This window comes from Oncorhynchus keta, chromosome 29 (genome assembly GCF_023373465.1).
Source record: "Oncorhynchus keta strain PuntledgeMale-10-30-2019 chromosome 29, Oket_V2, whole genome shotgun sequence".
Lineage (NCBI taxonomy): Eukaryota > Metazoa > Chordata > Actinopteri > Salmoniformes > Salmonidae > Oncorhynchus > Oncorhynchus keta.
The window spans coordinates 41500293-41644471 of record NC_068449.1 but is presented as its reverse complement, the minus strand read 5'-3'; the positions used below and the strand labels follow the sequence as shown (position 1 = coordinate 41644471).

The 144179-nt window shown below is 42.4% G+C and overlaps 2 protein-coding genes and 1 pseudogene across 3 annotated transcripts; 1 reads left to right on the top strand and 2 right to left on the bottom strand.

Annotated features, from left to right (window-relative positions):
• Positions 1–57950: 57950 nt before the first annotated feature.
• LOC118362917 (succinate--CoA ligase [ADP/GDP-forming] subunit alpha, mitochondrial-like) lies at positions 57951–82724 on the bottom strand. Its single transcript, XM_035743648.2, has 9 exons — positions 82537–82724; positions 79897–79997; positions 77882–77998; positions 77539–77751; positions 77312–77369; positions 76396–76479; positions 74773–74924; positions 67378–67566; positions 57951–58349 (listed from the first exon to the last, which is right to left on the bottom strand). The coding sequence occupies exons 1-9, from the start codon at positions 82568–82570 to the stop codon at positions 58323–58325; spliced, it is 975 nt and encodes a 324-aa protein (XP_035599541.1). The 5' UTR covers positions 82571–82724; the 3' UTR covers positions 57951–58322.
• A 2461-nt stretch (positions 82725–85185) lies between these two features.
• LOC118362916 (CDGSH iron-sulfur domain-containing protein 2B) lies at positions 85186–90011 on the top strand. Of its 2 annotated transcripts, none has more exons than XM_035743646.2 (3): positions 85186–85447; positions 88293–88507; positions 89009–90011. In XM_035743646.2, exons 1-3 carry the CDS (start codon positions 85345–85347, stop codon positions 89096–89098), a joined length of 408 nt encoding a protein of 135 aa, XP_035599539.1. In that variant the 5' UTR covers positions 85186–85344; the 3' UTR covers positions 89099–90011. The 2 variants fall into 2 exon arrangements, with proteins under 2 accessions (XP_035599539.1, XP_035599540.1); XM_035743647.2 differs by lacking the exon at positions 85186–85447 and adding an exon at positions 87709–88058.
• Positions 90012–90095: 84 nt separating this feature from the next.
• On the bottom strand, positions 90096–112427 carry LOC118362915 (sodium/hydrogen exchanger 9B2-like; annotated as a pseudogene).
• Between the last annotated feature and the right edge of the window lie 31752 nt (positions 112428–144179).

Below are 144179 nucleotides of genomic sequence, written 5' to 3'. Positions count from 1 at the left end.
AATGCGTGGGGGAAAAAAAACTAAACAGATAAAAGTTGGCGCTGGAGGAGGACTGTTGAGACTTTCTTGGTAAGTTGTTTGTAAAATGGACGACAGGGAAGTTGAATATCATTGTCATATTTACTAGGTCTTGACCAGTTTACACGTGTAATGTGCTATAGTGTTCATCAGGACCATGCTCAGACCTTTCAGGGGGCAGGTGGCTAGCCTGGATATGTAAGTATATGGGGGTTAGCTTGGCTTTAGACTACCTGTGCTGCTGCTGCCCTGACACACATGTCCAACTCCCGACCGAAGAAGGGACAGAGTTGGATCAGAGGGTCCAAGATGCAGCTGCTCCTCTGTCTTTCTGCCTCTATTACTCAAATGTTATGCTGCAGCTGCTGTGGCAGTAGTGTTGATGTTTAAACTAGGTACCTTGCCACCCCCCCAATCTCCGTACAGGGCAGACTGGGAAACGGGTGCAAAAGTGCGCGAGCTCAATACACGGCAGACAAACATGCACAACTAACCAACGAATGAGGTAGGCGGTGGCAAACTGGACACTGTCAAGATGACTTGCAGGTAACAACCACAAAAACTGTATACAATATACCACCCCTCAAAAGGGCACTTGGCGAGTGGGAGGGCAAAGGGGCAGGTGCTCGGGCACAGGTAAACCCCTATCTGTGCATGTGCTTGGCGTTCACGTTCCTAGAGCTTTTCGCTTCCTATCATGACACAAGGCGAGACCCAGACACAGGAGGCAAATGGTTAATAATCCAAAAGGAGCAGGCAAAAGAATGGTAGTGGACAGGCAAAAGGTCTAAACCAGATCAGAGTCCAGGAGGTACAGAGTGGCAGACAGGCTCGTGGTTAAGGCAGGCAGAATGGTCAGGCAGGCGGGTACAGAGTCCAGAACAGGCAAGGGTCAAAATCAGGAGGACTAGAAAGAAAAAAAGAGAGCGAATAGCAAAGGCAGGAGAACAGGAAAAACTGCTGGTTGACTTGGAAACATACTAGACGAACTGGTACAGAGAGACAGGAAACACAAATATAAATACACTGGGGAAAACAAGCGACACCTGGAGTGAGTGGAGACAATAACGAGGTCAGGTGAAACTGATCAGGTTGTGAGACACTTACATTTTTTGGCAACTATCTCCAGCTTTAGCAGTTTTTCACAGTTCCTGACATTTAATCCTAGTAAAAAGTCCCTGTCTTAAGTCAGTTAGGATCACCACTTTATTTTAAGAATGTGAAATGTCAGAATAAAGTGATTTATTTCAGCTATTATTTCTTTCATCACATTCCCAGTGGGTCAGAAGTTTACATACACTCAATTACACTGCTCAAAAACAATAAAGGGAAAACTTAAACAACACAATGTAACTCCAAGTCAATCACACTTCTGTGAAATCAAACTGTCCAAGGTGCAAACTGTAGGTGGTGGAAATTATAGGCAATTAGACACCCCCAATAAAGGAGTGCTGCATGCAACACTGATTGACTGAATACATTTCAATGCATGCTGTTGTGCAAATGGAATAGACAACAGGTGGAAATTATAGGCAATTAGCAAGACACCCCCAACATAAAGGAGTGGTTCTGCAGGTGGGGACCACAGACCACTTCTCAGTTCCTATGCTTCCTGGCTGATGTTTTGGTCACTTTTGAATGCTGGCGGTGCTTTCACTCTAGTAGTAGCATGAGACGGAGTCTACAACCCACACAAGTGGCTCAGGTAGTGCAGCTCATCCAGGATGGAACATCAATGCGAGCTGTGGCAAGAAGGTTTGCTGTGTCTGTCAGCGTAGTGTCCAGAGCATGGAGGCACTACCAGGAGACAGGCCAGTACATCAGGAGACGTGGAGGAGGCCTTAGGAGGGCAACAACCCAGCAGCAGGACCACTACGTCCGCTATTGTGCAAGGAGGAGCAGGAGGAACACTGACAGAGCCCTGCAAAATGACCTCCAGCAGGCCACAAATGTGCATGTGTCTGCTCAAACGGTCAGAAACAGACTCCATGAGGGTGGTATGACGGCCCGACGTCCACAGGTGGGGGTTGTGCAAGATTGGTAAATTCGCCACTGGCGCCTTGTGCTCTTCACAGATGAAAGCAGGTTCACACTGAGCACCTGTGACAGACGTGACAGTCTGGAGACGCCATTCAGGTTATGTCAACATAGGACTCGTTTTACTGTGGATATAGATACTTTTGTACCTGTTTCCTCCAGCATCTTCACAAGGTCCTTTGCTGTTGTTCTGGGATTGATTTGCACTTTTCGCACCAAAGTACGTTCATCTCTAGGAGACCGCAACATTTGATTTTCCCATGATGTCAAGCAAAGACGCACTGAGGTTGAAGGTAGGCTTGGAATACATCCACAGGTACACCTCCAATTGACTCAAATTATGTCAATTAGCCTATCTGAAGCTTCTAAAGCCATGACAATTTTCTGGAATTTTCCAAACTGTTTAAAGGCACAGTCAATTTAGTGTATGTTTAACTTCTGACCAACTGGAATTGTAATACAGTGAATTATAAGTGAAATAATCTGTCTAAACAATTGCTGGAAAAATTACTTGTCATGCACAAAGTAGATGTCCTAACCAACTTGCCAAAACTATAGTTTGTCTACAAGAAATTTGTGGAGAGGTTGAAAAACCTAAGTGTATGTAAACTTCCGACTTCAACTCTGCCGGGTTCACCTTGGGGTCATGATAGGGGCTGTACCAAATGTTTGATGTATTATAATCATTGATTATGCATATCTTGTATTAATAGAAGGGGAAGGGTTATAAGACACCTCCCTTCTTAGAGGGTCTTAATACTACAGATTAACAATATATATTCATTATAATGTTTAAGACTGTTCCACCGTCTATTCTAGTCTCTGCCTCTTATAAAGAAACGGTCGGAGAGATTTATGACTGAGACAGAACTCTGTAGGGGAGTGTAAGAGATGAGACGAGTCAGACATTCCACTATAAATCAACTTGGGGAGTGGACATTTACTGCTGAGCTTTTAGATAACACTGAAACTTGTTTGTATAGTTGTGTAGTCATGGGTTTGGTCTCATGAGCAGAAGGTAATGACGTAGGCAGTGACATCACTAAGATATATGACTGTAGGCATAATAAAACAACTCTGACCTTTTTCTATTTTGCAGAACTTACTCAGAAACATGTGTGCTATGTTCCTGTTGTCAACTTCTGTCTGCAATTGCATTAATAAATGAATGATTGATTTACTTAGATATTGTCTGAATGCTAATTTCACCAATGAGCGACAAGGAACAAGGAACTAATCCCAACCACTGTATGTGGCAGGGTCTACAGACAATCACAGATTACAAAAAGAAAGCCCCCTCGTGGATAGCGCCGTCTCGCTCCCAGATAAATTAAACAACTTCTTGGCGCGCTTTGAAGACAATACAGTGCCACCGACATGGCCCACGACCAAAGACTCTCCTTCAACGTGGCCCGACGTGAATAAAACATTTAAACGTGTTAACCTGCACAAGACTGCCGGCCCAGACGGCATCCCAAGCTGCGTCCCCAGAGCATGCGCAGACCAACTGGCTGGTGTGTTCACGGACATATTCAATCAATCCCTATCCCAGGCTGCTGTCCCCATATGCTTCAAGATGGCCACCATTGTTCCTGTTTCCAAGAAAGATAAGGTAACTGAACTAAATGACTATCTTCGATCATCATGAAGTGCTTTGAAAGACTAGTCAAGGATCATATCACCTCCACCCTACCGGATACCCTAGACCCACTCCAATTTACTTACCGCCCCAATAGGTCCACAGACAATGCAATCGCCATCACATTGCCCTATCTCATCTGGACAAGAGGAATACCGATGTAAGAATGCTGTTCATTGATTACAGCTCAGAATTCAACAGCATAGTACCCTCAACTCATCATTAAGCTTGAGACCCTGGGTTTCGACCCCGCCCTGTGCAACTGAGAGGGCCACACCAATGTGGTGAAGGTAGGAAATAACATCTGCACCCCGCTGATCCTCAACACTAGGTCCCCACAAGGGTGGGTTCTCAGCCCTCTCCTGTAGTCCCTGTTCACCCATGACTGCGTGTCCATGCATGCCTCCAACTCAATCATCAAGGGTGCAGACGACACTACAGTGGTAGGCTCGATTACCAACAACGAGACAGTCTACAGGGAGGAGGTGAGGGCCCTCGGAGTGTGGTGTCAGGAAAATAACTTCTCACTCAACATCAACAAAACAAAGGAGATGATCGTGGACTTCAGGAAAGAGGGAGCACCCTCCTAACAACATTGATGGGACAGTAGTGGAGACGGTGAAAATGTAAAGTTCCTCGGCGTACACATCGCGGACAAACTGAAATGGTCCACCCACACAGACAGCATGGTGAAGAAGGCGCAGCAGAGCCTCTTCAACCTGAGGAGGCTGAAGAAATTTGGCTTGTCACCTAAAACTTCTACAGATGCACAATTGAGAGCATCCTGTTGGGCTGTATCACCGCCTGGTACGGCAATTGCACTGCCCTCAACCGCAAGGCTCTCCAGGGGGTAGTGCGTTCTGCACAACCCATCACCGGGGGCAAACTACCATCTCATGTGTACACTGTATTTTAAACCATCCATTGCATCTTGCCTGTGCCGCACGGCCATCGCACATCCATATATTTATATGTACATATTCTTATTTCATCCCCTTACATTGTGTGTATATCATTTACATTACATTTACATTTAAGTCATTTAGCAGACGCTCTTATCCAGAGCGACTTACAAATTGGTGCATACACCTTATGACATCCAGTGGAACAGCCACTTTACAATAGTGCATCTAAATCTTTTTAGGGGGGTGAGAAGGATTACTTACCCTATCCTAGGTATTCCTTGAAGAGGTGGGGTTTCAGGTGGTAGTCATTGTGAATGTTAGATTACTTGTTACATATTACTGTACTGTCTGAACTAGAAGCACAAGCATTTCGCTACACCCACATTAACATCTGCTAACCATGTGTGTGACAAATGAAATGTCATTTGATTTGTCATTTTAAAGAACAATCACTTTAACAAATGTGTGATGAATGTGAACTAATATTATTTGATGGCGTGATTAGATAGAAGAGTATTCTCATCATTTAAGTCATTAAACATCTATCTTTCTATTGAAAAACCTTTTACATTCTGTGGCAAATCAAATCAAATTTTATTTGTCACATACACATGGTTAGCAGATGTTAATGCGAGTGTAGCGAAATGCTTGTGCTTCTAGTTCCGACAATGCAGTAATAACCAACAAGTAATCTAGCTAACAATTCCAAAACTACCACCTTATAGACACAGTGTAAGGGGATAAAGAATATGTACATAAAGATATATGAATGAGTGATGGTACAGAGCGGCATAGGCAAGATACAGTAGATGGTATCGAGTACAGTATATACATATGAGATGAGTATGTAAACAAAGTGGCATCGTTAAAGTGGCTAGTGATACATGTATTACATAAAGATGCAGTAGATGATATAGAGTACAGTATACATACGTATACATATGAGATGAATAATATAGGGTATGTAAACATTATATTAGGTAGCATTGTTTAAAGTGGCTAGTGATATAAAAAGTGGCTAGTGATATAAGAGGTTCTATCTGCGATTGCATCCTCCTAAAAAAAAAAGATGTCCAAATGTCTTAAGATTTTGATACTCTGCACTTTTAGGTACCTTTAAGGTGAAGACCTGGGTTATAAAAGAAAAATGTACTACAAAAAAGTTCTGATATGTGAAAACTTTAAAGCTCAATATCACAGAACCTTATAGTCCGAAGGTCTTAATGTTACATACTAGACCCACCCCCATCAGTTTACAAACAAGAACAACAGAGCCAGACCCTTTGACCTGAAATATTATGTACACCCAAGTCATTATTGTGCCAAGCTGGTCATGTGTTTATGGGGGACTATGACACTGCAGTGTCATTACAAGAGATTCAGCCATTAATAGAGATTCAGCCATTAATCAATCAGAGATGTTGACCCGACGCAGTGCAAAGAACTCCGGCCCGCCAAGAGCTTTTGAGACTTTAACACCTCCTTGCACAAGGTTACCCACAATCCCCTCCGTATTTCACCCGCCCCATTTTCTATCCGACAGACAAGTGCTGCGTGACTACCTGGCGTTTGATATGAGTTAAGGAAGCACTCACAGTTAATGTAGCGTTCATTGAGCGGGGAGAGTCGTCCGACAAAAGGGGGCTTCTTAAATCACGGCCTGCGTCCACATGCAGATTCAATTAGCCAGATTTACATTGGTAATCCCACTTTGATGGGAGGCCGGCGCTGATGCCGCCAGCAAGTTGAGAGACAAGGTGGTTGTCTTTCCTCTGATCTGATCCACCTCCAGTCAACCTTTTATGAGTCTGTACCAACAAAACACATTAAAGTTAACTTCTTGCAGCTCCATGAAAGATGAGCAGAGGACGTGTGATCACCCCACACAGTCTCCTTCACAGACAGCAAAGTCACCGCCTCATCGAGCATTTGCTCAAGCCTGCTTGCCTGAAGTGCCAGAATGGGGGGGGGGGAGTCTCACAGTGACTCTCTGAAGCCTGTAACAAGTACAGTTTTGTCATTCAGATCAGCCTGCACAGTGACAGGTCACAAGCAGCCAGGGGCTATAGGCTGTAAGTGGTGGATCAACCAGACAGTCAGTGAGAACACGTCCATCTGCCTGCCGCCTGCTCCTGACAGGCAAAGAAAAGGGACACAAAAGAAACCTCTAATCTAAGTAACTCTTCCTGCTGCTGCTGGTCCCTCTCAACACTCCAGACCGGTGATTTGAAATATGATGGTGACAAATTCAGCAAAGCTCTGTCTGATATTATAAAAAAAGACTCCATTCCCATGGACAGTGATAAGTGTAGCGTATGTCGTTAATGGATCACACGTCAAGATGGATGGCGGCGTCAACGGTGATGGGCTCTCAAGGAACGGTCGGTAATCACGTTCAGAGGAGAGAGAGAGAGAGAGAGAGAGAGAGAGAGAGAGAGAGAGAGAGAGAGCGCAAAGTCAACACAAAGGCAAAGGAGTTAAAACAACATGGCACGAAGAAACAAGCACTTGAAAACAATGACTGGAATTCTGATATTGATATGTCGGATATTGATATTGATGTGTCGGACCCGCACAAAACATTTGGCCTCTTGGTTTCAATGGCACAGTCAAGACTCGCAGCACTTCTATGTGAATGTACTGCCGTTCTGACAGCCGAGCGCTCTTTGAATGGCGCAACTCATCTCCGACAAAGTGACACAAGAAACACATTAGCCACATCGACCATATGTGAAGTGACATCTCCCGATGTATCCTTCCTCACCACCACCCGTCTGCATTTCCCGTCTGCATTTCCCATCTCCCTCTCCATGTACTTAGCCACTGCCACACCGAGCCTGTTGATGCAGACACTTAAGGTCCTCCAAGTACTCTCCTCCATGACCCGGAAGCCAATAAGTAGTCGAGGAGCGCGGCAATTCGTTAGTAGGCAAAGGTAAGACGGTCCTCCCCTCTTTGATCGCCTCCTTTTGGCGAGGAAGCACAAATGTATCCTACCGGAGTCCTTCGAGGAAATCAGTTTTGACATCTGCCAAACCCCCTTTGAATCAGCTATTGTTTTCTCGAAGGAGAAAAGCATTCAAACATTGCATAGGTAAAAGGATAAGTAACATATCGCTTTTCAATGTCTTGCACATTTTAAACTAATTTAGTTTCACTTTATCCATTTTTGGTATACCACCCTGTAAACATATATTGCCTGATGACACGCGATTAGAGAAGTCTCATTTCATACAGTGCATTTTTGTCCACTTTTCCTCTCATCACCTCTTCAATTACCTTTGACCTTTTTCAAAAGGAGGTCAGAGAGGATGGAGGAGAGATGACGGCAGGAATTGAGAAAATCCGACTGAGAAAAGGCCATGAGAAAAGATGAGGAGAGAATGGAGAAAAAAACAATGATCCCATGATTTGCAAGCTGATTTCAAGTGTAATCAAGAAGCAGTTCTCTGGGTGTTGTGGAGCTCTGACACCCATCTCTAATCTTCTCACTGGTGGGCTTATGCCCGTCAATAGTAAAATCCCAGTTTTTCCACCCTGGCCCCACACTGCCGCCGATTGTGCGGTAAAGCACACCTGAGTGGTGTCAATCAACAGCTAACTGGGGCACGTTCACTTAGATCTAACCGCTGTCAATCAACGGGCAGGCGCCGTGGCAACAGCAACAGTATTCTCTGTAGGATTAAGCTGGCTGTTAATTTGGCTGCTAGCAGCTGAACAGAATGAGATGTGGAGTGGGGAAATAAAGTGAAAGAGGGAGGTGGAGAAGAGGAGGGGGTGGAGAAGAGGAGCGGGGAAGAGGGAAGAGGGGAAAAAATGAATGTGTGATTCCTGTGTTTAAGATTGGGAATTACATCCCCTTGGTTGTGTGTGGGGGAGGGGGAGGGGGGGATGGGTGGAGAAACTTAACAGAATTATTCACTGAGACATAATTAAATGCACTGTGAAACTTTAAATCATCTAAATAAATAGCTTTTCTCAATTACGCTACCTTTCCTCCTCTCCTCCCATTTCCTCGTGAAAAAATAAATAAATTGTATTACCGTCTTTCAAACCGTGGGTTTTACATGAATGAAAATGTTTAGGGCGGTCCATCGTTGCAAAATAGATATTTATTGAAATTGTCATATGAAAAAGTAATAATTATGATTTGCCTTCCTCATTACTTGGGTAGAGAGAGAAAAATGAAGTCAATTTGTTTGATAGATAAATAAGAGAGAGTGCGAGAAGAACACCAGTCATCCGCCTAGCTAGAACTGCATATTATATTTCAGTTATAGCTAAATAGGCATTTCCCATTTTTAGAGTGCGAGTGTCCCTCCCAATATCAACATTGCAAGCGCTAACCAACCATACTTAATTTGATTGGCTTAGAGTTAAAAACAACCACTAATATACTGTGGTGTGGTGGCAGGTTGTCTCGGCTTGAGCTTTTGAAAATGCAAATGTTGTGTAGAGAGACACACTGGCTTGACTACTAAATTCCGGTTTGACTAATACTTACTTAAACTGCTTGCTGTGTGTTTAGTCAAATAATATATGCAGTACACGCAAATATCAACATACTAGGCTCATCCATATTGCAAAAGGCATCATCTAATGCGCAATTGTGTTGAATCTCGCCATTCGTTCATTTTGGTAGAGCGTGTCCCCTGATTATCAGCGGTTGTCAAAAACACGTGGGTCTCATTTACGATCCTATTCCTCAGTAGTGTGTAGCGATTTCTACGAGATAAAGTCTAAATGAGTATGACATCCTGGCATTTAAAGCATACGAAATTCATGAAATTTCGCATACTATCATGATGTATATTTTTGCATACCCAAATGGCTACTAATTTTGAATGCCAGTATGTACTCGGACACACCCACAGTTTGACAAGAACATGTGGTAGCTAAACTACAAACAAATTAGTGAGTGTCCTTGCAAGCTAAAAAACTAGCTAGTTTGTTGACTGTTGTGGCTAGCCAAAAATAGCTTGTTTTGAAAAGTTGGATCATCTTATTATCCTTTGGGGCTTGAAAGGTGTACTTACACTATAATTTCGAACTAACTGGAAAACTTCCATGGCAGGCATTGTTGTCACTTTATGGCGCTTTTTCCCTGCAGGGCCGTGTTGTGCGGTGAATATCACGGTTCCTATTTCATTTCCATTTGCCTGTGGCCCGTTTGATTCCTGGAACGAAGTGGAATATTCAGCCTAGTTTGATGTGGCACTAACCTAGTTTTATGTGGCACTAACCTCGAACCAAGTAGACCGGTGAGTGGGGTTACAAATGGCTGTACTCAATGTTTGGTCTCACGCATGTTAATACCCATGCATGAGTCACTAGCACCATTTTTATAAGTCGGTCAATCTGACCACGAACAGTAAAGCAACAAATAGACCTTGTGTCTTTACCTGTAAAGCCAAAAAAACAAATAATGTCCAATTACTTTTGAATATCTGGGCAGACTCCAGCATCCAGAGGCAACTGGATTCTTTCACCAGGAATGAAAATTTGATACATTGCCCAAAATTGGAATCCATCGGTCAGTAAAATGGTGCAGGGAAAGAAGAAACTCAAACAAGAATATAAAAAGACCACAACAACAACAGTGGTTCAGACAGCGATATTTGAAGCCATTGATGACACAGAGCAGCGATGATCAGAACGGTAATACATAGTAATTTGTCTAAAAACAATCTAGCTAGCTACCAATGTCTTCAGCGTGTGTGTGAGCACTGCGCGAGGCATGAACCAGGTTCGACAACCATTTTTTTTAAAAAGTATACCTTCATTTAACTAGACAAGTCAGTTAAGAACAAATTCTTATTTACAATGATGGCCTACCAGAATTAAAAATATAAGATGCACATCACAAGAGACACCACAACACTACATAAAGAGAGACCTAAGACAACATCATAGCAACACAACATGACAAAAGCACAACATAGTAGCAGCACAAAACACAGTACAAACATTATTGGGCACAGACAACAGCACAAAGGGCAAGAGGGTAGAGACAACAATAAACCATGCGAAGCAGCCAAACTGTCAGTAAGTGTCCATGATTAAGTTTTTGAATGAATACTTGACGTTATCCAGAGGTTCTGACTTCAGATCAGATTGTTTAATAGTCACATGTACAGTGTTGGTAATAAAACAATATAAATAGCACTATATACAGTACCAGTGAAAAGTTTGGACACACCTACTCGTTCCAGGGTTTCTTTGTTTTAACTAGTTTCTACATTGTAGAATAATAGTGAAGACATCAAAACTATGAAATGACACATATAAAATCATGTAGTAACCCAAAAAAAAGTGTTCAACAAATCAAAATATATTTTACATTTGAGATTCTTCAAATAGCCACCCTATGCAGTGATGACAGCTTTGCGCACACTTGGCGTTCTCTCAACCAGCTTCATGAGGTAGTCATCTGGAATGCATTTCAATTAACTTACAAGGGATCATTGTCCCCCGCGGGAGGGTTGAGCTAACGTGCGCTAATGTGATTAGCATGAGGTTGTAAGTAACAAGTACATTTCCCAGGACTTAGATGAACAAGAATTTAAGCTTGTCTAACTGCACTGTTCAATTTATAGTAGCTATTACAGTGAACGAAACCATGCTATTGTTTGAGGAGAGTGCACAGTTATGAATTTGAAAATGTATTAATTAACCAATTAGACACATTTGAGCAGAATTGACATTTTGAACAGAAATGCAATGGTTCATTGGAGCAGTCTAAAACTTTACAAATACACTGCTGCCATCTAGTGGCCAATCTAAATGTCACCTAAACTGGAATAACAATGTGGCCTCTCACATATCAAAGATTTAAAAAATGTGCACTTTCTTTCATCAGATCTAATGTGTTATAGTCTCCTACAATAATTTCACATTTCCACAAATTTCCCTTTATGAAGGCAGTTCAATTTGGGTGTCATTTTAGGCAAAAATGTTAAAAAATCCTGAAGAGGTTTTAAAACAGGTGTGCCATGTTAAAAGTTACTTTGTGGAATTTCTTTCCTTCTTAAAGCATTTGAGCCAATCAGTTGTGCTGTGACAAGGTAGGGGGGCATACAGAAGATAGCCCTATTTGGTAAAAGACCAAGTCCATATTATGGCAATAATAGCTCAAAAAAGCTAAGAGAAATGACAGTCCGTCATTACCTTAAGACATTAAGTGAATCAACCCGAAAAATTTCAAGAACTTTAAAAGTTTCTTCAAGTGCAGTAGCAACAACCATCAAGCGCTAGGATGAGACTGGCTCTCATGAGGACCGCCACAGGAAAGGCCAACATGTTACATGTGCAACCAGAGTTGAAGAAACATCTATACTATAACATATATAATACTATAACATCTATACTATATACTATAACCCGAATGCTTATAAAAGAATCCCGCTATGCCCTCAGACAAACCATAAACAGTTCAAACGTAAATACAGGACAAAGATTGAATACTACTACACGGGCTCCAATGCTCGTCCGATGTGGCAGGGCTTGCAAACTATTATGGACTACAAAGGGAAGCCCAGCCATGAGCTGCCCAGTGACCCAAGCATACCAGACGAGCTAAATTACTTCTATGCGTGCTTCGAGGCAAGCAACAATGATGCATGCGAGCACCAGCTGTTCTTGGACAACTGTGTAATCACGCTCGCCGTAGCCGATGTGAGTAAGACTTTAAACAGGTCATCTTTCACAAGGCTGCAGGGCCAGATGGATTACCAGGGATGTGTACTCCAAGCATGCGCTGACCAACTGGCAAGCGTCTTCACTGACATTTTCAACCTGTCCCTGGCCAAGTCTGTAATGCCTACATATTTCAAGGAGAACCCCATAGTCCCTGTGCCCATGAACTCTAGGTGTCTAGCCAGACACGTAGGTATTTGTAGTTGTCCACATATTCGAAGTCAGAACCGTCCAGAGTAGTGATGCTAGTCGGGCGGGCGCGGGCAGCAAACGGTTGAAAAGCAAGCATTCCGTTTTACTAGCGTTTAACAGCAGTTGGAGGCCACGGAAAGAGTTGTTGTATGGCATTGAAGCTCGTTTGGAGGTTTGTTAACTTTTTAGGGATAGGGGGCAGTATTCAGATGTTTGGATGATTGAGGTGCCCAGTAAACTGTCTGTTAATCAGGCCCAGAAGCTAGGATATGCATATAATTGGTAGTATTGGATAGAAAACAGTTTGCTGTTAAACTGTTAAAATAAAATAATCTGTGAGTATAACAAAACTGATATAGCAGGCAAAAACCCAAGGAGAATCCATCTGGAAAAATATTTTAGGGAGGTGACACCATTTAAAATGCCTGTCTATGGGGTAATCAATGGAAATCCTCCCCGATTGCAGTTCCTATGGCTTCCAGCAGATGTCAACAGTCTTTAGAAAGAGTTTCAGGCTTGCTTTTTGAAAAATTAGCTAGAATTTGTAGTTTTTTTAAGTGGCTCCCATTTTGGCTGTAGTGTTGTGGTGCGCGTCGGTGAGAGCTCGCACTTCGTTATTTATCTCCGGTAATGAACATACTATTCTCAGTCTGAATAGTATGTTCATTTATTATTTATTTACATATTAGGGTACCTGAGGATTGATTAGAAATGTTGTTTGACTTGTTTGGATGAAGTTTATTGGTAACTTTCGTGATTAATTTGTATGCATTTTGAAAGAGGGAAACTGGATTACTGAGTCAAGCGGTTGGAAAATGTTTAATGCTTTTGTATGCGGGGCGCTGTCCTCAAATAATCGCATGGAGTGCATTCGCCATTAACACCTTTTTGATATCTGACAAAGCGGCTAAATTAACAAGAAGTTGAGCTTTTAAACGATGTAAAACACTTGTGTTTTCATGAATGTTTAATATTATGAATTTTGAATTTCGCGCTCTGCAATTTCACCGGATTTTGGCCAGGTGGAAGACTAGCGTGCCACCTAGCCCGAAGAGGTTATTAACAGTGTCCAAAGAAGGGCCAGATGTATACAGAATGGTGTCGTCTGCGTAGAGGTGGATCAGGGAATCACCAGCAGCAAAAGCAACATTGTTGATATATACAGAGAAAAGGGTCAGCCCGAGAATTGAACCCTGTGATACCCCTATAGAGACTGCCAGAGGTCCGCACAACAGGCCCTCCGATTTGACACACTGAACTCTGTCTGAGAAGTAGTTGGTGAACCAGGCGAGGCAGTCATTTGAGAAACCAAGGCTTTGTCTGCCGATAAGAATACGGTGAATGACAGGGTCGAAATCCTTTGCCAGGTCGATGAAGACGGCTGCACAGTACTGTCTTTTATCGATGGAGGTTATGATATCATTTAGTACCTTGAGCTTGTAACCCGGATTGCACAGCGGAGAAGGTACAGTGGGATTCTGAATGGTCAGTGATCTGATGAATAACTTGGCTTTCAAAGACTTTAGAAAGGCAGGGTAGGATGGCTATAGGTCTATAACAGTTTGGGTCTAGAGTGTCACCCTCTTTGAAGCGAGGGATGACCGCAGCAGCTTTCCAATCTTTAGGGACCTTGGACAGACTGGTAATAGAATACTCCAAGATGGCGTAGCAGTGCAGGCGTGTTTTGTTTGTATTTTTGTATATATTTCAATTTTATTTTCAATCTTTTCTCCATTTTAGTTCAATTATACCTTCTGGTAACCTGCCTCACCCAATGTGATACGGAACCGATATTATTTTGAATTTCTAGACCTTATAGCAAGAACCACCTAGCCACCAGAAGCTAACCAGCTAATTAGCTACAAGCTATTTAGTCATTGTTAGCGGCCTTTACCTTCTGCAAAGGTACCAGCCCTTTTTTTTTAGCTTGGATAATACTTGCCAGCCTACCAGACTGTCTCTCCACTACAACGCCGGATTCCTGCCGTAATCCCTGGACCATTCTCCTGATCTTCACAGCTGGCTAGCACCCACCGAGTTACCCAGTACCGAAGCTATCCCTGAGGCCCACCTCCCGGCCTACTCAGTTGTTCACCCGGACTCCTCCCAAATACGGCTAGAACATACTACTACACCGGATATTTGCCCATAAACTCTGGACCGTGGCACCGGATCACCCCTGCTACTGAGTGGCTATAGTGGCTAACGACCCTGCCCCGAAGCTAGCACCAGTTAGCCGTGAGCCCGGCACATCTCCCGGATAGAAAACTAAATTACTACAACTACAATACCTCTTTCGCCATCTGGCTTGGATCCTTAGTCGACACGGCGCACCACCACGACAGGTCTGCGGATGAATACTCCATCCGTTGTGCCTTCAACCGGTCTCCGTCGGACGTCGGAGCAGATGCTTCTACTAGCCCCGGGCTACTAACTTTTAACGCTGTGTCGCCCGCGTGCTAGCGTAGTAACAACTACTCGGCGGCTTAAATGTTCCATCTATTGTTGCCCCCTGGACCCTATGATCACTTGGCTACATAGCTGATGCCCGCTGGACTGTTCATTAATCACGGTAATCCATTCTGTTTATTTTTATTTATTTAAAAAATATATATTAGTATTATTCTTTTTTTAATCTGTCGGCCCCAGCTGTGAACTCAGGCTCTGTGTGTAGTTAACCGACCCTCTCTGCCCATTCATCTCCGTTTTAGCTGATTAGCTGTTGTCTCACCCGTTGTTGTCTTAGCTAGCTCTCCAAATCAACACCTGTGATTACTTTATGCCTCGCTGTATGTCTCTCTGATATGTCAATATGCCTTCTATACTTTTGTTTAGGTTAGTTATCATTGTTTTAATTTACAATGGAACCCCTAGTTCCACTCATTATACCTCTGATACCTCCTTTGTCCCACCTCCCACACATGGGGTGACCTCACCCATTATAACCAGCTTATCCAGAGATACAGCATCTCTTCACACAAACTCTCATCAGTGCCTGGGCTCACCTCCGCTGTACCCGCACCCCACCATACCCGTCTGCACATTATGCCCTGAATCTATTCTAACACGCCCACAAATCTACTCCTTTTATTCTCTATCCCCAATGCTCTAGGGGACCAGTTTTGATAGCCTTTAGCCATACCCTCATCCTACTCCCCTTCTGTTCCTCAGGTGATGTGGTGGTAAACTCGGGCCCTGCGTGTCCCCAGGCACACTCATTTGTTGACTTCTGTGAAACCTTGGTTTCATGCATGTCAACATCAGAAGCCTCCTCCCTAAGTTTGTTTTACTCACTGCTTTAGCACACTCCGCCAACCCTGATGTCCTTGCCGTGTCTGAATCCTGGCTTAGGAAGGCCACCAACAATCCTGAGATTTACATACCCAGCTACAACCTTTTCCGTCAAGATAGAACTGCTAAAGGGGGAGGAGTTTAAATCTACTGCAGCGAAAGCCTGCAAAGTTCTGTCATACTTTCCAGGTCTATACCCAAACAGTTTGAACTTCTAATTTTAAAAATGAATCTCTCCAGAAATAAGTCTCTCACTGTTGCTGCCTGCTATCGACCCCCCTCCGCTCCCAGCTGTGCCCTGGACACCATTTGTGAATTGATCGCCCCCCATCTAGCTTCAGAGTTCATTATTTTAGGTGACCTAAACTGGGATATGCTTAACACCCCGGCAGTCCTACAATCTAAGCTAGATGCCCTCAATCTCACACAAATCATCAAGGAACCCACCAGGTACAACCCTAAATCCGTAAACATGGGCACCCTCATAGACATTATCCTGACCAACTTTCCCTCCAAATACACCTCCGCTGTTTTCAAACAGGATCTCAGCGATCACTGTCTCATTTCCTGTATCCGCTATGGGCCCGCGGTCAAACGACCACCCCTCATCACTGTCAAATGCTCCCTAAAACACTTCTGCGAGCAGGCCTTTCTAATCAACCTGGCCCGGGTATCCTGGAAGGATATTGACCTTATTCGTTTCCCGCTGCTCGTGTTGAGGCAGGTGCATGATAATGGTCCATTCTAAATCAAATCTCACACATATATTATTTAGTATATGTAAAGACAAGATTAAATCAAGAATAGTCTGATGGATGACAATATTAGCCTATCAGTTGTGAATGATATATCATCACTTGTGAATGATGCCCAGCATAAGGCAAGAAACAATGCCTTTTGTAACTTTCGTATCACAGTGGTGGAAAAAGTACCCAATTGTCACACTTGAGTAAAAGTAAAGATACCTTAATAGTCAAAGTAAAAGTAACCCAGTAAAATACTACTTGAGTAAAAGTCTAAAAGTATTTGGTTTTAAATATACTTAACCTCTTGAAACTAAGGGGCACTATTTTTAATTTTGAAAAAATTATGTTCCCAAAGTAAACCGCCTATTTCTCAGGACCAGATGCTAGAATATGCATATAATAATTGACAGCTGAGGATAGAAAACACTCTAAAGTTTCCAAAACTGTAAAAATATTCTCTGTGAGTATAACAGAACTGATATTGCAGGCGAAATCCTGAGAAAAATCCAATCAGGAAGTGACTCTTATTTTGAAACCCCTGTCTTCCGATGCATCTCTATTGCCCATTGAAAGGGATATCAACTAGATTCCTTTTTCTGTGGCTTCCCTAAGGTGTCTACAGCCTTTAGACGTAGTTTCAGGCCTTTATTTTGAAGAATGAGCGTAAACGACTACATTGCGTCAGTGGCCAGCTGAGGGCTCTGAGTGATTCTTGCGTAAAAGACAGGAGGTAGTCATTTTTCCTCTCGCTCCTACTGAAAAGCCAATTGTCCCGGTTGATATATTATCGAATAGATATTTGAAAAACACCTTGAGGATTGATTATTTAAAAAAAACATTTGCCATGTTCTGTCGATATTATGGACATAATTTGGAGAAAAAAATTGCCGTTGTCGTGACCGCTATTTCCGTTAATTTGACTGCTTTTCGTGACCAAGCTTCCTGCTGCTAGCTGGACATAATGCTATGCTAGGCTATCGATGAACGCTTGTCTTGCTTTGGCTGTAAAGCATAATTTAAAAATCTGAGATGACAGGGAGATTAACAAAAGGCTAAGCTGCGTTTCACTATGTTTCACTTGTGATTTCATGAATATGAATATTTTCTAGTAATATTCTTTCACCGTTGCGCTATGCTAATTAGTGTAGTTGATGACAATTCTCCCAGATCCGGGATGGGTAGTTCTAAATTAAGTATCAAACGTAAATAGAATTGCTAAAATGTACTTAAGTATCAAAAGTAATTGTAGAAATAATTTCAAAGTCCTGATCTTAGCAACCCAGATGGCACAATTATTATTTTCATTCACAGATAGACATAATTTACATGTTCTCTTCATAAGCGTGGGAATTGGACCATTTTCCTGTCAAATTGTAACGAGTAACTTTGGGTGTCAGGGAAAATGTATAGAGTAAGAAGTACATTTATTTTCTTTAGGAATGTAGTGAAGTAAAAGTAGGCAAAAATATAAATAGTAAAGTAAATTAGACACCCCCCCCCAAAAAAAACTTAAGTAGCACTTTAAAGTATTTTCACACCACTGGTCACACACCTCATGGAGCCTAGCCCACAGGTTAATATGTTTTGATAAGATTTGTTTCACATCTAAAGTGGCCAAATAACTTCTTAAAATTAAACATATTATTAATCCATTTTACAAGGGGTGGTTAGCCTAACTGGCATAGTAGGCAGAGTTTCAAGTTTGGCATATAAAATGCACCTTTATAATAAAAGCATTACATTCATAATCATATATGCAGTCACTTTTGATAATGGTGTTTTCCGCTAATGGAACATTCGAGTGAGTGTATAGCCTGCTGAACACTTTAAGCTGAACGTTCTGATCTGTTGCGTCGGCCACATTGCGTAAAAAAAACGTTTTTTTTTTATGCTAGTGTTTGTATTCATTTGGGATCTATCGCATCCCACAACTGTCCCAGACTATGTTTGGAATATTTATCTCGCGCACAGAATAGGTTAACTTTTGTTTCACTGAATCTCCATCTGTATATTTTGTTAATTGATCTTGGCTGGGCAAATAAGTGGAGGTGATCGATGTGCAAACGAATAGATGAGCCATCACTGACCAGAAAAATTTAGCAGGCTATAAATGTTGCTTAAATCAAGAGTATTGCTAATGACTTGCACACTCCAAAAGCCAGCAGAGGTTGATTCATTTTCTATTGGTATGATCAAGATTAATTGGGACTAATACCCTACACCTGTTCCCGACAAGGCGTCGAATCTACGCCTAGGCGTGGCTCATTGAAGGCTTACACCCACGTTGTGCAAGAGGTATAATGTATAGGTCCGCCGTAGAGCGCATTTCACGTGGGATGTAGAGTTACGACCAACAGATACAACCGGCCCCAGACTTAAATGTTCTAAGGACGATATCCAGATATGTAACACTGGAAAAGGGAGACATTTCCTCCGAATCGGTCTAGGACTGAGCCCCCTCACAGTACAGCAGTAATGATCATTCAGTAATCAAACTTCACCCCAAGGTCCAAAAAGCCATTATGCTGTAATGCGATACAGCTCACACAAGTCAGAGTAATGCAATGTTGCCTCATGACAAATAAGGGTTTCATAGCTAAAGGAGGAGAGGCAGATGTGTACAATATGCAATAAGCAGATAACAATAATGAAGAACTTTTTAGTACATCAGTGTTTGGAGCTGCTGTTTATTCTAGAAACAGGGGGGCTCCTTTTATAATTGCATTCCCATTAGCAGTAATATTATCCTGACGTCTCACACTAAATTATTTTGACTCTTTGTCATTTGCTACATACTTTAGTCTGAGACCACCACAAATGCCTTCAATGATGACAAAGTGGGGCACGAGAGGCATGGTACAAAACAAAGTAACGTCGATTGGATCAACGCTAGCCAATCAGAGTATCAAAAGACAATGACACACCCACGTGTGTTCTGGCTCAACCCATTGGTTTCTGGACCAATTAGATGACCCCGATTGTGCTCACAGTCGGTGAAGAGTCAGGCTTTGTACTCCGATCCAGACTCAGTGAGGAGAAGAAACTAACGTCCGTGGGTGTGGCTAAGCGTTTGACTGGTGCAAGGAGTCTGGTTAGCCAGGCAACAGTAATGAACCAAAAACATAAATATTTATGGTGATGAGTTAAACTCTACAAATGCACAGTTTATAATGAGTAAGAAAGATGGCACCTGCGCTCCGATGCAATTCTAGGCCCTTGTGTAGATTGGGACTTAATCTGCACAGGATAGAAAGGAAAAAGCTATTATTGTAATTTGTATATTGGGATAGCAACAAAACAGCTGTTGAATGAACAGACCCAGAGCCTTGGGAAAGAAAAATAACAGGCTTGAAATAGGATTGGATTGATAAAGAGCACAAGATAGATGGTCCCTGATCATTCTTCTTAGCAGATAATTGCAATTTCATACCTTCGATTATTTCAGACCTGGCTGCAACAGCTGCTGCATGTACTGTACTTAATGGTCCCAATTCGTAGACAAAATTACCTGTTTGGGGGTTTGTGGAAAGTGTAGTCTGGATGAAAAGGGAAATGCTGATTCTTCTCTATGGGGAGAGTCAGTGATATTTGGTTTGATCCAAAATTACACACTATTCCCTACATTGTGCACTACTTTTGACTAGGGCCCATAGGGTTCCATTAGGTATGCAGACTTGGTTTTCAAAGGCAAGAGATCCTATACCTTGAAAGGGGATCAAATTAAATGCATTAGCAGCTAAGGCTGTATGATCACCTCAAATGTTGTTACTTTGAGTGGCTATGAAACACTGGATCTCCACAAAAAACCTCAATATGCGACATACAACAGATGGCAGTGGCAAATGACCCCCTTCGGGCCCTGGTCAAAAGTAGTGCACTATATAGGGAACAGGGTGGCATTTGGGACACACATAGTATGTGGTAATTGGGTTACATGGAGAAATATTAGCGTAAGATTCCCATATGTACATCTAATTGTGACATTGTGCTTTTCTGTTTTCAAAAGGATTGCCGTTTTCTCTGACGATAGTTGTACTTTTGTCTCTCTCCGCTGTCAAACTATTGAGGGTATAGTTAGAAGTATACCCAACCACACCGTCCCACCTCATACTCTTCTTTCTGATAGAAAATGGATATCTGAGTTTCATCACTATGTCTCTGCTGTCCTTGTCTTTGGGAGAGAAAAAAAATAACACTGCTGTTGTGTCCCCTTGCTCGCTCTTCACTTCCCCCCCCCCCACTCTCTCTTTTCAGATTCATAATTATTTCAAAGGGCGCGAGCGGCATCAAAGGACTCCTCGTCGGAAGGAGTTGTCTCTTCAAAGTGCCACATCTCCAGTCTCTCGCCACAACTCTCATTCCAAACAAATATAATTCAATGGATTGCCAGGGAGGGAGGTGGAAGAGGCAGGACACCCATCATTAATATTAATTCTTATTTCCCCCTCTTCTAGATATTCTAATAGACATACAATGTCAGGTTATTTAATGTAAAGGCGATGAGAGTGTGTGTGTGTGTAGGGGGGGGGGGCAGGCAAAGGAAAGGGAAATTCTTCTAGGGGGGTTGATACGGGTACTAGCTAATGAACATATTTACCTTTAACCTCACCCATATGCTATCAATAAGGAAGGTCCTTTTTTGACCAATACAGTATAGCCATGTCAGACTGTTACATAATTTTTTACTCCCACATATAGTGTGCATATCCAAAAATAGAAACAATTTCTTGTTATCCTACTAGTGCTGAGCAATTAACCGGAATGTTGGTCAATTAGTTGTTTAAAAAAAAGAAAAATAACCGAGGTAGGTTCAATTATTTTAATTCCATTTAGTTCGTTTTTTTCTTCCTGTGAGACCGATGTTCAGTTTCTCTAGAGATAAATCAGATGAAATATGAACGGTGTGATGTACTAGGGAGTTGTAGTTTCCAACAGGACAATATTCTTGTTCAGCGCAAGAAACGGTGGTAATCAACGACAATAACCTTAATCCATTGCGCGTCCGCTTAAACTTTGAGTCTGTGCTGAGCAGACACCGAGACAGAAGAGAACACGTGATCAAGAGGGATAGAAAGCAGTTGCTTTGAGAGCCTGAAAATTCGCCAGCTACGGTATGTTAGGTTAGTGTGGGGGAGAGAAAGAAAAGAAGAATGCATGATCGGGAGGGATAGAGAACAGTTGCTTTGCGAGATATCTAGCTGAAATTACATGATCTTAGTGATTGACCGTTGGCATTCAGCAGTCATAAAAGTATGCCTTATTTACTTTGAAGAACTAATAAAAGCGATTTTGTCAGACAACATGGGCAGCAGCTCTATAGAGATGATGGTGATTTGGAATGATAAAGTCCTCAAATAAAACATATTTTATTAATGTGAATAAAAGGTTAATAAATAAGCAGGAAAGGGTAACTAATTATTAGGAAGGTGTTCTTAATGTTTTGTACACTCAGTGGACAGTTCATTCAGAAAGTATTCAGACCCTTTGACTTTTTTACATGACAGCCTTATTCTAAAGGGAATTAAATTGTCCCCCCCCTCAATCTCCACACAATACCCCATAATGACAAAGCAAAAATCGGTTTAGACATTTTTGCAAATGTATTACAAATAAAAAAACACAGAAATATCAAATGTACATAAGTATTCAGGCCCTTTACTCAGAACTTTTTTGAAGCACCTTTGGCAGCGATTACAACCTCAAGTCTTCTTGGGTGTGAGGCTACAAGCTTGGCACACCTGTATTTGGGGAGTTTCTCCCATTCTTCTCTGCAGATCCTCTCAAGCTCTGTCAGTTTTGATGGGGAGCATCACTGCACAGCTATTTTCAGGTCTCTCCAGAGATGTACGATCTGGTTCAAGGGGAGCTCTGGCTGGGCCTCAAGGACATTGAGACTGGTCCCAAAGCCACTCCTGCGTTGTACTGGCTTAGCCAAATACATTTAAAATCAGTTTTCACAATTCCTGACATTTAATCCTAGTAAAAATTCCCCGTCTTGGGTCAGTTAGGATCACCACTTTATAAGAATGTGAAATGTCAGAATAATAGTACAGAGAATGATTTATTTCAGCTTTTATTTCTTTCATCGCATTCCCAGTGGGTCAGAAGTTTACACACTCAATTAGTATTTGGTTGCAATGTCTTTAAATGGTTTTACTTTGGTCAAATGTTTCAGGTAGCGTTCCACAATAAGTTGGGTGAATGTGGGCCAATTCCTCCTGACAGAGCTGGTGTAACTTAGTCAGGTTTGTAGGCCTCCTTGCTCGCACACGCTTTTTCAGTTCTGCCCACACATTTTCTATAGGATTGAGGTCAGGGCTTTGTGATTATCACTCCAATTGTTGTCCTTAAGCCATTTTGCCACAACTTGGAAGTATGCTTGCCCAGAGGGGGTGGGACGAGGTACTAAAACTACACACACACACACACACACACAGTGGGAAAGAGAAGAGGACAGGTTGTGACGAAGGGTCACACACATCCCTGGGGCCCTGGGTCGCCTATGGCACAGGGGAACTCCGAACTGAGTGGACCAAAGCAGTGTTCAAATAGTATTTGGTTTTTGAGGGCACAGAGAAGGTGAGAGCCGGGGCATCCAGAGAAGAATCACCTCAGTGAGCCCTGCCATCCGTAGAGGCGGAAATGTGGCCCAGCTATAGATTTCAGATCGGGCTCAGATAGAGGGCGAGAAGAGAGGGGGGAACAGAGAGAGAGAGAGAGAGCAGCCATCATTACTGTCAGGCAAAAGTTCAAGCTGATCAATCTCACAACTAAATAAAACTCACCCTAATCTTCTGCGGGGGCCCTTCCTATGAGCTCTCCATCGCTCGCACCGCAAGGGTGCCTCAAGGTTGCTTTAATGGGCTTATACTGTATGTCTTACAGAAAGAACTGAAGGCTTAAACTATCCTCGATTATGCTGTGATATTATAAATGTGCTTCTCATCGTATTAAAGGTTCTGCTGTAAAAATGGGGTGGCCGGGAGTCTGAGATTCTGCAAATAAAGTCTTTGAGGATGTTGTGAGCTTATCCCCATATGCACCAACCTGTAGGGCTAGGCTATAAGAGCCATGGACTGTGTCCCAAATGGCACCCTTTTCCCAATACAGTGCAGGGCCCATATATATATATATATATATATATATATTTGAGACGCACACTAGCTCAAGCCTGAGTGCAGTATACTCCTGTTATATCACACACACACACTACACCACCACAATGGCCAATCGGGCTAATTGTGCCCTGGTCAAAAGTAGTGCATTATATAGGGAATAGCATGCCATTTGGGACGTATACTAGGTCTGGAAGAGAGCTTCTGAGATGTATTTATCATGAATGCTTTAATCTGCCAGTACTTAGAGTAGCAGCGTGGCGTGCCGTGCCAGAGTGCCTTCGAGCACCAGAGTTTAATGCACAAACATCTGCTCCAGCCCTATCTCAAATCGGTCCAGGGCCTGCTTAATCAATGCATGCAGCTAACTACACACAGACACCCCAAAACACACTCAATGCTCTCAACAACAACAAAAACACAAGCACAATTGCGCACTCTCACGCTAAAGAGCCAAATTGGTCAGACCAGGGTTGAATAGTCCTTAGCACTGGTACATCGTGTTTGAGTTTCTGCCAATAGGAAGGGAGGAGCAAAATGTCTTGGTTAGATTTGCCCAAAATGTCTTGGTTAGATTTGCGGGGCAGGGCCTTGTTTGCGTCACGGAAGTTAGAGTAGCAGCGATCCGGAGTTTTGCCAGCAGCGTACTACAGTCAATATGCTGATAGAAAATTTTAGAACAAGGCTACCTAAATTCTTTGTTACAATCCCCAGCAAAAAGAAATGCAGCCTCAGGAAATATGGTTTCCAGTTTGCATAAAGTCCAGTGAAGTTCCCTGAGGGCCGCCGTGGTATTGGCTTGAGGGGGGATACCCAGCTAGCACAGTGGTTCTGGGCCGATTCCGGCTGAGAGTCATGGCACTCGGCTGAGAGTCAGACTCGGCCGACATGTAGCCCGAGTCTGGGCTGCATTCGGTAGTATTATGTATGGCTAGGAAGCAGGGATTGTGCTCGTCCTGATTCTGGTGCGAGTTTTCTGTCCCAAATGTATTACTTGGGGCTCGGGCCAATTGTGGCTACTCTCTGGCAGATGATTACACGGGCTGCTTTTTAATAACATTTCATTATTTCCATATTTTCTCATTGCTTCTGTGATCCCCCCCAAAAAAATTAACATTTAAATTAAATTCTTTAAGAGTTCTGTTTGCGTGCCAGGCGCATGTATGCGGACACGGTGTTTCGGAGGACGCACAGCTCTTCGCCTCTCCTAAGGGCGCACCGGAGTTGGCATCGATGGGACAAGACAATTGGCTATGACAAAAGGGGGAGAATTCTGTAAAATAATTTTATGTATAATAGTAATATTTAAAATACTTTGTATGCATTTATTTACATTGGGCCGCTTCTGAGGGGAGATTCTGTTAAGATGTCGGCAAAGTCTGCTGAATTCCGGTAGACGGAAACAAACTATTCAGTCATTCATTTTTTTCCCGGCCCAGTCCAACACCCAATTCAATCCGCTCCGGCCCCCCGGAAGAGGGCCGCTTCTGGGCCGATTCCTCATTGCAAGCTGGGTATACATGGCTGTGACAATAACCGAGAAGAATTATCTTGGGAGATAATACGGTCTGCATTTTATTTTGATTAATTCTCGGTCAGGTGAACAAAAGGACATGAGTTCCTATATGTTGTTACGATTACACCGCCTGGTACAGCAATTGCACCACACACAACCACAAGGCTCTCCAGAGGGTGGTGCGGTCTGGACAACGCATCACCAGGGGCAAACTACCTGCCCTCCAGGACACCTACAGCACCCAATGACACTGGAACGCCAAAAAGATTAAGGACGACAACCACCCGAGCCACTGCTTTTTCACCCTGCTTACCATCCAGAAGGCAAGGTCAGTACAGGTGCATCAACACTGGGACCGAGAGACTGAAAAACAGCTTCTCTCTCAAGGCCATCAGACTGTTAAATAGCCATCACTAACACAGAGGCGCTGCTGCCTACATACAGACTTGAAATCATTGGTCACTTTAAGAATTCCACTTTAATAATGTTCACATATCTTGCATTACTCATCTCATATGTGTATATACTGTATTTTATACCGTCTATTGAATCTTGCCTATGCCGCTCTGTCATTGCTCATCCATCCATCTAAATATCTACAGTTGAAGTCGGACGTTTACCTTAGCCAAATACATTAACTCAGTTTCACAATTCCTGACATTTAATCCTTGTAAAAATTCCCTGTTTTAGGTCAGTTAGGATCACCACTTTATTTTAAGAACGTGACATTTCAGAATAATAGTACAGAGAATGATTTATTTCAGCATTTATTACTTTCATCACATTCCCAGTGGGTCAGAAGTTTACATACACTCAATTAGTATTTGGTAACCTTGCCCTTAAATTATATAACTTGGGTCAAACGTTTCGGGTAGCCTTCCACAAGCTTCCCACAATAAGTTGGGTGAATTTTGGACAATTCTTCCTCACAGAGCTGGTGTAACTAAGTCAGATTTGTAGGCCTCTTTGCTCGCACATGCTTTTTCAGTTCTGCCCACATATTATCTATAGGATTGAGGTCAGGGCTTTGTGATGGCCACTCCAATACCTTGACGTTGTTGTCCTTAAGCCATTTTGCCACAACTTTGGAAGTATGCTTGGGGTCATTGTCCATTTGGAAGACCCATTTGCGACCAAGCTATAACTTTCTGACTGATGTCTTGAGATGTTGCTTCAATATATCCACATAATTTTCCTCCCTCATGATGCCATCTATATTGTAAAGTGCACCAGTCCCTCCTGCAGCAAAGCAGCCCCAGAACATGATGTTGCCACCCCCATGCTTCACGATTGTGATGGTGTTCTTCGGTCTTGCAAGCGTCCCCCTTTTTCCTCCAAACATAACAATGGTCATTATGGCCATCAGACCAGAGGACATTTCTCCAAAAAGTACGATCTTTGTCCTCATATGCAGTTGCAAACCGTAGTCTGTTTTTTGTATGCCGGATTTGGAGCGGTGGCTTCATCCTTGCTGAGCGGCTTTTCAGGTTATGTCGATATAGGACTCGTTATACTGTGGATATAGATACTTTTGTACCCGTTTCCTCCAGCATCTTCACAAGGTCCTTTGCTGTTGTTCTGGGAATGATTTGCACGTTCATCTCTAGGAGACAGAACATGTCTCCTTCCTGAGCGGTATGATGGCTGTGTGGTCCCATGGTGTTTATACTTGCGTACTATTATTTGATAAGATGAAGGTGGTACCATCAGGCATTTGGAAATTGCCCCCAAGGATGAACCAGACATGAATGTTTTTTTCTGAGGTCTTGGCTGATTTATTTTGATTTTCCCATGATGTCAAGCAAAGATGCATTGAGATTGAAGGTAGGCCTTGAAATATATCCACAGGTATACCATGAATTGACTCAAATTAGCCTATCAGAAGCATCTAAAGCCAGGACATAATTTTCTGGAATTTTCTAAGCCATTTAAAGGCACAGTCAACTTCGTGTATATTAACTTCTGACCCACTGGAATTGTGATACAGTGAATTATAAGTAATCTTATAAATAATCTGTCTGGAAACAACTGTTGGAAAAATTGTGTGTCATGCACAAAGTTGATGTCCAAACTGACTTGCCAAAACTATAGGTTGTTAAACCACTTGATTGTAAGGGGGCAGTATGTTGATGTTTGGATGAAAAACGTACCCAAATTAAACTGCCTATTTCTCAGGCCCAGAAAACTCTAAAGTTTCCAAAACTGTCAAAATATTGTCTGAGTATAACAGAACTGATATTGCAGGCAAAAACCTGAGGAAAATCCAACCTGGAGGTGCTGTTTTTCCTGAAAGCTCTCTGTTCCATTGCCTGCCTTTGCTCCATTTAAAGCGATATCAACCAGATTCCTTTTCCTACTGGTGTGAACAGTCTTTAGACAGTTTCAGGCTTTTATTTTGAAAAATGAGCGAGAAAGATCACATCGCGTCATTGTATGTGGGTGCCAGCAGCGTTTTGCATGCGCATCAGCTTGGAGCAGCCATTTTCACTCTCTCTCCTATTGAAGAAGCTACAGTCCCGGTTGAAATATTATCGATTATATATTGTAAAAACAATCTGAGGATTGATTAGAAAAAAATGTTTGACATGTTTCTATGAACTTTACGGATACTATCTGGAATTTGTCTGCGATGTCGTGACTGCTCAAGCCTATGGATTTCTGAACATAACGCACCAACCAAATGGAGGTATTTTGGATCTAAAAATAATCTTTATGGAACAAAATGAACATTTATTGTGTATCTGTGAGTCTCGTGAGTGCAAACATCCGAAGATCAAAGGTAAGCGATTTATTTTATTGCTTTTCTGACTTTCGTGACCAATCTACCTGGGCTGCTAGCTGTTTGTAATGTTTTAGTCTACTGAGAGAGATGTCCTTACATAAACGCTTAGTATGCTTTCGCCGAAAAGCTTTTTTGAAATCTAACACACCAGGTGGATTAACAACAAGCTAAGCTGTGTTTTGCTATATTGCACTTGTGATTTCATGAAAATTAAATATTTTTAGTAATTTAATTTGAATTTGGCGCTCTGCAATTCAGCGGATGTTGACGAAAATGACCCCGTTAACGGGGTGGGAGCATCAAGAGGTAACAAGAAAACTGTGGAGTGGTTGAAAAACAAGTTTTAATGACTCCAACCTAAGTGTATGTAAACTTCAACTGTATATATAGTCTTATTCCATTCCATTACTTTTATGTTTTTTTAGGTAGTTGTGGAATTGTTAGATTACAGTGATTGCTGCACTGTCGGAACTAGAAGCACAAGCATTTCACTACACTCGCAATAGCATCGGCTAACCATGTGCATGTGACCAATAACATTTGATTTGAAAGAACAGCTATAGAACTGCCAATCACCTCACAGCAAATGTGCAGAAGACTGAGTGGAGGAGTAGGAGGTGGTGGGTCTTTAAAAAGAAACTCTGAATAGGCAGAACCACACGCAACCTGTCACCTCAAGGACACTGTCATTCACTGGCGTTGTCACAGTATAATTCAATGTCAGAGGTTCCGCTTTTACGGGAGAAATATGACTGGAATATGTTATTATGGCTTTGAATGGAGGGTGATTGAGAGAGAGATGAGAAACATTATTTAGAGTAGATGTAAAGCCACTTTTCAGATTGCATTTCTTTGATGCTATGAATTACTGTATATTACTGCAAAGGTTTTTTGTGGTGTTTAATGGTGATGTAGAGAGGTGGCGTTACGGTGTGGGTGACCCGATAATTACACAGTTTAGGGGGGCTGCAATGCTGGAGGTACACATTTCAAGGGTGTGTGTGGGGGTGGGGGGTCTGACCGATGACCATTAGGATGACACAGACAAAATGAAGAGTAAAACGACATGGCGAACCCCTCAATTAATTACGTGGAAGGAGGGGAGGATGATTCATGACTCAATCATAACACCGCCCCCATCCTTTCCCCATCCCAGCCATTGATTAAAACACGCTTTTTAATATTCCTCTTTTTAAAGCCCTGCCAATATCATTTCAGGCAAACGACAGTAACTTCTATTTTTGGCAAGATTGAGGGCGGACGAGCCCGGACCCAGCGAGTGTGGTCATAAAACTAGCTGAGGATATGAATGTGATATTACTCATTTGACAGCAGTCTGTTTATATTGATAGAAATCCATTGATTAGTTGTCTGCCCGGGTGAATGAGCAGGGGACTATCTGGAGGGATATAAGCTTAACTAGCCAAGAAAGGCCCTGTCGGCGATCAGGGTATATGAGTTAGGGCTAATATAATATATTTGGGACAAAGCTATTAGAGGCTACATAGACATGGAAATGACATTTTCTGCATGCGATAGTGCTAATCAGAGTCGTGAGTACAGTAGGTCAATATAAAGTCTCTGGTATCAACATCCACACATAAAGAAAATGCCAGGCCTACATCATGACAATGCATGCAGTCGACAACTCCGACAATACTGTGCAAACAACCACACTATGTAATTTATGAAGACGACTTGGAATGTTAACACTCAAGAGTCCCATTTTATAGTAAAATATGTATTTATAGGGTAGTTACATCAAGTCAGGTATAAATATTTTGTACTACAGGATAGGTACAAATTATTACACATGCATAGAGTTGTGAAACCTACTGGCGGCTTACGCAATTTCAAATATTTCCACAAAAAAAAATCTATGGAATGCTAAGCAATCATTCTAGAGTGGAGGGGAGTGTCAATTAATTCATTTTGAGTTTTGTTGCAAATTCTGGGGCGGCGTAATTACTCTTAATGAGGTCGATGGGGACAACCAAAAAAAAGCCCTCTTTAAATACTATCCTTATGACATGAAACGTCCATACACCAATAGACTGACAGCCCTTGCCAATTTGCAATGAAGGCTCTCGAGAGCAGTCTGTCGGACTCTCCCTTTGTAGGATATGCCAATAGCATCACTTGGAACACCCACAGGAGGTTATCTTGTAATGCTGGAGACTAAGCTCTGTGATTGAACAGAGAGCTGCATGAATGCAGATGTATTTACTGAGGTGGTTAGCCTGCCCTGGGAAGAAGCATCAAGCTCCGTCCTTCCAAAGTTGGGAGTTATTGATCCAAAAAAAGACGCAGCAAAATTATTTCAGATCCAGGCAGTTCTCCAACGGCACTTAGTAGTCCTTGTAGATATACAGTACAGTGAGGCCCCCAGTCTTGAACTGCATTTGCTTTTTGATTGCCCAGGAGCAGTAATTAACTTATATAAATTCAGCATTCTTCAGATTAAACAGCTCCCAAAATGTTGCCAGGGTAGTTTAGCCCACCATATTTATGTAGCTGCCAGACTACGCTCGGGAACAGACCAGAGATTTAATATAGTTCTCATTTGTAGTTCCAGAATCCAACTTTGTGTGATCTGCATATAAATAAGTAAAGGCTGAACGCAGTCAAATAGACTGCACAATAAAATGGAGCAAGATGCTCACGTCTACGCGTTTGAGAGCGATAACACTTGAAACTATAGTACTGTGCTGTGTGTGGAAAACGGAAAGCTACGAAGCTAACATGGTGAGAGACTGCTTGGCAGCATAAAACGTACTGTAGGTTTAAAATTCTATTCACTACCTTCTCACCATCCCTCTCACAGTCCAAGGTAATGTACTGATTTATTTGACAGGCACAATGCACATTGATCAGCATTTTAGCATAAAATGTGACAGATGCCTGAATTTCATGGGCAAATCCCAGTCACAGCACTATTCAACAAGTTATACGCTGTTGGTATAGCCTAGGTTTCAGAATAATTCCACTGAGGAACAGTCAGCCTTACAGTACATGCAAGTTTTGTTCTGACAAGTTGTCTTCATAACCTCCCTGGCTGCATACTCCCCAACCTGACTATGCTACGCAAGACTTTTCTTCTCTGCCATACAGTATGGATACAAGCTTAAGCAACTCATCCTTACCTAAGAGTCAAGGGCCCGGGTTCTAATGCTCTCAAAACGCATCCTTCCTTGCACTCCCTTCCTTGAACTGATCATCTGACATTTTAAGAGGTGAAAGCAAATACAAATGAGAAGCTTTCTTACATCAATCCAGTCACAACAGATGATGAGTCCGTGACAAGGCTACTTCAAAGAAGGGGAAACGGATGCACTTTAAGAGTATTCAAACAGGGCACTGGGGCCATATCCACAAAGCACCTAAGAGCAGAAAATTGGTGCTGAGAAGATACATTTTACTCCTACTCTTATGGGTAAAAAAAATCTATGCATGAAGCCTCTTTAGTCCTAAGAGTCCCACCTAGTCGACAGATAGACATATTTAGGAGACCTCGTGAGTTGTCCTAACCAGTTAAGAGTTAGCAGCAGGTATCTTGATAATAGACAAATGCAGCGAGTCAAAAATCGGGTATGCCTATATGTTGGGCAAAGCATCTAGGGTTTACGTTAACTTTGTGTTCGATGAAAATGATAGAGTTTTCAAAACACCGTACACAACATTATCGGCATGTTACTTGATGCCTACTGTGCCAAAGTTATTTAGAGTTGTTTAACACCTATGGGAAGTGCAGTGTGTTGATAGAACGATAATGTTGTCAAGATTCCGCATTCAACAACCATCAGAATTGGTTGGGAGAAAAAGGTTAAGCATGCCAATATATCAGGCAATAATTAAGAGCAGGCAAAGTGATTGTCAGAAACTATATAAAACATTTGACCATTGCAACATTTGATGTACAGTCACATTCACCATGGTTGCCTGAAGTGTCCTATAGAGTTCAAAACTGGCGATGCCTCATCGTGATTGGTTATTCCTCATCATTTGCAACAATGTCAATGAGCGTCATCGCCATCTTTCCTTTGCAGTACCTCAAACTGTTATGATTACCAGTTGAGATTTTCTAAGTTGATTTTACCCTGGCCCCAGTTTGTCTGGGCAGTGTTTATCATCATCATCATCATTCCCCTCTAAATACACCTCTGCTGTCTTCAACCAAGATCTCAGCGATCACTGCCTCATTGCCTGCATCCGTAATGGGTCAGCGGTCAAACGACCTCCACTCGTCACTGTAAAACGCTCCCTGAAACACTTCAGCGAGCAGGCCTTTCTAATCGACCTGGCCGGGGTATCCTGGAAGGATATTGATCTCATCGAGTCAGTAGAGGATGCCTGGATATTTTTAAAAAATGCCTTCCTAACCATCTTAAATAAACATGCCCCATTCAAGAAATTTAGAACCAGGAACAGATATAGCCCTTGGTTCTCCCCAGACCTTAATGCCCTTAACCAACACAAAACCATCCTATGGCGTTCTGCATTAGCATCGAACAGCCCCCGTGATATGCAGCTGTTCAGGGAAGCTAGAAACCAATATACACAGGCAGTTAGAAAAGCCAAGGCTAGCTTTTTCAAGCAGAAATTTGCTTCCTGCAACACTAACTCAAAAAAGTTCTGGGACACTGTAAAGTCCATGGAGAATAAGAACACCTCCTCCCAGCTGCCCACTGCACTGAAGATAGGAAACACTGTCACCACTGATAAATCCACCATAATTGAGAATTTCAATAAGCATTTTTCTACGGCTGGCCATGCTTTCCACCTGGCTACTCCTACCCCGGTCAACAGCACTGCACCCCCAACAGCAACTCGCCCAAGCCTTCCCCATTTCTCCTTCTCCCAAATCCATTCAGCTGATGTTCTGAAAGAGCTGAAAAATCTGGACCCCTACAAATCAGCCGGGCTAGACAATCTGGACCCTTTCTTTCTAAAATTATCTGCCGAAATTGTTGCCACCCCTATTACTAGCCTGTTCAACCTCTCTTTCGTGTCGTCTGAGATTCCCAAAGATTGGAAAGCAGCTGCGGTCATCCCCCTCTTGAAAGGGGGGGACACTCTTGACCCAAACTGCTACAGACCTATATCTATCCTACCATGCCTTTCTAAGGTCTTCAAAAGCCAAGTCAACAAACAGATTACCGACCATTTCGAATCTCACCATACCTTCTCTGCTATGCAATCTGGTTTCAGAGCTGGTCATGGGTGCACCTCAGCCACGCTCAAGGTCCTAAACGATATCTTAACCGCCATCGATAAGAAACATTACTGTGCTGCCGTATTAATTGATCTGGCCAAGGCTTTCGACTCTGTCAACCACCACATCCTCGTCGGCAGACTCAACAGCCTTGGTTTCTCAAATGATTGCCTCGCCTGGTTCACCAACTACTTCTCTGATAGAGTTCAGTGTGTCAAATCGGAGGCTCGGCTGTCCGGACCTCTGGCAGTCTCTATGGGGGTGCCACAGGGTTCAATTCTTGGACCGACTCTCTTCTCTGTATACATCAATGAGGTCGCTCTTGCTGCTGGTGAGTCCCTGATCCACCTCTACGCAAACGACCATTCTGTATACTTCCGGCCCTTCTTTGGACACTGTGTTAACAACCCTCCAGGCAAGCTTCAATGCCATACAACTCTCCTTCCGTGGCCTCCAATTGCTCTTAAATACAAGTAAAACTAAATGCATGCTCTTCAACCGATCGCTACCTGCACCTACCCGCCTGTCCAACATCACTACTCTGGACGGCTCTGACTTAGAATACGTGGACAACTACAAATACTTAGGTGTCTGGTTAGACTGTAAACTCTCCTTCCAGACCCATATCAAACATCTCCAATCCAAAGTTAAATCTAGAATTGGCTTGCTATTTCACAACAAAGCATCCTTCACTCATGCTGCCAAACATACCCTTGTAAAACTGACCATCCTACCAATCCTCGGCTTTGGCGATGTCATTTACAAAATAGCCTCCAATACCCTACTCAACAAATTGGATGCAGACTATCACAGTGCAATCCGTTTTGTCACCAAAGCCCCATATACTACCCACCATTGCAACCTGTACGCTCTCGTTGGCTGGCCCTCACTTCATACTCGTCGCCAAACCCACTGGCTCCATGTCATCTACAAGACCCTGCTAGGTAAAGTCCCCCCTTATCTCAGCTCGCTGGTCACCATAGCATCTCCCACCTGTAGCTCACGCTCCAGCAGGTATATCTCTCTAGTCACCCCCAAAACCAATTCTTTCTTTGGCCGCCTCTCCTTCCAGTTCTCTGCTGCCAATGACTGGAACGAACTACAAAAATCTCTGAAACTGGAAACACTTATCTCCCTCACTAGCTTTAAGCACCAACTGTCAGAGCATCTTACAGATTACTGCACCTGTACATAGCCCACCTATAATTTAGCCCAAACAACTACCTCTTTCCCAACTGTATTTAATTTATTTATTTATTTTGCTCCTTTGCACCCCATTATTTTTATTTCTACATTGCACATTCTTCCATTGCAAAACTACCATTCCAGTGTTTTACTTGCTATATTGTATTTACTTTGCCACCATGGCCTTTTTTGCCTTTACCTCCCTTCTCACTTAATTTGCTCACATTGTATATAGACTTGTTTATACTGTATTATTGACTGTATGTTTGTTTTACTCCATGTGTAACTCTGCGTCGTTGTATCTGTCGAACTGCTTTGCTTTATCTTGGCCAGGTCGCAATTGTAAATGAGAACTTGTTCTCAACTTGCGTACCTGGTTAAATAAAGGTGAAATAAATTTAAAAAAATCCAAAAACCTACTCTGAGCTGGGAGCTTTTTAAGTCTTAAAAACAAGTTAACAGGTTTCCCAGGACTGTTTCTGAGATGCTTTGTGGATATGGGCCCAGGTGTTCTTTCTTCATGCTCACATTGAATGACAGCCGTTCCTAGTAGTAAACACTCCCTCCGGCAGACCAATGGCGAAGGTGCATAAAGATGTTGGAATTAAGATATGTCATCGTTTTACCACTAGCCACTGAATGTTTAAATTACGGTGTGCAACATATTGGTTCAACATGCCAATAAATCAGTACAATCTACATTTTTGTTCTTTCAAATTGATGGCGTCTTGGAGCTAGAATTGGGATCATGTGTACTGTGCTAATGATGAAAGTTTTAAAAAAGAGTAAAGGAGAGCAACATACAATACAGAGAACTTAGCAAACAAGTACATGGGGGCCGCCATCTTGATGCAGCTCCGATAATGATAGTCGTCTTCCATTCTACACTGACACCATGTCAGTCAATGAGTGGGCAGAAGGTAGTTAATTAGCTGACAACACGAAATGCTCGGCTGGCATACTAATCCATTTCTAGCTGATTTTTACAGTACCAGTCAAAAGGTTTGGACACCTACTCATTCAAGGGTTTTTCTTTATTTTCACTATTTTCTACATTGTAGAACAATAGTGAATAAATCAAAACTATGAAATAACATATATGGACTCATGTAGTAAGTGTTAAAGCAAATTCAAAATATATTTTATATTTGAGATTCTTCAAAGTAGCCACCCTTTGCCTTGATGACAGCTTTGCACACTCTTGGTATTCTCTCAACCAGCTTCATGACATAGGCACCTTTAAACTTTTGTTAAAAGTTAATATGTGGAACTTCTTTCCTTCTTATTGCATTTGAGCCAATCAGTCGTGTTGTGACAAAGTAGGGGTGGTATACAGAAGATAGGCCTATTTGGTGAAAGTCCATATTATGGCAAGAACAGCTCAAATAAGCAATGAGAAACAAGAGTCCATCATTACTTTAAGACAAGAACTTTCAAGTGCAGTTGCAAAAAACATAAATGAAACTGGCTCTCATGAGGACAGCCACAGGACAGGAAGACCCAGAGTTACCTCTGCTGTAGTTCATTAGAGTTACCAGCCTCAGAAATTGCAGCCCAAATAAATGCTTCAGAATTCAAGTAAAACATCTTCACATCAACTGTTAAGAGACTGTATGAATCAGGCCTTCATGGTCAAATTGCTGCCAAGAAACCACTACTAAATGACACAAATAATAAGAAAAGACTTGCTTGGGCCACGAAACACAAGCAATGAACATTAAACTGGTGGAAATCTGTCCTTTAAACTGGTGAGTCCAACTTTTAGATTTTTGGTTCCAACTGCTGTGTCTTTGTGAGATGTAGAGTAGGTGAACGGATGATCTCCGCATGCATGGTTCCCACCGTGAAGTATGGAGGAGGTGTCATGTGTGGGAAGTGCTTTGCTGGTGACACTGTCTGTGATTAATTTAGAATTCAAGGCACACTTATCCAGCATGGCTACCACAGCATTCTGCAGCGATATGCCATCCCATCTGGTTTGGGCTTAGTGGGACTATCATTTGTTTTTCAATAGGACAAAGACCCAACACACCTCCAGGCTGTGTAAGGGCTATTTGACCAAGAAGGAGAGTGATGCAGTGCTGCATCAGATGACCTGGCCTCCATAATCACCCAACCGCAACCCAATTGAGATGGTTTGGGATGATTTGGACCACAGAGTGAAAGAAAAGCAGCTAACAAGTGCTCAGCATGAAACTGTGGGTTTGCACAACTGCCCAAATTTTGGCACAAACCCTCAGAATAGCTCATCTGCATTCTCGTCATCCTCACCAGGGTCTTGACCTGACTGCAGTTCGGCGTCGTAACCAACTTCAGTAGGCAAATGCTCACCTTCGATGGCCACTGGCATGCAGGAGAAGTGTGCTCTTCGCAGATGAATCCAGTTTCAACTGTACCAGACAGTGGGCGTGCAGAGTGCCCCATGGTGGCAGTGGGGTTATGGTATGGGCAGACATAAAATGGAATATAATTATATCAAATGGCAATTTGAATACACAGAGATACAGTGACGAGATCCTGAGGCCCATTGTCATGCCATTCATCCACCGCCATCATCAGCATGATAATGCATGGCCCCATGTCTCTAGGATCTGCACACAATTCCTGGAAGCTGAAAATGTCCTACATACACACTAGACATGTCAACACCTATTGAGCATGTGTGGGATGCTCTGGATCGACGTGTACGACAGCGTGTTCCAGTTCCCGCCAATATCCAGCAACTTCGCACAGCCATTGAAGAGCAGTGGGACAACATGCAACAGTCAACAGCCTGATCTCTATGCGAAGGAGATGTGTCACGCTGCATGAGGTAAATGGTGGTCACACCAGATACTTACTGGATTTCTGATCACTACCCCTAGCTTTTTTTTAAATGTATCTGTGACCAACAGATGCAGATCTGTATTCTCAGTCATGTGAAATCCATTGATTAGGACCAACTGAATGTATTCCAATTGACTTATTTCTTTATGTGAACTCTTACTCAGTAAACTCTTTAAAATTGTTGCATGTTGTGTTAATATTTTTGTTCTGCAAACACACACACACACACACACACACACACACACACACACACACACATTGAGTATAAATAATAAAAACTAACTTGTATTTATTTTGGGGTAAAAAAAAAAAATCAGTTAAAAGCAATTTAAAAGTACAAAGAACCCCAGAGGATGACACACTTATTTTCAATATCGTCCTCGGTATTAGCACACAAGTTGATATTCTTAAAACTGGGATGAATGCTAGCCTTACCAATTCATCAACTAGTGAGACATAATGGCATATCAATATGGACCTTATTTTGAAGTGAACTTCGGAATTCTTGTAAACTCACCATGGCATGGCATTTAAAAAATATAAAGAATGTAAGCCTGTAGATAGAGGTTATGCTCACCTGACGGTCTGTCTTCTCTACCCTTACACTCTCGTCAATTTGAAACCGGTGAAAATTCACCGTGGCAGCCTTCATATTCTGAATCATTCCAAAGTAACCCATCGGGGACAGACTCAAATAAAGTTTCAATTTCTCAGAATTGTGGGCAGAGTTGTCATGCTCCCGTGGCTAAGGAAGTCCATGCATCAAGATGGGTACTGGGCCCACACTTCAGAATGACTGTGAGTAGAGGAGAGCGAGAGTTGGTAGAGAGAGAGTGCAGGTATAGACACAAAAGATGAGAAAGATTAGAGCGGACAATCGATGATTCTGATGAGAATCTAAAAGAACAACAATGCCAAAGTCGTTCGGTCAATTCCATTTGTGCACAAGGGACAACCAAGAATTGTATTGGGCCTTTAATTAAGATGGCCAGTTACCCAAATAAACCAAACTGCACTAAAAGTCTTCTCTTAAACTGCCACACCCAAAGAGTATTTTAATGAATCCCACAATGACAATGTAGATGCCAAACCAACAAGCATCAAAACTCTGTGTACTGTAGGAACAGATCAGTATCAAACACTGGAAGCAAACCAGAATGCCTTTCATATGCAAGCGGTGCAAATACATTCTGAGAAGCAACATAAAAAAACAAAAGTTGAGGGATGTAAAAAAGAAAAAAAAAACACTTGAAAGAAAGCCTCGAGGGTAAACAACCTCAGAGGAAGAAGAAGTTTGAGGGAAAGAATTGAAAGACACCTCAATGAGCACCACTGGTGTATTAATAAATGGCATTTCAGCTGAGAGGACCAGATGCATTGAATGGATGCTTGGGTTATTCAAAGAAGAGCTGCGACTACATACCAATACGACTACAGCGTACCAACGATCACTGCACAACTAGAAAGCCAATATGCCTATAGTGTATCAACTATCACGACAAAAACCATAAAGTTGTGACTCAATCACTACACAGCAATATGACGACAGTGTACCAATTCCCCTTACAATTATGACCCCTTCACTATATAAACCAATTCAACTGCCGTGTGACAACTACAGCCATAAAGATGAATACAGCATTTATTATTTCTCCAGGGACAACAATCTTTACACTGGTAAGAACATAACCGAAACGCATCCAAAACATTATTACAACTTTGGTATCCTTGGCAAACAAGTGTGTTTCAATTGTCCGCACCAAAGAGTGACAGTGTTGGAATAAAAACATGTTGACAGTGGGTATTTGATTATTAGGAGCAGAAAAACGTGTCCATCTCGATTCCATTTCTGATGCGATCGGGAGATCACCAAGTGAGAATGAGTGATGGGCTCATAACATGGATGGATGACTGATAGAGTAAACAGTTTTATAATAAAAAGGCTCAGAGACGCCCATCCCAGACTGTCTCTTTCTCCTCTCCTCCCTCCCTCTCCTGCTCTCAAAGCTCTCACGAGTTGCCGCGGCACTGATAAATGAAGTTGCTTTAAATCAACAACTGTGCTGGCTCAAAACTCCGGGATCATAGAGCCGCCAGACAAGGGGGAGGAGAGGAGACAGAGGTGGAGGAGTAAAGATGGACGCTCTCCTTGAGGGGAGTTGAGGTTTACTCTTACTGGCTTGTCTCATGGCGTTTATGCTGTTGCTGGTCCGACATCATTCCACCTTGTAACGCGTTTAACAAGTGCCTGAGCCACTTACTTCCTCTAATGGGAAAGTCAGACGTACTCGCGAGGGGAGACGGAAATGTAATTTGCATGCGATTGCATCAGACAGAGATTCGTCAGTGCCGAATTTCTTCTGCTCCTTCGCTCTGCTGGTGACAAGAAAAAGTAAAGACCATAAGCTGTTTTCACAAGACATGGTACCACGAAGTTAAATATTTTCTCTCTGTGGATCCATGATCATTGCAAAACCGTCACAAAAGTCCAGTTTAGAAAAGGTTCTCAACCATCACAAACTGCAGTGAAAACTAAAACACACTGAGGCACTGAAGTAGTTCTTACAGGCCTGTGAAAGCTACTCATTTGACTACATGCACTGGAAGGTGAATCCATGTTTAGGGATCCAACGGCTGAGATCATTGGTCTTCTGATGAGATACACAGAACTGCAGTGGAGCCAGGAAGTGCCTACGAGGGGAATCAAAGATGTTCCTTCCCCTTTCTCACCATCAAAGAGCAGGTGAGTCTCATGGGGTGCATCACAAATGGACTTCCTATTCCCTATATAGTGCACTACTTTTGACCAGAGCCCTGATCATCATTAAACATCCTCACATGGGAATAGGTGCCATTTGGGACAGAGCCAATGTGAATCCCCTAGTATCCACAGAGGGGGTATAATATGAATCACAGGTGGGAACAAGCTACAGACAGCAGGTGCAGTACCTTGTTCTATGAACCCTTTAATAAATTGGGCAGATCAGGCATCTGGATTATCTTTCCCAGGTCACTTTTGAGTATAGTAGCAGAACCACCGAGTTTGAGTGATGGGAACAGAGTGAGAGCTAGGCACCTGCTGCAAAGAGGAGCTTCAAGGCTATTCTCAAGTCTTTGACGGCACTAGGCCTTGGTGAACCAAATATGGATTATGGCACTTCCTGTATGAGCCTGAACTTTGCCAAAAAGACCATCTACTAGAGAGAAGAAGAGCAATATGTCAACATACTCTAGGTTAAAGGCCTACTAATGAATTTGAAAAACAGACCAGTTCTGCCACTTGGTTTGATATGAAGATGGAATTGTTATTTTTGGGGAGAGGGGCTTAGTTCAGTCAGTAGTGAGACACTACCACTTTGCTGAGGTGAAAAGGTATGTTTTTGTCTAACCTCAGGAAAATATATACATGTAAAAAGTTACTCAACCTTGAGCTCAATAAATATTTACAAACGATTGCATTAAATTGTACCCGTAGTTGCATCCTAATACCTATTGGTGCAGTATCAACTGGTAAAAATGCATTTCTATGGCAACCAATTCCTGAGAACGTCTGTCAGAATCCCCACAATTTCATACACACAACAGAATGATGCACAGGCATACACACTGGGGGAGGTTCTAAGGAGTGCACTCATCACCAGGTGGTTTGGACATCATTGCACAGCGGGAGAACCATTCCCCAGCCATCATTAAACATTCTACAAAGGAGAAGTGTTGGAAAACAACCCCATGTCCCCACCGTTTAGATAGAAGGGTCTAATGATTAGACGATAATGAGACAAGGCACATACGTAACTTTCCTTTCCTTTTTGTAATGGCATGGGAATAGCATCTCGTGTACTTGCACATCAAGCTGCCTCATGCTACAGAAACACACATTTATTTTAATGTTACATAATGTTAATAAATAATTATAAAAATTGAAAAAAGAGAAATGGTAGAATGTGGGGGGGAACTATGCACGTCAATCATCTGATTCTGTGAAATCCAAACGGTGAAACCCACGAACAGTGACTACACCAGTGGCGGCTCCGCCGAGGAGGAAGGGGAGGACCACCCTCAGTGAATTTCATACAAATTTAAACATTAAAAAAGTGATCATTTTAATATCAAATCAAACTTTCTGCCACATGCACCGATTCCAAGTGTAGACTTTACCCGGAAATGCTTACCAAGAAGCACTCAACCAACAGGGCAGTTCAAGAAGAAGATATTTACCAAGTAGGCTAAAATAAAACATAATAATAAAAAGTAACAATAAAAATAACAATAAGAATAAAAGTAACGAGGCCATATACACCGGTGCCGAGTCAGTGTGCAGGGGTACAGGCAAGTTGAGGTAATCTGTACATGTAGATGGGGGTTAAGTGACTATGTATAGGTAACAAACAAGCAGCGAGTAGCAGCAGTGTACGGGGGGTAGTCTTCATGACTGTCTTGGTATATTTGGACCATGATAGTTAGTTGATGATGTGGACACGAAGGAACTTGAAACTCTCGACCTGTTCAACTACAGCCCCGTTGATGTTAACGGGGGCCTGTCCGGCCCGCCTTTTCCTGTAGCCCACAATCAGCTCCTTTGTCTTGCTCACATTGAGGGAGAGGTTGTTTTCCAGGCACCACACTGCCAGTTCTCTGACCTCCTCCCTATAGACCGTCTCCTCGTTGTCAGTGATCAGGCCTACCACTGGAGTGTCGTCAGCAAATGTAATGATGGTGTTGGAGTCGTGTTTGGCCACGCAGTCATGGGTGAACACCGAATATAGGAGTGACTAAGTACACACCCCTGAGGGGCTCCAGTGTTAAGAATCAGCATGGCAGACGTGTTGTTGCCTACTCTTACCAGCTGGGGGCAGCCCGTCAGGATGTCCAAGATCCAGTTGCAGAGGGAGGTGTTTAGTCCCAGAGTCCTTAGCTTAATGATGAGCTTCGTGGGCACTATGGTGTTGAACGCTGAGCTGTAGTCAATGAACAGCATTGTCACATAGGTGTTCCTTTTGTCCAGGTGAGAAAGGGCCGTGTGGAATGCGACTGAGATTGCATCATCTGTAGATCTGTTGGGGCAGAATGCGAATTGGAGTGGGTCTAGGGTGTCCGGGAGGATGCTGTTGATGTGAGCCATGACCAGCCATTCAAAGCACTTCATGGCCACCGACGTGAGTGCCACAGGGTGGTAATCATTTAGGCAGGTTACCTTCGCTTCCTTGGGCACTAGGACTATGGTGGTCTGCTTGAAACATGTAGGTATTACAGACTCAGACAGGCGAGAGGTTGAAAATGTCAGTGAAGACACTTGACAGCTGGTCCGCGCATGCTTTGAGTACACGTCCTGGTAATCGGTCTGGCCCAGCTGCTTCGTGAATGTTGACCTGTTTAAGGGTCTTGCTCACATCGGCCACCGAGAGCATTATCATAGTCATCCAGAGCAGCTGGTGCTCTTGTGTATGCTTCAGTGTTGCTTGCCTCAAAGCGAGCTTAAAGGGCATGTAGCTCATCTGGTAGGCTCACGTCACTGGACAGCTCACGTCTGGGTTTCCCTTTGTAGTCCGTAATAGTTTTCAAGCCCTACCACATCCGACGAGCATCGGAGCCGGTGTAGTAGGATTCAATCTTAATCCTTTGTTGATGCTTTGCTTGTTTGATGGTTCCTCTGAGGGCATAGCGGGATTTCTTATAAGCTTCCGGATTAGTCTCCCGCTCCTTGAAAGCGGCAGGTCTAGCATTTAGCTCGATGCGGATGTTGCCTGTAATCCATGGCTTCTGGTTGGGATATGTACGTACGATCACTGTGGGGAGGAAGTCATAGATGCACTTATTGATGAAGCCGATGACTGAGGTGGTCAATATAAAACTAAACTAAATATAGTCACGTCACCATTAAAAACACTATTTTGCAAATGTCTGCAGTAGCCTCAGCAGCACTTTGTAGGGTATCGCTGTGGTATAGCTGGAGGACAGCTAGCTTTGGTCTTCCTCTGAGTACATTACCTTCAATACAAATCCTAGAAGGCTCATGATTCTCACAATAATGATGAGAACTTCCGGAGGACGTCCTCCAACCTACCAGAGCTCTTGCAGCATGAACTGACATGTTGTCCAACCAATCAAAGGATCAGAGAATGAATGTAATACTGAAAGCGTAAGCTACAGCTAGTTAGCACTAATGTGGTGAGTAGTTGACTCAAGGAGAAAGCAAATAGTTGAACAGTTTTAAACAAATTCAATTTCTTCCTAAATGAAGGAGAATTTTCTTTCTTCCACTTTCCGTTTCATTTACTCAGCTAGTAAATGCAGCTAGCTTGTTTAGCCTACTGAAACTCCCTGCTCAAAAAGATGGATGCTATGTTAGCTGACTGGCCAACACAACACTGGAACTCTTCCAAGTCAAGGTAAGCTTTTGGTTTTATTAATTTATTGTCACCGGGGCCTGCCGGTGTAACTGCTTACTGACCACACTGTAACGTTACTGCATGATTATAGCAGGTTTACTAACACATTAGTTCTATTAGCTATGTTGACTAGGACATTACTTTAGTTAATATGGGGACAACGATGTAGGCTGTGTGTAGCGGTTTGGCTTGGTTTTTTCACCTGGTCACATAGAGCTGATGTGTTGTGCATTGAAGTTCACAAGCAAATGGAAGATGTGAAAGGAGGAGAGAGCGTAATGTAATTGTGAAAAGGAATACAATGTGGCTGCTATGAAACTGAACTGTTTACGCGGGATCAGGGGTGTATTCGTTCCGCCGATTCTGTTAAAAAAAATACTTTCTTACACAGTAGCAAACGGAACAAAACATACCTGAATTTGTCCAACTGCAACTGTTGGACTAATGATTACACCCACTATAAGCTAGATGCAGGCAAGAGTGTGCAAGGCGGTATATGCTGTAATAGAAATAAGGCCATGTTCATTAAAAAAATATTTATTGTCCTCCCTCATCTGAAAACGCACTGACCGCCACTGGACTGTCCAAATACATCATAGGCCTACAAACTTGTACTAGTGTAGGCAAAGGAAACAAATGCATTTCAAACTACCAATTATAGGTGCATAAATGCTAAATTATTCTCTTTTAAACGGTGCTGAACATTTGTTCCAGCAAGGTGTCACAGACAAGAAAAACAATAGCTTGTTCTCTGAGGAAGTCTTACTCTGTAGTCAACACCAACACCCGAGCAAGGGTGAAAATCTTTTCCCCATCGCAACAAGAAATAATCTTACACTGTCTTGAAAAAGGATAGCCGAGCTTCCCTAGTATTTTGCATACCCCACTCTTTTTCCCATTCCCAGAGCAATTTTCAGAGCCAGCGGTTCAATTAAAACAATACTAGCTCATGCAAATTGCATATTGTTAAGGCTTCTGTTTTATCTCACATTCTCTTGGGGCGGCTGGGTAGCCTAGTGGTTACAGCGTTGGGTCAGTAACCGAAAGGTTGCAAGATCGAATCCCTGAGCTGACAAGGTACAAATCTGTCGTTCTGCCCCTGAACAAGGCAGTTAACCCACTGTTCGTTCCTAGGCCGTCATTGAAAATAAAAATGTGTTCTTAACTGACTTGCCTAGTTAAATAAAAATACACCTCCCAACACCTCTTGGCCTCTCTCTCTGCCTCCCTCATAGGTATTCATTCATTGAGAGTGTGACAATCACACCTTGTTGTAGAGTCAAAGCAATGCCACTTTTCACATACATACAGAGGGAACATAGAGCAATAGATACATGTATAGTCTGGTAATTGCATGGTTTCTTTTACTTCCAGCTAATTACCATCTAGGGGTCAGGGATGACGCTTAACTAAAACCACCACCTGTATGTGTCCAGGAAGACCCAAATGAAGGTCTTGTATCACTGATTGGCATGGCACCTCTGCGCTATTGTTACTGTTATGTTTGAGTGGCAAACTGTCAGAGTTAACCACCCACCTTGTATCCCGTCAACATTCTCCTCATTGTACAAGATGCCCTGGAATACACTCCGGGAATTTAGCTAAATACCGCCAGCCTCTCGGAACAGTAGGAGAGAAAGCGAATCAGACCGGTTTTAATAGCGGAGGCATTTAATGAAGGAGCTGGGAGCTCATTTAAATGCAAGGCACTTCCTGGCACATTCCAACTGCGTATTATTTGAATACATTACGCATTAGGTGTAGTATTGTGTGTGAAGAGCACTTGCTAGGGCAATCCGTCAAGTTCATTAGGTGTCGTCTGCCTGAAGGAATTTGGGGGGAGGAGGGGTTATACATTTTTCTAAATACTGCCGCTCAGTGTGTGTCTCTCCGATGGAGTCGAAGATGTGCACTCGACAGGTAATGAGATCCTTGCCTCGGGGTTGGTCCGTGGTTGGGTCTCAATCACAATGACTGCATTTATAAAGATGGACAGGCCCCTTTGGCCTAAAGAAGGGCCTTGGTCATTCGCCTAGCGAGTATACTGCTGCCCCGTTGCCATAGAGATGGCACAACTTTCAGGAATTCACCTGGATGTATTGAATGGAACACATTCTGCTGCTCTGACTGGCTGCAATACCTTCAAAACAGCAGAACGTCTGAATAGTCCCTTATAGAACTTCACAACAACAGTACCTAGGTAGTGATCCCAACTCACTCTGAACATATATATTTTTTTGCTATCAGGTTTGTTTGAAATAATAATTTCAGACCATAATTCATCACTAAAATGTTCAAAACACAAATCGACGACTCCTTTTTGAAACAGCATCCATTTGAATAAAATAACTCCCAGGCTGCACTTAACAACCCAAATGTAATTTAATTAATTTATGGTTAAAAAGTCACGTTGGAAATTATCTCTCGTCACACTCAAAGCGCCCTGCATGCAGACAGCGGCTGTAAGAAGACTGAAAAGACTACCTTCAAATTATTGAGCACATTGAGATACCAACTGACAAAGTGGTTGCCTGAGTGCAGTCCATTTAAAATGGGAAGAAAAGAGAAACATGCCATGGAAGAACACCCCAGGTGTGAAAACTAGGCCTACCTGTTGGTGAGCTGTATCTTGCAGCCTTCTTGCATCATAATATACAGCACATAAGTATTTTTGTTCCTCCACATCGTGTTTAATAAAAAATAAATGCCCATGAAGCACCAAACACATACTTTGCCTAGCCTACAAATGACTGTTCTCCATATAACTTCATCTTATCCATAACATCAGCAAGACATTAGCACAGATACATTTAAGTAATAAAAACAGCAATTGCCATAGATAATGGCTGAATTAACTTAAGGCTAATTGTTTAGACATAACTGCAATTTAAAATGTTCTTATTTGCCTAGGTTAGAACTAAATGAAAAAAAAGAGCAGTTGTTTAACTCTCTAATTGCATTCATATGACGGAGGAGGCAATGCTAATTAAAAAATGTACAATGTTCACATCAGTTGCAACTTACCCCCAAATAATATACCTTTGCAATAAACTGTTTGTTATCCAAGAAAATTAAAGTATGCATAGTTGTTTTTACTTTCAATTTGTTTTCAAAATTATTCAAGGGCGGCAGGGTTACAGCGTTGGACTAGTTACTGAAAGGTTGCAAGTTCAAATCCCTGAGCTCACAAGTTCTGCTCCTGAACAGACCGTTAACCCACTGTTCCTAGGCAGTCATTGAAAATAAGAATTTGTTCTTAACTGACTTGCCTAGTTAAAAATACCATGGCAGTCGGCAAACAATTGTTGCGACACCTACTGTGCTGGAATATATGATCAATCATGATCTGCCCAATTCTGTACTGCCATGAAACCACAATTCTAAACCAAATAAATCCCTAAACTTCTACCACCTCCTCCCCAACCCCATTAAACTTTATCCTATATTATTCTGAAACACTCCACCCTTAGGATTGTTCAGCATGTCAACAACCATTTCAACAGTAACATCTGTTACCCCCAATATCTCTTTTGCCGTCTCTACAATAACCTTCAGCGTGGCATTTCTGCTTTCCACGACCCGAGTCGTATTGATAACATTACCAATAAAAGCTAAGAAGTCAACTTTATTCATTATCAAAGTGTCCTTTGACACCATACATTCATGAGCACAAGATTTCTGAACAGGCCTCGAAACCATGCCAGACCTATCAGAAGCACCAGCCCCGACAGTAGGTCCACTTAAACCAGGTACATCCATGTAAGCTCCATCAGTCTGCACTGTAGTTCCACCAATCTGGTTTTATGGCCTCTGCATACGATACATCATGGCTGATCCTAGATCTCTGAGCCTCTCTCTGTACCTGGCATCCATCAAATGCTGCACTGTGTTCTCCCCCACAATTACAACACTTAACATTGCTTCCACATTCACCGTAATCATGTGCTCCTCCACACTTGGCACATCTTTTCTTTCCTTTCCACTGAGCAGCTACATGTACCATTCTTTGGCATTTAAAACACTGCGGTGCATATGGGACAACATCTCTAACATTGAAACTAAGGAATCCTAGCTGTACTTTTCCCCGTCAAGACTTTCTCAAACCTCAGCATCAATGCTAAGCTTTCACTTCTTTGTCCCTCTTTCCTGCTGATCAACCTTTTGGCCTCAATCCCTCTGCCACCCTTCACATTTTATTAATATCATCTGTGGACATAGATATTGGGACCCCAGTGACGAATCCCCTTAACCTAGCATAAGCACCAGGTACATGGCTTTTAATCTTCATCCCATTAAGTTTCTACATTTTCAAAATCTTCCCTTGCTGAGCCTGGCAAACACACAATATTAACAATTTACCATTTCCAATGAACCATGCTAATTTCACTTCACCTGCCTCTTTCTCTACCGCATTAGTTAGTCAGATAGGGTGTAAACGAGGCCCTGTGGTCTCATCAATCAATATCAGCACTTTCCACTCCAACACATCACTACTCTTGCTTCCTACCTTGGCCCTCTTTGTTTTCTTTGCTAGACAAGCCACTGCATTCTGTATCATGATCTCTTCTTCCTTTGTCTTTCCACTACCGACCATTCCGGCCCTTGACCATCATCCGACCGCTCCATACTATCAAAACTGACACCCATATTGTTCTCATTCCAGCATAGATGTTGCTTCACCAACCTTTTCTCCATTTCAGCCTCACTACTCGCCACCATTTCCCATTAACCTCTTACCACATTTCTACAACAGCAAAACAAGATTCAACGATATCAAACAACTCTCACTTGCGGTCAAACAATCAGTCTCATTAGTTTCTAGTCACCTTGTTACACAGTTCAACCGAGAACGTGTCTCTCCTCCTCCAATCCACCATTTTCAAAATTCTAGGAATTTGTTTGCAGTTTAGCAGGTCCATCCAGGTCCTTTCAAACAAACAGGTGTGTGCAATTAGTTTGAGTGCAGGATCCAGTGATGGCTGGTGCATGGTGAAATCAGGGAGGACAGGCTCATAACGGCTGGAATTAAATCATCTAGTTTAGATGTGTGCAGGGCCAGTGCCAGAATGAATCAGTTGGACGGGCATTTGATTTGGCATGTTTTTTTCACGGGACCACCTAGTGAGTTTCTAGTTTGGGGAAGCTTACAATTTATCCTACCATTTCTACCCGAACTGCGTGCCAGTTGTTATTATTTTTTTATCTGCGCATTTGAATAATTACGTTTTCGTTTCTCAAAATCACTGGCACGTGGTTAATCATAATCTAAATTAAAATGATGAAAATATTTTTAAAATTCAACTAATGTGAGAGAACCAGCCTCTGCGATATGGACACATTGATACACTGAACAATTGGCGGTTAAAGAAAAGAGTGCCTATAACGAAATAGAATACCTAGGCCTAAAGCCGACAAAATAAAAACAGTAGAAAATATCCTAATGAAAATACAGATTATTTCAATCGCATTCATCTCTCTACCACTAGTGAGGTGTAACATTGTATCAAATCAGTCAACTGGGTCAGGCCTGAACCTTCGCTAGCGAACTTGCAACAACTATCTTATTCAGTCCCTCACGCTTCCATCCCACCGAAGGTGTCATTGCATTTTGGTACACCAGAATTACATTCATTTCCAATGAAACACTGCGTTTCCCTTGAGGCATTGCATTGCAGAGGCAGTTGCAGTGCGTTCGGTGTGGTGCATACTCTGGATTTTATACGTGCGAGTCAAACTGGACAGAAATGGTAGCAGACGGTGAATGTTGAACTTTTGTTGCATTCATACCCAGACTATTTTGAGCATTGAAGTTGTCGATGTGTCTTAAGTGTCAGACCAGTGAGCTCGGGACAGACAGCTGTTTCTTTAGGACTTTTCCACTGGATATATGGAATCATCAGGTCATGATATTTTGCTCTTTCACATCGAGGCTTGTTGATTAGCGAGGCCCGGAGCGTGTTGAAAATATTTTTCTAACACTGTGAGGAACTTTTATCATTCACAACGTTGAGAAGCTCAGCTTATTTAGTTGTGAGTCAAAATAATCAGAAATCAAATATCCCAAGTGGGCACTTTCCTTCATTTGCACACGGCAGGCCAGGTAGGCCTACTTCTATGCGAGCTCAGGCGGACAGGAGCATTCGTGCTCCCGTTATCAGGAGAGAGAAACCAGACACATGCTCATTGCTTTTACAAAGAGCACTCCAAAGACAATTAATACATTTGTAAATGCTGGTTATGAAATGAACCAAAACGTATTTCTCACAAGTAAAGCAGGTTGTGAACTCTGCAAACAATGAGAATGAGAATGGCAAATGACTGTAGCCTAATTAATACACGCATTAACAGAATGCATGTAACCAAATGATGTAACATTTACTAGGCCTACTTGTGACATGTAATGGGGTATTTATACAAATAAACAATACAAAGAGGCAAACAATTCACACAATGAAAGCCAAAATATCTCTACCACACACCCCTCCCCTTCCTGTCTCAACATTTGAAAGTATTTTGAATGATTTGATTTCCACAGGAGTAATGATGTAATTATGCCGAAACAAACATTTACTTTAGGGGAAGCCAGCATGCGAACAGAGCACTTGACAACTTTCCTTTCCTAAGTGGCTGAAACCAGAGATCTGGTGCCCCCAACGGCCACCTCCCCCCAATTGTTTTAAAGGCACTTCTCTTTTCCCACGAGCACTGGCTTTACTGATACGTAGTTTGTTGGGGGGAAATACACTTGATACAATTGTAATGTGTTGTCTCACCTAGCCATCTTAAGACGAGTGCAATCATTTTAAGTCGCTATGGATAAGAGCATCTGCTAAATGACTTAAATGTAATTACGAGATGCTCATGTCTCTGCCCTAACAATGGGAGTCTTTGTCCTAAAGGCGGGAATAAACCTATTGTGTTTATTCTGGACAGATTTTGGCAAGTGAGCACTCTGGCTTCCGCCTCTTCCTCTGCAAGAAAATATCTCACCGGAAAAATCAACCGAGCGACTAAAACAGACCAAAACAGAGCCCCTCTGTGTTACTATACGATGCTGTTTGGACATAAATAGTATGACATACCATGCTATTTCTATCCATACAGCATTATATACATGGTCTGCACATATTGAGACAGAGGGGCGCTGTTTCACTCGCTCGGGATACTTTATCTGAGCAAGACACCTCTTTCTGTTGATGTGCCTCTCAGTCAAATAAATGATCAATATTTCAATATTTTTTATTTGGACAGGCAAGGAGGTACAGCAGGGCGGACCAGGACCCCTATAAAATGCCTTCCCTGAGTGTAAGTGTGCATGCATGCAGATAATGTACAATTTATTTCTTTAAAGTTAGACATTTCAAAAGAGAAGAGAGAATACTTCAAAATAGGAAAGGGTCAGTGAGGAAGAAACCTCGGCTTATTTTTGCCTCATCGCCTGTCACTCAGGCATAAAGTTTGGAAAAGTTTATTTTTCATCGCCTCCCACGCCACCTTCGCACAGCCCAAAGGCCCCCCCGCCTTCTCTGCTTCCCTTCCACCTTGTGCGAGTGAACATGGGGCATTACTCCTTTTGATCTCTGCGATCGAAGCTGTCGCTCAGAGGGTGACGGCCAGGACTCATGCAGCGAGTTCCTCTCGCCCGTCTCATTAGATATGCGCAGCTAGATAAAAAGCTTGCCGTTGGCTATGTGCTCACTTGGCAACAGTTAGAAGGAGAGTAACAGATAGAAACTCCTGAGCCCCAAAACAAATAAGATTCAAATTACACTGGTAATATGGTAATTTCTCTAATGCAGATTAGAAAGTAATTGCTAACAATGTGTACACATAATACATCTTGGCCACCTACCGGTTGAAGATAAAGACTACAGAGACGTCCGGTATAGGGGGGGGCATTTCAAAGCTTCATCAACCGAATCCAATCCCTGCATATTTAGAGAACATATTCAGTTGTCCATCTGTAAACTCTGTTCCTCAATTTTCAATGGCAGACTTACATTTTCTAGCCTATATATGTAGGCCTTGGCTTAACTGGACTAATCTTCATGTCTTTCTCTACTGTATGTATTTTACCTATTGTGTCACTTCTTTCCAAGGTTAATATGCCTAAATGGGAGAGGAATGAATCTCGGACTGAAAGAATCAACCAGTGATCACACCATCTTCACTAAAATATACAGTGTCTTCAGAAAGTATTCATACCCTTGGACTTATTCCACATTTTGTTGTGTTGCAGTCTGATTTCAAAATGGATTAAACTGCATTTTTTTCTCCCAAAGCCATCTACACACAATACCTCATAAACATGTTTATACATTTTAGCACATTTCTTGAAAATGAAATACAGAAATATCAAATGTACATATTATATTAACACACTTTACTCAGTACACTGTGAAGTGTCTTTGGCAGCGATCACAGCATTGAGTCTTTTTGGGTATGACGCTACAAACTTGGCACACCTGTATTTGGAGAGTTTCTCCCATTCTTCTCTGACCAAGACCCAGAGAAGAGCCGGAGGCCAGCTCTAGGAAGAGTCTTGGTGGCTCCAAACTTCTTCCATTTAAGAACGATGGAGGCCCACTGTATTCTTGGGGACCTTCAATGCTGCGGACATTTTTTGGTACACTTCCCCAGATCTGTGCCTTGACAGAATCCTGTCTCGGCGCTCTAGGCCGATTCCTTCAACCTCACGGCTGGGTCTTTGCTCTGACATGCCCTGTCATGCCAACTGGTGGAACCTTATATAGACAGGGTTGTGCCTTTCCAAAACATGTCCAAATCAATATCCACAGGTGACCTCCAATCAAGTTGTAGAAACGCCTCAAGGATGATCAGTGGAAACAAGATGCACCTGAGCACAATTTCGAGTCTCATAGCAAAGGGTCAGAATACTTATGTAAATAATGTATTTCTGTTTTTTTTATGTGTAAAAAAAGATATAAACACCTGTTATCACTTTGTCATTATGGGGTATTGTGTGTATATTGATGGGGAAAACATTTAGTCCATTTTAGAATAAGGATGTAACATAACAAAATGTGGGAAAAGTGGAGGGGTCTTAATACCTTCCAAATGCACTGTACTTCCATTATTCTTTTTAACCCGTTACTGGTTACCTTCAGATGAGTCCTGTGGCATCTGTAGAGCAAACGAATCACCCCTATTCACAATGGGGTCACATTAGTTTGTAGCCCAAACGGTTCGGACACTACAATCAGAAGTTGGCATATAGACTTTACCGACTTCAGATGAGTCCCCTGACACGTGGTGGTCGTAAAACAAAATGGAGAACATATTCATGTTCATGAGTCTCCCCTTTCCACAGAGGGGAGACCGTTCTGCCACTACAGATGTTTTCGTGAGAAGACTGATTTTCGGGATGTCTCATGGTCTGGCAAACACTGCTCTAGCTTTGCCACCTTACACCGCAGATGCGGAAGTGCAACATCAGCCAATGCGGTGGATTAAGATACATCCGATATCAAAAATATCTCTAGTTTAAACTATATCTCTAGTTTAAACTATATCTCTAGTTTAAACTATATCTCTAGTTTAAACTATATCTCTAGTTTAAACTATATCTCTAGTTTAAACTATATCTCTAGCTTAAATTGATGGATTTTGATGTTTTTTTTATTTGATTATGTTACTTAGATTGATAACTCCAGGGGGTTTTAAACACTTATTGCACCCAGAGTGAATCCATTAAACGTATTACGTGACTTGTTAAGCACATCTTTACTCCTGAATTTATTTAGACTTCCCACAACAAAGGGGTTGAATATCTATTGACAAAACGTTTCAGCTTTTCATTTATAATTCATTAAAAATAAAAAAAAACATGTGGTAGTGTGTAGTAGGCCAGTGATGCAAAATGTGGAATAAGTCAAGGGGTGTTTATACTTTCTAAAGGCCTCATCACAAATCTATTTCGGAATTCTACGGACATTTCCTTGGACTCCATGGAATAGTGTCTGCTCTGACATGCACTTCTTCGGTGAGGTTTAATGGTGGCTGGCATCCAATATGTTGCATTACCGCCCCCAACTGAACTATAGTATAGATCCATTACACTTTATGATACATAATGGGAAAGTTGAACAAGGGAAAACAATATATATGTATATACTGTTTATATAAACACACATCTATGTTTAATTACCCTACTAACTAACCCTATACTCATTAAAACCCATCACCTTATTCCACTACTTTAACCCTATCTGATCCTTCCCCAGGCCAACACCCTGATAGGACGGGACACTACCACTTAACACACGCTGTAACTCTTCTGAAGTCAAATCTCGTACCTCCAAGTACTTCTCTGCAGCTGCCACCACAACATCTATTTTCTGTGACTGTACGTTCCGTCTCTGCGGTACAGTTGACAACCATTGCTATGAATGCTAAGAGGCCATACTTACTAAAACACACATACAGTATATCACAAAAGTGAGTACACCCCTCACATTTTTGTAAATATTTGAGTATTTATTTTCATGTGACAACACTGAAGAAATGACACTTTGCTACAATGTAAAGTAGTGAGTGTACAGCTTGTATAACAGTGTAAATTTGCTGTCCCCTCAAAATAACTCAACACACAGGCATTAATGTCTAAACCGCTGGCAACAAAAGCGAGTACACCCCTAAGTGAAAATGTCCAAATTGGGCCCAATTAGCCATTTTCCCTCCCCGGTGTCATGTGACTCGTTAGTGTTACAAGGTCTCAGGTGTGAATGGGGAGCACTCACTACTTTACATTGTAGCAAAGTGTCATTTCTTCAGTGTTGTCACTTGAAAAGATATACTCAAATATTTACAAAAACGTCAGGGGTGTACTCACTTTTGTGATATACTGTATATATATATATATCTATCTATATATATCTATCACACTCATTGACCTGTCCCTCTGTTCTGGCACAGATCTACTATTCACAGGGATCCTCTCAGAATCCTTCACCCTTGATCAACCCTCTAGTTTCTTCAAAGCCTCAGGCTACGAAACCTTCGTGACCAACTCTGACCCTGGCCACCTCAACATGCCTCTCTCGCACCGGACATGTCGGGTCCACAGCAACATGAGCAACCCTACAGTTGACACAGCTTTTTCCACGGAAACAAACACATTCCTCCGTCCCATATTCTCCTGCACACTTCCCACATGTTGGAATCTCCCTCCTACACACTGCTGTGCCGAGCCCATGAAGGTGATACCTAGAACACCGCAGTGGATTCGGCACAAAAGCTCTTTACAGCATAACTCATATATCCTCACAACACCTTCTACCCCTCCATTTTACCTCCAGAACTCAAACTGGTGTCCGGCTCACCAATCTTCCTCGACATACCCTCTCCCTTGTTATTGCTAGCTTCAACAGATTCAAACTCATCCTCTGCCTCCCTCAGTCTTTTAAATCTCTCTCTCCCTCCAATCCTCCTCCCTTAACCAATTACCCGACTGCTTCTGAAGATATTCAACTTTTCCAAGCCAAAATCTCTTTCTAGCCTCCGAGAAAGACATGCTAAACCCTGTACTACCTCCACTTCAAATTCGGCCAGCCAATCTACCTCGGTGCTCGGTCGAGACCAGTCTGACAAGCATTTAACGGGCAGTTGGCATCCAATATGTTACATTACCGCCCCCAACTATAGTATAAATCCAATACACTTTGTTATACAAATTGGGAAAAATAAAATACAAATACATTTTTTATTACCCTACAAACTAACCCTACACATTAAAAACCCAATACACCATTTGACCCCATCTGTTCCTGCACCATGCAGTCGGCCTGGGAGGATGGGACACCACCACTCGACACACCCTGTAACTCTTCAAACCTCAAATACCCAAAAACCTTTCCCAAACTTACTGAAGCATATATCATTCGTTCGCCTATCCCCTCTGTGCTGGCACAGATCTACTACTCACAGGTGTCCTCTCAGGATCACTCAGCCTTGACCCATCCTCCTCTACTTTCTTTACTGCCTCAGCATATGAAATCTGCACTACTCTGACCACTTCAACCTGTCTCTCTCACACCAGACCCTTCCAATCCCCAGCAACATATGCACCCCTACAGTTGACACAACTTTATCCACATAAACTATAGAATCCTCTATCCCATGCCCTCCTGCACACTTTCCACTTCTTGGAACTCTCTCCTACAATGCTGTGACATGACCATAAACGTTGCACATGAAACAGCACAGTGGATGCGGCACAAAATCTCTAACAGGATAACCGATATATCCTAACTATGACTTGTCGGGTAAAGACTGACTCAAAAAGGACTGGCAGTGACTGTTTCTCTGCGCTCACCACCGGATCTGCTTCGCACCAAACGGCAGGCATCAAACACCAGGAATCTTCAACTGCAATTGCTCTAGCTCCACACTTAACGCTACCCCAGAAAACACACCATTCAATGGCGCCCTCTTCCTAAGAGCAAAGCAAGAAACGGATCTTGACCCAAGTTGCGTGACACGGAGTACCCTTCTCCCTCTGGTCAGACGAAACACAAACAAACATCACAAGTCCAATACAGGTTACCTTCACAGACTCATGCGCACCCAACTCCTTTCTCACCCACCCTGAAACCATAAACGGATCAGCCAAAAAAAGGATCCAATTTCTCTCAAGTGTCACTCCTACGGGATCAGATTCTTCTTTATCATGTCTATTGACGCCAAGCTCGGATTCCCAGCTTTTCACCACACCTTCCTCCTCACTTAACTCACACCCCTTCACTTCAATTTCACCTCCAGAGCCTGGTCTGGCACACAGCTCACTCGGTTTGCACTCAACACCAATCTGCTTCGACACCCTAACTCCATGTTTCTTGCCATCTTTCTCAAATTCAACCTCTGCTTTCCTCATTCTCTTCTCCCCCATTCCACCTTTCTGTGTCCCTGTCCCAATATTACTCTTCTCCAGACTTCACTCGCAACCCATATCCCGACGTAACTCCATCTCATAATCATCCTGCCCACCTCCGAAACATGTATTCTCCAGGTGCCAACATTTTGAGAGCATCTTCCCAATATAGCTACAGTCCTCTTCATTAGCCTTCCTTCTCATGTGACTGCAACACATGCAATGGGTTTGGGCTGAATTGGACACAGGTGGACGCCAATCAAGTTGTAGTGACATCTTAAGGATGATCAAAGGAAATTGGTTGCACCGGAGCTCAATCTGAAGTGTCGTAGCAGAGGGGTGGGAATACTTATGTAAATGAGATATTTCTGGATTAACATCCAATACATTTGCTAAAGTTTCTAAAAATGGGATTTCACTCTGTCATTATGGGATATTGTATATAGATGGGTGAAAATAAAATGATTGAATCCATTTTAAATTCAGGCTGTAACACAAATTGTAGAATAAGTCAAGAGGTATGAATACTTTCTGAAGGCACTGTATGCTCTCTACTAGCCTGGACAAGGTAAACAATGAATTCATTGAATGTAACCTACAAGTGGGCCAATTGACTGAGGCTGTGATGATCAAAATGTAATGTCTGATTCACACTATGCTACCATGGTGAATGCTTAACTAGGCCAGCTCAGTACCATACAACTGTTTGGTCCTATATTGTGAGTAAATGGTGACCGACTGTCTGATCTTCGAATAATAATTAGTAGTTATGATGCAAGGGGATTTGTAGGTTGGTTGTCACCTGCACTGACAAACAAACCCCTCTACTGATCAATCTTTTAACCAATCATATCAGATCTTTTCAGAGATGATCTGATTAGTCAAAAGACCAGTTAGTTGGGGGAAAAAAATATCACAATTGGGCTGCTTCCGTTAACACAACCTTAGTATTAATCCCTTAAACCACAGCTTCAAGGAGTTATGAAGTGTGAATTGAGAAGGAATTAGCATTTGTCTGATATTACATAATGACAAATGTAAAAACTGCATGAAGCAATGCAATTATACTGTAGGACCAACAAAAGGCCTCCTCACAACACCTCTTCCAATGAGGCGAAGAGAAAATGTGTGCACATGCAAATCCCTTAATGGGTGACATGTCAGCTCGATTATAGCAAATCAAATCCCTGGATTGTATATCCTGCCTCCTAACTGGCCTCGCCAGGGAGTGACACTGCATGACGGTGGAGTGTGATTGGATGAATTTAGTTCAGTGGCAACCTTTTCAAATTGGAACAAAAGAAAAACATCTTCCAAATAAAAAGTCTAGTATTACATACCATTTTCAAACAGATATTGTTTTTAATGCTATTACACTGTAAAACATAGCAGAACCACACGTCATAATGCACCCAATAATACCAGTGTGATAACGCTTCAACACCGTCATGCTAACCTGTGTGTGCGTGCAAAAGAGAGCGAGACAAACATAAAAATGAGCCCACAACCAAAACCGTGTTTGAGATATTTTCTTATTCAGGTGTATAGCCAGTGAGAACAGACATTTTGATGGAATACTTGGTTACAGTAGGAGAGTGTAGTAGTAGAAAGAAAACACAGGAACCAGATCACCACGGGTTACCTTGGCATTCCTCTGTTGTCAAACTAAACACATCAGAAGCTACCATAACAGATGCCAATAACTATCCTCTAAAAGACATGGTATCACATATTTAAAAGACATCAAGATAAACTGATATATTTACTCTTTTGTGTAATGGTATGAATTCATAGCTGAAATCAAAAACATCTTAAACACTGCGTAGTGAGTGTGTATGGTAGTAGGGGCTTCGGTCGGGAAGATGGGGGGGGTGCCTTTCCCCGTTTACAACATCTTCCTCTTCTCAAACTCCTGCGGAGAGAGGGACAGAACAAACAGGAGGGGGAAACGGGGGGAAGGAGAGGAAATAATTATTTATTCATGTGGATTCACAGTTTGTTTACATCTGGAAGCTACACGGGGTGGGGGATTGGAGGGGATGCTAGTAGACCCTGACAAGGCACTTCTTACTGGGGAGGTGGGGGAAGGGATAACTTCGTCCCAAATGGCACCCCCATTCCCTACATAGGACTCGGGTCAAAAGTTGGGCACTATGGGTGCCATTTGGGATGTAGACAATCTCTCTCTCTCATCAGGGATTAATGAAGGAGATCTAGACAAATAACATTCAAAATCGTTATTTTGGATGCAAAGATAAATACCTTGCAAACCGAATAAGGCTATGCAAGGCTCATGTTCAGTGTTGAATTGTCCATGCACAGAAAACATGTATATTCACACCAAAGCATCAAGATCCATAGTCATATTATACGACAGTGAAAATAAGACGTAAAAGCACATAACCAAAAGGATGGAGAACATTAGACAGGATGACGGCGTTTATTAAATATCAGCAGAGGAAGGACGATAAAACAAATACTCTCCTTCCCATCCTAGAATTCCCCCATGCCACAGAGGAAAAAGCTTCCTTTTTGCAAATGTCATTTATCAGGACTGCAACACACATGCATGATGTTGCCCATTGGAAAATGCCTTACTACCAAAATACCTGAATGTCTACTGCCACCAAGTGGTTGAAAATGTCTACTTCAGCTCAACGCCTCAACTTTGACAGAGTACTAGAGCAACTTGGCGGGCTGTGCGCGCGTTATCTAATATAACACTCAGGAGTGTTAAGGGAAGACGCCCTTCAGTCTCACGCGGGGCGGATTAAGTGTATCTGTACGCGCCGATCAAGGCCGGGCCCTTGACTTTCTGTGAAAGAGAGAGAAGAGGGGGAAGGAGAAAGAGACCGGGGGATGAGCAGGGCTGTGTTAGGGCTCCTGACGGGAGTGCTGACATGGTGGCCACAAGGCTTCAGGCACTCTGATGGATGGAAGGAGGGAGAAGGGTGGAAGGTGGCACAAGGTCCACTCATAGTCCAGAGGGAGAATGATCGAGAGTATTCTCTCTGCTACCGCACAGCAAGCAGTACCGATGAGCCAGGACTGGAACTAATAGGACCCTGACCAGCTTCTACCCCTAAGCCATAAGACTAAATAGTTTACCAATAGCTACCCGGACTACCTGTATTGACCCTTTTTGCACTAAATGCTGTTGACTCATCACATACGCTGCTATTGTTTATTACCTATCCTGTTGCCTAGTCAATTCATCCGTACCTATATGTACATACAGTGGGGGAAAAAAGTATTTAGTCAGCCACCAATTGTGCAAGTTGTCCCACTTAAAAAGATGAGGCATGTAATGTTCATCATAGGTACACTTCAACTATGACAGACAAAATGAGAAAACAAATCCTGAAAAATCACATTGTAGGATTTTTTATTATTTGCAAATTATGGTGGAAAATAAGTATTTGGTCAATAACAAAAGTTTTTCAATACTTTGTTGGCAATGACAGAGGTCAAACGTTTTCTGTAAGTCTTCACATGGTTCTCACACACCGTTGCTGGTATTTTGGCCCATTCCTCCATGCAGATCTCCTCTAGAGCAGTGATGTTTTGGGGCTGTTGCTGGGCAACATGGACTTTCAACTCCCTCCAAAGATTTTCTATGGGGTTGAGATCTGGAGACTGGCTTGGCCACTCCAGGACATTGAAATGCTTCTTACGAAGCCACTCCTCATGCTGAAAGACCCAGCCACGTTTCATCTTCAATGCCCTTGCTGATGGAAGGAGGTTTTCACTCAAAATCTCACGGTACATGGCCCCATTCATTCTTTCCTTTACACGGATAAGTCGTCCTGGTCCCTTTGCAGAAAAACAGCCCCAAAGCTAGATGATTCTACCCCCATGCTTCACAGTAGATATGGTGTTCTTTGGATGCAACTCAGCATTCTTTGTCCTCCAAACACAACGAGTTGAGTTTTTACCAAAAAGTTATATTATGGTTTCATCTGACATTCTCCCAATCTTCTCCTGGATCATCCAAATGCTCTCTAGCAAACTTCAGACGGGCCTGGACATGTACTGGCTTAAGCAGGGGGACACGTCTGGCACTGCAGAATTTGAGTCCCTGGCAGCGTAGTGTGTTACTGATGGTAGGCTTTGTTACTTTGGTCCCAGCTCTCTGCAGGTCATTCACTAGGTCCCCCCCGTGTGGTTCTGGGATTTTTGCTCACTGTTCTTGTGATCATTTTGACTCCACGGGGTGAGAGCTTGCGTCGAGCCCCAGATCGAAGGAGATTATCATTGGTCTTGTATGTCTTCCATTTCCTAATAATTGTTCCCACAGTTGATTTCTTCAAACCAAGCTGCTTAACTATTTCAGATTCAGTCTTCCCAGCCTGGTGCAGGTCTACAATTTTGTTTCTGGTGTCCTTTGACAGCTCTTTGGTCTTGGCCATAGTGGAGTTTGGAGTGTGACTGTTTGAGGTTGTGGACAGGTGTCTTTTATACTGATAACAAGTTCAAACAGGTGCCATTAATACAGGTAACGAGTGGAGCACAGAGGAGCCTCTTAAAGAAGAAGTTACAGGTCTGTGAGAGCCAGAAATCTTGCTTGTTTGTAGGTGACCAAATACTTATTTTCCACCATAATTTGCAAATAAATTCATTAAAAATCCTACAATGTGATTTTCTGGATTTTTTTCTTCTAATTATGTCTGTCATCGTTGAAGTGTACCTATGATAAACATTACAGGCCTCTCATCTTTTTAAGTGGGAGAACTTGCACATTGGTGGCTGATTAAATACTTTTTTGCCCCACTTTATCTACCTCAATTACCTCATTCCTCAACTTGGTACCCCGTGAATATAGCCACGGTATCGTTACTCATTCTGTATTTATTCCTCGTTATTATTTTCTAAAAAATATATATATATATATAAATGCATGGTTGGGAAGGACCTGTAAGTAAGCGTTTCAATGTTCGTCTACACTGGTTGTTTATGAAGCATGTGACAATTTGATTTGAAGAGGGCAAGGAGAGGAGAAGGAGAAATAGTGCTTGCTTGAGATATGTATTTAAGCAGAGGGGAAACGACTTTATTGTTAATTTTTATATATTGATCCTTTATTTAACGAGGAAAGTCAGTTAAGAACTAATTCTTATTTACAATATGACGCTGGGCCAATTGTGCGCCACCCTATGGGACTCCCAATCACAGCCGGTTGTGATACAGCCTGTAAACGAAAGATGTAGAGTAAGAGGAACAGTAGAGAGAAAGAGATGTGATCGTCCTTGTGTGTGTGTCAAAGGTGCTCTATACCGAAAGAAGGGGAGAGGTGGAGCAAGATGAAGAGAGATGAGGGCAGGAGGAAGGGAGTGATGAAGCGTGCTGGTGTGCAACAGGGACATTTTGTCAAGGGAGGCCATGAGAAAGAGTGAAAAACGGAGCAAGCAGCACACATGGGTGACTGGAGGTTTATGTGGGCTTGACACAGTCTGCCTTGAATGCTAGGTGGGTGGAGTTTGCACATTTGGGACTATTCTATCGGTGACATGCAAGTTTAATCTAGAGCATTTGAAAGAAAACAAATACTTGAATCTAGGTGTGGACACAAGGAGAACTTCACCGACAAGCACAAACAAAAACACTAGAGAGTTGGGCCTTGTACTGTACTGAGAGCTGAGCATGTTAAACCAAACCAAATTAATTACCCCCATCGGGCACTACTTTGTTTGTTTGCTCTGTTGTGTCGTGTGTATTATTACACCGATTACAGCAGCGCCAATGAGATTAACAGAGATGTATGAACACAAAATGGCTGGGAAATTAACAGGCCGGGAAATAGTTCAACATTACGCGCAATGATTATGAATTAAAACTAAAACAGTGCCACCGCCGCGCAAATCAATAACTGGGTGTTTGGGTTTGCCACCCTGCGCTCGCTCGTAATGAAAGAACAAGATGAATGGGTGTAATACAAGCTTGAACTTTTTATACGTCTTGTTAAAACCGGCTTCCTCCGGTGATAAATTGAAATATAGGCAGCAGCAGCGTAGAAGAGTTGCCCGCCCCGGCATCAACAGCCATGGTTATTAATTCCCCCTCACCGGTGCCTTTTGTTTATTACCTATTAAAAAAGTTCAATCCACAAGTCCCACAACCTTACTTGTTAACGAACCCAAAGACTGAAAACAACAAAAGGTTACTGTAAGTTCATTGGTTTTTTTTTTCTACTTTTCTATGTCGAGATTAGGGTTGCACATTTTGGGGAATGTTCAGAGGAAACTTTGTAGGAATTAACATGGAATATATGCAAATTAACTTTAATACCATTTAAATATAGATGTTTTTTTTGCATTTGATATACACTGCTCAAAAAAATAAAGGGAACACTTAAACAACACAATGTAACTCCAAGTGTATCACACTTCTGTGAAATCAAACTGTCCACTTAGGAAGCAACACTGATTGACAATACATTTCACATGCTGTTGTGCAAATGGAATAGACAACAGGTGGAAATTATAGGCAATTAGCAAGACACCCCCAATAAAGGAGTGGTTCTGCAGGTGGTGACCACAGACCAATTCTCAGTTCCTATGCTTCCTGGCTGATGTTTTGGTCACTTTTGAATGCTGGCGGTGCTTTCACTCGTGGTAGCATGAGACGGAGTCTACAACCCACACAAGTGGCTCAGGTAGTGCAGCTCATCCAGGATGGCACATCAATGCGAGCTGTGGCAAGAAGGTTTGCTGTGTCTGTCAGCGTAGTGTCCAGAGCATGGAGGCGCTACCAGGAGACAAGCCAGTACATCAGGAGACGTGGAGGAGGCCGTAGGAGGGCAACAACCCAGCAGCAGGACCGCTACCTCCGCCTTTGTGCAAGGAGGAGCAGGAGGAGCACTGCAAGAGCCCTGCAAAATGACCTCTAGCAGGCCACAAATGTGCATGTGTCTGCTCAAACGGTCAGAAACAGACTCCATGAGGGTGGTATGAGGGCCTGACATCCACAGGTGGGGGTTGTGCTTACAGCCCAACACCGTGCAGGACGTTTGGCATTTGCCAGAGAACACCAAGATTGGCAAATTCGCCACTGGCGCCTTGTGCTCTTCACAGATGAAAGCAGGTTCACACTGAGCACATGTGACAGACGTGACCGAGTCTGGAGACGCCGTGGAGAACGTTCTGCTGCCTGCAACATCCTCCAGCATGACCAGTTTGGCGGTGGGTCAGTCATGGTGTGGGGTGGCATTTCTTTGGGGGGCCGCACAGCCCTCCATGTGCTCGCCAGAGGTAGCCGGACTGCCATTAGGTACCGAGATGAGATCCTCAGACCCCTTGTGAGACCATATGCATGTGCGGTTGGCCCTGGGTTTCTCCTAATGCAAGACAATGCTAGACCCCATGTGGCTGGAGTGTGTCAGCAGTTCCTGTAAGAGGAAGGCATTGATGCTATGGACTGGCCCGCCCGTTCCCCAGACCTGAATCCAATTGAGCACATCTGGGACATCATGTCTCGCTCCATTCACCAACGCCATGTTGCACCACAGACTGTCCAGGATTTGGCAGATGTTTTAGTCCAGGTCTGGGAGGAGATCCCTCACGAGACCATCCGCCACCTCATCAGGAGCATGCCCAGGCGTTGTAGGGAGGTCATACAGACAGGTGGATGCCACACACACTACTGAGCCTCATTTAGACTTGTTTTAAGGACATTACATCAAAGTTGGATCAGCCTGTAGTGTGGTTTTCCACTTTAATTTTGAGTGTGACTCCAAATCCAGACCTCCGTGAGTTGATAAATTTGATTTCCATTGATAATTTGTGTGAATTTGTGTGATTTTGTTGTCAGCACATTCAACTATGTAAAGAAAAAAGTATTTAATAAGAATATTTAATTCATTCAGATCTAGGATGTGTTTGAGCAGTGTATATACACACACCATATCACATGGAGACCTTTTACCTTATCATGAGTAGACATCATTGCAAATGATTAAAACAATTGAAATAAATAATTATTTAGTTATGAATTGAACTTTAAGTTCAGGAAACTAACGAAATAAATATTGAATGATCCCCAATGATCCATCGCATCTCCCAAAAATGTTTTCAACATACATCTCTAAAATTAGTCTAGAAACTAAAGCTTTGGTTGTCTTCCTCTCGGGCTTCCGTGTCTTCTCCCTGGACCTCCTCTGAACATCAGACTGAGGTGTCATCTTCACTGTCACTTTCCAACCTTGTGGAGGATGGCTCGTTGTCAGGCTCAAAAAGCCTCTAATTTTCCCGGATGGCCACGAATTTTTCAACCATTGTATTGGTCAGCCTGTTGCATGCTTTGTTGTGTGTGTTCCCAAACAAGGACCAGTTGCGCTCTGAGGCGGCTGATGTTGGTGGGATTTGGAGGATGATGGAGGCAAAACAGGAAAGAGCCTCAGAACCATTAAGTCCCTTCCACCAGGTGACTGATGAGATATTATTAAACCTCCATCCCAAAGACCTTGCTTGGAAGCGTACTTCGCCAGACTGCCAAGAACCGTGTCCTCATCCAGGCCAAGGTGGCGAGACACGGTAGTGATGACACCATAGGCCTTGTTGATCTCGGCACCAGACAGGATGCTCTTGCCAGCATACTTGGAGTCCAATATGTACGCTGCGAAGTGTATGGGCTTTAGGCAGAAATCTTCACGCTTTTTGATGTATTTCAGAACTGCAGTTTCCTCTGCTTGGAGCAACAGTGAAGTGGGCAGTATGGATTTCTCTTCTTCCATCTGCAAGCAGAGTCTGAACATCAGATAGGATGGCATTGTCTCCCTCAATCCATGCAATGGCTACTGCTATAGGTTTCTGGCTGATTTCTGCTCTCTCCCAAATACATCATCCAGGAGGATCCTCTTGATGGGGCTGTCCATATTGGCAGACTGTGATATGGCCATTTCTTGGAGAGATTTTTATTTTACCTTTATTTAACTAGGCAAGTCAGTTAAGAACAAATTCTTATTTTCAATGACGGCCTAGGAACAGTAGGTTAACTGCCTGTTCAGGGGCAGAACGACAGATTTGTACCTTGTCAGCTTGGGGATTTGAACTTGCAGCCTTCCGGTTACTTGTCCAACGCTCTAACCACTAGGCTACCCTGCCTTGCCCTCCAGGAGATTGACAAACATGATGACAACACCACCCCAACGGGTGTTGCTGGGCAGCTTCAATGCGGTGCTCTTATTCTTCCCACTTTGCTTGGTGAGGTAGATTGCTGCTATAAATCTTGATGACCCTTCACAAACCGAACCATTTCCTTGGCTCTCTTGTAGAGTGTATCCATTGTTTTCAGTGTCATGATGTCCTTCAGGAGCAGATTCAAAGAATGAGCAGCACAGCAAATGGGTGTGATGTGAGGGTAGGACTCCTCCACTTTAGACCGAGCAGCCTTCATGTTCACAGCATTGTCTGTCACCAGTGCAAATACATTCTGTGGTCCAATGTCATTGATGACTGCCTTCAGCTCATTGGCAATGTAGAGACCAGTGTGTCTGTTGTCCCTTGTGCCTGTGCTCTTGTAGAATACTGGTTGAGGGGTGGAGATGTGGTTAATTATTCCTTACCCACGGACATTCGACCACCCATCAGAGATGATTGCAATACAGTCTGCTTTCTCTATGAATTGCTTGACCTTCACTTGAACTCTGTTGAACTCCAGCAAATTAGTAGATAAAGCATGTCTCTGGTTGGAGGGGTGTATGCTGGGCAAAGAAGATTCAGAAATCTCTTCCAATACACATTGCCTGTGAGCATCAGAGGTGAACCAGTTGCATACACAGCTCGAGCAAGACATTCATCAGCATTTCTCTGACTATGTTCCTCCAATGAGTCAAATAAAACTTCTGACTCCAGGAGGACCATAAGCTGTTGCTATTGATAAGGTGTCTGATTCATCATTTTCACCTCGAATGGATGTAGAGGGACTTTTGTCAGAGGTTGCTTGTTGTGAACGCTGAGGGAACTTGATGCACTTGGACAGACTCTGCATCTTTGTTGCATTCTTCACATCTACATTAGCTGCAGTGAAATGTCTCCACACATCAGATAGTGCCCGTGGCATTTTCCTTTAAAGAAATAAATGAGTAAAAATAAAAACAAATACAATTCCATGTACAGATACATGTTTTATCTTAACTGCTTAACTATCTATCTTACAAAGGAGTTGTTTAGAAATTAAACATGTATGGAAACAGGTGAATTAACACTCAGTTAGCAGGCTCAAGCAAGATAAAACCCACTTGGTAGCAAAAACTAACTAGCAGAAACTGTTAACAAGTTAGAAATTATTTAAACACTTGTGTATGCTGCTATTTACTAGTTAACAAAAAAATGTCATATCAAATATATTCACCCCACCCAGTATTGTAATCAAAACTTACCAGAAAACATGTAGTCCAACACTCAGACAGTGTCGTGGTGTGGGCTCAATAGCATCTCATTAGTGTGCAAGATCTTGAGAATCAGCTGTACATGTGATGCACTGCACATGTGATGGAAAATGCACTGTGCATGCAGATGTTTGGAATTCCATTGACTTGGGGACAGTAAACTAAATATGCCACAAGACCCATAACTGCCTTTTGTATCACACAATTAAAAAGTTATGTTATAAGCTAACGGTTTTGATGAATTTAAGCAAAATCCCCCAAATTCCCAGGCTTAACGTCCCATGGAATATTTCATGAAGAATTTCCAGAAATTCTTTGCAACCCTTAGTCGAGATTGTTTTTAGTATATTTGAGGGAAGAGGAAAAGTTGGGATGTGGGACTAAAGCGACCAAAGTAACCCTTTTGCTGTCCTCCCCCAGCTATGGGAGAATGGTAGTCCGTCGCAGCACTGAATGACATTTATCCATCGCTACGGGTCTCACCCATAGAGTTGGCTAGAGGGCTCGAGTCATGGTAAAGATAGATTAGCTCTTTAATACATCTGTCTAATCTCACCTTGAACATGGTGCTGCCCAGTTGAGCCGGGGACATGCTGACCACAACGCCCGCCTGCTGTAGGGCGGCAATCTTCTCTTTGGCTCCACCCTTGCCCCCTGCGATGATGGCACCGGCGTGACCCATCCTACGGCCTGGCGGGGCAGTGAGCCCGGCGATGAAAGACACCACGGGCTTGGCATTCTTTCCCTGGGGGGGTTGAGAAGGAGACAGCCTCAGTCATACTTGTGTTCTCAGACAAATAACAGAATAGACATTCCAAAACAAAAGACATTGTCTTCCTATTAACATACCCTCAAATAGGTATTCCTAGAACAATCTTATTTTATTATTAAAATAAAAGGACAGTAAATGTTATATTCACATTCATGCCCATACTCTATTACATGCTCTGTCCAGATGTGTGTGAAAGAGTCAATGAGACCATTTAATTGCATGGGCAGACACACACCCTTCACACCCCTCCCTGCCATTTCACATGATCTCATTCTCGCAGAAGCAGGTTATTAGTCACGCGGACACTGATTAGCTCTGGCCCTGTCCGCTCTGCTCGTCCTGATGGACGAGCTAAATTCAACAGTTGATAGTCTTCCAGCGCTTGGCGGGAAGGGAGAGCGAGCTAATATTTCACACTCAGGAATAACATCGTATAGGAGATGAAAGACAGGCTTGTTCATTAGGGCATGCTTAGGAAAACTTTTCGAATTGGGTAGCGAAAATGTGCGTTTCCTATTCGACCAGGTACTGTAGTAGCCACCCATTTCAGTATTTTTTTTTCTCCAAATGAACACAAGCCAGGCCTCTCTTCAGACACTCCTTCTCAGGTACTTACTTGCCTTGTGATAAGGCTCTCCTTCCATCTTTTTCTCCCTCATACCCTCTCCTTCAGATGAGAGTTAACACGGCGTGTAGAACAAACTGGCCGACAAGCCAGGAAAGGTGGTCCTCCTGCTTAAGTCTTTACTTCCCTGCTACCATTTCAGCGCATGCTTTCTAAATGGAACCCTACTGAAACTGGCAGGCATGTACAGCAAGACCACTGACCGACGACCGCTATTCATTTCAACATGCTTGAAGACACTGCGTAATTGTTTAAGCGGAGCAGCCAATCTGCTCGTCTCTCGGGCCAAGAAAATTAATTTGTTAAAAAAAAATGTTTAAAAACCTGACTGACAAATGTACAGTATTAACAAGACTCATGGCTCTGAAAGCAAAATGTTCATTAAATGGGGGAATATGACTGCAATCAAGGGGGGAGGTACCGGGAGGATACTAATTAGTCGAGGTGAATGTTTCCTCTTGTAAGGTGGCCCAACATTTTTTCCTCTAAATGGGTCAGAACGAGGGTGGCCATGCCTTTTCCTATAGACTGACCTTCCTGCAGGCTTTAGTTCCATACCCGATTCTCCTACTTAGCGGCTTTTCAAGGCCTTGACTAGCTGAAGTACAGCTGTAGCAAAAGCCTGAACACCCAGTAGCTCTCCAGGAGGAGGGGTGGCCACGTCTGTTTTAGAATCTCTATTCACAAAGCATCCCAGTCCATACAATCTTATTCATTATGGTCAACAAGGCAAAACTGATCCTGGATCAGCACTCCTACTCAGACACTTTATGAATGCAGGCCCAATGCTGTTCTTCCTAACTAGGCCCTAAACACTCCAGTTCAGGCTCTCGCTTGTCCCATCCTAATGAATTCACAGCTTTGACAAACAAACCACCCACTGTGTGAATCTACTTTTAAAACCTACCTGAACAAATTAGGCTGTAATTAGTCAATTAATCTTCATCTTCCCTCAGAGAAGTCGGAGCATAATAAGAGAAGTCGAAATAGCATTTGAAAGTTCCCACCGCCTTTGTCCTACATTGTTAACCTTAGAGATCTATTACTTTAATAATGGAACTAAAGAGAAGGAGTAGGTCGTTTCAGTTCATTTATAAGGAAATCAGTCAATTCAAATTAATTAGGCCATAATCTATGGATTTCACATGACTGGGAAAACAGATCTGCATCGGTTGGTCACAGATGCCTCATGCAGTGCAACACATTTCCTTTGCATAGAGTTGATCAGGCTGTTACACGTCGATCCAGAGCATCCCAAACGTGCTCAATGGGTAACATGTCTAGTGAGTATGCAGGCCATGGAAGAAATGGGACATTTTCAGCTACCAGAAATGGATCCTTGCGACATGGGGCTGTGCATTATCATGCTGAAACATGAGGTGATGGCGGCAGATGAATGGCACAACAATGGGCCTCAGGATCTCATCACGGTATCTCTAATTCAGCTCATGAAACATGGGACCAAAACTTATCATGTTGACTTTATATTTTTATTCAGTATACTAAAACAGACCAGGTTGGCAAGCAGCACAGAGTTAGAGGAATAGTTTTTCTATGTAGGCTAATGTCCTCTAAAGTGTGTACTAATTTTAGCTCTGCAAAATTAAAAACATCAAAGCAACTTTTTGGTGCAAAGATCTCCCTTTCAAAGCCCCTCTTTTGTAAATTAGTTGTCTATTTTTATACATCACATTTTTTTGTTAAGCATATTTTATGTCAAGTGTAACACTTTTAATAAAGACCGATTTGACTCAAGCTCGACAATTTGATCTTCATCCCCTAGACTTAAATCGTGTACAAATGGTCACCAAACGGTCGATCGCAATCTTCAAGGTATTTCTAGTCGATCACCAAACTTTTCTGTAGAAAGGCCAATAAAGGCGTGCTTTTATTTCTTGCGCTGTTGGTTGTTCAGAAGCCTTATGCATCGGGTAGGCAAAGTGTTCCTATTTTTAACCATTTCATTTGTTTCAAATCATCGTGCCTACGGCTTCCAGAGCCCCTGCCACAGCAAAGTTTGATACTAGCCTACGTGAGATTTCATAACTTTTAAAACAATGACCAGAGGGAGACTATCAAAGAATACAGCGAAGAGCGGTTGTTATTATGAGTGAATTTATGTTAAGTTATTCAGCACTGTCAACACTCTATTCAATACCATTACAAAACATAACACGCACTTCTCCCTACTTCCACTCCCGCTGCAATGAATGAGTAGCCAAGTCTATCAATAGCCCTACATTTTTATTAGTCTGTTTTAATACAGGAATATTTTCACTTTCTCTGGTCATAGGAACAACATGAATTTGTGCATGAGGCAGATGCATTGCGACTTGACTTTCACCATCAGGTGGAAGCTGGTGTCCCCTTTCTGATTGGTCTAACCCGGAGGAAAGGAAGGAGAGAGAGCGGGGATCTTGAGAGGAGGACCCTCCGCTGATTTCTCCCTCCTTCAGCTGAGACTAATGCGGTGTTCAAAACAACTGGGAAATCGGAAATCTCAGACTTCCGTGCTTTCAAGAATGGTTTTGAACAGTGATCCAACTCAGAGCTCTAGAAAGATGCCTGAATTCTGACTTTCCGATCTGAAGATCACGGACGTCATGATTTGACCACCCCCCCCCAGTTGTCTTAAAGAGAACCATGACAGCAGTAAAATAAAAAAAGATCATTCTTTAAATTTATGCTCAGCTGTGCCTCACAAGTGCTACACCGACTGATCTATAAGTCTGTGGAGAAAGAGATCATTTTGAAATATCTAGCTATGGCATACCAATGTCTAGCTACTGGTAAGGGCATACCAATGTGATATTATATTCTACTTTTCGAGTCCCTAATGGCACCCTATTCCCTACAGTGTCATTGTATTGTACTATTCATGTACGATTCACTTAAGTGTCTGAAAATATGCCTAGCTGATCTTATGACGAATTAGTGTCAAATAAATGTATGTGTGTGCCTGTTGTAGATACAGAAATTCAATATAGTTAATATTTGTGTTAGGGTTGGGCGATATCCAGATTTTCATACCGTCATATGGTATTACTGGAAGTGCACACAGTGGATGCCATTTCTAAATAAATAAACTGATGTATTTTTTTATGGGCAAAAAAAACATAGGCAACATGGATCTTGATCCATAAGGGGATTGACTGTCGCTGTAACCAAGAATCTTCCGCTTGCCATCTAGCTAGCAAACCAAATGCATAGATGGAGCCCTGAGCTAGATATAATGTATTAAGCAAATAGATAGTTATAACATTATAGTTTTCTGAAAAACCTGGAAATTCTGTGAAAGCTACTGACATTTTGCAACCCTAGAAAATAACATGTCTGAAGCATGGAATTGTTCTGAGTCAAACTAAAGAGAGGAACATCATTTTGGGTCTGGCTTTGCATTCAGTGTTTCCGTTTCTCAACGTTGACAGAACAGCAACTCAGATAAAACAATTTCAGGCTTTGGTTAAACTGCTGCCTCTGGTGTTCAATGCTCGGCACACACACACACACACACACACACGACTTTCAGAGAACTACCCGCCGCTTTCAAATGGGCTTTTCATGCATGTTGGTGTCACGGGCCATTGGTCTCTGGTTGCCAACACTTTGGATGATTGGTTGACCCGGTTTGTACATGAGGAAGGGAGAGAGAGTGGCTGCATCCCAAATGGCACCCTAAGCCCCATGTAGCGTACTACTTTTGACATGGGCCCAAAGGGTCATTTTGGCCTCAGCCAAAGAGTTGTGAGAGATTTACATGCATTAGGGCAGCTGAAAGCACATCAAATTTAAATTTTCAGCTGCTGAACACCTGACAGACAGAAAGACAGACACACACACACGTATTTTCTCAATCAAAATTCTGTCTTGACAAATCTAGAGGGTAAAACACACACTTGGCAATAACTGTTACTGAAAGGCACTTAACCACTTTTCAAGCCTTGCATAATTCACCATCCATGCTCCAAAGATCAGTCTCTCCCACACCTGCCTGGAACGAGTGTGTCAATCAAACGTGTGTGCTGTATTCTGCACCATGAACCCTAACTGGAAGTAAACACTCCACTCCTATTCCCCAGGCGCTCTCTTTTGATGACTTCTATAACCGTAAAAGCCTTGGTTTCATGCATGTTAACATTAGAAGCCTCCTCCCTAAGTTTGTTTTATTCACTGCTTTAGCATACTCTGCCAACCCAGATGTTCTAGCCGTGTCTGAATCCTGGCTTAGGAAGACCACCAAAAATTCTGAAATCTTCATCCCTAACTACAACATTTTCAGACAAGATAGAACAGCCAAACGGGGCAGTGTTGCAATCTACTGAAAAAAGAGCCTGCAAAGTTTTGTCCTACTATCCAGGTCAGTACCCAAAGAACTTGAACTTCTACTTTTAAAAATCCACCTCTCTAAAAACAAGTCTCTCACTGTTGCCACCTGCTATAGACCACCCTCTGCCCTCAGCTGTGCTCTGGACACCATATATGAACTGAAACATGCTTAACACCCCAGCCATCCTACAATCTAAGCTTGATGCCCTCAATCTTACACAAATGATCAATGAACCTCATAGATATCATCCTAACCAACTTGCCCTCTAAATACACCTCTGCCGTCTTCAACCAAGATCTCAGCGATCACTGCCGCATTGCCTGCATCCGTAATGGGTCAGCGGTCAAACAACCTCCACTCATCACTGTCAAATGCTCCCTGAAACTCTTAAGCGAGCAGGCCTTTCTAATCACCATTTTAAATAAGCATGCCCCATTCAAGAAATTTAGAACCAGGAACAGATATGGCCCTTGGTTCTCTCCAGACATGACTGCCCTTAACCAACACAAAACCATCCTATGGCGTTCTGCATTAGCATCGAACAGCCCCCATGATATGCAACTTTTCAGGGAAGCTAGAAACCAATATACACAGGCAGTTAGAAAAGCCAAGGCTAGCTTTTTTTAAGCAGAAACTTGCTTCCTGCAACACAAACTCAAAAAAGTTCTGGGACACTGTATAGTCCATGGATAATAAGAACACCTCCCAGCTGCCCACTGCACTGAAGATAGGAAACACTGTCACCACCAATAAATCCATGATAATTGAGAATTTCAATAAGCATTTTTCTACGGCTGGCCATGCTTTCCACCTGGCTACCCTTACCCCGGTCAACAGCACTGCACCCCCCACAGCAACTCGCCCAAGCCTTCCCCATTTCTCCTTCTCCCAAATACAGTCAGCTGATGTTCTGAAAGAGCTGCAAAATCTGGACCCCTACAAATCAGCCGGGCTAGACAATCTGGACCCTTTCTAAAATGATCTGCCGAAATTGTTGCCACCCCTATTACAAGCCTGTTCAACCTCTCTTTCGTGTCGTCTGAGATTCCCAAAGAGATTCGTTGGCTGGCCCTAGCTACATACTCGTCGCCAAACCCACTGGCTCCAGGTCATCTACAAGACCCTGCTAGGTAAAGTCCCCCTTATGTCAACTCGCTGGTCACCATAGCAGCACCCACCAGTAGCACACGCTCCAGCAGGTATCTCTCTCTGGTCAACCCCCAAAACCAATTCTTCCTTTGGCCGCCTCTCCTTCCAGTTCTCTGCTGCCAATGACTGGAACGAACTACAAAAATCTCTGAAATTGAAAACACTTATCCCCCTCACTAGCTTTAAGCTCCAGCTGTCAGAGCAGCTCACAGATTACTGCACCTGTACATAGCCCACCTATAATTTAGCCCAAACAACTACCTCTCCTCCAACTGTATTTATTTATTTTGCTCCTTTGCACCCAATTATTTCTTTCTCTACCTTGCACATTCTTCCACTCCACCATTCCTGTGTTTTACTTGCTATATTGTATTTACTTCGCCTTTTCTTTTGCCTTTACCTCCCTTATCTCACCTCATCTGCTCACATTGTATATAGACTTATTTTTTCTGCTGTATTATTGACAATGTTTGTTTTACTCTGTTGTTGTATGTGTCGAACTGCTTTGCTTTATCTTGGCCAGGGCGCAATTGTAAATGAGAGCTTGTTCTCAACTTGCCTACCTGGTAAAATAAAGGTGAAATAAAACAAATAAAAAAATAAAAACATAGCTCACACCCTCAGCCTGTCCAGAATCCCAAGATCCATTAGCAGGTGAGAAGACACACAGTATGTCTTACTATACTTGAGGACTGTTGGGGACCAACAAATGACTCCCATTCAAAATCCTATTTTCCTTAACACCCAACCCTAACCTTAAAATTGCCTTTTTACAAGTAAAGGACTGGCAAAATGTCCTCACTTCTCTGTATTTAAGTTAGTTTAGCATTCTTGTGAGCACTTCTGGTACTCACAAGTATAGTGAAACATGTCCACCCACCCACTCATACATTTTGGACCTGGGGGCTCGGAGTGGGACTTCCCGAGGGGGTCGTGGGAATCAAAGAGATGAAAGGGAGTACCTGACAGAACTAGACTCGTCGTTCAATCAAATAGGGTCTGGATGATTCACAAAAGTACTGGTGGATCATTGGCAAAGTGTTAACAGTCTGGTAGCAGTGTGGGTCTCTCCTCTTACAGAGTTGTGCTGTTTGAGGTAATCGGAAGCGTTCTCCTCTGCGTTGCCTCCGATCTCTCCGATCAAGATGATGCCCTCAGTCTTAGGGTCCTGCAGGAATACCTCCAGGCAGTCAATGAAGTCTGTCCCATTGAAGGGGTCCCCGCCAATGCCTGAACAAAAACCATTAGAAATCACTGTTACGCTGCTTAAGATGAATGTCAGACCTGACCGAAGGCATAGAGTACTATGTACTCATCATTTTTTAGGTTGAATTGGTTTTATGTGTGACTTGGAAAGTGTTCTGGTTGCAGTAAAAATAACTACACTTAGTGCACAAAAGATTAGGAGCGCTTTCTTAAAATTGTGTTGCACCCCCTTTTGCCCTCAGAACAGCCTCAACTCATCAGGGCATGGACTCTACAAGGCGTCGAAAGCGTTCCACACTGATGCTGGCCGATGTTGACTCCAACGCGTCCCACAGTTGTGTCAAGTTGGCTGGTTATCCTTTGGGTGGTGGGCCATTCTTGATGCACACGAGAAACTGTTGAGCATAAAAAACCCAGCAGTGCTGCAATTCTTGACAAACCGGTGTGCCTGGCACCTACTACCACAACCCGTTCAAAAGAAATATTGTCTTGCCAATTCACCCTCTGAACGGCACACATGCACAATCCAAGAAATAATACAGCAAATTGTATGAGTCACATGCGGCGAATACAACAGGTGGACAACGACCCAAAGCATACTTCCAAAGAAATGGAAAAATAGTTTACGGACAACAAAGTCAAGGTATTGGAGTCAGGACCTCAGACTGGGGCGAATGTTCACCTTCCAACAGGACAACAACCCTAAGCACACAGCAAATACAATGCAGTAGTTGCTTCGGGACAAGTCTCCGAATGTCCTTGAGTGGCCCAGCCAGAGCGCTGACTTGAACCCGATCGAAAATCTCTGGAGACCTGAAAATAGCAACGCTCCCCATCCAACCTGACAGAGCTTGAGAGGATCTGCAGAGAAGAATGGGAAAAACTCCCAAAATACAGGTGTGCCAAGTTTGTAGCGTCACACCCATGAAGACTCAATGCTGTAATCGCAGCCAAAGGTGCTGTAACAAAGGGTCTGAATTATTCTGTAAATGTGTCATTATGGTGTATCGTGTGTAGATTGATGAGGGGAAAAAATATATTTAATCAATTTTTTAATAAGGCTGTAATGTAACAAAAATGTGGAAGAGGTCAAGGGGTCTGAAATCTTTCCGAAGGCACAGTATTTTGTCTATACCAGGGATGTGTAACTGGCGGCCCTTTTTGTAGGCCCGCGGAAAAATCTCTGCGCCCCATGGCAAAGTGTAGAATTGCACGAAATTACTCTTAAAACTTCAGATTTTTCTCTCTGCCGTCAAGAGGGGAAAAAACAATTTCAGTTAGTGAAATTGTGTTGTTTGAAATTTTCCTTAGGGCTCTCAAAAAGGCTAGGGCCGGCTTTGACTGCATGGGTCACAGAACCACTGAGGCCCCTCATAATCGGAGGCCCCTCATGATCAGTTCAGAGGTTTTAGTGGCCCCCACCCCCATCAAAGTTACTCATCCCTGGTCTATACATTTGCAGTATGTGTATATCTAAACGTTCAGTCCCACGTACCGATGCAGAGAGACTGTCCCAGGCCAACTTGTGAAGTCTGGTGAACAGCTTCATATGTGAGAGTTCCCGATCTAGAGACAATGCCTGACAGAAAAACAAAATACCTTTATTTCACACTGGTGTCCGGTACCAACACAGTTCCCTTTTCTGTCAGTAGATAAGGAGAGACTGAGGACAAGTTCCAATTCTCTTAACATGCATCCTTCCTTCTTCTTGAGAGGTAAGGAAGAAGGATGCATTTTTTAAGTATTGGAAAGGACCTGTATTCATACTGTATGGGTGCACCCCAAATTGCACCATCTTCCCTACTTTTGACTGGAGCCCCAGGGACTATTGTGAACAGGGTAGCATTGGAGACACAGACACTGTATGCCTTCGCAATGAGCAGCAAGTGGTGTAGGATGTCTGTGCAGCGATGCGGCGATGCAGCTCCCCAGCAGTCACTACACCAGTAGAGGTTGGTGGGAGGAGCTATAGGAGGACAGGTTCATTGTAATGACTGGAATGGAACAAAGTCAAGCATGTGGTTTCCATATGTTTTGACACCGTTCCATTTATTCCATTCCAGACAGACATTACAATGAGCCCGTCCTCCTATAGCACCTCCCACCAGCCTCCAATGCACCTGGAGAAACATTTGCTATGGCTGTTTCTGCTGCCTACAGGGCTACAGTGAAGAAAAGAAACTGCTTGGATGCTCACTGAGCGACTATCATTGATAGCCACATGGGCAGAGGTCCTTTCTCCCTCTCACAATTCAACTGCACGCATGTCATTTTGGAGACTGAATCAAGTATTGTAGGATCTCTAACTTACTGTTAACTTTCCATCACAGAACAAGATGTTGGTGTGTCAGCATTATGACACAGCTGCCAAGTAAAAGCAGATTTTATTCAATGATTCAAAAATATCTCACCAATCCTCCCTTTCTTGTGAATGTGGCCCGGCATGATCCCGATCTTGCATTCTCCCGGCTGCAAAATAGGAAATCACAAAGTTAACACCAAGAGAGTGCGTGTGTGTCCTAGCCTCTTACGTTGACCACTCTAAAGCAGGTGCAGCCAATGAGGCAGGTAGCGCCCTGGCGCAGCAGCTTGTATGTGTGTATATTACATACCAGTGTGTATATGTGTATATTCTTACATTAATAACGCCGGGGCAGTTGGGGCCGATGAGGCGCGTGGTGCTCTGGCGCAACAGCTTGTGTTTGACCTTGACCATGTCCTGCTGGGGGATGCCCTCTGTGATGCACACCACCAGGGGCATGCCAGCGTCGATGGCCTCCATGATGGCAGCACCCGCGAACGGAGGGGGCACGTAGATCACTGTGGCCTCGGCCCCGGTGCCCTCTCTCGCCTGGAGGTGTGGGACATGGTGAATTTAGTGCTTGCTATTCATTAATGTATGTATTTAATTTCTTAACCAGGCAGGTTAGTTCAGAACCAGTTCAATTTTAGGGAAACACAAATAGTGGAACACATTTAACCTCCTTGACAGAGTTGAAGACAGGCACGCCAAGGTGCGTCCTCCCCCCCTTGCCGGGGGACACGCCACCGACTAGCCGGGAGCCATAGTCGATTGCCTGCTGACTGTGAAACGTCCCCTAGAGGGGGAGAGAATGAGGAAGAGTCAGAGAGAATCAGCAAGTCCCAATCGTTTCTCTTGACCTTAGCCAGCTTCAATGTTTGATTGCAGAACTGCAAGATGGAAGCAATATTGTGAAGTTCCTTCAGTTCAAAGGGTTAGGGCCAAGGGGAAAGGGTAGGGAGGGAGCAGCTGACAGTGTGTGATGGATGGAGAGGGGAATTGTCCCAGTCACTGGCGGCGCCATCCGCCAACCTTGAGATATCATTAAAGCCAGGTAGTGGGGACTGAGAAGAACAGGCCTGCCATCCACCATTAATCAACTGGGCAGAATGGCGTCCGGTGCCCGCAGAGGGAGGGGGCATAGGAATCAAGCTGACATGGGTGGGCACACAGACACCACCAGCATATTAAGACTAGGTACATCAGCAGGTAAATCAATGACTATGTGAATGGGGGTCTCCGAGAGGAGATTTGGTACATGGTATTTTACGGTGTCTGTCACTTAGTATCCCATTGACCTAAATGCATGACTAAGAGAACATTCAACTTAAGTGTAAGTTAGGATTCACCTGTAAGTGAAAGGGGCTTAGGTTGGCATCACATTCAATCAGTTTAAATCCAACCCAGGCACACTAAATGACCAGAATCAAATGGCATCATGTCTCTGTATTTCTTGAGGTCATCAATAAAAAATAAATCACTCACAGTCCCACCTTCACTTTTTCAGGGGCATTGAGTCCAATAATGTGTTGTAATATAATAATATAACAACATTATGAATATTCAACCTGCCAAGTTGCATCAGCCTTCTCAGTTAATAATTACAGAGGCTGTTAAGAAACGCGGCTACGAGGGCCAACTACGACACGTCCAAACCAATGACCCTAAAGTTAAAACTATAATTACCAGCAGTAAAGAGAAAGGAAAGACTGAGCCAGCAATTTTTTCCCCCTCGCAACGCAGATATCTTTTCATTTCAATACTTCTTCCATTCTCCAGACTCATCTTTTTTTACTCCCTCTGTTCATTTATAAACACAACGTGCACCGTCTGCTCACTTTGCCCTTTCCCCCCGTTGGTGGCAGTCCTAACTATCATCCACTAATGAAAGGGCAATGAATTTGAAGTATATGGCTTGATAAGCAAACCATAGATGAAAGTCGGTGTGCAGCAGCAGCAGCGACACTTGAGTCATTGCTCAGCCCTTTCTAATTAGCATGAGTGTTCATTAAGAAGAACTATATTTAATAACACTATGTTAAGTCGAAGAGTTGTTGGAGAGGAGAGGGGCGGTCATTAACCTACAAGGTGAGAGAGGTTTTCGCTTGTGGGACAATGACGCCGACACTCTTCTTTTGACTTTGACAGAGACCTTCCATCCTCATCCAAGGCAATATTGTGGAATGAGATTATGGGGTCATTTAACGACAACTCGTTGTCTGTGGATAAGGTGCTCAGTTGCAGATAGATAGCTACTGTTTGCTGCTTAATTTTTTTTTTTTTTTTACTTTAATATTTTTTTAAACTCAATGTAACATCGCAAATTCAAATCCTTAGCTAGTGGATACAGTTGGTTATTTTTAAATCTCTATGCCTACATGCTCCTCTGGCAACTTTGTCAATGAATGTTTTGGGAAGATTATTGAGCTGTTTTGACTCTGCACAGGCAGATCTTCAACAATGTCTGTTGACAGTGAAACAATAACTCAATCAGGGTTGTGTTCATTCGGCACCAAATGGAAGAAAGCAGATTGAGACAGGGAGGGACTACCTGGACTTGTCTTATAGGAAACGCACATTTTCAATAATTTCAGTTGCAAAAGTTAAGATTTCCTTTGAGTGCCGTAATGAATACAACCCAGTTGAATGCAGAAAGCAGCCAGTGTCGGCTGGGTGTTGTGTAGCATTACACACCTGCTTCCCAGTGAAGCCTTGGCAAATGACCTTGGTGTCTTTGTCAATGTAGAGGTGCTTCCTTGAAGCAGTATAACAGTTCCTTACCCCATTTTGCTGCACTGCAAATGGAGACAGAAGGAGAGGAAAGTGAGAACACACACAGGTGAGATTTCCAAAAAACACTATTGTCAAAGTCACATCATGATGGAAAGGGGAGAAGGATTGCCATCTAGGAGACGTATTCCAGCGTTGTTGCCTGAGTTGTTGTCACATGATGTTCCTCTAATTAGTTTAAATCCAATTAAAACAGACCTGAAGGTGGGCCCAGTGGCTATGTTCCAAAACCTACAGCACACAGTAGCAACTGTTAGAAGTAAAACACACATACACTATGTAGGCCACTACGTTTGGATAACGAGTTTTGCTACCCATTGTGCCTATTCCCTCATGATTGAAATTGGAAGGATGGGAAAGGGGGACACCTAGTCAGTTGTACAACGGAATGCATTCAGCTGAAACATGTCCTCCGCATTTATCCCAACCCCTGAATCAGAGAGGTGCGGGGGACTTAATCGACATCATCGGCGCCTGGGTTAACTACCTTGCTCTGGGGCAGAAAGAAAGATTTTTTTATCTTGTCAGCTCCGTGACTCGATCCAGCAACCTTTTGGTTACTGGCCCAACGCTCCAACCCGCCAAGAGAAGCCTATGAATGGCATTAGTATGTGCAGTTCTGTATGGCAGTCATGGTGAGATTATTATTTCACAAAAGGCCGGTTATAAATAAGGGGAAAGAAACAAATTACCATGAATGTGTAGACGTGCGAGATTCTGGAAAAATGGAGAAAAAATATATAGGGTATATAGGGCAACAAAATGTCAATAAAGGATTAAGATTGAATCCTACTACACTGGCTCTGACACTCATCGGATGTGGCAGGTCTTGAAAACTGTTACGGACTACAAAGGGAAACCCAGCTGCGAGTGGCCCAGTGACACGAGCCTACTAGACGAGCTACATGCCCACGTCGAGGCAAACAACACTGAAGCATACATGAGAGCACCAGCTGTGATGGATGCCTCTGTTGAAACACTCTCGTTAGCCAATGTGAGCGAGACCTTTAAACAGGTCAACATTCACAAAGCCGCAGGGCCAGACAGATTACCAGGACATGTACTCAAAGCATGCATGGACCAACTGTCAAGTGTCTTCACTGACATTTTCAACCTCTCCCCGACCGAGTCTGTAATACCTACACGTTTCAAGCAGACCACCATAGTCCCTGTGCCCAAGGAACCAAAGGTAACCTGCCTAAATGATTACCGCCCTGTAGCACTCACGTCTGTAGCCATGAAGTGCTTTGAAAGGCTGGTCATGGCTCACATCAACAGCATCCTCCCAGACCCACTCCAAATTGCATACAGCCCCATCAGAGCCACAGATGACGCAATCTCTATTGCACTCAACACTTCCCTTTCCCACCTGGACAAAAGGAACACCTATGTGAGAATGCTGTTCATTGACTACAGCTCAGTGTTCAACACCATAGTGCCCACGAAGCTCATCACTAAGCTAAGGACCCTGGGACTAAACACCTCGCTCTGCAACTGGATCCTGGACCGCCCCCAGGTGGTAAGGTTAGGCAACAACACATCTGCTACACTGATCCTCAACACTGGCGCCACTCAGGGGTGTGTGCTTAGTCCCCTCCTGTACTCCCTGTTCACACACACAAATGCATGGCCAAACAACTCCAACACCATCATTAAGTTTGCTGACGACACAACAGTGGTAGGCCTGATCACTGAAAATGATGAGACAGCCTATAAGGGAGGTGGTCAGAGACCTGGCTGTGTGGTGCCAGGACAACAACCTCTCCCTCAATGTGAGCAAGACAAAGGAGCTGATCGTGGACTATAGGAAAATGCCGGCCAAACAGGCCCCCATTAACATCGCGGGACTATAGTGGAGCGGGTTTAGAGCTTCAAGTTCCTTTGTGTCCACATCAACAAACTAACATGGTCCAAGCACACCAACACAGTCGTGAAGAGGGCACGACAAAGCCTATTCCCCCTCAGGAGACTGAAAGGATTTGGCATGGTTCCTCAGATCCTCAAAAGGTTCTACAGCTGCACCATTGAGAGCATCCTGACGGGTTGCATCACTGCCTGGTATGGCAACTGCTCGGCCTCCGACCGCATGACAGTACAGAGGGTAGTGCGTACGGCTCAGTAAATCACAAATTGAAAGCTTTACTAACGCTAGCTGTTTGTAACGTTACAATACAATGGGGGAGTAACGTTAGGTAGCATTAGCTTACCAAGTGCCCAGCTAACGTTACATGACAGTTACGTTATAGTATAGCTAACTACATGCCCTAATCTCATTTAAAGAATTGACACGCTAAATATAAAGCCTAAAGGACAAGCACGGTCAAAGTTCAGTAGTTCGGACTGTGTGGCCTGGAAATTGATGCGCTATCTATCAGCATGCTAAAACAGTTAGCCAGTAATAGAGGCCCTTGCGTTGCTTGCCATGGCTACCCTTTGATCAAGAAACCCCAAATTCCGTCCAAAACGTACTCCGTGAAGCACTTCATTTAGCAGAACCTAAACAGTTTAAAGACTAGAGTAGAACACATATGTTGTTGTACTTACAGAGCAGCCGGGCAAACAACCTACTATTCGACATCTTCGGTCATTCACCAATGACACGGGAGGCTACGGACCTACACGTGAAAGGCAAAGGGCTGACTACAAATATGCCCAACTAATAAAACGTACTGCAAACGTTTTTGAACTTGTTCAACCGAGATACCAATTTCACTATGTTGTTATTATACCTATTATTTAAGTCGCTGACAAAAATAGTACAACCAGTGAGATGGAAATTTCTCCAGGCAAAAGATTCAAGGTTGGCTTTAAAACAGCAAAGAATTCTGGAAAGTGGAGTTCAAACTTTCATCAACAACTCGGATGAGGCTTGCATGCATCAAACACTAAAGTGCCTGTTATGCCCATCATAGAAAACCCGAATGGTAAAATCTGCTATGGAAATGTGATTCTTACACTGAACAAAAATATTCAAGAAACATGAAACCATTTCTACGTTTTTACTGAGTTACAGTTCATATAAATCAATTGAAATGAATTCAGTAGACCATAATCTATGGATTTCACATAATATAAGCCAGTTAGCAGACACTTTTATCCAATGCGACTTACAGTCATGCATGCATACATTTTAAGTATGGGTGGGAATCAAAGCCACACTCCTGGCATAGCAAGCACCAAGCTCTACCAACTGAGCTACAAAGGCCAACATGACTGGGAATACAGAAATGTATCTGTTGGTCACAGATATATATTTTTTTTAAAGGTAGGGGCGTGGATCAGAAAACCAGTCAGTGTCGGGTGTGACCACCATTTGCCTCATGCAGCGCAAAACATCTCCTTCGCATAAGAGTTGATCAGGCTGTTAATTGTGGTCTGTGGAATGTCCCACTGTTCTTCAATGGCTGCGCGAAGTCGCTGGATATTGGCGGGAACTGGAAAATGCTGTCGTATTCGTTGATCCAGAGCATCCCCAACATGCTCAATTGGTGGGGCTGTGCATTCGCATGCTGAAACATGAGATTATGGCGGTGGATGAATGGCACAACAATGGGCCTTAGAATCTCCTCAAGGAATCTCTGTGCATCCAAATTACCATCAATAAAATGTAAATGTGTTCATTGTCTGTAGGTTAAGCCTTCCCATACCATAACCCCACTGCCACCATGGGGCACTCTGTTCACAAAGTTGGCATCAGCAAACCGCTCGCCCACACGACGCCATACACGCTGTCTGTCATCTGCCTGGTACAGTTGAAACTGTGTTAAGAGCACACTTCTCCAGCATGCCAGTGGCCATCAAAGGTGAGCATTTGCCCACTGAAGTCGGTTACGACGCCAAACTGCAGTCAGATCACAACGCTGGTGAGGGCAACAAGCACGCAGATGAGCTTCTCTGTGACAGTTTCTGACCGTTTGTGCAGAAATTCTTCTGTTGTGCAAACCCACAGTTTCATCAGCTGTCTGGGTGGTTGGTGGACATTCCTGCACGCTCCCTTAAAACTTGAGACATCTGTGACATTGTGTTGTGACAAAACTGCATATTTTAGAGTGGCCTTTTATTACCCCCAGCACAAGGTGCACCTGTGCAATGATCATGCTCTTTAATCAGCTTGGCAAAGGAGAAATGCTCACTAACAGGGATGTAACATTTGGGAGAAATAAGCTTTTCGTAGTTTTGGAAAGTCTGAGATATTTTATTTCACCTCTTGAAACATGGGACCAAGTCTTTACATGTTGTGTTTATATTTTTCTTCGCTATATTTGGATTCATAAGGAAGTAAATATAAACTGGAAACGAAAAATACAACGTGATGCATGCTTTTCCTATGTGCATTTCAATAGTCCTTCCATTCATCAGGAGTGAGGTGAAATAATTTGACAGGCGTAAGCAAATCATCATCCACATTGACTTGTGTTTTCAGATCAGCTCAGATTGCAGAACAGAGGAGACAAGGACAAGCCATTATGTACTATGGAGAGAGAAAAAAAACATTTTAAACTGAAATAATTTAAGATTATGAACTATGTCTGAGACATAGATATATGACTTATGTAGCCCCTAAACTTTTAGGTGGATCCCATTTATAGCCAACTACCCACATCTCTTTCTCTCTCACACACACACATTGCATCTCAGTGCAAGAGGCATCACTGCAGTACCTGGTTCAGGCTGCATCACATCTGGCCGTGATTGGGAGTCCCATAGGGCGCTGCACAATTGGCCCAGCGTTGGCCGCGGTAGGCCGTCATTGAAAATAAGAATTTGATCTTAACTGGCTTGCCTAGTTAAATAAAGGTAAATATATATATACATCCCAGCCTATTTAATTTCCTCTTGAAGTTCTAATCAAACTTTAAAGTATTATTATATGGCTGAAATTATGAGTAAACAAACATTTACACGTTTGCTTAGGAAGGCTGAATGAATCAATTAATAAATGAATGATTGAAGCCAATGCACAAATAAATAACAAATATAATAGCATACAATAGAATGGAATACAATTGATTTTTTCCCTGAAAATATCGGTAAGATACTTTGTTATACAAACATCACATAGGCCTTTGTATCAAACAAAGTAAAGAAATTGGCTACTTTCTCTTTAGCTGCGCCATTGGAAACTGTCCAATCAGATGACACCAACTCTGCCAACGTTCATTGTTACATGTTTTAGCATCATCTTCCGCAATTGCTTCTATTCACCAACACATCTACGCGTCTTCTCTATTTATTTCTTTTGCACGGACAATTTGTACGCAACTGTCAAGACTTGAGCTTCTAAAATAGCGTAATGACGCAAACGGACCTCAAGAAATATCCAGCTCAAACCTGCCTATAGTTTCATTCAAGATGGTTTTAGAAACTATTTCAAAGATCATAAAAACCCAGCTTCCAGCCTACCTCAAGAAGTTCCCCCTTCCTGAGACGATCGGAGGATTTGCGAGGTTAACAGGTAAATTGTTACGGTGTTGAAAAAAGGAAAGACAGAATAGTGTGTCCCCATGCATGCCTGCCTACAATATTAGCCACAGTAGTTCGCCAGGTTTAGTGCGGTTTTCCAAGTTTCTTATAGATTTTCGGGTTCTGCGTGGCTGTAAAAGTGCTAATCCACTTCCTACTGAATTAAGTTCCTTACTTGGCTCAGGTCAAGTTGATTGAACATTGAAGGGTAGCTTAAAACAGTGCACTACTTTGAGATGCATTGTAACAGTACAATAACATGTATCTGATTCCGAGTGGAAACGTATTAATTGTACAGCCAAACAAGTGTTTCGTTTGTATGTAGCACATTTCTTCTCTTGGCTATGGAAGGGAACTATTCCAAGCTTATGAAACATTAGGCTACAACAAAATATGTACAAATTAAAATCCAAGTTGAGGCTGCTTATACTTTGATATACAGGCTATGCGTGTTTTACATACTCCTGTGTGCATAAACAACCATCTCCAAGCTTAATCTCCAAGCTTCAATAATTTGATGTCATTAAACATTGCATCTACAAACCTTTATTTTGCCTTCGCTGCAAAACATGAAATACACTCTCATGGTATTCCCATAGAGCAGTGTAAATCTGGGATGGCATGCTTACTCAATGGAGAACAGATTCCTCTCACCTTACGCCTGAATGCGGCTCACACACTAGCCTTTATGAGTAGTTGTGAGAGGAAAAAGGTCTGACGACAGTAACTGTCAGTGTACAACATTGGAAAAGTTATGCCTTGAATTTAAGTACTATGACAAACCCGCTGTAAATGAGCTATGAGACCTCAGGCGACCACTTAGTTGTTTCAAGCTTTGACAACTTGAAGAAACGCTGAATGCACCCCTATGGAAAGTGTCAGATTTGGGATTTAAAAATAGCCCTAAACTAGTGGCTGGCAGATATCCCTGAGTGTGCAGATGACACGGGTAGGCCGTCATTGTAAATAAGAATTTGTTCTTAACTGACTTGCCTAGTTAATTAAATAAAAGCATGACGTTTTTTCAAAGGAAAGCAACAGACATGGGTACTATTTCAATCTTTCAAATACTTTTGAGTGTTTTCCCCTAATTCTGTCTAAAGGGTTTGCAGTTGTGGGACTATTCTATTTGTCCATTAAGCCAGACAAGCCCAATCAAGGCCAGATGGAGTACAATATTTGAAATGAATTCAAATAGGATTTGAACCCAGGCCTGGAAAGTAGTGGTGGTAAATTATGGTTTCTCCCATTGCTCTGAGATGCTCCATACTGAAGATCATTGACATTGTAAACATTGATTTAAGTCTTCGGTAGCAAATCTATAGGAGATGCATAAACATGAAGCGACTGGAATAATTGACATGGCACTGGAAGCTCAATTGTTAATTTCATTGCCGTTCAGTGTAGTTTTGAAGTTATAACTTGCCTGCAGTCAGTAGCATAAGTACTGAGGTTTTTCCACCTCTATATTACATTTGTCATGTTAATGTTTTCACTCTCAGGAAAAGATGGGAGTCAAGTGAAAGGTCCCTGCAGGAATCTAAAGACACTATGGCTGTGTTTAGACAGTCAAAAGACCAATTAGTGGGAAAAGATATAAGACTGTGTTTACACAGTCAGACCAATTCTGGTATTTGCTTCACTAATTGTTGACCAATCAAATCAGCTCTGAAAAAGATCTGATGTGATTGCTCAAAATACCAATTAGTGGAAAAAAGATCAGAATTTGATGCCTGTGTAAACGATGCCTCCGCAGCAAAATTCAGGCTAGCAGATTTAAGGGTGAGCACCTCATTAAATTATTTTGTCCGGATTCGATAGTGTTCTTACATTTGCCTTTTTTGAAGTCGAGAAATCGTATAATGAGAATAACTTTCTCCCTTTAGTCACCCTTTTTAATCAAAAGCCATTTAATTTAATTGCTCTGAGATTCAAATACACAGCCCTCCAAAGTTGTCATAGTCAATGGAATAATCCATGGGACATTATCCACTGTTATATTGGCCTCTTAGGCTGGCCTACCCATCGATGCACAGTTCCATCAGATACTAAGATGCTCTGAGAGTATGAGAGCTGATATAGAATCAGTTTTGCCTTAAAATCTCAATGAATAAGATAATTGACAGGATGGACCTGAATTCTTTTTTTTTTTTTGATAACCATGTAAATCTTTCGGACAAGATGACTTTGATCAATATATTCGGCTGTATTTACTGATTTGAAAATGCTAATTAGCATCAAAGTAGACATCGTGCAAGACTACAAATCCCTGCAAGCTCCTGCACATAATTTCAAGCCTACACCTTTGCTAACAAGTATTGTGTAAAATAAAAAAATTGCACAAGACAGTTGACAGAATTGAAAGAAATTTAGGCAATTTACTAATGACTAAATTTAGCTAACATTAGACAGTTAATCCAGAGATTCTTACCTTTGCCTGAATTCGGCAGTCTCGTCCAGATCATCATGGCATTTGTAGTTCTTTATGATAGCCACATTAGCAGCTAATTAGCATTTCATTTTTGTAGGGTAAATACAGGTGAAAATATTGACAAGTCACCCTGTCTTAGAGATTTAAATGGTTACCAAAGATTCATGCCATGGTAAGCCATTATTTTAAAAATGAATGGTGGGAAAACGATTGGAACCATTTCCTTGTTTGACCGCTAGGTTTTATGATTCATACTGTGGTACTCTATACATGTTGTGTAATTGTATGACTCCGCTATAACCCCATGTTATGGGAACCGCAGGCGTGGAGCAATTGAGGAGATCCAATATCACTGCGTGTTTTACCTGTGCCTGCCTGTGTGTGCCTGTGTGTGTTTTCTTCCCAGTCCTTGATTGGCTCCGGTTGCTGCCTCTCCTGGGAATCTTGGCCCTGCTGGGCTACCTCACCATCCGGCCCTTCCTGCCCAAGAAGAAGAAGCAGAAGGACAGCCTGATCAACCTGAAGATCCAGAAGGAGAACCCCAAAGTGGTCAACGAGATAGATATTGAGGACTTGAAGAGCACAAATGTCTGTTACTGCCGCTGCTGGCGCTCCAAAACGGTAAATTAGACTAGAGGGAGAGTTGGATGGTTATTGCTAACACTACACCTTCTTAGTAATTTCAGGGCCCATATTCAAAGTCTCTCAGGAGTGCTGAGGATCAATACTGCCTGATAATCTTATCCATTATGATCGATCTGGACAGGGGGAACCTAATCTTAGATCGCAGTACTACTCTGGGACACTTTTTGAAAAAAGGCCCTGATCAGCCTTCATGCGTCGGTGCCAAGGGAATGGGGTGGGGGGAGTTGGCTTGAGATTGGTTTTTAGATCATGTTAGATGCAAAGACTTATAGCAATAGCTAGTGGTCTTCTAACCTTAGCAATTTATGCAGATATCAACAGTTTCTGTTTCCATTCTCACTGTCTTGAGGCCAAAGGGAAGCATATGACTGTTAAGAAATTGTGAACTATGGAGGGGAAGGGCTCAAGTTAGCCTATCTATAAGCAATGCCTCGTACTGTACGTATCAGTCTAATATTAAGTTGTTTCCTGTTGCAGTTTCCCGTTTGTGACAAATCACACATAAAGCACAATGAGTTGACTGGAGACAACGTGGGGCCTCTCATACTCAAGAAGAAGATAATATAATCCATCTTTAACACTGAGGGAGCCGCCATCTTCACTCCCTACTTCTGTCTTTGGTTCTTTAAAAAAAAGTCTGTATTTTAGGGCATGACCTTTTGCACTCTTCCAATTTGTCTTTTGTTTTGGTAAAAAAAAAAAAGGCACATACTTTCCTTTTGGTCGTGATATGCTGTAGAAATGTTGGTGGCACGTTAACTCAAAGATTTTACCATCAACACTTTTGTAAATCTTATTTATTTCAACTTGACAATAACGGACATTAACAGAGGTTATACCAGAGTAGCATTAAACCTTTCAAACTATCACCACTCCCTCTTGTCTCCTTCTGAGAACTTTTTGTACAGTGGCCATTTTCCAGTCTGGCTAGCAGCTCTCGTTAGAAACAGTTAACTTTGGTCTCCTTGGTAGCAACGCTCGGTTCCAAACTATTGGGATCACATTGAGGGGAATTTGAACTTGAGTCATGATTGCAATTAGGGTAGCAGTACATTTTGTTAAGTTGAAAAAAATATGTATACTTAGCCTTTTCAATCTCTGAACTACTGCAAGCTTGAAGTCTTTCACTTGCATACAAACACACTTCCAGGATTTATTTTCTCTGCCATGTCTTTGTTCCTAACCTTATAAAACATGCCTTAATTCTGTGTTCATACTGTTGTGTATTCAACCGGAGACATCTCAATTTCACAAAACTCCTCCACTCAACAACGAACCTTTGTTTTTCTACAAATATTTAAGCAATTCAATGTTTGCCTTTACAGTATCAAACATGTCAGTTGTCTTGATTGACTTTGCATTAAAACTGAATGTATAGAAAATATTTCTTAATACATTCATCATGAGATTTAAAGAAGGTAGCTGATACTTATGTTAAATACCAGTTTTACTGGGATTTAGGCAAACTGTGCCCGCCTGTGGACTTCTGTAAAATAAAAGTTGACCCGAGTTACTTTGTTTTAGGAAAGGAGTTTGTCAAAGGGCAAGAAGAAAGAAACAGGCCTTGAAGTTTTGGGAATTAATTTACAATAATTTGAAACACACTTCCCATGAGTTTGCACAAAAATGTTGACAACGATTAGGTGGTGTTTTTATATGCCAACCTAACCTAAGGACACCAGCAGCACCAGTTACTGTTTGCGTCTGCTTTCCATACCAAAACCTTGATGCTAGGACCTGACCTGTGCTTTTTGATGGTGATATCTGACCCCTTATATCACCACATTAAAGATAAGAATGTTGCCCACCTCTAACACAAAACATGATTACAGTACATGTAGCATCTACGCTGACTGTTAAACATTAAGGACACCTGCTCCTTCCATAAGACTGACCAGGTGAAAGCTATGATCCCTTATTGACGTCACTGGTTAAATCCACCTCAATTGGTATATTGCAGATATAGGGAAGACAAGTTTAAAGGATTTTTAAGCCTGTGTATACAATGCATTCAGAAGGTATTCAGATCCCTTGACATTTTGTTACAGCCTTAAATTGTTCACCCAATCCCCCTCAATGACAAAGCAAAACCACATTTTTTGATTCTCACATTTACATAAGTATTCAGATCCTTTACTCAGTACTTTGTTGAAGCACCTTTGGCAGTGATTACAGCCTCAAGTCTTCTTGGGTATGATGCTACAAGCGTGGCACACCTGTATTTGGGGAGTTTCTCCCATTTTTCTCTGCAGATCCTCTCAAGCTCTGTCAGGTTGGATGGGGGGCGTCCCTTCACAGCTATTTTCAAGTCTCTCCAGAGAAGTTCGATCGGGTTCAAGTCACAGCTCTGGCTGGGCCACTCAAGAACATTCAGAGACTTGTTCCAAAGCCACTATTGCGTTGTCATGGCAGTGTGCTTAAGGTCATTGTCCTGTTGGAAGGTGAACCGTCACCCCAGAATGTGGTCCTAAGTGCCCTGGAGCAGGTTTTCATCAAGGATCTCTGTACTTTGCTCTGTTCATCTTTCCCTTGATTCACGCTTCATGGTGACGCTTGTTATTCAGGCCAAATAGTAAAATGTTGGTTTCATCATACCAGGCAATCTTGTTTCTCATGGTTTCCGAGTTCTTTAGGTGTCTTTTGGCAAACTCCAAGCGGGTTGTCATGTGCCTTTTACTGAGGTGTGGCTTCCATCTGGCCACTCTACCATAACGGCCTGATTGGTGGAGTGCTGCAGAGATGGTTGTCCTTCTGAAAGGTTCTCCCATCTCCACAGAACTCTGTCAGAGTCACCATCAGGTTCTTGGTCACATCCCTGACCAAGGCCCTTCTCCCCCAAATGCTCAGTTTGGCCAGGCAGCAAGCTTTAGGAAGAGTCTTGGTGGATCCAAACTTCTTCCGTTTAAAAATTATGGAGGCCACTGTGTTCATGGGGACCTTCAATGCTGCAGACATTTTTTTTGGTACAGTTCCCCAGATCTTGTGCCTCACCACAATCCTGTCTTGGCGCTTCAACCTCATGGTTTGGTTTTTGCTCTGACATGCACTGTCAACTGTGGGACCTTATATAGACAGGTGTGTGCATTTACAAATCATGTCCAATCAATTGAATTTACCACAGGTGGACTCAAATCTTGTTGTAGAACATCTCAAGGATGATCAATGGAAACAGGATGCACCTTAGCTCAATTTCAAGCCTCATAGAAAAGGGTCTGAATACTGATGTAAAAGGGTCTGAATACTTTCTGAATGCGCCCTTCAGAGGGTGAATGGGGAAAGTAAAATATTGAATTGCCTTTGAAAATCGTATGGCACCAGTTTGGGTCAAGAACTGCTAAGTTGATGGGTTTTTTCACACTGAACAGTTTCTCTGTGTGTCCACCACCCAAAGGACATCCAGCCAACTGTAGGAAGTATTGGAGTCAACATGGGCCAGCATCCCTGTGGAACACTTCCGACACCTTGTAGAGTCCATACCCGGACAAATTGAGGCTGTTCTGAGGGCAAAAGGGATGCAACTCAATATTAGGAAGGTGTCCTTAATGTGTTCTTAGTGTCAAAAGACTACCACTTTCGTTAAAGGGCCAGTGTTGACATTTTCTAGCAATATCAAATAATTTCCAGGTATAATAGTCCAGTTGAGCTAGACCTACAGCATATACATAATCTGGAGCAAATGGAATTGTTTTAACAGAAAATGTGCTTTGATCTCAGAAAACACATTTTTTGTTTTACAATTTAACAGTTCAAGTTTCAAAAGTTAAAACAAGACTCTTCAATGGTATGATATATTACAAATTACTACTGAAAAACCTAAAAGGGACCCTTTCAAGAGTCCATACAAACGTAACAAAAGTATCTCTAAATCAACTGCACAATTAACTCTATGGAATCAAAATCATAAATACTGAATAATAAAAACACGATAAAATGAACAGAACAAATAAACTGACTGTTTGGCGGTCTTTTCTTAAACAGATTTTTACAGTATATTGCTCTGAATGTGACGCTATTATCTGAGCCACACTGATTTTGCATTAAAGACCCCCGTCATAAATATATCTTAGCTAGGGGTCCATATTATTCATGTTTTTTGTGCCATTCAGTCACATTTAGTGCACAACATGATTTGAATATTGCTTAAATGGTAACATACAATAAATAAAATTGTCTTGCCTTCGTCCGGAGTCTAGCTAGCAACAACAGTCCAACGCAAAATCTAATATTTTCTTTGAATCAAACTGCACAACAAGCTAGTACAACAACCTTCTCATAAATACATTACATTCACACAGAATACAACATCAGCAGCTGGTAAATAATTGATGCGTAAGGCCTAAGGACAAAAATAAATGCTGTGAAGGCGTACATACAGTTTATGACTGTATGATAATGAACACACAATATGCCTGATAGTCAATGTCAAAAACATTCAATTCTAGTGGCTCAGCTCATCGAACCACTTTTAAATGATAGGGTATCATTTTAATAGTAGCGTTACTGAATTTTCAGTATAGTACTTAATGCTTGGATATAGTGGATTGTTGGTTGAGTGGCAGCTGTAGTTCCGAGGCCTGGAAACTACCCTCGGGGAGATATAAATAAACGCTGCAGGATGTCAAACACACCAAGGACAGACACACAGATGAGACCCCACTGTCCGAAAGGCATTATCCTGGGTGTCACCAGAGTCTGAAATAGGAACCATATTCTCTAAACAGTACAGCACTTTAAAGAGAATAGGGTGCCATTTTAGATGCACGCTTGAAGTGCCCCCATTTCCCTTACGATCCATCCATGTCATTTCCTCCTTGGTGAAGTGTACTTCCTGGTTCCCGCCATCAGAGGGTACTCTCGTAGGTGATTGGGGTCTCGGTTATAGTTCCGCTTTGCTCCCGCTCTGCATATCCAAGGAAAAAGGGGAGAAAATAATGATTAAAAAAATGCCTTTGGAGTGTGCGTGCTTGCATGTGTGTGCGAGAGAAACTGAAGTGCCTCCATGTGAGTATAAACTAAATAAGACTATAGGCCAAATAGTCAATATGGATAATGTCTCAGGGAGTGTACAGTCTGAGACAGTGATGGGCAGGACACAGTGTAGTCAAATAAAAAGATCTCCCTCCAAACCTGAAGAGCAAAAAAAAAAGCCACCATTGTGTGGTGACAGGGCTGAGACGAAACATGAGGCATGAAACAAAGACTACCTGAACCCACAATGCAAATCATTCTCCAATCCACAGCTTCTCTTTATTAGCCTGAGATCCTGACTGACATACTCTGTTTCACCACTGTCAACAATGTTGAAACAATCCATATCGGTTTGGATTCCAGACCTTTTTTAAATAAAGATCATCTCAGTCATAAAGGAACACTGCTTTTCATGAACACACTTCCTTCCCTATACTGTGTGGACAAAGCTGTGACAAGCTGGTTTAAAAAAAAGCACAATTGAGTATAATAGGAGTGGAGGTTAAAACCCATAATGGGCTGTCGCCGTTTACAGTGCCCTGCAAAAGTATTCACACCCCCCTTCGCGTTTTTCCTATTCTGTTGCATGACAACTTGTAATTTAAATGGATTTTTATTTGGACGTCATATAAATGGACATACACAAAATAATCCAAATTGGTGAAGTGAAATGATTTTCCCCCCAAAAGATTCTTAAAATTTAAAATAAATTAAAAACAGAAAAGTGCCACGTGGATATGTATTCACCCACTTTGCTCTGAAGCTCGTAAATAAGATCTGGTGCAACCAATTACCTTCAGATGTCACTTAATTAGTTAGATTGCACACATGGACTTTATTTAAATATCACAAAGTTGTGGAGAAGTACAGATCAGGGTTGGGTTATAAAAAAAAAGATCAGAAACTTTGAACATCCCACGAAGCACCATTAAATCCATTATTCAAACATTTTAAGAATATGGCACCACAACAAACCTGCCAAGAGCGGGCTGCCCACCGAAACTCACAGACCAGGCAAGGGGGGCATTAATCAGAGAAAACAAAGAGACCAATGATAACCCTGAATGAGCTGCAAAGCTCCACAGCGGAGATTTGAGTATCTGTCCATAGGACTACTAAACCGTACACTCCACAGAGCTGGGCTTTACGGAAGAGTGTCCAAGCAAACATGTTTGGGGTTCACCAAAAGGCATGTGGGAGACTCCCCAAACATATGGAAGAAGGTACACTCTGGTCAGATGACTAAAATTGAGCTTTTTGCCCATCAAGGAAAACGCTATGTCGAGCACAAGCCCAACACCTCATCACCCTGAGAACACGTCCCCACAGTGAAACATGCTGGTGGCGGCTGCATCATGCTGTGGGGATGTTTTTCCATCAGCAGGGACTGGGAAACTGGTCAGAATTGAAGGAATGATGGATGGCGCTAAATACAGGGACATTTTTGAGGGAAACCTGTTTCAGTCTTCCAGAGATTGGAGACTGGGATGGATGATCACCTTCCAGCAGGACAATGACCCTAAGCATACTGCTAAAGCAACACTTGAGTGGTTTAGGGGAAACAATTAAATGTCTTGGAATGGCCTAGGTCAAAGCCAAGACCTCAATCCAAATGAGAATCTGCGGTATGACTTAAAAGATTGCTGTACACCAGCGGAACCCATCCAACTTGAAGGAGCTGGAGCGGTTTTGACTTGAAGAACGGGCAAAAAACCCAGTGGCTAGATGTGCTTATAGAGACATACCTTATAGAGCTTATAGAGACATACCCCCAAGAGACTTGCGGCTGTAATTGCAGCAAAAGCTGTCTCTACTAAGTATTGACTTTGGGGGGTGAATAGTTATGCATGCTAAAGTTCTGTTTTTTTTGGTCTTATCTTGTTTTTCACAATAAAAAATATTTTGCAACTTCAAAGTGGTAGGCATGTTGTGTCAATCAAATGATACAAACCCCCTAAAAATCTATTTTAATTCCAGGTTGCAAGGTAAAATAGGAAAAATGGCAAGTGGGGTGAATACTTTCGCAAGCCACTGTACATCATGTGGGGATAACAGCTGACACTCAAGCTAGGTTAGTAGTAGGTGTGGGTTTTTGTGTGTTTCTATTTTAAAAGCGATGGTGTGGCAGTCCTTCCTGTTGCTGTGTGCTTCTGTCTGTGCATTTATGCAGACAGTGTGTTTGCACATTCTGTGTGTGCGTCCTCACCCCAGGCAGCGTTCTTTGGTTTCTGCAGCAGGCGAGGTCCTGTGAGTCCTATGACCAGGGCCCCTATGGGGGCAGTGAGCAGGATGGAGAGTACGGCCACTGTCAGCACATCCATGCCGTACTTCTCCAGCTCCTTATCCTCCTTGGTGCGGGCCATGTCCAGCGCTGTGGAGCCGATGGCCGCCTGGGGAGAGAAGAGGAGGGGAGGAGATCGACACATTGGCCACGTCACCCTAAACATTGTGAGAGCTGGAACTCTGTCATAAAGTTAAAATAACGCAGACATCGGTAATAATAGGTGTTGCAAGTCGCGCGCAATCACTAGTTAGAATATTCAAATGTTATGGTTATTTTGCGTGTTAAGCCTTTTTTGTGTGAAGCAAATTTCATCATTTGATCCTGTTTTGTATGCTTATTGGATACAGCGAAATGGAGAGAATGTTGAAAGAGTGTGAGCTGGATTCAAGCCCATGCTGGCAGAGGTAGTACATCGTACATGTGCTCCAGAGGCAGGGGTTTAGACCACTCCAGGCCACCGTAGTTTCTATTTAACGTTAAGTACCTGTACAGTGGCTTTGGGTAGCCAGGCCAGAGCGATGAAGAGCTTCTCTTTGAAGTTGAAGCCGGCACACAGCACACAGACGAAGGTGAAAAGAACACGCACCAGCAGACCAATGGCCAGAGAGCCTATGCCCAGGCCTGGTGGGACAGAGAAGTTAAGAGGGGGTTGAATGATAAACACTTTATTCAAGTTAAAGTAGGAAAACACCCCTAATAGATTATCTCCAAAGAGCGGGGTATAAATGTATACGTAGTGTGTGTTCTTACTGACTGTGTGTTTATGAGGGTGTTTGTGTTCTCACCGACAGTGTTTTTGTCCAGCTCTGAGATCTGGATCTCGGCCCCGATCAAGCCGAAGAGCAGTGGCTGAAACACCTCCCAGGCAATACCCACTATGTCCTCCACAGGGACCTGCACATACACCGAGTCAGACAGACACACGTTACGGTTTCTCAAAGTACTGACGTTTTCAAATACAATTTGTGAAAGTAGAGCAAATGGAGGGGTGATAAAGTGATAAAAACCACCTATGACACAAACCAGACTACAGAGAGAGTTCAGCAAACACCAAGACTTCACAACTGTGTTACTCTACTGGAGAATCTGCCTCCCATAGAGACAATACGAGATGTGACTGACTATATTTGGGATTGGGCCTCTATCCTGATTGGAAGGGTCCCACTGTGTGTTAAGACAGCAGTTTGTGCTGCACTGGAACATCCAATGCTTTAGTTGAGTCCACTGTGTTGGAAGTAAGGGCTCGGGGGGCATTTGGGTGAGAGTGTAAGTGCCTAGCTAAAAGATGCAGGGAGGGTATGGCGGGTTGAGTGAGTGGTCGGCATGGGATGGGGTTGTATGTGTGTGTGTGTGTGTGTGTGTGTGTGTGTGTGTGTGTGATTGACTGACCTTTGACCTTCTCCAGCCCAGGCTGGCCAGGAAGGCGAGGACCAGGGTACAGAGGCCCCCCGAGCCGGGAAGCCGGCCACGTTGCTGCCGAACACGGCAAACACAGACAGGCCCAGTAGCAGGAATGAGCGCTTCTTCACTACGTTGTCCTACAGTAGAAAGAGTGTGAGAGAGAAGGAAGGATGTATTACTAAAGGTTTTCCAAACAAGGACTATGTCCCTGGAGTAACATTACTGAGAAAGGGAAACGCTACTGAGAAAACTGAACTCCATTATAGGTCAACTCCACAGTCCAGTTTCCTCTCTATTGCACTCCACACTACCCTTTCACACCTGGACCAAAATGAACACCTATGCGAGAACGCTATTCATTGACTACAGCTCAGAGTTCAACACCATAGTGCCCTCAAAGCTCATCAGTAAGCTAAGGACTCGGATTAAACGCCTCACTCTGCAACTGTATCCTGGACTTCCTGTCGGGCTGCCTCCAGGTGGTACGGGTAGGTAACAACATATCTGCCATGCTGATCCTCAACACGGGTGCCCCTCAGGAGTGCGTGCTCAGTCCCCTCCTGTACTCCTTGTTCACTCATGACTACACGGCCAGGCACGACTCCAACACCATTATTAAGTTTGCCGATGACACAACAGTGATAGGCCTGATCACTGACAACGACGAGAGCCTATAGGGAGGAGACCTGGCCGTGTGGTGCCAGGACAACAACTTCTCCCTCAACGTGATCAAGACAAAGGAGATGATTGTGGACTACAGGGAAAGGAGAACAAAGCACGCCCCCATTCTCATCGGAGGGACTGAAGTGGAACAGGTTGATAGCTTCAAGTTCCTTGGTGTCCACATCACCAACAAACTAACATGGTCCAAGCACACCAAAGAGGGCACGACAAAGCCTATTCCCACTCAGGAGACTGAAAAGATTTGGCATGGGTCCTCAGATCCTCAAATGGTTATTCAGCTGCACCATCGAGTGCATCCTGACGTGTTGCATCACTGCCCCGTATGGCAACTGCTCGGCCTCCGAACGCAAGGCACTACAGAGGGTAGTGCGTACGGACCAGTACATGGGTCTAAGCTTCCTGCCATCCAGAACCTCTATACAATGCGGTGTCACCTGAGTCGTAGACTGTACTCACTGTTACCACGCGGCACCGAAGCGCCATGTCTAGGTCAAAGAGCCTTCTAAACAGCTTCTACCCCAAAACCATAAGACTCCTGGTTGCACATGCTGACATAAATTTGGTCCTTCTGTGGCTCAGTTGGTAGAGCAACTTGTATAGTGGGTTCTACCATGACTGTAAGTCGCTTTGGATAAAAGCAGCTAAATGGCATATATTATTATTATTTATTTATATTACTCCTGAACATCTAGTCAAATGGCTACCCAGACACTTTAATAACTCTACCTACATACCCCCCCCACATTGACTCTGTACCGGTACCCCCTGTATATAGCCTCGTTATTGTTATTTTACTGCTGCTCTTTAATTATTTGTTACTTTTATTTTAGGGGGTATTTTCTTAAAACTGCATAGTTGGTTAAGAGCTTGTAAGTTAGCATTTCACTGTAAGGTCTACACCTGCTGTATTTGGCGCATGTGACAAATAACATTTGATTTGAAAGCAGAGTCCTTTCAATGGTGATTCGTACCTGGTCTTTGCTGGGAAAGTAACGCAACAGAAATCCCAGCAGGACCCCAGCTACCATTCCCCCTCCCACCTCCAGTATACCTCTTAGCAGGTTGTACCACATGGAGCCTGCAGAGAGAGACACAGCACAACAAAACATATGAAATTAATAACAAAACAGATGGGATTGTCCCAAATGGCACCCTGTTACTTTTGACCAGAGACCTATATGGGCCCTGGTCAAAGTAGTTCACTATATAGGGAATGCGATGCCATTTAGGACACAGATTCCAGCAGGAAGTCAATAATAAAAAGCATGCAATACAGAGGAAGACACAGTAATAGCAGAACACATGCAGTTTGCTCATACTAATGGTCCCGTGGCTCAGTTGGTAGAGCATGGCGCTTGCAACAACAGGGTTCGTAGGTTCGATTCCCGAAGTGTGAGGGTGTCATCTATTGGATCCAGGACAGATTGCAGGAAGATTTATATTAATGCTGCAACAAAAACAGATAAGTTCTATTCTTTTTCTAGTGGTCTCCTCGCATCATTGGCTCAGAGCAGAGGCACAGATCAACATGCTCCCGACTGATTGGCTTAGAGCAGAAGAACAGATCAACATGCTCCCGACTGATTGGATCCCTACCGGTGGCGAAGGCCATGCCCATGCAGGTGGTGAAGCCGGTGATGGCCAGGATGTCGTCGAAGCTGCCGGCAGCCATGAGGAGTGTAGGGATGCCCTGCTCCAAGCCGTAGCCATCCTTCTGCAGCAGCAGCATGGAGGGAACCACCACGGCCGGGGAAACGGCTCCCAGCACAAATCTACAAGAGACGGGAGAGCCAAAGTGAGGGTTAATCATCATAATATCATATTCATCAGGTTTGTGTTGCCAGGCTGAAGAGTGACCTCAGAAGTAACAACCTGTAATATGAATACTGATGATAATATTGTCATATGACCATTTAGCAGATAGCCAGTACAAACCGACAGGAGAGGAGACAGAGTTCATCATATAATATGGCCCTGTAGAAGATGCTTTCAAAGGACTGTAAAAGCACATTGAGCAACTGCTGATGTTAAATAAAAAATCATGCATTTGATTGATTAATATGAAGACATCACAAACCATGAAGAGACGGGGGAGGGGTTATGGGGGATAATACAATAAGCATAGACAAAGTGTTTAATGATGCAGCTTTACTAATAGGAATTAGTTTGAGATATACACTATACATACAAAAGTATGTTGGCATCCCAGCCACAATCAATGCTGTATAAAATTGAACACACAGCCATGCAATCTCCATAGGGATAACATTGGCAGCAGGATGGCCAAACTGAAGAGCTGTGAACCTTTCAACGTGGCAGTTCGTCAAATTTCTGCCCTACTAGAGCTGCCCCGGGTAACTGTAAGTGCTGTTATTGTGAAGTGGAAATGTCTAGGAGCAACAACGGCTCAGCCGTGAAGTGGTAGGCCTCAGAAGCTCACAGAACAGGACCGCTGAAGCACGTAGTGCGGAAAAATCATCTGTCCTCGGCTGCAACACTCACTACCGAGTTCCAAACGGCCACTGGAAGCAATATCAGCACAAGAACTGTTGGTCGGGAGCTTCATGAAAAGGGTTTCCATGGCCGAGCAGCTGCACACAAGCCTAAGATCACCATGAGCAATACCAAGCGTCGGCTGGAGTGGTGTAAAGCTCGCCGCCATTGGACTCTGTAGCAGTGGAAACCTGTTCTCTGGAGTGATGAATCCGCTTCACCATCTGGCAGTCCAAAGGACAAATCTGGGTTTGGCAGAAGCCAGGAGAACTCTGCCTGCCCCAATGAATAGTGCCAACTGTATAGTTTGGTGTAGGTGGAATAATGTCTGGGGTTGTATTTCCATGGTTCGGGCTAGGCCCCTTAGTTTCAGTAGGGAAATCTTAACACTATAGCATACAATGACATTCTAGATGATTGTGCTTTCTTGTTTCAGCATGACAATGCCCCGTGCACAAAGTGTGGTCCATACAGAAATGGTTTGTCGAGATCGGTGTGGAAGAACTTGACTAACCTGCAGAGCCCTGACCTCAACACATTCAAACACCTTTGGGACGAATTGGAACGCTGACTGCGAGCCAGGCCTAATCGCCCAACATCCTTGCCCAACCTCACTAATGCTCGTGACTGAATGGAAGAATGTCCCCGCAGCAATGTTCCAATATCTAGTTGAAAGCCTCCCCAGAAGAGTGGAGGCTGTTATAGCAGCAAAAGGGGGACCAACTCCATATTGATGCCCATGATTTTGGAATGCGATGTTCGACAAGCATACTTTTGGTAATGTAGGAGGGTAGGGTAGTGTATTTAGAGGGATGGAACAATGGATAGATCAGAGTGAGAGACCGTATGAGTGGAGAGGACAGGAGAGAGAGTAAGAGGAGAGAGGATGAGAGAAATATAGAAGACAGAGGGCAAGGGGCTAAGAGTCAGAGGATGAAATGAAAATATATAAAGGATGGGTATCCAATCCTACTCCTGGAGAGCTCCCCTCCTGTAGGTTTTCGCTCCAACCCCAGTTATAACTAACCTGGTTCACCTTATCAACCAGCTCATTATTAGAATCAGGTGCATTAGATCAAGGTTGGAGTGAAAACCTACAGGACGGTAGCTCTCCAGGAACAGGGTTGGAGAGCCCTGGTATAAAGTATACTTCAAGTGTTCACGGTGAGTTACAGTAGCTGCCAAATACTCTACACCGGTCTTAATGGAAAGCAAGTGGTGTTAGGTAGCCCTTTATATTTACAAATGCATCGGGAGGCTGCAGAATACTAAGTGGAATTTAGACGACTGTCCGACAGACCCGAGACAGACAGAGAGTTTACCCTAGGATGAATCCCCAGATCCAGGGGAGGCCCATGAGGAAGTGGGAGGCGATGGCGACGGTGCAGGCCTCGATGATGCAGGGTCCCATTCCCACACGTATACACACCATACTCAGCTTCTTCAGAGCCTGGGAACACACATGTATACAAACACACACACATTAATAGAAAAATCTAAATGTCCTTAGTCCACTGTTGATACAATCCCAAGTGAAAAGGAACAATCCACATTTCATTAGCCCCAAATGGTTTGCAGGTCAGCAGTAAAGTTGACATAATGTGGCAAGTGACACTTTGCTTCTTGAAGGTCCTGAAAACTTGACTGCTGAAATGCAAAACATTTTGGGACTGTAACAAACAGTGGACTAATGAAAAAAATACACACCGTTTTTGAGTGGATTTCTCCTTTAACACAGGTTATCACAGGAACACAAATAGAAAAGGACGAAACACTAAAAGCTTTGGCCTATGGAGAGTATGATTGAAAAATTACATATTTACCTGGTTTGTTTGACAGAGTTAGCGATTAATACTTTACAAATAGGACATTTCTGTTCTGTTTAATTATGTATTTCTGTAAAGAGATGGTTTCCACTCTAGCTTCCTGCACTTAGTCTGGGCGTAATATCAAGCATTCTATAGACAAAATGTGGTGTGTGTGACCCAAGATAGAGATAACCTGAAAGAGCTTAGAACAATGTTGTTGTCATCTTCCTGGCATCTGGGAAACTAAGCCGGGTTGGGGGCAAAACACCATCCTATGTAGATAACCAAGGTGGCTTATGGGAGTTGGAAGCAGTCTGACTAAACATTTTTAAGTCCTATATAAGGTCTCGGTTTTATCATTATCAGTTAGGCTCTTGGCCCAACAACCAAGACTGTTGGGTCAACGGTTTCATTATTGCAATAATTAATCGATATTGAATAAAGATGATTGTTTGAAGAAATGACAAAGTCTCTCACACTTTGAATAGAATATTCCACCGAAAGAGTGTTTTATTGACATACCGAGGCATCCAATCCCAAGCCTGCTCGGGCCAGGATGACAGCAAGGGCAATGTTCCTCAGGGAGGAGGACCATCGGTAGTCGATGTACACGGCATCAGTTACCATGGGGATATTACGCAGCAGGAAGCCCGACAATAGCATACCTGTAGAGAATGACAGAACAATGATACTATTATATTATTAAAGTTAATACTTCTATAAGCAACCGTGGTGTTATTCTTTGGACTTTCTCTCACAGCAAGAGGGACAAAAAAACAATGTCTTGCTGTGTCGTTCTGAAAACGAACGTGTTTTTATAAAAAATATATATATATATTAAAAAAAGAGCTAAACAGAGGCTAAGATATTATTCCCATCTTCACATTGGTTCAAATGCCAAGAAATACATATTTTACGACATTCTTTGTTCTGATAGTCTGGGAACTGCATATTAAAAAGGTTGAAGATCAATTGGTTTAAGATATCAAAAGGCTTCTAGGCATAGGAGGCTTTTGAGAGTAAAGGAAAAACCTTTCCATGTTGGAACAGCACAAACTGAAGACATGCATACAGTGGAGTCTTTCATTTACTGTATGAAATTGAATTGCCTTCGAAGGTCAGAAAGATTAATATGGTCCTGTGTGGTTCAGTTGGTAAGAGAGTGGCATTAGCCAACATCAGGGTTGTGGATTTGATTCCCCACTGGTGGCATACAAAACCGTATGCACTCACATCACTGTGCTGTAAACCGCTTTGGATAAAATGCCTGCTTAATAGTGTATTATCAAGAAAGTACAGAACAATTCCATCCCAGTTGGGACGCAAGCAATGACTACTGTCTGAGCAGGGAGGAACCAGTTGACAGGCATAAGAATGTGGGACCGACTGTCGGTTAGCCTAAGTTAAGTCAAAAATAAATACCTTCAAGGCTGTAACAAAGCTTGAACGAAATGGAATTCCTGCTTTGTTCCGTTTCAATGCTGCGTCCCCAGGCAACGCAGGCCCAAAAAAGTATTCAGCTCAAACAATAAAACGGGGACTTTGAACTGGGGACGCAGCATGTCTGGGTTCACATAAAGAAAAACAGGGGTTGGAGAGACATTAAATATCAAAGATCTATATCCAACAAACAGGACTTCAATTCTGGACTATGGGAGTGGGCTCTGTCGGATAGACTACGCTAACGATCAACGTTTAGAAATTAAAGACCCAGCACAAACACTTCTTTATTATCTACAATCTCCTTTCTGGACTGTTTAAAGTGAGGAGTAGGCTGTGAACCGGAACGACAGCCTTCTACCTTCTTGCGGGCTAAATGAGTGGCCACTGTCTTATTATAGGGGTCTGTGCAAACTACAGGACTTTTCATGTGGTTACCGGCATCAAGAGAGACTTTGGTCAAAGCTCAACCAAGTCTCTCTTGTTTGTTGAGAAATGAAAATACATGTTTCATTCAATTCCTATCAGTCTAAGTCAACAAGGGTGTTAATTTGGTTAGAAATGGGATAAGATGTGATATGAACTCACTTCACTGTTTAGGTATGGTAGTAACATGTAGCAGCGTCGGCAAAGCCAGACAGAATAATAGGGGGACTGTTTGACCATCCGTGTATAGTAAAGAGTAGTAGTTAGGGGACAAGCAAGTGCATGCAGGCTAAATATAGTGAGTGGGTGTGCTTAATCTGAATGTGTGCTTATTATAGAGAGAGTAGGTGTATTCTATCTACTATATCAGCAGATATATATTACCAGCAGCCAGGCCGATGGCATGTCTGACTGTTGCTAAGGAGCATGTAGGGCACTCAACACCCTGAAGATGGCATTTCTTCTCATTCTCAACAAGTCAAATGAAGTAGAGGTTACAGAATATAACTTGTATGCTGCACATTCACAAACAAGACAGACCCCATCACCTACAACACACACATACACACAAACACTCACTCTCTCCATTCGCATTACCTACCCAGGAGCGGGGGAAAGGGAGGCAGTTTGGGAAGCCGTATGAGGCCCACCAGTTTGCCCCCGGTGACAGAGCAGATGAAGAGCACGGTGATGCCGAACAGGTTCCCCCCCGGCAGACACTCCTTCTCTGTGATGGACCACACCACGCCAAACAGCACTAATGCAATGAGGACTGGGAGGGAGGAGAGGTCAGAAGTCAGTATGTTTTACCTGCCAAATAAAATAATAGATTGCATGTGCTGTACTTGGTTTGGTTTGCAAAAGTCTCAAAAGTCTACTACTAAGCCTTAATGTTAACTTGTAAATGGCAGTATATCAGGAACAGTGGGTAGTGCTTTAGTCCATCTGTAAACCTACTCCATTTGTGCTATATAAAATGCCTCTGGGTACTGTGGCACTGTTCAACAGTGTGCGCTGGATAAAGAGAGAAACACACTGGTTCTACAAACCCCCACCATTTTCCACTCGCCCAAGCACAGAATGCTACAAGATGCCAACCCCTGATCCCATAGCAATGTCACCATGGTAACATCTCTACTGTAGCATTAGCCCCCCCTGGTGCCCAGAAGTAAATAAAACAGACCAAAATGGCATTATCGGCACATTGAAGCCACTCTAGTGTTAGGCCTATATTGCATCTCTATTCTGGTGTCCATAGGCCACTCTAGACAATATTAGAGTGGCCTATATCTATGTTGGTGCCCACCCTTGGTGATGAGGGAGGCCAGGAGGCCTCGGGGCGGGCAGGGGCATGCCCGGCGGAGCCTGCCACAGCAGATGACCGGGGGGTCGGTGTTGGTGCCCGCATCCACCACCGGGTTACGGGGGATAAAGTAGGTCTCCTCCGTGACCTGGGGGGTTGGGCTCCGGCTCACCACCACCTGAATCTGGTTGACACCCAGGAACTACCGGGAGGATGGACGTAGAGGAAAGGGGTCTTAGTTCAATATGAAAATGTGTCCGTAGCCATACTTTTTAAATTAGACTTTCTTACTACAAAAATGCCATTTCAATACAAGCTTCTGAAAAAGTAAACTACTGGATATTTTTATATTATTTCAAAAAGATTCCTATCGTACTCTACCCAGTTAAAACGTGCAATATGCAAAAATTGCCCCGTCATTTTCTGGTTGCTAAAATTCAAATAGAACACTTAATTTAAGTTTATGTAACATAACAAGCAATGCATAGTGTAGAGAAACAATGTACCGTTGTTAAATATATTTTCAATAACCAAAAAGATGTATATTTTCAGCTGGTGTACAAAGACTCAAAAACTAAACTTAACAGAAGCATAGAAATAGTGCAGAGAACAGATCTTGCTTTCATTGAAAATAACTGATCTATAATTCATATTTCTATGTGAATTTGGACAGGTTGCCCAAAAAGCTGCATATTGTAGCATTAACTTCTTGAGCTGAAATCATTGCAATCTCTCAAGAGAGAATGATTTTGTCCAGGAAGTTTTTTTGGGTAGCCTAACTCTTGAAAGTTGATAAGAATGGTACTGGAGCCAATGCAACTGGCTCTTTTTTGCCTCCATTTCTTTGTCACACCTACAGTGTGTTAATTAAGTGGTTCTCATTGTTGACAGAGAGGTCACACTAACAAGACACTACTGTGTTCCCAGTGTTAGGTTCTAAATAAACTGAGTAAAAACTCACGGACGACTAGTAAAGCTCAAACCAAGCATATTCACCCACTGCGTTACACAGCAACGTCAGACAAAAACACACTTACACAAGTACTGGCATTTAAACCTTCTCTGTACACATCTGGACAGCCAATGCATCTCTGTTGCAAGGCAGGACGTTAAGTGATATGGGTAATAAACTGTTCCTTCTCCCTTAATGTGACCTGGCCTCAGCCCCCATTCCTCACTAATCCACAGCTATCCATCCTTATCAGTGACCACAACCATGTGATTGCCTTTCTCTCTCTCCAAGTCCCTGGCTCATATCCAACCTTAATAGACCCCACCATATACATTCCTCCTACAGATAACCATTCACTTCTGGTGTAGCAAGTATTTCAAATTAAATCCCAACAACTGAAACCAGACTGTGGCCCTTCTCCTTTCCATAGGATACCTGAAGTCTAACAACAACATCCTCTGCACTCCCCTCTCTCCCGGGGGTACCATGAACAAGGACAGTTCATGTTTCAAGTTTAGAAGTCAGAACCCATCCCCAGTAAACAATAGTTCTCATGCTTATCCTAAAGAGTAGATACCGACTTTTACTACAAAGAGTGTGCCGCAATGTGAACAGTCAATGTCATGAACAAGGCTTTTGATCCAACTTACAGAAATAGCACACTCTGTGGAAAAAAAGAGGCTGGCAAAAATCATGTGCAAATCTGCTGGTAGGGTACATCTCGAGGTGTTTCAAATGACCTAACAGAAAGTCAGCAATGATGATTTTACTTTTGTTTTCAAGTAAATATTTGACCCCATAAATACATAGTGTCAAATAAGAGTGCACAGTACACTGCTAATAACACATTTAAGCTAATGCCTTCAAAGCTGATTCTGGATCAATATGTGTGGAATTGTCTACTATTAGGCCAAAGCTTTCGGTCAGCCATTTCTCATAGCTTCAGCATCATTCAATTATGTAAAAGGTTATCTATTAGCATTTTGGCCAAAGCACTAGATATACTATACCTCTGCATGGTTCGTTACTGAAGAGGCTCCGGGACAGTGTTCTAGGTCCAGCAAGGGAGAAGGTGTAGGCAGCTGGTCGTCCTCCATCATGGCATCTAGTACAGTTCACTTTCTCCTCCTCACTTCTTCTCGAACCTCACAGCAAACCTTTTGAGGGGTTGGGTGGGCCATCGATGCACTGCTGCTCTGCTCTTCTCCTGTTGTATCCTAAGGTCAGACTCTGTCCAGCACTAGCTCCCATTCAGTGAGTCGTCACCTGTTTATCAGTCAAAGGCAGTGACAGTGAGTGTTTGCTTGGTGGAACTGGCCAGAAGCATTTTGAGGCAAACATGCCTGTAGAGATATGAGGTGGAAACCAGCCAAGTGCAGAAGCAATCAAAGGTGAAGGTAAACAGGACTGTAAAACAGTTTCCAATGTTCAGCATTCTGCTACCAGTATGGAATGAGATAGGGAGTAAGGGCATCAATGCAGAATTTCCTCTTTAACTTCAGTTATGCGAGTAAAGTCCTACTGTATAAAAATAAATTGTGACAGCTGTGATGGAAACAGTAAGCTTCGGTACAATTTTATAAATGCCGACAGATCATTTGTTTTGTTCAACATGGTGGGATCTTTTTTGTGTCTGTAAAATGTATTACGCGCGAAATGGCGGTGGTTATACCTTTATGCACAAATGTTGATACAGTATAATAACCATCACGTATGAGTAAACTTGGAAGTCGTGATGATATGGTGTGTGGTCCTCCCGCTACAACTTGGGAAACCATTGTGTTTATTAGGCTACAGATTAAATAAATGGTGAACTTCACAGGGTGGTGACAGTGCACCGTGATGAGCTTGATACCACTTTCCAATAAATAGGGCCTTATTTTGGTGACATGATGATCGGTGCTTGACAAACAAAAAATATTCCTCGCTCTTCCATAATAATCTCATCATGTAGACAACCTCAATACAGAATTGGTCAGATGAAGCTGTTTTACTAGCACAGACTGGAATATGTTCCGGGCAATAATATCCAATGGCATTGAGGAGAAATCCTGCTATGCCCTCAGACAAACCAAACAGGCAAGCATCAATACAGGACTAAGACTGAATCCTACTACACTGGCTCTGACGCTCGTCGGATGTGGCAGGGCTTGATAACTATTACGGACAACAAAAGGGAAACCCAGCCGAGAGCGGCCCAGTGACGTGAGCCTACCAGACGAGCTAAATGCCTTTTAAGCTCTCTTTTAAGGAAGAAACACTGAAGCATGCATTGGGACCACCAGCTGTTCCGGAAGACTGTATGATCACGCTCCCCATAGCCGATGTGAGTAAGAACTTTAAACAGGTCAACATTCACAAATGCGTGGGGCCAAACGGATTACCAGGACGTGTACCTAAAGCATGCGCAGACCAACTGGCAAGTGCTATCACTGACATTTTCAACCTCTCCCTGTCTGAGTCTGTAATAACAACATGTTTCAAACAGAACACCATAGTCCCTGTGCCCAAGATAGCGAAGGTAACCTGCCTAAATGATTACCACCCCATAGCACTCACATCTGTAGCCATGAAGTGCTTTGAAAGGCTGGTCATGGCTCACAACATCATGCCAGAAACCCTAGACCCACTCCAATTCACAGATCCACAGACTACGCCATCTCAATCGCACTCCATACTACCCTCTCTCACCTGGACAAAAGGAACAGCTATGTAAGAATGCTGTTCATTGAACGCTGAGCTGTAGTCAACACCAGTGCCCACAAACACCAGTGCCCACAAAGCTCATCACTAAGCTAAGGACCGTGGGACTAAACTCCTCCCTCTGCAACTGGATACTGGACTTCCTGACGGACGTCCCCAGGTGGTAAGGGTAGGCAAGAACACATTTGCCACGCTGATCCTCAACACTGGGGCCCCTCAGGGGTGCGTGCCTAGTCCCCTCCTGTACTCCCTTTCCCCCCCTTGACTGCGTGGCAAAGAACGACTCCTACATCATCATTAAGTTTGCAGACGACAACAGTGATCACCGACAAGACAGCCTATAGGGAGGTCAGACAATAACCTCTCCCTCAATGTGAGAAAGACAATAGAGGTGATTGTGGACTATAGGAAAATGAGGGCCAAACAGGCCCCAAATTAACATTGACTGGACTGAAGTGGAGCACTGTCGAGTTTCAAGTTCCTTGGAGTCCACATTAGAGGTCGACCGATTAATCGGAATGGCCGATTAACTAGGGCCAAGTTCAAGTTTACATAACAATTGGAAATCGGCATTTTTGGGCGCCGATTTACGATTATTAAAAATATATATTAAAAAAATGAAATACCTTTATTTAACTATGCAAGTCAGTTTTATGAACACATTCTTATTTTCAATGACTGCCTAGGATCTGAAATTGTGTAATTTCTCTTGCGTTCATTGCACGCAGAGTCCGGGTAAATGCAACAGTTTGGGCTGACTGGCTCATTGCGAACTAATTTGCCAGAATTTTACGTAATTATGACATACATTGAAGGTTGTGCAATGTAACAAGAATATTTAGACTTAGGGATAGATAAAATACCGAACGGCTCCGTATTTCACTGAAATAAAACGTTTTGTTTTCGAAATTATAGTTTTCGATCATATTAATGACCAAAGGCTCATATTTCTGTGTGTGCGTATTTCTTATGTTATAATTAAGTTTGATTTGATAGAGCAGTCTGACTGAGCAGCAGCAGGCCTGTAATCATTCATTCAAACAGCACTTTTGTGCGTTTTGCCTGCAGCTCTTCGCAAGCACAGCTCTGTTTATGACTTCAAGCCTATCAGCCTAATGGCTTGTGTAACCAATGTGAAATGGCTAGCTAGAAATCGCTAATACTGTTTCAAACGTCACTCGCTTTTAGATTTGGAGTAGTTATTCCCCTTGCGCTGTGGAGCGATGGGTAACGATGCTTCGAGTGTGGCTGTTGTCGATGTGTTCCTGGTTCGAGCCCAGGTAGGGGCGAGCAGGGGGGCGGAAGCTCTACTGTTACACTGGTAATACTATAGTGCCTATAAGAACATCCAATAGTCAAAGGTATATGAAATACAAATGGTATAGAGAGAAATAGTCCTATAAATACTATATTAACTACAACCTAAAACCTCTTACCTTGAAATATTGAAGTCTCATGTTAAAAGGAACCACCAACTTTCATATGTTCTCATGTTCTGAGCAAGGAACTTAAACGTTAGCTTTTTTACATGGCACATATTGCACTTTTACTTCTCCAACACTGTTTTTGCATTACTTAAACCAAATTGAACATGTTTCATTATTTATTTGAGGCTAAATTGATTTTATATTAAGTTAAAATAAGTGTTAATTCAGTATTACAACAACAAAACGGTATTGGCTTTTTGGTCCTCCAATAATCGGTATCGGCGTTGAAAAATCATAATCGGTCGACCTCTAGTCCACATCACCAACAAATTAACATGGTCCAAACACACCAAGACAGTTGTGAAGAGAGCACAACACCTTTTCCCCCTTAGGAGACTGAAAAGATTTGGCATGGATCCCCAGCTATTCAAAAATTTCTACAGCTGCACCATCAAGAGCATCCTGACCGGTTGCATTAACACCTGTTATGGCAACTGCTCAGCATCTGACTGGAAGGCACTACAGAGGGTAGTGCGTACAGCCCAGTACATCACTGGGGACAAGCTTCCTGCCACCCAGGACCTCTATACCAGGCAGTGTCAGAGGAAGGCCCAACAAAAATTGTCAAAGACTCCAGCCACCCTAGTCAGACTGTTCTCTCTGCTACTGCACAGCAACTGGTACAGGAACGCCAAGTCCTGGACCAAAAGGCTCCTTAACAGCTTCTACCCCGCAGCCAGAAGACTGCTGAACAACTAATGGCCACCCAGACTATTTACATTGAACCCCCCTTTTGTTTTTAACACTGCTGCTACTCGTTGTTTAAGAAAAGTTTTACCGTAGTCACTGTACAATTTACCTCGATTAACCTGTACCCACACACATGGACTTGGTACCGGTAACCCCTGTATATAGCCTTGCTACTGTTATGTTAATTTCTTGTGTGCTGACAATGTAAAAATATTTCGTTCTGCCCCTGAACAAAGTAGTAAACCTACTGTTCCTAGGCCGTCATTGTAAATAAGAATTTGTTCTTAAGTTCTTAACTAAAAAATAATTCGGTGTTCCAGCACTGTATTTGACCTGCGCCAGCACCGGTAGCTCGAGCAAACTTAAAGCATGCATATTAGAAATCGTTTTCACATATATGGTATATGTCCGAATCAAACAGGTGTCGCAAAACTAACATGGTAGCTGTGATAAGCGATTTTCTATATGTATTTCTCCCACGTGGCGCAGCGGTCTAAAGCACTGCATCTCAGTGCTAGAGGCGTCACTACATACCATGGTTCGATTGCAGGCTGTATCACAACAGGCCGTGTTTGGGAGTCCCATAGGGCGGCGCAGAATTGGCCCAGCGTCGTCCGGGTGAGGGTTTGGCCGGGGTAGACCGCTGCGCCACTCGGGAGCCCCTAAACTTTTCTTAGCTGACTAGCCTAGTTAAATAAAGGTGAAATAAATTAAAAAGTCCCCCGTGATTTCAGATGTGTCGATGTAAACTGGATAATAAGGGAAGCCATTCTTGCAAAAGCATGTCAACGTTTTAAAATAACTATTATCTGTCTATCCACAATAATCGTATGGTTGTGTGCATGTAACCGTGGTCAAGTCTCGCACGTCAAAGCTGCAAAGTTTGAAAAACACATTATTGCAAGCCAGCCATTAGGCTACTGAAAATGATAACCAACATGACCCGCAACGTTGTTGATGCCAGTAAACTACGTTGACCGACGTTAGCTAATCCAATTTTGAAGAGGCTAACACTAATCAATGCTAGGTTTAGCTCGACACCATATGGCACATTTTGGAACCTAGCTACTTTAGCACGCTAACATTAATCGCAAACCTGTGGCATATGGTCTCACGTCTTAGCAACAAGCTAGCGAGTTGGCTTCATTATCGGATCTTTACATTTCACATTATTCACATCGACGGTCTTTAAAAAAAATGTATGTATTCCTGTAGAATGTTAAAACATAGCTACCCAACACCGTGCCGAGCTATTATTCCGCCACAGCTGAACTGATTTACCGCGCGTAAACTTTCAGAAAAATAACTACAACTGACTTACTGTACACGTTTTTATAAAATCATACCAATAAAGTAGTCACGACATTTGACTGTCACTCACCTCAAAACCACAAAAACTGCCATGCCCATATATGAACTGTCCGTGTACCTGCTGGCTAGAAGGATGAGTGATGTCCACTCCTGGACGGAGTACGATTATGATGGGCAGGAGGGATGACAAGACCCCAGTCAATTGTCCAGCGTCATCCGGGTTTGACCGTGATTGTAAATAAGAATTTGTTCTTAAAAAACTGACTTGCCTATTTTTTTATATATTTTTTTGTATGTTTGTTCTCTTTTGAATTTCAAAAATATTTAAATGAACCTAACATCAAAGCTCGTAAAACTGCTGCATTATACTTACGTCACTGTTACCTCCTAGCTTTTTCGCCGGTTGACGGACGTTAGTTGGCTGGCTGGCTAGGGAGAGAAATTAATCTCGGATCTAATTCGCTAGTTTTAGTGCTTAATTAACTACTTCCAGTCTTTGCCGATCCTGTGCAGACAACCCTACCAAATGGCCACACATCAACTTGGTTGAATCTCCAGGTTTACACCAGGTACTACACGTAGCTAGTTAGAAACACACAAGTGTTAGCAAGCGATTTACAGTGAATGAAGTGCTTCGAAAACAGAAATTAATCGAGTAACGTTAATAACCGGGAGTCGACAGCTTTCTAACTTTACGGTGTATAGTATGAAAACATGAGGTTCATCTAACCTGGTCCTTGGCCAGTTGATGAAACTTAATGTGGTGGTTTTCTCCTGATATAGTTCTAACAAAACGCTACTCAACAGCTTTTCAGCATTTTTTTGCTATAAAAACTGTGTTCGTTAGGCCATCTGAAGAAATGCCACGTTCAAGTGCAGATCGGGACGAGGCAACGCGGACATATTCTTCTTCTGTGGATTTTATGGCGGACTGGAAGTTTAAAAAATCTACTATGATTTCTATCTTCCTAGACCTTCTCTCCACCTTTGGCAGTGCATTAATTACCATAGCAATAAAGGCCACAAAGTCCACTTTCTTAACCTTTAAAATGTCAGGATCCTGCTGGTGAAAGGCAACCCCTGCAACCTGCAGTGTAGGCCTATCCACCACCATGGACTCTTCTGGTGCACCATTCAACCTCTCTACCCTTTTCACAGCTGCTGTATATGAAATGCTCTGTACAACCCTGACTTTGGCCACCTCATTCTCTTTCACCCTTGTGGGGCGTTTGAAAGACTTGGCTTCATGGTTCTCACCGCAATTGCAACATGTCACATATTCATCACTTTTATAACACAAAATATGATATTTTCCACAACTTGGACATCTCGGCTTTTCCCTTCTGCAAATACTTGACACATGACCAAAAGCTTTACAATGATCACACTGCGTTGGTCTTGGGATAAATGCTCTGACTCTGTAGTTAATATACTCTAACTGCACTTGAGAAGGGAGAGACTCCATATCAAAAAACAAAAGAACAGATAGACTCTTCACTTTTTAACACACGATTCATCCGACGTGCTTCAATCACTCTAGGAATATTTTTAATCTCTTCAAAATCGACTTCCCACGAGACGCCAGATGTAACCCCCTTGAGGGTTGTCCTGTTCCGAAGAGACGCACACAACACTTCAAACGTATCAAGTTGGTTAAGACACAACGCGCGTTCCTTCTGATCCGCAGAAGCACAGAAAATCAAAACAAGCCCGCCTCTCGTCATCCTTACAGCCTTCACTTTACCCAGCACTCTCTCCACCAGTTTGGATAACTCAAATGGTTTCTTCCAGATTGGTACTCTGCTCAGCTGCTCCTCATTAACAAACCATACTCCTACTAGATACGAAGGGTCATTCTCATCACTGTACACTATTTTCCTCAGTTTTCCATTATTTTGGACAATACTCCAATTCTCCTTGATTCTACCACCATTGTATTCAGAATCCACTTCATCGTCCACTTCTGCCATCTTTCATCCAAAACGTCCATTTGAATCTGCTCTTTGACTGATAATCGTGATGTACACTACAGTTCAAAAGTTTGGTGTCACTTAGAAATGTCCTTGTTTTTGAAAGAAAAGCACATTTGTTTGTCCATTAAAATAACATCAAATTGATCAGAAATACAATGTAGACATTGTTAATGTTGTAAATGACTATTGTAGCTGGAAGCGGCTGATTTTTCATGGAATATCTACATAGGTGTACAGAGGCCCATAATCAGCAACCATCACTCCTGTGTTCCAATGGCACATTGTGTAAGCTAATCCAAGATGATCATTTTAAAAGGCTAATTGATCATTAGAAAACCCTTTTGCAATTAAGTTAGCGCAGCTGAAAACTGTTGTTCTGCTTAAAGAAACAATACAACTGGCCTTCTTTAGACTAGTTGAGTATGTGGAACATCAGCATTTGTGGGTTCGATTGCAGTCTCAAAATGTCTATAAACAAAGAACTTTCCTCTGAAACTCTTGTTCTGAGAAATGAAGGCTATTCCATGTGAGAAATTGCCAAGAATCTGAAGATCTCGTATAACGCTGTGTACTACTCCCTTCACAGAACAGCGCAAATGGTCTCTAACCAGAATAGAAAGAGGAGAGGGAGGCCCCGGTGCACAACTGAGCAAGAGGACAAGTACATTGGAGTGTCTAGTTTGAGAAACAGACGCCTCACAAGTCCTCAACTGACAACTTCATTAAATAGTACCCGCAAAACACCAGTCTCAACGTCAAGAGTGAAGAGGTGACTCTGGGATGCTGGCTTTCTAGGCAGAGTTGCAAGGAAAAAACTATATCTCAGACTGGCCAATAAAAATAAAAGATTAAGATGGGCAAAAGAACACAGACACTGGACAGAGGAACTCTATCTAGAAGGCCAGCATCCCAGAGTCGCCTCTTCACTGTTGAAGTTGAGACTGGTGTTTTGCGGGTACTATTTAATGAAGCTGGCAGAAGGAGGGGTCCGCCCAGGGAGCCATACAAGCTAGAACCGCCACTGCATCCCCCTAACGTATGGCATATTAAAAACCTGTTGCCAATGAATTTAATGTTCATTTCTCTACCATAAACCGCGTCCAACGTCATTTTAAAGAATTTGGCAGTACGTCCAACCGGCCTCACAGCCGTAGACCACGTGTCACCACACAAACCAGGACCTCCACATCTGGCTACTCTTTTACTCCAGGACTTGGGGAGATTGAGGCCAAAAAATATGGTAATTTTTGCCCACTAGTTTTCCAATTGTAAAATAAAAAACAAGTGTATTATTTATTTCTATCCTATATCCATTTATATGCCTGGTTTCTATCAGTTATTATTAATAGAAATACACTTGTGTCATGTAGGTAATTAATCCAGACAACTTAAAGAGAATGGTTATTGTAAGTATTTCTAAAGGAAAGGATTGATCTGCAAATAAGCATAACCCTATAGTCAATGAAGACAATGTCATATCTCAAATCACATTTTATTGATTGCATGCACATATTTTGCAGATGTTATTGCGGGTGTAGCGAAATGCTTGTGTTCCTAGTTCCAACCCTGCAGTAATATCTAACCATTCACAACAATAAACACAAATCTAAAAGTACAAGAATGGAATGAAGAAATATATAACATTAGGACGAGCAACTTTGGAGTCTGGAATATAAATACAGTACATATGTGTGATTGGATGTATAGACGTTATGGACAGTATGTGGATAGAATATTTAGCATATCTGTAGAATACTGATGAGTCCTGACTCTAAACTTTAAATATGGTTAATTATCAGGTATCCTATTGAAATATTGAGTTCCATAGTCTGGTTTCTACACCATAAGTGAATGGTTGTCTGTAGGAGGAATGTATATGGTGGAGGCAATTAAGCTTGGAATGTACTGAGTGAAGGAAAGGCAATCACATGTTTACAGGCAGGGTGGAGAGATGTGGTTTAGTGAGGAGGCGGGCCGAGGTCAGGTCACATTAAGGGAGAAGGAACAGTTTATTGCCCGCATCACTTAACTTCCTGCCTAGCAATGAAGATGTCATGTTTAGAGAGAAGGAGGAGACTCTTGGGGTATATATATACTACCACTGGTGGAAATATGTATTTTTCTTATGCAGCTGTATGACCCAAGTGGATGAATAAACTTGGTTTGAGCCTTATTAAGCGTCCGTGAGTTTTGCACTGTTTATTTAGAACCTAACAATACGTAGGATAGAATAGTATACATACAGCAATAGTTGAATAGAATGGCCTGGACTAGAAAACAGTACATACATATGAAATGAGTAAAAAAGCATGTCAACATTATTAAAGTGACCAGTGTTCAATGCCTATGTTACATAGGGCAGCAGTCTCTAAGGTGCATGGTAGAGTAACCGGGTGATAGTCGGCTAGTGACAGTGACTAAGTTCAGGGCAGGGTAATGGGTGGAGGCCGGCTAGTGATGGCTTTTTAACAGTCTGATGGTCTTGAGATATAAGCTGTTTTTCAGTCTCTCTGTCTCAGCTTTGATGCACCTGTGCTGACCTAACCTTCTGGATGATAGCCGGGCTAACAGGCCGTGCCTCGGGTGGTTGATGTCCTTGATGATCTTTTAAGCCTCCCTGTGACATCGGGTGCTGTGGATGTCCTGGAGGGCCGGCAGTGTGCCCCCAGTGATGAGTTGGGCAGACCACATCACCCTCGGGAGAGCCTTGCGTTTTTTATGTACAGTTGCTGTACCAGGTGGTGATACATCATGACAGGATGCTCTCAATGGTGCATCTGTAAACGTTTGTGAGGGTCTTAGGGGCCAAGCCATATTTCTTCAGCTTCCTGAGGTTGAAGAGGCGCTGTTGTGCCTTCTTCACCACACTGTCTGTGTGGGTGGACCATTTCAGATGGTCAGTGATGTGTTCACCGAGGAACTTGAAGCTTTTCACCTTCTCCACTGTGGCCCGTCAATGTGGATGGGGGAGTGCTCCCTCTGCTGTCTCCTGAATGTTGACATTGTTGGAGAGGTTATTTTTCTGGCACCACTCCGCCAGGGCCCTCTTCTCCTCCCTGTAGGCTGTCTCGTCATTGTTGGTGATCAGGCCTACCACTGTTGTGTCGTCTGCAAAATTGACGGTTGAGTTGGAGGCGTGCATGTCCACGCAGTCATGGGTGAACAGGGAGTACAGGAGGGGGCTGAGCATGCACCATTGTGGGGCACGTGTGTTGAGGATCAGCGTAGTGGAGGTGTTGTTTCCAACCTTCACTACCATTCTATCTGGAGGCTCAACCTTCACTACCATTCTATCTGGAGGCTCCATGCCCGGCTTTGCCCCCCTCTAGAGCTGGCCCTGTACATGGATCAACTCAGCCACAGTATTTTATTGTTTAGGCTGCGTATTGGGTATTCATGATACAAGACAAAGACACAATTAAAGACATTTTATTATTTTTCAAGAGACAATTTAACATAATCCACATAATCATACAACATGAACAATCTTTGGACACACCTACTCATTCTGGGGTTGTTCTTTATTTTTACTATTTTCTACATTGTAGAACAATAGTGAAGATATCAAAACAATTAAACAACACATATGGAATCATGTAGTAACCAAAAAGCTGTTAAAAACTCTGCTGAATCGGTGTCCCGAAACCGAGATGCAATAATGTGACTGGAATGACGTTGTAAACCACAGCCAACTTTCCGGGACATAGACATGTCTTATATGGGCAGACAGCTTAAATTTATGTTAATCTAACCGCAGTGTCCACTTCACAGTAGCTATTACAGTGAAAAATACCATGCGATTGTTTGAGAATTGTGCACAACAACAAAATACTTTTATCATGGCTACTGGTTTGATACATTCACCTCTGAAGGTAAATAATGTACTTACATTCAGTAATCTTGCTCTGATTTGCCATCCTGAGGGTCCCAGAGATAAAATGGAGTGTAGTTTTGTTTGATAAAATCCATTTTTATATTCAAATGTAGGAACTGGGTTCTACAGTTTGACCCCACTGATGTCTCTGGCTCCACACCCACCCCGCCCGGCCATCTAGATGTGTGAAGGTTAGTGTCTTTTCTGTAGGGAAGATGGTCCATCATGTATGACATTCCTGGGAGTGTGTAAATGTATATTTTTTATTACCATACGGTCGCGGCCGGTTACGACAGAGCCTGGGCGCGAACCCAGAGTCTCTGCTGGCACAGCTGGCGCTGCAGTACAGCGCCCTTAACCACTGCGCCACCCGGGAGGCCGAGAGTCACATTTTTTTACTTAAAAATGTATGCCAAATAAAATAACTTTGCTTTCAAAGTTTAACAAGCCATACAACTCTTTGCACAAGGACGACCTTTAACAATTTACACTGAAAAAACACATTACTGAAAGAACTGTGCAGATGCAAAGTTTGGTAACAGAATTTCAGTCAAATCTCCCTCCGTTTTTTACGTGACCACATTTTCAAATTAAGATTCAAAGATGTCTGGGAAAGAAAGATGTGTCAGGCATGACACCTTGGGCACGGATACATTTTGTCTAGTCGGTGACCATCGTTGGTCATCTCCTTTCAAAGTGTGTTGCATTATGGGGCTAGAAATGATCCGACTTGCGCCTACACGTCAACTGCATGAACTTTACAAAATCCATGTGATGAAAGATTATGCCGTTTTTTATGAAGTCACCTTCAAGTCGCTTCATGCAGCCATCACCCGCCTAGTAGGAGGCACTATTTGTCAACCAATCACGATCCAAAGACGTGACTGAAAAAGGAAGCAACTTTGCAGTGATTCTGAAGCTACAGGGGATACTAATTAAAGTGACATTTGAGACATCTCTCTAACCAATTCATTATGTACACGCTATTATTTTCAGTTGGTGAGTGTGTGATATGTGGATATATAAAAGTTTATTTAACATGAATAAAGATCAACCTTTCTAAACAATAGCAGCTATTTTTCATACTGCCATGTTGATCTGAGAACTTCTGTTGGAAAACCACTACAGTGTCTGACGTTTGGCTCACAGATGCACCTCCCTCGACTTCACTCGCCGACTTTTGTCTAAAATTGGCTTCGTTAGCCTTACTTTGAAAAAATAGCTTTTGGATATTGAAGTGAAGTGGATTTACACCCGGTAAAAGAATTGCAGTAACATAATTTCATCATGTACTACGTAGAAATGCATAGTTATGGATATGAACGTCATTCTCTTCATGGTGATAAATCCTAAATATGAACACACAGGTATCACTATGCAATATCCTCCGTATCCTCCGTACTCCATATTTATGTATATTCTACACACTGGCTATTATTTTTAACGAGCTCCACCCCAAAATAAGAACAAATTTGGTTGGTCCGGACATCTATGTTTCACACGTTTTGACATTACAGCAAAGTAAACCTCAGTAGAGTACAGTACAGTAGAGTACAGCACAGAACAGTACAGTAGACTTCAGTATAGTACAGTACAATAGAGTACGGTAAAGTAGAGTAGAGTTCAGTACAGTACAGTACTGTATTTAAACATTGAATTTAAAGCGTACCAATTTTTTTTTAAAGAGGTCTGTGGACCAAGACGGAACAAATTTCAGCTACTTTTCAACGTCCATGGACGTTCGGTGTCGGTTGGTTGGTTACAGTAAATGGAAAGAGAGGAGGCTCATGGGTAGGTGTCAGTAAGAGCCGGGAGAGGTGACATTAACTGGAGAGTGAGAGAGGCAGAGAGAGGGAAAGAGAAAGAGGGGTTGTCCAGACTGTTTTCACACTTGCTTTGACCACCAGATGACAGAAAGAGAAAGAAAACATTATAAGTTGAACATAACAATATGTCAGTGAAAGGGAGGACTGTAGCAGGTGGCCAAACTGGAGTTTGTGACTACTTTAATTTCCCATTGTAGCCATTAGCAATGATTCCGTTACTGATTTTTCAGATATTCCGTTAGTTTGAATCACTTAATAATTCATAAACGCAGTAGATATGAGTAAAAACATTATAACTAATTGTTAGGTCTACCTTTACTTGTTACCTCTGAACTTTCATCATCCCCTCTCACGAGGGAGAGAAATTAGAAAATATCTGTGGGTTTTAACAGAATTTCATGGCACAGGTCAATGTTTCTTAAACTTACACAAGGCAAATCATTTCTCCAAAATGGAATATGAGTGTTGATTTTAGTTGGCAGGGGTCTTTATTTTTAAGAGTTTTTCTGGTAGATACAGCTGAAGTCGGAAGTTTACATACATCTGAGCCAAATACATTTAAACTCAGTTTTTCACAATTCCTGGCATTTAATCCTATAAAAATGCTCTGTCTTAGGGCAGTAAAGATCACCACTTTATTTAAAGAATGTGAAATGTCAGAATAATAGTAGAGAGAATGATTTATTTCAGCTTTTATTTCTTTCATCACATTCCCAGTGGGTCAGAAGTTTACATACACTCAATTAGTTTTTGGTAGCACTGCCTTCAAATTGTTTAACTTGGGTCAAACGTTTCAGGTAGCATTCCATAAGATTCCCACAATAATTTGGGTGAATTTTGGCCCATTCCTCCTGACAGAGCTGGTGTAACTGAGTTAGGTTTATAGGCTTCCTTGCTCGCACACACTTTTTCAGTTCTGCCCACAAATGTTCTGTAGGAATGAGGTCAGGGCTTTGTGATGGCCACTCAAATACCTTGACTTTGTTGTCCTTAAGCCATTTTGCCACAACTTTGGCAGTATGCTTGGGGTCATTGTCCATTTGGAAGACCCATTTGCGACCAAGCTTTAACTGATGTCTTGAGATGTTGCTTCAATATATCCACATAATTTTCCTCCTCATGATGCCATCTATTTGGTGAAGTGCACCAGTCCCTCCTGCAGCAAAGCACCCCAACAACATGATGCTGCCACCCCCGTGCCTCACGGTTGGGATGGTGTTCTTCGGCTTGCAAGCCTCACCCCTTATTCCTCCAAACAAAATGATGGTCATTATGGCCAAACAGCTCTATTTGTGTTTCATCAGACCAGAGGACATTTCTCCAAAAAGTACGATCTTTGTCCCCATGTGCAGTTGCAAACCGTAGTCTGGCTTTTTTATGGCAGTTTTGGAGCGGTGGCTTCTTCCTTGCTGAGCGGCCATTCATGTTATGTCAATATAGGACTCGTTTTACTGTGGATATAGATACTTTTGTACCTGTTTCCCCCAGAATCTTCACACGGTCCTTTAATGTTGTTCTGGGATTGATTTGCACTTTTCGCACCAAAGTACTTTCATCTCTAGGAGACAGAACGCGTCTCCTTTCTGAGAGGTATGACGACTGCGTGGTCCCATGGCATTTATACTTGTGTACTATTGTTTGTACAGATGAATGTGGTACCTTCAAGCATTTGGAAATTGCTCCCAAGCATGAACCAGACTTGTGGAGGTCTACAAAAAAAAATTCATAGGTCTACAAATTGTCCCATGATGTCAAGCGAAGAGGCACTGAGTTTGAAGGTAGGCCTTGAAATACATCCACAGGTACACCTCCAATTGACTCAAATTATTTAAATTAGCCTATCAGAAGCTTCTAAAGCCATGACATCATTTTCTGGAATTGTCTAAGCTGTTTAAAGATACAGTCAACTTAGTGTATGTAAACTTCTGACCCACTGGAATTGTGATACAATGAATTATTGTCATGCCCTGGCCATAGAGAGGCTTTTATTCTTTATTCTGGTTTGGCCAGGGTGTGACTAGGGTGGGCATTCTATGTTCCTTTTTCTATCTTTTTGTGGTTGAAAAACGAGTTTTAATGACTCCAACCTAAGTGTATGGTAACTTCCGACTTCAACTGTATTTTCTAATTCCCCTTTTCCATCTGTTTGACCAGAAATCAAAGCCTTCGCTTATTCCTAATATTTAGGATAGAAAATGGTTGAAAATTGTATGTATGCCTTAATTTCTCAAAAATATAGACGCTGCATTTGACACCTGATTTGACATGCTCCTATGAACTTCACATGTAGGTGCTCATGGGTCCTTTTACATGGGCCAGTTGGTTTCTGCTCACTCGCCAACACCTTATTTGTCAAGAGAGCAGAAACAGACTGGCACACAGGCTAATGGTAAACCACAGTGGTAAAACAACTGCAATACACCTTTTTCACAAAGGGAAGCTACCACCTCTACCATAAGCCATTATGTGGCTGCCTGCCTGACCAACTCTGTACTGCATGGTCATCTCTAAAAATGTGACAGCTTTAAAGTTACTTACACACTGGGTTCTTACTGAGACATGCTGGCACCATTTAGATATTCCACTCTGCTGTTGTGTCATAAGTCCTCAAGTGTGTCTGCGTCATAATATAACACAGTATGTGCTGTCCTTGAGTAAAAGTGGAGTATATGATTAAAATGGAGAAGCACTTTAATCAGACTTTATTCAAGGAATATGTCCCAAATGACACCATATTCCCTTTATAATTCACTACATTTGACCATGGCTGCTATACGCTGAGTGTACAACACTTTGTAATATTGAGTTGCACCCCCTTTTGCCCTCAGAACAGCCTCAATTCGCCGGGGCATGGACTCCACAAGGTGTCGAAAGCGTTCCACAGGGATGCTGGCCCATGTTGACTCCAATGCTTCCCACAGTTGTGTCAAGTTGGCTGGTTATCCTTTGGGTGGTGGGCCATTCTTGATGCACACAGGAAACTACTGATTGTGAAAAACCCAGCAGTGTTGGAGTTCTTGACACACTTAAACCGATGCGCCTGCCACCTACTACCATACTGTGTTCAAAGGCACCTAAATATTTTGTCTTGCCCATTCACCCTCTGAATGATACACATACACGATCTGCATCTCTATTGTCTCAAGGCTTAAAAATCATTTTTTAATCTGTCTCCACACCTTCAGCTACTGATTGAAGTGAATTTCACAAGTAACATCAATTAGGTAACCTGGTAACCTGGATTCACCTGGTAAGTCTATGTCATGGAAAGAACAGGTGTTCCCAATGTTTTTCACACTTGGTGAGACCAATAACTGCAGCATTGGAGGTGCTGTACACAAATATTCGTCACTCCAACGTTTTGCTTGACTAATTACATTGTCAGAGATAAGAGGATCAGAGTGGATATGGACTCTGTGGCCACATCTCATTAGCTGTTCAGGAATTATACTGTCTATTCATATCATATCAGAAATATAGTAAGGGCACACAAAATCACATTAATGATACTTTACCTTAAGGGCCATTGATGCATTGTTAATGATAGTCCCAGACTTCCTGGCCAACATCTGAGTTGAAGAAACAAAGTTGATCAAGAACGGGAGTGGGAAACCAATTAGGGGATGAACTCTATTTTAAGTGTTTCACCAAATTAGTCTGATATTAGTAATAACTAGTAACTGCTCACTATTAAATTGAAGGTGCTGGTGCACTCCCTATCTACATAAAAGACAGATGATTATAATAAAAGCCAACTCAAGTTCGACTGAAAGAGTTCAGAGTGGAAGGATGCATTGTATGGTAAGCAGCACTAATTAAGACTACACTTTGTGGTAATTTGGTCAGTATATGGGTAACCCAGGAGTAGTGGGTAGAGGTTAGCGTCCTACGTCCCATGGCTCAATGCAATGCAGTTAATCTGGGTGGGAGGGCAGAGGAAGGGAAAACAACATGTCAGTCAAATGACCGCAGCATCTCTCACTGTCTCTCTCTCTCTCTCTCTCTCTCTCTCTCTCTCTCTCTCTCTCACACACACTCTCTCTCTGTCTCTGTCTCTGTGTCTCTCTCTCTCACTCCCCCATGCCCCTCTCTATAGGCTACAATAGGATAATCAGGTAACAACGGGGGCAGAATGGACATATGTCTTCCTGTAATCCTTAGGTCAGAGGTCATGTGGAGTGTACTCCGTGGAGGGATGAGGGAGATGGTGTGGGTCAGCCTGCTCACGAGGTACATGCTGCGGGTGTTGACGTCGGTCTCCTTGTAGTCCAGTTTGGAGTCGAAATGGACGAACCTGGGAGAGGATGATGATGGGTGGTGGTGTTCCAGGTTGTCATTTTTGCAGTTGCTCTGGGAATCTTAGATTGCTATCATATTAATATGTTTTTTTAGGTGTGAGATATGGCTGCATAAAGGGACGACTTGGAGCACCACCAATGGCTTCTCGTTGACACCTCAGTCAAGTTAGTCTGGTTGTACCAGACATTGCACCACCAAATTCTCATTCAAGTCAACCCTCGTCCACTTCCAGATCAGTGTCAAAGTTGAGGTAGACAAGAATGCTTATTCACAGGGCCTGAGCAAGGTGCTGTGCAGATGAGCCTTATACCTGTGACCAAACTGTCTATACTGTGGGTCTTCTGAGGGTGACACCGACCTACATATCAAGGCAGGATCTTAGTGACCTCCATTAAGGGGATTGGTTGGTGACAGAGTGGAGGTAAGCCCATGGAATTCTGGGATTTTGGAATGTACAGTGACTGCTGGAGATTTACAGTGAGTTGAGAGAGAAGTGCTAAATCATTTTAAAATGTAAGTAGTTGTTGTTACTGTAGGTTTACAGTGATTAACAACAGTGCCATAGCTATTTAGAGACAGTGGGTGCAAATCAAATGCTGGAAATGAGCCCAAGCTAAAGTGCGGTGGCTCAATGCGCCTTCTTACTTCAATGGGTAAAATGTTTTAATTGCATTAGTCCCTACACAAATAAACGAGTTGATGAGAGTGAAACAAGACCAGGAAAAATCTCAACTTGAAACAACATTGAAGAATATCTCTACATGGTCAAACTCCTAGGCCAGACCTTCCACTCGGTTCTTCTTGGTCCCATCCTTCACTTTGGTCTCAATAGCTATTAAGATACACGTTAGCCTGGTTACATCAAACTGAATACTGGTGAGCACAGCGTTTAGTCTGGCTACATAAACATATGATTAGCTTCAATAAGCCCTACCTAGTACAAGGAGATGTGTCATAGGGGGATGTAATTGCACACTAGATCATGTGAGGTGATTTGTGCCTAGATTAACAGGATTAGTAGGTGTGGGTAGAGGAGAGTCCACGGAAGAGAGCAGCAGGACCCTTTGAACTCACTATCTGAGAGGAACATCTAGTCTATATATACACTCGGCATGGCTAGTGAACGATCACTGACCTACACGCGGGATGATCAGTATGGTTGTGGGCTATAAACTACTGTGCTCATAGACCATGTCATAGAAATACATCGAGTACAGAAATGTATGGCGAGAGGTTAGAAAGGGATTAGCAAGAGATAAAGCCTTGAATAGTGTTTTTATGCAGCCTTTGAAAATACTAGTATTCTACTGGTACTCTAGTTTAACAGTGTTGGAATGTTAATGTGAGTCAATTGCTCTCAAATCATACAAATTGGTTAAGGTTAGGATTAGATTTAGGGTTAAGGGTAGTTTTGAGTGGGGAAGCTCAGGCATAGAGTTAGTGGACCATCATTGGGAGGTTCTGGGAACCATTCAGATCTGTATAATAAACATCCGTTTTCTGTTGAAGAAGGAGCACTCTTTCATTCTCAAGATGCCCAGTAGAGGTCAGTAGTAAACCATAAGAAACAGCCAGTGTGGCCATTGAGTTCTTTCAGTCTTCATGGATATCTGTTGCTGTAACTTGGGCTCCATATTTGGCAAAGGCCTACAATGTATAAAATATAGAATATCATGATTTTCCACACACAATATCAGTACAATTGTCAAATGAATACATATTATACTACACATCATGAATATGCGATGACATAGATTGTACAACTTATAGAGTGTATCTGAGTGCCTTGAAAATCATATTCACAATGAATAAGTGATCCCTTTATCAAGACATGACAGAACAGTAAATACATCAACATTCAACACTTTCTCATGCAAATCCCTTCCCTTTTCAAATTGATTCTTCTCCTCGGCCTACCAGCCAAAGTGACATCAGCTGCATCATTAACCATAAAACAGACGATTTGAGAACAAGTCTACACCATTTGAGAGCAGTGGGTCCTGAAAAAACACTTTACTTTAGTATGATCTTTTCACTTTGTCTGTCGCTGAACACACATTGCTCAGTGTGTTCAGCGTAATGATGGCTTTTTTACACACACACACACACACACACACACACACACACACACGCGCACACACACACACACACACACACCACACACACACACGCACACATACACACACACACGCCTCCCTCAAGAAGCAGTGCTTCAAGGAACTCAATCAAGACATGGGCAATATGATCCAATCCCAGCAGTGATTACTAATTAGCAAAGCCCTATAAGCTAGGCCCTTCTTTTCTGGCAAGACATCGCACTAGAGGAAACCAGAGGAACTCTTGGATTTGTGTAATTAATCATTAATGTGCAAGCAGAGCGTGGAGTCTAGAGAGAAGTGTTACATGATATTATTTGGTAGGCGGATAATCTTTGTTCTGAAAATTTACAGCTGTAGTTAGAGATCCCTGAAAAGGTAGCATGTCATGGTAAGATGCTGCAAGGTGTGAATTCCCTTTATAATATGTCCAGGGAGGCTACAGCACATGTGTTCAAAAGCTGGAAGTTAAGTACCGGGGAAGCTAATTTTGACTTTATTAGTTGATGGGAACTTCTCTCTTTCCATCACTTTAGAAATGAGGACCGTTTCAAATAAACACTTCACTTTGCAGCACGATTGTATCCTCTAGTGCTTTTCTCATGTTTCTGGCTGATAAGAACCCTCGGAAACAAACCTGTTGGTACCGGACACACACACACATACACACACTGCGGGGGCTTGGCAAGGGAGAGAGTGCACGTCAATGGAAAGAGTGCACGTCAATGGAAAAAGAGTGCACGTCAGGATAGTGGAGCCCATGGACAGAAATAACAATTCAGTCACCAAAGCGACATATGCCTAACATTTATTTGAGTTAAGGCTGGTTTATACCTGTTCTAACGACATGTTTTCAGACCTCTAGAATGTGTCTACAGATCAAGTATACACCAGCCTTTACAATAGAAAGCTATGTTGGTTCTACCATCCTGAACAAACTGGTTTTCTCTCTCCATATTTGCCACACAGAGAGGGTAGCTACAGTAATAGCAGGAATCAGTCGAAAGGGTCCTAAATGTTCATAACAAAGAAGATGCATTAACATTATAAGCCAGAAAATGGTCCGTATCATCTATTAATACTTGTGTATGAAATGTGGTTGTGCAGCAGTGTGGTTGTGATGTGTAAATTGAGTAAATATTACTATGCGGCTCTTCCAATGCCCTGGGCGGCTGCTGACAACACAATGACTTTCCCGTCCAGTCGGCAAATGATGATGCAGGCTTTAATTCTACTGGAAATGGTAATGCTGTGGATGAATAAAAACAATATTATTACTATTATTACTGTTAAAAATCGCAGTCAGTATAGTGAAGCTGATGTTGTTGTTGTAAAATATACAAAGTACTCAGCAGTGGAGGCTTGTCCAAAATAAACATGCAGCTTATATGAAAACTTCTTCGGGCTAGGGGGCAGGATACTGAATTTCTGCCTGACTGACGTGCCCAAAGTAAACTGCCTGTTACTCAGGCCCAGAAGCTAGGATATGCATATAATTGATAGAATTGAATTAGATAGAAAACACCTTGAAGTTTCTAAAACTGTTAAAATAATGTCTGTGTGTATAACAGAACTGATATGGCAGGCGAAAACCTGAGGAAAATCATTTTTTTAAGGTCACAGTCCATTCCAATAGAAGTTTACAGGTCTATATATCCAAATTCCTCCCAGTTTCCAGTTCCTATGGCTTCCACTCGATGTCAACAGTCTTTATACAGAGTTTCAGACTTGTTTCTTGAAAAATGAACGAGTAACGTTATTTGTAGTTTATCCAAGGTATTGTCCTTAGGAAAGGGAGGCGTTTGGCGCGCGTGAATGAGGGCACACTCTTAATTATTTTCTATTCTATTCCTCTTCCTCTATTCTATATCTATAAACCTTGCCAAAACATTTCAAACTGCTTTTGTAATACAACTTTAGGTATGTTATAAACTAAATAATCGATCAAATTGAAGACGGGATGATCTGTGTTCAATGCAGGAAGAAAACAAACTGACGTTACCTTTCTGGTCACGCGCCTCTATGTAACAGTACACTTGAAGTGACCCTCGTTTTGAACAGGGCTACTTTTTCATTACACAAAGTAAAAACCTCAACCAATTTCTAAAGACTGGTGACATCTAGTGGAAGCGGTAGGAACTGCAAGAAGGTCCCTTAGAAATCTGGATTCCCAATGAAAACCCATTGAAAAGAGTGTGAAAAATCTGAATGGTTTGGTTTCGGGGGCAGGTTTTCATCAAGGATCTCTCTGGACTTGATGCTGACTAGTCTCCCTGTTACTGAAAAACATCCCCACAACATGATGCCGCCACCACCATGCTTCACCGTAGGGATGGTGCCATGTTTCCTCCCGACGTAACGCATTCAGGCCAAAGAGTTCAATCTTGGTTTCATCAGACCAGAGAATCTTGTTTCTCATGGTCTTAGAGTCTTTGTGCTTTTTGGCAAATTCCAAGCGGGCTGTGATGTGCTTTTCATTGAGGAGTGGCTTCTGTCTGGCCACTCTACCATAAAGGCCTGATTGGTGGAGTGCTGCAGAGATGGTTGTCCTTCTGGAAGGTTCTCCCATCTCCACAGAGGAATTCTAGAGCTCTGTCAGAGTGACCATCGAGTTGTGGGACCTTATATAGACAGGTGTGCACCTTTCCAAATCATGTTCAATCAATTGAATTTACCACAGGTGGACTCCAATCAGGTTGTAGAAACATCTCAAGGATGATCAATGGAAACAGGATGCACCTGAGCTAAATTTTGAATCTCATAGTGTAACGGATGTGAAACGGCTAGCTTAGTTAGCGGTGTGCGCTAAATAGCGTTTCAATCGGTGACGTCACTTGCTCTGAGACCTTGAAGTAGTAGTTCCCCTTGCTCTGCAAGGGCCGCGGCTTTTGTGGAGCGATGGGTAACGATGCTTCGAGGGTGACTGTTGTTGATGTGTGCAGAAGGTCCCTGGTTCGCGCCCGGGTATGGGCGAGGGGACGGTTTAAAATTATACTGTTACATTGATGCTGTTGACCCGGATTACTGGTTGCTGCGGAAAAAGGAGGAAGGTCAAAAGGGGGGTGAGTGTAACGGATGTGAAACGGCTAGCTTAGTTAGCGGTGTGCGCTAAATAGCGTTTCAATCGGTGACGTCACTTGCTCTGAGACCTTGAAGTAGTAGTTCTCCTTGCTCTGCAAGGGCCCCGGCTGTTGTGGAGCGATGGGTAACGAGGCTTCGTGGGTGACTGTTGTTGATGTGTGCAGAAGGTCCCTGGTTCGTGCCTGGGTATGGGCGAGGGGACGGTTTAAAATTATACTGTTACAATAGCAAAGGGTCTTTATACTCATGTAAATAAGGTATTTCTGTTTTTTATTTTTTACAAATTTGCAGAAATGTCTAAAAACCTGTTTTTACTTTGCTGAGATGGATTTCGTTTTATCCATTTAAGAATAAGGCTGTAACGCAACAAAATGTTGGAAAGGTCAAGGGGTCTGAATACTTCCGAAGGCACTGTATATGACATTAATATATATATATATATATATATATATATATATATATATATATATATATATATATATATATATATATATATATATATATATATATATATATATATATATAAAAACAGTTCCAATACAACAGACCTGTTAGGATATGTAAAATAAAATTATAGCCAAAGCAATACGCACCTGTCATGTTTGCAGCAGGTGTGCTAAAACTATCACTAGTGCAAAAGGTCGAAGGCCACTGAAGTATCATCATTCATGACAAAGTCACAAAAAAAGTTGAAGACATACCACATCAAAATACCATTTAATCTGTGAAGGGCTGGCTTACTGATTAAATACTTTGACAACCCTTGAAGCCATATGTTTTCAGAAGCTCTCACCTCTTTTTACTCACTAGCCTACCATGACATTTCCACAGTTCTATTTCAAAACTGTTTCAATTCTTTTCATTTAAAAGTAAATAAGATCAAATGTTTTATTTCACTTATTCAGATTCCCAAATTGTGACTGCAAGCAAAGGCATTCTTTTGATCTATAGTAAAGTGTGTGCATGGAAGATAAATTGACGTTTCCAATTAAATTAATTTGCATGAGTCATAAGTCTAGACAGGCCAAAATAACTTTGTAAGACTTTAACCTGTTAAGTCGACCCTCTACTTTTTTGAACATTCTGTTAAAAATCGCGCAACATTTCAGCGCCCTGCTACTCAGGCCAGGAATATAGTATATGCATATGATTAGTATGTGTGGATAGAAAACACTCTGACGTTTATAAAACTGGTTAAATCACGGCTGTGACTATAACAGAACGTGCATTTCATCGAAAAGTGCATGAAAATCTGATCACTGAAAATGGAAATAAATATCCATGCGCGACTTCAAGGAATTGTTCAAAGTGAACCGAATTAAATGAGGCCGAGGTTCCAGTGCCTACAGCTTCCACACGTTGTCTAGTCTTGTCATTTGATTCAGCTTTGATTCTTGGTCTAACCGAATCAAGGGAATCGATTCCCTCCGGTCTCCGACCGGATGTTTTGGTCGAGCTCTATCCAAGACATTTTTTTCACAACGAGTGTAGCTTTAATTCAATACCCTGCATGTGTATTTTAATGAACGTTTGAGTTTTAACTAATACTATTAGCATTTAGCGTAGCGCATTTGCATTTCCAGAGCTCTAGATGAGACGCCTGCATGCCAGGTAGGAGCAAGAGGTTAAATAACTTACCTTGGATCTGCAAAGACACCTGACTAGACAAGTTTAATGTCAATGTCAGGATGTTGTACGGTGAAATTACGCCTAGATACTGATCTGGGGTTAGTTTTTCATTTCCCCCACTAATGGTTAAGGTTAGGATTGGGGGAAAGGAAGCTGATCCTAGATCTGTGCCTAGGGTAAACTTCACCTATTAGCTTCAGACCCTCGCTATCTGACTGACAGCTAGCAAGATGAAAAGACATTAGAGTGAGAGAGGTGATGTGGTGGACATATCTGCACATTTGGGATGTAGTACACAATTTTTGGGGACCACTTTTTGGTGTGTGGGGCTACTTTCAGAACTACTGGTTAAAAGTACACAAAACTACCAGAGAATATGTTTAAAGATTTTTTTTTAAATGGTGTTAATACAGATAGAGGTTTTCAACCTTCTCTGATTTCAACATACATTTTAAATGTCATATTATTCTTAAACAAACACTTAATCACGTTAACAGATTAAATATAATAAACTGTTTAACCTGTTGCGACGAGCAATCCCGTATCCGGGAGCGTAATTATAGCCTCAAGCTCATTACCATAACGCAACATTAACTATTCATGAAAATCGCAAATGAAATGAAATAAATATATTGGCTCACAAGCTTAGCCTTTTGTTAACAACACTGTCATCTCAGATTTTTCAAAAATGCTTTTCAACCATAGCTACACAAGCATTTGTGTAAGAGTATTGATAGCTAGCATAGCATTAAGCCGAGCATTCAGCAGGCAACATTTTCACAAAAACAAGAAAAGCATTCAAATAAAATCATTTACATTTGTAGAACTTCGGATGTTTTCAATGAGGAGACTCTCAGTTTGATAGCAAATGTTCAGTTTTTCCAAAAAGATTATTTGTGTAGGAGAAATCGCTCCGTTTTGTTCATCACGTTTGGCTGAGGAAAAAAAACGAAAATTCAGTCATTACAACGCAAACTTTTTTCCAAATTAACTCCATAATATCGACAGAAACATGGCAAACGTTGTTTAGAATCAATCCTCAAGGTGTTTTTCACATATCTATTCGATAATAAGTCACTCGTGGCAGTTTGGTTTCTCCTCTGTTCAAAATGGAAAAATGCACGCACCTGGAGATTACGCAATAGTTTCGACGGAGGACACCGAGCGGACACCTGGTCTCCACCAAACCACAATAAGCACAGCCATTTTCCAGCAAAATATAGCATTCACAAAAAGCATAAATAAAGACAAGATGAATCACTAACCTTGAATTATCTTCATCAGATGACACTCATGGGACTTCATGTTACACAATACATGCATGTTTTGTTTGATAAAGTTCATATTTATATCAAAATATCTGAGTTTACATTGGCTATTTAGATTCACTAGTTTCAAAAACATCAAGTGATTTTGCATAGCCACATTGTTTCAACAGAAATACTCATCATAAATGTAGATGATAATACAAGTTATACACATGGAATTATAGATATACCTCTCCTTAATGCAACCGCTGATTCAGATTTCAAATAAGGTTTACGGAAAAAGCAACCCATGCAATAATCTGAGACAGCACTCAGAACAGTAGCCAAATTAGCCTCCATATTGGAGTCAACAGAAACCAGAAAATACATGATAAATGTTTCCTTACCTTTGATGAACTTCATCAGAATGCAGTCCTAGAAATTCCAGGTCCACAATAAATGCTTGATTTGTTCGTAAATGTCCGTTATTTATGTCCAATTAGCTACTTTGGTTAGCGCGTTTGGTAAACAATTCCAAAGTCACAAAGTGCGTCCACTATAACGTGACGAAATGTCCAAAAGTTCCGTAACAGTCAGTAGAAACATGTCAAACGATGTACTAAATCAATCTTTAGAATGTTGTTTACATATATCTTGAATAACATTCCAACCGGAGAATTAGAATTACTTCAGATGAGCGGTGAAACGCAAGTCCTTCCCCTGTGAACGCGCCTGGTGAACGCATGGTCCACTCATGGCTATGGTGACTATTTCCTGTGTCAATCGACCCCCCTTCACATTAGAGTCATCAGACAAAGTTCTATTGACTGCTGACATCTAGTGGAAGGCATAGGAAGTGAAAACTCATCCATATCTCGCTGTAATTTCAATGAGACCTTGGCTGAAAATCTGCCAAGTTGGATAGCTAGCAAGCAAGGGATCGCCAGCCAGTATAGTAATGGAACATTTAGAACGAACGACTGGGTTGCGTCCATAGATAGAGAACAAAAAGACGTAATGACTGGGTCGCGTCTCTGGCAATCGAACCGATAGAAAGAACGACCAGCCGGCTTGGGTAGCAACCTTAGTTTTGTGTCGGGACTATATCTTGTGGAAGGATGAAATAGTATGAATATATTCATCAGAATAACATTTGTAAATGAAAATATGTCAATCATTATTTTAATATGTTGGTATATATTGAATATATTGGCACCCGTATGAAAGTGATAATGCCCTCAAAGCTGGTGTTTGGAGGATATTTTGGCACGTCTCAGGCCTAACAATACCAGTGCCAATATATCCAGTGCCAATATGTATGACAAGATAAAGAATAGTATACCAAGTGCATTGGTTGGTTTAATAAATAGTGAAGTTGTAAGATAATATGTAGTTATATTTCCTAATTTGTTTATTGGTAGCAGCAAGAAGAAAGTCAATTGATCTAATATCCCGGTTAAAATGCTGTATAGAATCATGATAGAAAAACATGTTAGAAGGCCAGCTGCAGAAAGAGTTTGGAAAGTAGTTTTTCTGGAATTGGATGGAAATAAAGATATGGAAAACAGATAAGATACTGTATGACAGAGACCACTGATGTTGGGGTGGGGATGTTAAAGGGGGGGTGTGTGCGTGCGCTCGCGTGTGTGTGATGGTGTGAGTGTTATGATAGGATAGAAAGATGCATCACCCCCTCCAATTAACCAGATCCTCTGTGTTTGATTGAATTACACCTTGATTGGATCCCTGTGAGACATCTCTTACTCAAATTTCACAGGGACATAATTAGCATGGATCTCCCTCAAATCCTACTACAGTTCAGAAGATTCATTGCGTTCTAAACATGACACATTTGACTGAACAATAGGCTCAACTGACTTAATTGTTAGTGTAAAAGTTAACTAAGAACTATGTTGCTGTGAACGATAATAATTGTTATCACTGTATATTATTCCTTCTCACAATTTGTACGAGACCAGGTAAGAAGACACATTTTATTGTGTCAATTATTAGAGTTTTTCCTCCACGCAAACGCCAGTGTAGCTATAGACTTATCTTTGTAATGTTCTATTATGTTCTAAAACCACATTTCGAAGGAGTTATTATGTACCTTGAGGGAGAGAAGCTCTAGTCCAGCCGGCCTCAGCTGAGCCTCTTAGAGTCGGCCCCCTGACAGCTTAGTTGAACCACAGCCATGGAAATATGTTAAAGAGGGCTAGGTTTAATTCTAAATTACACTGTGATATTTCCTTGCTGTGAGATAATTAAATGGCTGTTGGGTCTTTCTGTTTAAAAATAAAAGGAACACTAAAATACTAAAAAGAAATCCCCCATTTTCTCAATGGCGACAAGACTGAATAATGCTTTGAATTCCACCTAGAAAAAGCTTTAATGCCTAGGGACATTACTCTCGACACTGCCGTACATTACCTTTACATTTTATGACAAAGTAAGTAAAGTAGAATCATTACAAAATAATTGTATAGTTAAAAAAGGTTAAATAAATAATATATATATATATATATATATAATTAAGATATATTAAGATATTAGGATGATCCACCCAAAATGCAACCTAACTTATCTTGTCTGTAGTCAAATGATAGAATCATACATGTGCCAGCCCTCAACTCCTATGTTCCTGCTATCTATGTGTATTATGTAGCATGTCCAGTATGCTTTCACTGATACTGACAATATGTAGGGGAATAGCATGACCAAAATGCTGTTATAAACTGACTAGTTTGAGCCCTGAATGCTGAAGTTGGCTGAAAGCTGTGGTATATCAGACCGTATACCATAGGTATGATTTTTTTTTTTTTACTGTTCTAATTACATTGGTAGCCAGTTTATAATAGCAATAAGGCTCCTCTGGGTTTGTGGCATATGGTCAATATACCACACCTCCTCGGGCTGTAAGAGCTTAATTGTAGCCTGTTAAACACATTCCCTTAAAAGCCTACCTCAGTTGGATTTTTGAATTCCAACCCCCAAGGGCACATACCCGCTAAGGGGGGTGGAGATGCAGGCAGGTTCTATCCATCTAGTGTGTGTAAGTGTGTGTGTGTTTGTGTGTGTGTGTGTGTGTGCGTGAGTGCACAGTTTTGCTGAGTAGACTGCCAATTCCAGGGAGCACCATCAGAGTAAAACAAAAGTCCTAATATGAAAACGGAAAAAATACAATGTTACATGTTGAGGAGGCAATCCAACAGTCTTATGTGAAAGCCTTTATACTACATTCTAGCCACAACAATCCAAATATGGGAAAACAAAGACTTTCGTGAGGTCAGTGAGATATTAACTTCCTGACTTTCAGCATGCATAAAGTGTTTAGTCCATTGTATTTTTATTTTTTTGGTCTGGTTGGTTTCACATTGCCAAATGTCAAACAAACTAAAATGCCAAAACAAAACCACGTGTCCATGCAAGTCAATTGTTTACTGGACAAATATGCTCACGTTATATCCATATCATGAAGCATCACTGTGTGTCCCAACCTTCATATTACGTTCGCTTTACTCTTCCAATAACATGCAGGAGGAAACAGCTCAATAGCCTCTCTAACTGCGAAGTGAACAGGTTATATTCAGTAGCCTTTATCCCCGGTATTGTCCCTGTCTCCCCTCATCTGCATCGGATTGGCTCATAAATGCCCTGCAGCATGCATTTCATCAAATGCTCGCAGTCAAACAGCCAATAACAATGCGCGACTCTGGTTATTTTCCTGTGTTTGGTCCGAACTGCGAACCACAGTGCGTTGTTTAGTGTGTTCCCGAGTGCAGATAGAGTGTTCACACCAGTCTAAATGGACCGAACTAAGGGTGTAACACACCAGAGTTCGGAAAAACAACTTTGGTGTGAAAGCCCCCTTAGTCTGGCTTTTAATTCCAGTTTGTCTACAAATTAATAATGGATCTGTTGCATTTACATCTCCATTTCAATCAAAAATATCAGTTAGAGAATATGACTAAATCAACTTTAAATAAAGTTTCATTTGATTTAGTCCTATTCTTTAACCTTGATTTTTGGTTGAGACGGAGACGTGACTACAACATGTCAATTATTCATTTGTAGACAGACTGGAATTAAAGCCAGACTAAAGTCAGCAGAAGACACACCTCCTTCAAATGTTGATATTTGGTTGTGTTGACATCAAAACAATTCAATGTCACTAAATATCGTTACATTTGAAATCGGAGGTTGAAACCCTAGGCCTATTGTGTTTGAACCCTAGGCCTATTGTGTTTGAACCCTAGGCCTATTGTGTTTGAACCCTAGGCCTATTGTGAATTGAAACAATAGCCTTTCATGACTTTGCAAATGATATATAGGCCTACTGTCACACCCTGACCTTAGAGAGCCTTTTTATGTCTCTATTTGGTTTGGTCAGTTTGTGATTTAGGTGGGCATTCTATGTTCTGTTTTCTAGGTTTGTGTATTTCTATGTTTTGGCCAGGTATGGTTCTCAATCAGGGACAGCTGTCCATGGTTGTCTCTGATTGGGAATCATACTTAGGCAGCCTTGTTCCCTTTTGTCATTGTGGGAAGTTGTCTTTGTTAATGGCACTGTAGCCCTCATAAGCTTCACGGTCGTTTTGTCGTGTCTTGTTTTTGTTGGCGACATTATAAATACAGAAATGTACGCTCACCACGCTGCGCTTTGGTCCACTTCTTCAGACGATCGTGACAGAACTTCCCACCACCAAGGGACCAAGCAGCGTGGCCAGGAGGAGCATGAATCCTGGGCCCGGGAGAAGAGAGAGTGGAGGGAGGACATCTTGGACAGGGGACCCTTATGTACATATGGTGACCTACTGTGTAAGGGCCAACCTGATGACTATTTATACATGGATTTGATAAGAACAATTTTTTTAAAGACAAAAATTTACACATTCACACCAACTTGGGGGGGTGAGACAGAGGTCCGGTCATCCTCGGAGCCACCTGGACACAACTGTTTTTCAGACAGTTGTTTTCAAAGGCACACACACACACACACACACACACACACACACACACACACACACACACACATCCACCAGGACCCCTTGACTCTTGTGTAGAGATAGAGAGAAACAGATCGGGGAGACAGACAGAGATATTTAATTCATTGAAGGTAAATTACATTTTTAAAAGCACTTTATTTTCTTCAAAAATGTTACTCCCGAAATGCCTTCATATTACACTTATTAAAAAGTGCACTATGCAATATTAAACTATAACCATGTTTTTTTAGTAAATATTTCTATAAATCTTACAAATTATTATACAATACTACACATTTACTACCCATTAAATGTTTATATGACTAAATATTTTTGGTGGAAAGACCAGGGGTCTGCTTGTAACCTGCCACCAAGCCTCACACACCCAGATGGCCAGAGTAAGAGCTGTCATTCCTTAAATGAATCAAAAACCCTTTTATTTTCTTCAAAAATGTACCTACCAAAATACATACATATTACAATTATTATTTTGTTGTAGGAAAGTATGTTGATCATTTTCAGGGGATCTCTCTCTGTACCTCTCTGACAGACAGACAGACAGACAGACAGACAGACAGACAGACAGACAGACAGACAGACAGACAGACAGACAGACAGACAGACAGACAGACACACACACACACACACACACACACACACACACACACACACACACACCTTGGAGGAAGAGAGCTGTCATTCCTTAAATGTAAATTGTTTTTAAAAACCTTTATTTTTTATTCTAAAACTTTAGAACCTTATTGCAGACATATTATTAAACAATACTACACATTAATACCCATTAAATGTTTGTATGTATAAATATTTCATTGTTAGAAAGACAAAAAAAAATGTTTTTGATCCTTTTGTCACTTTTGAGTCTGGACTAAATGCGACTGAAGAGATTCCTATGGCTTTCAAATCATCTGGCCCATAGACGTCCTCTTCCAATGCGTACCCAGGCTGGGATGTTCCACTCAGGGCCTGTTCGATCTGATATAGAGCAAGTTTTTAAAAAAATATATTTTTGCATTTTCCAATTAAGAACATTCAAAACAAAAGTGAAAAGATATTAGACAACGATAGGACAAAGTGACAGTAACAGACGAACATAACAAAAATAAATTATAATTATAGTTATATAAACAAACATACAATAATAAAAAATAAAATACAAATAAAATAAAATAAAAAAATAACGAGACATTGGATCACCTGCCATAGGCTACATAATATACATTACGTGTGAAACATTATGTGAGGATTATATATAGATTCAAACAATGAGATGTGGGGGGAGATTCTCCATATAGTCAATAAAAGGTTGCCAAATTCTGTAAAATGTCTTTAACTTATTCCTCAAGCAGTAAGTGATTTTCTCCAAAGGGATACAACTATTAACTTCCGAAAGCCACATTGCAACTGGCAGGGAGGAATCCAATTTCCATTTCAAGGCAATACATTTCTTGGCAATCGCTAGCAATATTTCTGTTAGCTTTATAGTATGGCTTTGCCTAAGATTGGTGTTAGTAAAGTTACCCAGTAGACAGACCTCCGGGTCTAAAGGGAATGCAACTCCGTGAATTGAGGATATGGTATCGCATACCCCCTGCCAGAAACCGTGTAGTTTTGAACACTGCCAAGTGGAATGGAGGAATGTTCCTTTATCTGAGCCACATCTAAAACATAGGGAGGAGATATCTGGGTTGAACCTGTGCAGTCTAGATGGGGTGATATAGAGCTGATGGAGGAAATTAAACTGGATCAGTCTGTATCTGGAGTTCAATGTGGATGTAACCCCATCCCTGCATAGGTCATTCCATAGATCCTCATCAAGATCAATACCCAGATCTCTCCCCATCTAAGTCGGGGTTTATCTAGCCCAGGCAGTGTTAGTCCTGACATAAGATTTTCTGCATAGTAAACATGGGAAATGGTCTTAAACAGTGGTTGGTCTGCGTGGCAGAGTTGTTCAATAGGTGACATCTTAGGTAGGTTCCATTGTCCCTGAGAGTCACCATAATAAAGTTTCGTAGTTGTAGGTAGCTAAAGAAGTCCCTGTTAGGCAAGTGGTATTTCTGTTTCAGCTGATCAAAAGACATAAGAACTCCCTCCTCATGACAATGTTCCAGAAGAGTGATCCCCTTATCAGACCATGGTCTAAAGTTACTATTCTGGAAAAACATAGGGATCAATCTATTGTTCCATAAAGGGGTTTTAGGGAAAGGAATCCCCCTGATGGTCAAAGACGTCCGAACAGCTCATGCAGTTTGCACCATGCCAGGACAGAATGTATGATTAAAGGGTTGTCTGTGATGGTTTTTATAGATTTTCTGTCCCATTTGTAAAACAAATCTGCCCCAGTGTCATGATTTACCTCAAGCTTTTCAATGTTCGACCATGAGGGAGAGGACCATTGTCAAACCTCTGAGCCAGAAACCTAGACTGTGCAGCCCAGTAGTACATTCTAAAATTTTTAGCAATCCTAGCTTTAGGAGATTTGTAGAGTGATTTTATCAAATTTACAAACACGGTACCTAAACCGAACTTTTCCAAGACGTGAAAGAGGTATGGCCATTCAACCCTATCAAAGGCCTTTTCAGCGTCGAGGGAGACTATGACACCAGGTATTTTGTTTTTGTTAGCAAGGTGAATTATATCAAAGAACCTTCTGAGATTATTGGAGGACAATCTATTAATTATGAAGCCAGTCTGATCTGGGTTGACCAACAGGGGAAGACATGACTCCAGTCTTTTAGATAGCATCTTGGTGACCAGTTTACAATCTGTGTTAAGGAGAGAGATTGGTCTATAGGAGGCGCACTTTAGCGGGTTTTTCCCTTTCTTGTAGATTACAGTAATCACTGCTTGAGAGAAGGACTCTGGAAAGCAGTTGTCTTCTCTGGCTTTTTTAAGTACCTCCATAAGGTAGGGGACCAACAGCTCCCTAAATTCTTTATAGAACTCTGGAGGGAAGCCATCCTCCCCAGGGGATTTATTAGAAGGTAAGGTTTTAATGGCCTCCAACAATTCAGGGACTGAGAAGTGTTCACTCAGGCGCTCGCTGTCTTCCCCTGACAGGCATGGGAGTTTGAGAGAAGAGAGAAAGGAGTCCCTCTGATAGATAATCACTTGATTGGGAAGTGTAGAGGTCTTCATAGTATTTCTTAAAAGTATTATTAATTTCAGTAGGGTCGAAAGATATCTCTTTAGTGAGAGTTTCTATGGCATTAATTGTCCTCTTACTTTCCTCTGCTTTCAGTTGCCATGCCAATACTTTGTGAGCTTTCTCTCCAAGCTCATAATAACGCTGTTTTGATTTAGTGATGGCCCTCTCAGCTTGATATGTGTTCAGAATATTATATTTAAGTTTTTTATTTACCAAAAGCCTGTATAGATCTTTAGTTAGGCCTCTTTGGTAGGTTTTCTCTAGCTCGGAGATTTCAGATTCAAGGGCACTCAGTTCCGCACCGTGTTTTTTCTTCAGCCCTTTAGTATAGGAAATGATCTGTCCCCTCAATGTGTCCCAAAGAATGAAGCTGTCAGGAGCAGAGGGTTTGTTTGTCAAAGTAAAAATATTGATCTGCTCTTTGATGAATGCACAAAATTCAGGTTGCTTTAGGAGTGTAGAATTTAGTCTCCATCTATATGCTCCATTTACCTTGGTAGGAATGGAGAGTGATAATACCAGAGGAGAATGGTCACTAAGCAATCTGGGGAGATACTCGACATCTAACACTCTATGAAACAGTTGTGTCGAAAGTAAAAAGTTATCTATGCGTGTGTGTGTCTTGTGTGGGTGTGAATAAAAAGAGTAGTCCCTATCCTGTGGGTGCAACTGTCTCCAGATGTCTAGTAAATTGAGATCTTTCATGAATGACATGGTGAGCTTGCCGGCTTTGGTAAGAAGTGAGGGTTTATCAGAAGACCTATCAAGAACTGTATCTAAGCAAAAATGTAAATCTCCTCCAACCAGTAGCCATCCTGGTGGTGCTTGAGCAACCTGAAGGAAGACATTCTGAATAAACATATGGTCATCGAAGTTAGGAGCATAAATATTCAATAGGGTCCAAGATTCTGAAAATATATACCCCCGCACCAAAACAAACCTGCCAGAGGGATTAGAGATGGTGTTGTTGACGCAGAAGGGGATATGTCTACTTATCAAAATTGCAGTTCCTCTTGCTTTGGAGTTAAAAGAGGAGATAAGATGTGAGGTGTGAGGTAAGATGTGTTTCTTGTAAAAACACAATGTCAGCCTTTAATTTCTTAAGGTATGTATAGACTCTTTTCCTTTTGATCGGGCTGTTAACACCTTTTACGTTGAATGTGACATATTTTAGTGGATTAAGCATAGGTTGGGTTTCAAATATGTAACTGAATAGAAATCTATCATATGCAGATAATTAGGAAATGTTTCAACTTTGGTTTGAGCACAAAAGTGACCTGTGTGTCTCTTTAGGAAGGAAACAATAAACATAGAAAAAAGTAATAAAAAAATAATAAAAATCCCACCCACCCCGATTGTCAGACTAGAACTACAGTCCCAACAATCAAACATGAATACACTTGTAGAGATACGTTGCTGCTCGCTTTCCATCTTGCTCTTACTAGCTAAACCTTGGCGTAAACTAAAACCTGCGAGCTCTCTAAATTGAAAACAAACGTTGTGAATAGATATTTATGGCTGAATATTTACTGCCCACGGTAAGGGCTGCTTGAGTCTCTTTACGAAAGATTAACATAAATGAGGGGGAAAGCAGTGGGCCTAAACCCACTTATTGCTTCGCCCAGTAGATATGGACTAAACCAAAATATACTCTCCTGTAAATGTAATAGAACTCACCCCGGGAAGATACGGTTAGTTAAAAATGTACAAATCAATTAAATTACATTTACATTACATTTAAGTCATTTAGCAGACGCTCTTATCCAGAGCGACTTACAAATTGGTGCATTCACCTTATGACATCCAGTGGAACAGCCACTTTACAATAGTGCATCTAAATCTTTTAAGGGGGGTGAGAAGGATTACTTTATCCTATCCTAGGTATTCCTTAAAGAGGTGGGGTTTCAGGTGTCTCCGGAAGGTGGTGATTGACTCCGCTGTCCTGGCGTCGTGAGGGAGTTTGTTCCACCATTGGGGGCCAGAGCAGCGAACAGTTTTGACTGGGCTGAGCGGGAACAGTACTTCCTCAGTGGTAGGGAGGCGAGCAGGCCAGAGGTGGATGAACGCAGTGCCCTTGTTTGGGTGTAGGGCCTGATCAGAGCCTGGAGGTACTGAGGTGCCGTTCCCCTCACAGCTCCGTAGGCAAGCACCAAAAGCAATTAAAGTGACCGGGAGATACCAGCAGTTCAATCCGGATAAGAGAAAACAAACTAACTGCATTTTATCCCCCAGAGAGACCGTCCTGGCTCAGACTCAGACGTTGCTCAGTTCTTTGAGAAAAGTGTGCACTTCTCCCGGTGTGTTGAAGAGATGGCTTCGGCCTTGTACTGAACTTTCATCCGCGCAGGGTGTATGAGGTAGCCGGTGATGTTCTTCTCCTTCAGTGCTTTGGAGGCAGGTCTGAACTGCTTGCGGCGTCTGGCGAGGTCCGCGCTCATATCAGGGAAAAGGCTGACCCTCTTCCCATCGATGGCGATGTCCCCTTTGGCTCTTGCGAGTTGCAGTATCTTCTCTCTGTCTTGGAAACGGAGGAACCTGATCAGGGCGGCTCGTGGGGGCTAATCTGGCTGGGGTTTTGGCGCTGATGTTCTGTGGGCGCGTTCGATTTCCAGCGGCTTGGTGAAGTTGGTTATGCCTAGGACATCCGGGATCCATTGAGTGAAGAAACGGACCGGGTCACGGCCCTCGCTGTCCTCTTTCAATCCCACCACACGGATATTACTATGTCTACTCTGGTTCTCCATCTGATCTACTTTGTTTTTGAGGTAGGCATTGTCCTTTTGCAGTTGTGTCAAGACCTGGTCATGTCTAGCGATGGTATCTTCAACTGTGCTAATGCGCAGCTCTGCCTCAGTTGTTCTCAAAAGGAGATCATTCATGGAGGATTTCAGGTCGTCAATGGAAGAATGGAGTTCAGCCGATTTCTTATCGATTTTCAGAGAAAGACCTCTGTTACCATCCTGAATTTCCCGGAGGAGAGTAGCCAGCATGTCGGCAGGCTCGCAAGAGGCTGCTAAGAGCAACAGTCTGGAACTGTCTGAGTTATAATAATAATAATATAATATATGCCATTTAGCTGACGCTTTTATCCAAAGCGACTTACAGTCATGTGTTATGAGGGCTAATGCTAATCTTGCTAGCTGTAGTGTTATCGTTATCTTGGGAATCAACAACGTTTTGGTCGTCCTTCTTGCCTCTCGGTCGGAGGTCCATGGCTCTTTGGGAAGGTAAGTACTTGACAATTTATCAGCTGATGTTAGAATATTGTTTCAACGTTGTTATTTAGGTAAAAATAGAATAACTTTGAAAAGCTTGGTTTGTCAACGTCTGCTCAGCTCCGCGGCATCACGTGTCTCGACATAGAGCAAGTTTTATCTTAAGCCATTCTCTCAAGCGAAACGCAGGAGAAAATGGCTTAAGATGGTTTTGTCATTGTGTCCCAGACATAAAGGACACAATACACCTAGAATTGGTCAAGGAGACATGTTTTCTGTAGTTTATCTGTGTTACACTTGGCAC

Excerpts from the sequence above, each read along its gene's own strand:
- LOC118362916 (XM_035743646.2), top strand. The coding sequence starts at position 85,345 with ATGGTTTTAGAAACTATTTCAAAGATCATAAAAACCCAGCTTCCAGCC. Across the intron at positions 85,448-88,292 it reads AGGATTTGCGAGGTTAACAG|TCCTTGATTGGCTCCGGTTG; the intron begins GTAAATTGTTAC and ends TTTTCTTCCCAG. Across the intron at positions 88,508-89,008 it reads GCTGCTGGCGCTCCAAAACG|TTTCCCGTTTGTGACAAATC; the intron begins GTAAATTAGACT and ends TTCCTGTTGCAG.
- LOC118362917 (XM_035743648.2), bottom strand. The coding sequence starts at position 82,570 with ATGTCGAATAGTAGGTTGTTTGCCCGGCTGCTCT. Across the intron at positions 77,999-79,896 it reads AAGGCTTCACTGGGAAGCAG|GGGACGTTTCACAGTCAGCA; the intron begins GTGTGTAATGCT and ends CTCCCCCTCTAG. Across the intron at positions 77,370-77,538 it reads ACTGCCCCGGCGTTATTAAT|CCGGGAGAATGCAAGATCGG; the intron begins GTAAGAATATAC and ends CCTATTTTGCAG.